General features: G+C 44.2%; 1 protein-coding gene across 1 annotated transcript; it reads right to left on the reverse strand.

Annotated features, from left to right (window-relative positions):
• Positions 1–12,452: 12,452 nt before the first annotated feature.
• Positions 12,453–81,476, reverse strand: LRRC2 (leucine rich repeat containing 2). Its single transcript, XM_084829658.1, has 8 exons — positions 81,441–81,476; positions 80,402–80,662; positions 77,478–77,634; positions 57,205–57,341; positions 35,786–35,931; positions 34,457–34,612; positions 32,340–32,476; positions 12,453–14,684 (listed from the first exon to the last, which is right to left on the reverse strand). The coding sequence occupies exons 1-8, from the start codon at positions 81,474–81,476 to the stop codon at positions 14,635–14,637; spliced, it is 1,080 nt and encodes a 359-aa protein (XP_084685784.1). The 3' UTR covers positions 12,453–14,634.
• Positions 81,477–144,179: the final 62,703 nt, after the last annotated feature.

Raw genomic sequence — 144,179 nt, forward strand, 5'->3', positions numbered from 1 at the left:
TCTTTTTTTCACTTTCAGGGAGATTTGCACAAATTTAACTTTCTTTTGGGGGAAAATTTTTACAAATCTCCCGCCCAAATTTTTTTTAAGTTACATTTGCACAAATCTCTCTGAAGGTGAAAAAAAGATGTTGCTGTCAAGGGAGGTGATGAAGTGGAGTAAATTGACAAGTGTCATTTCAAGACATAATAGAGAAGAAATATCATTATTCTGGGCTACTGCACTAACAACTGTACTGCTCAAGAATGAAAATAGGAGGGCAGGCGAAACTGTGCTTGCAAAGGACCAAACAATAAAAATATTTTTTAAACGTTACAAACACGTAAAGGAAATTCTCAAGTGGCATTCTTATTGGTGTATTGCAGGAGGGACAGATGGCAAGAGAGGAGGGAGGCAGCACTACCAAGATCGCAAGGAGTGACCTGGTTTTTCACTGCTCTTGTCAGGTGGCTTTGTAGCCCTTTCCAACAAGTCATGCATAAGTGTATTGCCAAAGTGATGTGGTTCTTGATTTTACCTAATAGAAGGCAGATCAAGGCAGGCAGCTGTCCTAAGGCTTTATTGGCCATCATAAATATTACTAAATAGACCCACTGGGTTTTATCCATGGCATATATGAACATCAGCAATTCATTTGACTGGTCCCAAATTATGGTGTGTCTCCTGCGCAAAGGCATGATACATTCTTTCCTTTGGTGGACTGGGTCTCTTTCCAGGTTGTAGTCACAGCAGCTCTCTGGCTTCAGTGCTCTGGAATCCCAGGCCCGATCTACATTGCGCCCGCCACCGTGCTGAATTCGGTGTCCCGTCGGGTTAAACGCTCTCGCATTTTTACGTGATTATCCTCACTCACCCATTTTCTCCGCTCCACTCCCTCCTCGAACACGGGAGCTTGGTTGACACTCCGGCACCTCGCAGTTCCCCAGCTCCAAAACAGGGCCACCCTGATTGGAGGAGCGGCAACCCCTCCCGCCTCCGCCGATAAACCGCCCACCCTCCCATCAACTCCCCTCCCCTCTCCTGTGTCCTTCCTCAGCCGTTCGCTGGAAACCTCACCGAGCCTTCATCACCTCACCCCATTGATCCCCTGATAGCTCTTTCTGGACACATTCTATCTTCTTTGGTGTCCGAATCCAGCTGGAGCCATGGGTCCAGAACTGGCAATGTTGTACAGGCTGCTGTTTCTCTCTGCAAATGCCCTGATATGTACTCTCCGGGCATAGATCGCTCCGGAGAGGCTGTCGTCTGAGCGGCGGAGGTCTCGTCTCCGGGTACTGCACTGCTACCGCCATCGCTGTCAGAACTTGTGTTCGAGAATGCTTTGAAACATGTTGACCGTGGTGCACAATGTGGCTCTTCTCCCCATGCCTCGGATTTTCCCGAGGTATTGGGTGCTCCCAAGCAGCCAGGACTGGTGGGAGAGGCTTGTTCTGCAGGTGTGGAAAGACGAGTGCTGGATCAAGCACTTCAGAATGCCTCGTCGCACCTTCTTTCAGGTAGTTGGCGAGGTGGCCCCGCTCTTGGCCAGACACTCGACACAACCACGCAGAGTGATCCCTGTGGAGAAGAGGGTGGCCATCGCCATTTGGAAGCTCGCCAATCATGCCTTGTACAAGAGTGCGGCAGAGCAGTTTGGGGTGGGGAAATCCACGGTCATGGGGATCTTTGTGGAGGTGTGCCTTGCTCTGGAGCATGCTCTACTGCAGAGAACGGTGACCTTTGGCGACGTGGATGTGGTGAGTACGGCTCAGGGGCGGGTGTGGGGGGACGCGGCTTTTGGGGGGGGAACATCTTCGATGCTTCAAATCTTCAAAGAATCGAAGACCCGTCTAATGTGTTTTGAGGTTGGGTTTTGAGGTTGGGTTCGCATCTTCGAAGAATCGAAGCTGCGCTCACTACAGCATGGTATAGGTGAGGTTCACATCGGGGGATGGGTTCTTGTCTGCGTGGTTTTTGAGGTACTCCCCGGTTCATGGTGATTGCTGTCCTCCTGGACGTGTGTGTGCATGTGTCAGGAGTAGGGATGCACGAAAGTCACTTACCTGGTCTCGCAGCTTGCTTCGCAGTGGGGGGGAGGCGCTTCGCTGCTCCCCCCGAAGTTCAGGCCGGGGGGGGAGGCTTCCCTCCTCGCCCGGCCGAAATTCAGGCCGGGGGGGAGGCTTCCCGCCTCGCCCGGCTGAAATTCAGGCCGGGGAGAAGCGCCCCGTCTCCCCGGCCGCGAACTTCAAAAGAAAAAAAAAACCGCCCCTGTGATAGGCTATGTGACGATTAACGTAGCCTATCACGGCTAGATCTGCAAAGTCAGCCATGATAGGCTACGTTAATCATCACGTAGCCTATCACGGGTGACTTTGAAAAAAAAAAAGTGCATACGCAAACGGCGGCCCCCATACGGAGCTGCCATTCGCGTTCCTTATTTGGTCCCTGTAGTTTATATAAAGATTTACGTAGACTACGGCAAAAATAAGGGCAACGCTATTTACGTTGTCCTTATTTTCGCCGTAGTCTACGTAAATCTTTACGTAGACTACAGGGACCAAATAAGGAACGCGAATGGCGGCTCCCTATGGGGGCCGCCATTAGCCGTACGTGCTTTTTTTTTTTTTCTCCAAAGTCACCCGTGATAGGCTACGTGACAATTAACGTAGCCTATCACGGCTGACTTTGCAAATCTAGCCGTGATAGGCTACGTTAATTGTTACGTAGCCTATCACAGGGGCATTGTTATTGTTTTTTTACTTTTCTTGTAATGGCGGCGGCGGCAGCCGGTCGAAAGACTGGCTGCTGCCCCTGCCCCTGACGAAGACCTGCCGAACCGCCACCGGGACCCGTCGCCGGGAGGGACATTCGTGAAAGGTAAGTCCCATCCCGGGCGGGGGGCGGGGGGGCGGAGAATTTCTCCCCGAACAACCTTCGGAGGACCAAATGCGTTGGCACTCGGCCCCCTGAAGTTTCGGGGAGAAATTCTCCCCCATCCCTAGTCAGGAGCACATCACACAACCCTCACGGCGAGTGCTGTGTGCTTTGTGCTTGACGGGTCTTGTCCGGGCAAGTATGTGGGGAGTTGGGGCACAAGCGGGATGCATCTGTTGCTTGGCAACAGACACTCATGCTTTGGCTGCCTCCCACCAAATATGGTCTCTCCTCTCTCTCCAAGTGATGCTTGGATTCTCCGCCCTTGGCTTTCCTGGGGCGTTCACAGCTTGCGACGGGACGCATATCTCGATCGTATCCCCGATTAGACAGGGCAGCGAGTTTATCAATCGGAAGCACTACTACTCAATGCTTCTGCAAGGCACAACGGACCACACGGGATGATTAATCAATGTCTAGATCGGGTGGAGTGGCCGAAACCACAACTCCTATGTCTTTCATAACCTAGCACTGTGCGAAGTGATGGATGCAGGGAAGTTTGTGCCTGGGAACCCAACATGGAGAGCGGGTGGTGTGCTTATCCCTCTGCTGATCTTGGCCAACAGAGCTTACCCCATGTGACATTGGCTGATGAAGCCTTTTGGGGGACACCTCTCACCAGAGGAGGCTCATTTCAACCAGTGCCTCAGCAGAGCTAGAAACGTGGTGGGGCGCACTTTTGACAGGCTGAAGAGAAGGTGGAGATGTCTCGTGGGATGACTGGAGGTGGCGGAGGAAAACATCCCATCAGTGATTTCTGCCTGTGTCATTCTCCACAACATATGCGAGACAAATGAGGCCGCTTTGACAGAGGCATCCGGGAACAGTAACCCCGTGGTGTTGGACACCCTGGGGCTTCCCAACGTGAATGACGATCAGGTGCATAATGAGTGGGGGAACGAGGTCTGGAGGGCTCTTTACGACTTCATGTGGGAGAACAGGGGAGGATTGCAGTGAGGGGACATCTCCTGGGGATCCCGCTGGGGCCAGCTGTGTTTGGGCGGTTGCTGGGCTCGTGGTTTCAATGTCTGCCTTGTTTTTAGCTCACCCCTGATGGCTTCCCCGTTTTTGTTCATGCCTTTTCCTCTCTGATTAAAAGTGTTCAAACAACCGTAATTGGCTCCTGCCCCTCTCTTCTTCGCATGCACAAGACACAGCAGCCGCCCCCACACACATACACTTTCTGAACAGCTTCTTCGAAGAATCGGAGATTCGTCAACAGGTGGCACTGCAAGGAAATAGGGGAGGCAGAACACTCTATGGTCTTGTCAAAACTGCCCCGCTGTCATTGTCCTGCCAGCGAAATGGCGCCTATGCAGCTCGCATATTGGCAGGAGAGGGAGGTGGAGCTGATGCTCCAGATGCTGCTCCAGGGCCACCGCAGGCCCGCACTAGGTTCAAGGCCCTGAAGACCCAGTTCTTCGAGGCCCTGGAGCAGCACTCTGGGATGCCTCCCCCTGCAGTGCAGCCTCCCCACTACAGGGAGATGTGTGCACTGTGGGTGCATGCCGGGCAGCCAAGCCCCGCTGATAGGTGCAGCGCAGGTCAGCCATGGGGTGTCTCTGCCACTGTGTCTTGGGTGCTGCACCTGTGGAGTGTGTTGCGTGGTGGTGTCTGGGGAGGGGCGGGTGGTGGCCCTCCCAGGGGGAGGGCTGGGGAGGGACCCAAGCAGAGCAATGATGCCCGGGGTTAAGCCCTGCTGGTGACTCTGGCTGTGCATGGTGCTGGTAGGCCCCCCTCGCCCACGTGTGCCACAGTGGCACCCCCTTGCCCACGCTGAACATGTGGCACACCCCAATACGCAACAGCCCGAATGGGGCCCCTGACTGTGCTGTCCCCACTGGGGGGTGGTGCTTTGCCCGGGGCCACTCAAGAAAGCTGCGGGTGGGCGATGGGGCTTGACCTGGGCATGCAAGGACAATACCCAGGATTGCCCCTTATCAAGGCCCCTCTGGACAGGGGCACACCACTCCTCACCTCAGTGCCACATTTCTGGGCAGCTGTGGTAGCACAAGCCAAGGAAACTGCATGCTCACTCAAGCATGGCAGTGCTCAATGCCCTTGCGCGCACGCACGTTCCCCCATGTGTGCGCCTGTGGGGCAACTGGTGGGAAGATTGTCGTGGAGTGAGTGGGAATGCCACCAGGCTGCGCGTGAGCTCGGTTGGGGCAAACCCCCAACCCTTGGGGCCACCCTGGTCCTTAGCGCAAAACTCTCTTTCCCAGCACTGCAGAGAGTGCTGGCCAGGCGGCAAGTCTGGCGGTGGAGGCAGATCTGGGGCTGGGAGCCAACCCACCCCTGCAGAGGCCACCATGGGAAAGGTGATGCCCAGGAGGAGGACCACAGGTGAGCCTAGAAAGACTGCAGTGGAGGCCCTTCCCGGCATGTCCTTGTCCTGGGGACACCGCTTCTGTAGTGGCGCACGGCCCCTGATGGCCCACGGACAGCAGGATTTCGGTGGGGGAACAGCCAGCTGTCCAGGAGCAGCTCATTGCCACACAGCAAGGGAATGAGCAGAAGAGGCAAACAGGTCCCTGGCCTGCCGCAGGGCAAGCACTCCTCCTCATGAGCAGCCCTAAGCTCTCTCCCCACTCTGCTTACATGCCAATTTTCTCCAAGAGAGGCCCATTGGCGTGTGATCACCCCCCCACGGGCATCCCATCACTGGGGTTGCGCTGACACAACTTCCGCCAATGCAGGTGCAGCCGCGCCAGGGACGTTGGGGCCCAGCAGAGCGTCTTCGGGGCAGGCGGGGACAAGCACCACTGCCCTCGGAGCCGTCATCCGCCTGGAGGGCTCCGTGAAGAAGACCAGTGAGTATCTAAGGCTGGTGGCTTCCGTGTGTGGGCAGGCTGTTATTTGTGGGGCCCTGATCGGGATCTTTCCCTTTTTTTCAGTGGGGAAGATGGAGAAGCAGCTGTCACGCCTTGAGAGGGAGGCTCAGGAAAAAAAGAAGACCTGTCAGGAGGAGGCTCAGGGGAGGGGGGAAGCGTTAGGCTGGGGTCAATTGCACCGGGGGGGGCACTTTGTAAGTAGCACTTATAAATAAAATGAGAAAGCACTTAAATAAATTTTTAACATAAAGCCGCCTTTGTGGTGCCACACTGCTCTCATAAGTAACACAACTTGTGGGAGAGACTTGTTTGATTTCTAAAGAACTTTACAATGGGGATGACGGGGAACACACAGGGGAGATAGATATTTAAGCATGGTCCTGCACAGCAGTGTGGGGCCCTTCTCTTTGGGCGCTCGAGTCTTGCTGGTGCCTCTTTCCAGCGCACAGCCAATCCTGCCATACAGGAAGTGACTCTGGCCAGCTCAAGACAGGTTCCATCATGGCATCCCCCTGAACCGCAAAGAGCAGTTCATGGGGGCGAAACATAGCATGGGGGAAACAACGTTTGGAGACCATACCACGGCTCACCTGCTGTGGTGGTGATGTGTGGAACTTGGGGGGTGCCCTGAACAGAGGGGGGAAGCAGGGAACTTTCACGGGAAGTCCCTCATGGGGAGAATTGCCTTGGGCGTTTGTGCAACCGCGCGGGCCTCATCCGAGCACCCACAACATGCCTTGGTGTGGATGTCTGGGGGGAAGGAACCTACTCTTGAACCTGGGAGGGGGTCCCCGCAGTGGCCAAGCCTGGCCTCATTGGGCTCCTCTCACGTTCATGGGAATCGTGGTGTCCCCGAATGTGCAATCGGGGGGCTGGCCCCTGATGTTCCTGGGTCTGCCTACCCCAAGCCACCTCCTCCCCCCCAGGGGTGAAGCTTTCTGACCTGAGCGCAGATCGGGCATCTTTGTCAGCATTGCCCAGAGAATGTCCGCATGGGCATCTACGGAGGCGGTGAGTGCCCTCCTATCCCTGCTCGCAGCCTCTTCGTCCAGAGTGGATCTTCTTACATACTCCCTAAACACCGCCATGTCTCCTTCCATGACCGCGAGGATGCGGTCATTCTCCTCCGTGGTATGATGCATGATGCATTCAGTGATGTCGTTGGCCGCTCTATGGATCTATCTATTTCTTATTTGTGACAGGAGCGTAGCGGGGGATAACATGGCCTGCCTGTTCGTCACTAGATACTCTATTAGAGTGTGTTGACAGGATTTAAGCATGCAGCACGGTACAGCCTCTGGTGGCCAGCATAGAGCAATAGCCGCACACAGGGCCCACGTGTGAAATGCCCATCGCCGGGAACCACAGTTGTCTCCAACTAATGGCCATCACTGCCCCAGGTAAAGCCCAGGAATGAGGGAGATGTGGTGGGCATTGCCGCAGTGTAATTTCTGGGTGGAGACCAAGGTGGGGTAATACCCATGCTTAGGGCCCCAGGCAGATATACACCCTTAACAATACCATGGTAATGGTGAACTTCCCGCCCCGCACGGCGGGGAGGGGAAACTGCAATCAGGCCCTGGTGTTGTCCCTGAGGGCGTATTGGGGAGGGCTGGACGTGGAGGGCTGGCCGATGCTGATTTGTGACCAGCAGCTGTGGACCTTGGCAAGGGCTCAGCCCTATGGAAGAACGGGCTTGTTGGCCAGTGGGGGAATTGCCCTGGAGGGCCAGTCTGAGGGTGTCCAGGCAGCGCACACATTGCACACATGCTCTCAGATCTCCCTCATGGGGACCAAACACACGGGAGCACGCTACTCCCCTTGCCTACCTGTGTCCTCAAGCTCATCTGTAGTGCTCCGGCTTCCCCTTTGAGCACGTGCACTCTGCCCCGCACCTGGAAAAGCGAGGTGGATCTCAGCCAAGCAAAAGGAAAACCCACTTTCTTGAAACCCATGCTGGCAGCCCCTCAACCAGGATCCACCCAGGAATTTTTCCTCCCGGGCGGTGTGGCTTCAAGGTGGGGCTTTTAGTTGCCCAGATGGGGACAGCAGAACAACCCAAGGTGGTCATTAAAGCAAGTTTGGGAGCAGCCCATCCAGGCACCCGAGCTGGCTAGGCACAGCACACAGTGAGGTGCTTTGACGTAGCACCGTTTGCCACGGTGGGCAGGCCTCCTGATCACTCCACAGGAACCGCTCAAGGAGCCAGGGCAGTGGAGCATAGACACCCCCCATCCCCCCACACTGACCAGCCGGTGCACGGAAAGGCTTTGGTGCACCCCCCAACTCACCGCTCCACCCGGGTTCCCTGGCGAACTCTTCATGGGAGGGTCCTTCTCCTTCCTGCTCCTGGCTGAGAAGACCTCTGAAAAGTGTGTCTCCAGTTGCCCACTGTGTCCTTGGGCATGTCCTTTTTTAAGGAACCCAACACTCCCATCCTTCTTGTGCCTGGACCGCTCCATACATGCCCCCCAACATCTCTCCAATCCGCAACCAGGGAGTATTGTCGAGTATGCAGGTGGGCCCGGGCCCAGTTGGCCAATGGGGCAGCCTGTGGTTGTAGGTGGCGGGGCTACATGCGTGGGGCTACACCGGGACCATACAGAGTAGAGTATGTGGCCATGCCCCCAGAGGACAGCCAATGCTCCACACACACCACCCCCAGACACCAACCCGGGCCACAGCACCTACCCACATCACGCGCCTCCAAGGAAAAGCGATCCTCCTCTTTCTGCAATCCCTCTGGCATCTCCAACATTTCCCCTTCCAGGGGGTCTGTCTCCGGGGTCTCCGTGTGCGCTGCGCCACGAGCAATCTGCAGACTTCCAACCACACGCTTGGGGTGAATCATGGCATCCTCCTGGAGAATGCTGTAGAGCTCTGCATAATATGGACAGGTGGCTGCGTTGTTCCCTGAATGTGAGTTATGGTTAGCCATCCTCCTGTACTCCTGGGGCATTGACTTTGTCTTCCCCCTGCACTCAATGGCGCTACGGGTGTGGCCCCGCTTAGTCATCTGCCTGGAGATCTCCTTGAAGAAGTCCAGGTTCCTGTGGTGGCTACAAAGCTGCTCCTGGATCTTCTGCTCCCCCCAAATGTCCAGCAAGTCCACTATCTCTGTGCACCTCCATGACACCCCCCTTCCCTTGCTAGTGGAAGCCATCCTCTGTTGACACAGATGGTTGAAGGAAGGGTGGCCTGATGCAGTAGATCTTTCTGAGAACTGTACTGGTTGGGATTTCCAGCGGCAGCAGTGGGATCTCTCTGCCATTGAGGGTCACCCAGTGGCCAGCACAGTAAGAGCCTAAGAAAGGAACACACGGAAGTAAATGTCAGGGCGGGGGCTGGCCCACCTAGCCGTCACAGTCCATGGTGGGCATCACAGGGTAGCCGCATGTCATGGCCCTGATTTGGAGCACCTTCCATGCAGGGGGCGCCCCACCACGTAACTGGCTGGATGCTCTCATGCCCGCGAAAGTGAGACAGAGCACGTCGCTGAAGCAGGGGAAAAAGGAAAGAGGAGCGGGTGGGCTTTGCAGCCTTTTCTGGGGGAAGAGAAGCAAGGGAAACCGCCCTGACTTACGCTCCAGGGCAAATGCCATCCCACAGGACTGTGTGCCCATACATGTCACGTGTCCCAGGAAGGCTGATCAGCCACCCAGCGCACAATCCCCGTAATGCCAGTCCTGCAATCTCAGCCCGCGTTGTTTCACAACAATTGGCATGCCTCGACTGTTTCGGGGGGGGAACACAGCCCTCGTGTGGAGGGGAATAACGCCATCAAAACCCTGGGGAAGGCGTTGAGAGCAGCGCAGAAGTCTCCCAAAGAAAAATTTACCCACGCTGCCACAGAGGGAGCAGCTCAAGGCGCCGCAATACACGTCCGGCGGGGGGGGGGGCAGCGAGGAAGAGAGTGGTGTCCAGATGGGGGGGGCCTGGTGGGTGCTGACCGATGGCACCACGGGTGGAAGAGCAGAGTGGGGGGGGAATACACAGGGAGTGTATACACATGCAACGCGTGGATGAAAGGTGGGGGGTAGTTTTTAGGTGCCCACCGCATGATCCAGTGAGAAGGGGAGGCTGCACCGATACCGCCAAGCACCAAACTTTGATTCTTCAAAGATTCGAAGATGGTCCCCTTTAAAAAAAAAAAAAAGCCTAGGCAGGGGCACGGGGGGGGGGGGACATGTTGGCTCATGGACGCCGGACGCTCAGGAATGGACGGGAGTGATACTGGGAGAATACCTGTGGGAGTGGCGGACACGAGAGGTGGGGAGTGTTCTTTAAGCTCTTACTGTAAGATCTGGGGAGACAGGCAGGCTGCAGCGATATCCACAAGCCCCAAACTACGAATCTTCAAAGAAGTTATCCTGGTTTAAGAAAAAAAGGCAAGGCGGGGGCACGGGGGGGCTACCTGTTTGCTCACAGACACCGACTGCTCAAGGAGAGATGTGATCAATGGCCGAAACACAACTTGGAGGAGTGGATGCACCTTGATTGGCCAGCAGGGAAATACAAACACCACCGTATATGGCCGTGCATGGGCGGGGACAATGACTATATACGGTGGCGAAGGTGGAAAATCAGAGCACATTAGGGGGAAATCCCAGGATAACAGGGTGTTGAAAGCGGGGGAAGACCCCAGAAACTCCGAGGCGGGTACTGCATAGTGTGAAAGGCGGGCGGTGAGACCGAATTGGAAGCGAGAAGAGGCGGTAAGTGTAGATCCAGCCCCAGAGGCAAGAAGGAGAGAGGCAGCAGCGAGGTCAGCAGCTTTTGGTAGTGGACTCCCTCACCAGACATCTGCTGGCAGCCTCCCTTCCTGTTTCTACAGCTGTCTTTGATAGTGCATTAGCAGGGCCTTGCAGCAGTCTGTCCTGTAGGCTTTGTCCATCCCGCCTGTGCTGATTGCCTACACTTGTGGGAAATGCAGCATCACCACCCAGTCCTAGCAGTCTCTGCTTAAAGGGATATTCCCTCGGTTGCTCATAGCAAACAGCCCTATAGCTTGGCAGCTTCTAGGAGCTCCTGTGCCCAAGCTTTTTCCTCGGGAGTAAAGGCATGAAGGGAAGCTGTGACAGGTCACACCTGACTCCTCGAAGTACAATTCATCTTCCGGTAGGTTCCCAATACAATAAGCCACCAGGTTTGAACATCAAGAAAAGCCACTCTGAAAACAAGCCACCTTTAACAACCCAACAACAAGCCATGGGTTCTATGGGTAGCTTGTGTGCAGTTAATAAACCACGCTGAGGAAACCATGCTGGGTTCGGATGTTACAACAGACCACCCTGAAACAAACAAGGGTGACAACAACCCACCATGAGTTGTCGTGTCATGTGAACCAGGCTCCTCTACTGTGTTTGTTGGTTCTGCTGCCTGGAGTGTAGTTGTCTTTGATGTATTAACATTTAATATATTTGAACAGGCACACACAGTAAAGGCTTCTAACATAATTTAACTTCCCACTACTTTGAGCACTGAGTTGCTGGCACAGGCAAGGGCTCCCCCCGCCCCAGCATCACATATGGTAAATATGTCTAAGGGTGCTTCTAGATGGAGACCTCCTAGCACTAGGAATCAGAAGGCATTGTGTAGCTCTTCCATCTTTTTCTCCTTAACAGATCTTCTGCATTAAGGGAAAAGATGGAAGAAGTGGTAAGAAAACAAGGGAGGATCATGAGTAGAAGATGTCATCATCCAGAAACAGCCCCCCCCCCCACACACACACACACACTTCTGTGAAAAAGGCAGAGTGATGTTGTCATAAAGCTTCCTAAATATGAGTCACACACACATCCTTCATTCTCTCCTGTTGATGTCAAAAGGACTTTAAAGTGCTTAAAATTTGTGAGAGTGCAGCTTAGAGGTTAACAGAACAAGTCTATACATTTTTTCTCAGAAGTAACTCCCATGGTCTTCAGTGGCTGAGGATGATGGATATTGTAGTCTGACACATCTGGAGGGCACCAGGTTGGGGGAGGCTGGCCTAGGCCTTCTTGGGCCATTTTAGTTCCCATTGCTTGTGCTTCCAGAGCAAGGGCTCCTTCCACTATCACTCAGAAGGCACTGTGCAGTTATTCCATCTCTACCTGCTTAATAGATTTTCTGTGAGGAAAAAGATGGAAGAAGCAGTGGGGAAACACAGGAGGGTTAGCCCTCCCCCAATGAAAAAAACAGTCCACAGAATCTTCATGACTCGGAAAAAGCCAGTCAGCTGCGGAATCTGCCAGTTGAACTCATAGAAATCGGAACTCATTTGTATCCATTGCAGATTTTTCCAACATCACTAGTTACTGCAGTAGACATTGTCGTTTGGACCCGTTGTAAAATTCAGTGAATGAGGCAGGGTGATGGTGTGATAAACTTCTCATCTGGAAGCATCCACAGACATATCACCTGAATGTTACCAACTATTGACAATTTTTGTCAGGTTTTAATAGGCATTGCCTCAGGGCAACCCATACCTGTAGCTGTACCCACAGAAACCTTATCGTCAAGAATCAGAGAGATACCAGAGGTCATCCAGTCAAACCCCAAATCTCATTGCAATACTTTGTTTTCTCCAGCTTACTCCTTATCAAATCAATGGGTAATTGTTATGATTGCAAACATAATGCACCTTTTCAAAATTGTGTAACCATTTTCTTGCCTTCATATATAGGGCGGTATATGAATGAAATAACTTCAAAATTGCACAGTTTATCAATATGGTTTATTTACCGAATGAAAAAACATGACTATGCAAAACAAAATCATTTTAGAAGTCTAACAGACATTCACGTAAAGTATGAGAGACTACAAAACAAGTACATTGTCATAAGTAAGGGTGAACGTATGGCTATTACATTTGCACATAATAGAAATAAAAATATTTTCTAACAAAAAACCTGATTCAGTTACCAATACTAATAAAAGTGCTTAGTTTTCAAATATTGCTCTAGCTTTTAAAAACTGAACCATATTTGTGGAGCTCTTTTTTCTCTTAAAGTGTTACTGTATCTCTTCAGTGTAATTATAAAGCTGCTTGTCAGAGAAACTCCTCCCATCTGTAGTATTTAATTAATTAAAGGCACAATCCTATGCATATGTAGACAGAAAAAGCACTTCAACTCCCAGCATTCCCCAGCCAGCCAAATATTCAGTCAGCAGCTGTAACTGTGCCTTTACCAGTGTCTTGATATGCACATATTAGCACTGACAAGACAACGCCTGTCTCCTCGCTTTGAAAAGCTTTACCAGCTGTAGAGAGTGCTGCTGTGAAAAGAACAAGAGCAGCCTAGGCCAGTTTTCCACATCAGCTGGCAACTTTAGCTATTCTTCTTAATATTTAACATACACTCAAGCGTATTCCCTTACAGCAGACTCTGTCCCTCTGCTATATCCCAAGCTGGTCAGCTTTGAATTATGTGAAGAGGGTTGCCCTTCAAGAACTAAAGCAAAAAGTTCCATATTTCTAGCAGATCCAACTATGTGCTTGCTTGGATTGGTGCCCTGTTTTAATTCATTTTTGCCACAGCTGTGCTCAACTTCAAAAAAAATTCTTAAACTCTGAGTTGCTTGATATTGGGAAAGGACTGAAGCTGCTATGGCAAGAATCAATGGGAGGAAGACAAATAAACCCTAAACCATGCCCAGATCTGGCACACACATGCAAGGTTGTGCACTGCAGTCTTTATTTCTGACAATTATTTCGACTGTAAGGTGGCATGGGGAAAAGAAGTCTTTGAACAGCTGAGTAAACAATTTAAGTGCAAGCAATCACCTTTTCTCCAGGGATACAATTACAGTAAACCTGCCATTAACCAAGGCTGCAACCAGACAGATGCTTTCCCTGGTGACCGTACCACTAAATAGGGAAAAGGTATTTCTACGGGGGTGTCTCCATGAGTGATTTACTCCAAGCTGGCTACATTTGAAGGTCATTCGGGATATATGATGTCGTGGCCATCCAGCAGCCACCCAGGAGCTTATCACAGAAAAACTGGATTTCCTGAGACTGCTTAAAGTCTGATTCCTTTCCTTAAGTCAGGTTCACCCTGGTATAGTTGCTATGTGCCCCAACCCCTGCATTTACCCCGGGTATGCTAGCCTGCCCAGGGGTGTGACTTTCATTGTGACCCCAGTCAAGGGGTGTTTCCTGTGTGTTCTGAACACCTGGCATTCGCAAACCCTTCATTTAGAAAACAGCTTTGGGCTTACCTGGGAGAAAGCCCCATGGACACAGCACAACTTACTTCTCTGAAAACATGCACTGTAGGTTATGCTTTGATTCTAACAGTGCTTCAGTGGGCAAATACTCATGAATGGCCATTATAGAAAAGGGAAGATCTTAAGAATTCAGATACCCTTTGTTTGGTCTAAAAAAAATTAAAGTATATCACACATCTTTGGGTCCTTCCAGATGAGGTGTTTACTGTGCAACTGCCCTGCCTCATTCACAGAATTTTACAGGTTCAGACTACAATGTCTTCAATTTGTAGCCTCCCTATGTTTTCCCACTATTTGTTTTTCCATATTTTTTACTTACCAGAAAAAAGATCTGTTAAGAAAAAAAGATAGCTGCACAATGTGCAGCTATCTTTTTGATTGTTACCTTTAGAAGCCCTCTGTCTGGAAGTACCCTCAAAGCCTAAATGTTTCTGCTGTTTTCATATAAGAAACCTTTTTATAGAATAGATCAGCCATGTTTACACATGATGACTGCAACTATCACGTGACAAGTCTGATCATTTAAAGCTTCCATTATGCATCAACTACCATAGACATTTGACAGCTTTTTTTGTTTTTGAAAGTGCTTATTGTTGACACTTAATACTGATATTTTCCCATTTGTTTTGTCAAAATTAACTCTTCATCGTTTCCAGTGATGTATGAATTCCAGTTGTCATATTTGGATATTAAGTGTCACTTTTGTAGTATAGCAAGGAACAGTCTCTGTTGAGAGAAAATATAAATAATACTATGTTAGTTGTCAAACCATTGAATTATCATAGCTCACTTTTTGAAGGTAGTTAGGCAGGTACTGAAACAATCCTAATATACTCATTGGAATAAATTATATAAACTAATAAACTCTTGAGCCCAAATCCTGCAAACATTTTTTTCATTAATAATTCCACTAAAACCTATGTGCCATTTTTATATGAAGGTCTTTAACATAACCTTTATGTTGAAAATTCCATTATATTAACATTATTCCTAAAAATGATTGACACTGTTGTACATAGGAATCAATGTTTACTGTACAAATATGAGACTGTAGTACAGGAGTGGGCAACTTGTGACCCTCCAGATGTTTTGGCCTAAAACTCCCATGATTCCTTCCCATTGCCTAGGCTAGCTAGGGTTGATGGGAGTTACATCTGGAGGGCAACAAGTTGCCCATCCCTGCTGGAGTGGATGTTATACTATCAGGAACAACTGACTGACACCCAGCTGGGCAGGAGGAAGGCAAATGCATAAGGGTGGAGATACAGCTATATATTGGCTGAGAGCAATGAGGATATGGCCTACAATACTATATAACTAGAATAATTTTGATTTTTTTTTTTTTTGTACTAATAGAGATACCTGGCCTATTTTATATGTATACTATTGTATAGGTTTTATTGTGAGGACTGTGGGCTTGATCAATAAACTGCTTGATTGATGGTGGAGATGTCGGCAGTGTTAGAGACCTGAACTGGTAGCAAAAACATGACATTCAGTGTAGTCAAATATAAAATGAGAATATGGAGAATAAACTGATCCAGAAGTACAAGATGAGAAACTAGTCACTATGCAGCAAAATATTCAAGAAGGATTTAGGGCAGGATAGTGAGCGACTCACCTGTGGGCCAGTGATTTCATAGCATCATAGAATAGTAGGGTTGGAAGGGGCCTACAAGGCCATCGAGTCCAACCCCCTGCTCAATGCAGGAATCTATGTCAATGCATCCCTGACAGATGGATGTCCAGCCTCATCGTGAATGCCTCCAGTGTGGGAGAGCCCACCACCTCCCTAGGTAATTGGTTCCATTGTCGTATTGCTCTAACAGTCAGGAAGTTTCTCCTGATGTTCATCTGGAATCTGGCTTCCTGTAACTTGAGCCCATTATTACGTGTCCCGCACTCTGGGATGATTGAGAAGAGATCCTGGCCTTCCTCTCTGTGACAACCTTTCAAGTACTTGACGGGCACTATCCTATCTCTCCTCAGTCTTCTCTTCTCAAGGCTAAACATGCCCAGTTCTTTCCATATCTCCTCACAGGGCTTTGTTTCCAGTCCCCTGATCATCTTTGTTGCCCTCCTCTGAACCCTCTCCAGTTTGTCTGCATCCTTCTTAAAGTGCAGTGCCCAGAACTGGATACAGTACTTCAGATGAAGCCTAACCAGTGCTGAGTAGAGGGGAACTAATACTTCCTGGGATTTGGAAGCTATGCTTCTATTAATGCAGCCCAAAATAGCATTTGCCTTTTTTGCAGCCACATCACATTGTTGGCTCATATTCAGCTTGTGATCAACAACAATTCCAAGATCCTTCTGACTTGTAGTGTTGTTGAGCCAAGTATCGCCCATCTTGTAACTGTGCATTTGGTTTCTTTTTCCTAGGTGCAGAACTTGGCATTTATCCCTATTAAATGTCATTCTGTTGTTTTCTGCCCTGCGCTCCAGCCTATCAAGATCACTTTGAATTTTGTTTCTGTCTTCCTAGGTATTAGCTATCCCGCCCAATTTTGTATCATCTGCGAATTTGATAAGCATTCCCTGCACCTCCTTCTCCTCCAAGTCATTAATAAAAATGTTGAAGAGCACTGGGCCCTGCAGTACCCCGCTTGTTACCTCTCCCCAGTTTCAGAAGATCCCATTGATCAGCACTCTTTGAGTCCTATTCTGTAGCCAACTGTGGATCCACCTGGTAGTTGTTTCATCTAGCCCACTTCTACCTAGTTTGCTAATCAGGATATCATGGGGCACTTTGTGAAAAGCTTTGCTGAAGTCTGGCTTGCGGCTCTTCTCCTTCACCCATTCTTAGCTCTCTCACCCTTAGCCCTTTTCTATGGCTTCCCCACTGACTCTCACCTTTAGCCCTTTTCTGCAGCCCTGTTCCCTCTACGGCTTCCCCACTGACTCAGCCACTGCCTACCTGGTGGCTACTGGTAAGGCGCAGACAAAGTGTGCTGAGTGTGAGCATTTGCGTGTGAGCATTTGCGATGCTCATACTGGCCAGAAATCCAGGTCAACTGACTTCCAGTCGTCAGACGAACCTCCTCCCCCTGCCAAAGAGCACAGCAGGACCCCTGTCTGCCTGTGTCTTCACTGTGGTGCAGCTCTTTTTGCTCTCTGCCCCTGTCTGTGGCATAGCTGTGGAGACCAAGACAAGCATTGTGACATATTGGTAGCAGGAACCTACTCTCTGCTTCAACCTCATTCCTCCCCTTCATGTGTGTGTGTGTGTGCAAATTTAGAAATAAATACTATTATTTAACTGGAAATACAAGACATCTCTCTATAGTAGAGATGCCTGCCTAGGTGATCTGTGTGCCTGCTCAGTCTGCAGTGCAGGTGCTAACTGTTCATGGGCAACTTCAAGGCCCCTGCTGCTTTCTCTCCTTATGGTGCATGGACTATAATCCAAATTATAATCCAGACTTGGAGTGGACAGCCCATCAGCTTCAAATACAGGACAGTTCTCTGCCAGATCTCCAAAACAGAGGGGTGCCTTCTATAAAGTAGGAGACCTGGCCATCTAAGAATATAAGAAGAGCCATGCTGGATCAGACCAAGGGTCAATCTAGTCCAGCATTCTGCTCATACAGTGGCTAGCCAGCTGCCCATGGGGAACCCACAAGCAAGACGTGAGTGCAACAGCACCCTCCCACCCAGGGAGTCCAGCCCTCTGCTCAATGCAGCAAAACGCAGAGCTAGAGCAACCTAACAGATGGTTGTCCAGTCTCAGCTCCAAGGCCTCCAGTGTGGGAGAGCCCACCACCTCTCTATATCATCTTAAATTTTATTTCCAACACTTCAGAAATAAAAGAGACATTCTACACAGCACTGGCCAGGCCTCAACTTAATCCTTCAGTTCTGGGCACAGTTTCAGAAGTATAGTAATAAAACTAGAAAACAATTGTAAAGTTTCTAGAAGACATCCCATATGAGGAAATTGTATGTTTAATCGTGGGGAGAAGATGTATTATACATATTTTAAATGTAATTGGGAAGAAAAGGGGAAACAACTGATCACACTATTCAAACAGAGCAGAACATGAAACAATGAGCTTAAATTACTGGAAGCTAAATTTAGGTTACGCTTTAGGAAGGATGTCCCACCCATATGAGCAGTTTGATCATGAAAACTTCAGACGCAGGATTGACTGCCCTGGATAGTGGCTTGCCTGACTCAGCAGGGCCCTTCCAACTTGTTGTTGTTGTTGTTCAGTCGTGTCTGACTCTTCGTGACCCCATGGACCATAGCACACCAGGACTTCCTGTCCTGCGCTCTCTCCCGGAGCATGCTCAAGTCCATATTCATTGCATCAGTGATGCTATCTTGCCATCTCATCCTCTGCCATCCCCTTCTCCTTTTGCCTTCAGTCTTTCCCAGCATCAGGGTCTTTTCCAGAAAGTTTTCTCTTCGCATTAGGTGGCCAAAATATTTCAGCTTCAGTTTCAGTATCTGTCATTCCAATGAGCACTCAGGGTTGATTTCCTTTAGGATGGACTGATTTGACCTCCTTGCAGTCCAGGGGACTCGTAAGAGTCTTCTCCAGCACCACAGTTCGAAAGCATCAATTCTTCGGCGCTCAGCCTTCCTTATAGTCCAGCTCTCACAGCCATACGTTACTACTGGGAAAACCATAGCTTTGATTAGACGGACCTTTGTCGGCAAGGTGATGTCTCTGCTTCTGACTATACTGTCTAGGTTTGCCATAGCTTTCCTCCCAAGGAGCAAGCGTCTTTTAATTTCATGGCTACAGTCACCGTCCGTGGTGATCTTGGAGCCCAAGAAAATAAAATCTGTCACTGCTTCCAGTTCTTCCCCTTCCATATGCCAGGAAGTGATGGGACCAGATGCCATGATCTTCGTTTTTTTAATGTTGAGTTTCAAACCAGCTTTTGCACTCTCCACTTTCACCCTCAACAAGAGGCTCTTGAGATCCTCTTCGCTTTCTGCCATTAGGGTGGTATCGTCTGCATATCGGAGGTTGTTGATAATTCTCCCGGCAATCTTAATTCCGACCTCTGATTCATCCAACCCGGCGTTTCTCATGATGTACTCTACATATAAGTTAAATAAGCAGGGTGACAATATGCAGCCTTGTCATACTCCTTTCCCAATTTTGAACCAATCGGTTGTTCCATGTCTGGTTCTTACTGTTGCTTCTTGACCCACGTACAGGTTTCTCAGGAGACAGGTAAGGTGGTCTGGTACCCCCATCTCTTTCAGAATTTGCCAGAGTTTGTTGTGATCCACACAATCAAAGGCTTTAGCGTAGTCAATGAAGCAGAAATAGATGTTTTTCTGGAATTCTCTTGCTTTCTCCATGATCCAGATCGAATGTTGGCGATTTGATCTCTAGTTCCTCTGCCTCTTCGAAACCCAGCTTGTACTTCCGGTAGTTCTCGGTTCGCATACTGCTGAAGCCTAGCTTGTAGGATTTTGAGCATCACTTTGCTGGCATGTGAAATGAGTGTAATTGTACGGTAGTTTGAACACTCTTTGGCTTTGCCCTTCTTTGGAATTGGAATGTAAACTGACCTTTTCCAGTCTTGTGGCCACTGTTGAGTGTTCCAAATTTGTAGGCATATTGAGTGCAGCACTTTAACAGCATCGTCTTTTAGGATCTTAAATAGCTCAGCTGGAATACTGTCATCTCCGCTAGCTTTGTTGTTACTAATGCTTCCTAAGGCCCACTTGACTTCACTCTCTAGGATGTCCGGCTCAAGTTCAGTGACCGCACTATCATGGCTATCAGGGACATTCAGATCTTTCCTGTATAGTTCTTCTGTGTATTCTTGCCACCTCTTCTTAATCTCATCTGCTTCTGTTAGGTCCCTGCCTTCTTTGTCCTTTATCATGCCCGTCTTTGCACAAAACGTTCCCTTGAGATCTCCGATTTTCTTGAAGAGATCTCTAGTCTTTCCCATTCTGCTGTTTTCCTCGATTTCTTTGCATTGTTCATTTAAGAAGGCCTTCTTGTCTCTCCTTGCTTTTCTCTGGAACTCTGCATTCAGTTGGATATATCTTCCCCTTTCTCCCTTGCTTTTCGCTTCCCTTCTTTCCTCAGCTACTTGTAAAGCCTCAGCAGACAGCCACTTGGCTTTCTTGCATTTCTTTTTCTTTGGGATGGATTGAGTTGCTGCCTCCTGAACAATGTTACGGACCTCCGTCCATAGTTCCTCAGGCACTCTGTCTATCAGGTCTAATCCCTGAAATCTATTCCTCACCTCCACTGTATATTCATAAGGGATATGATTTAGGTCATACTTGAACGGTTTAGTGGTTTTCCCTATGTTCTTCAATTTAAGCCGAAATTTTGCAACAAGAAGCTCATGATCTGAGCCACAGTCAACTCCAGGTCTTGTTTTGACTGACTGTATAGAGCTTCTCCATCTTTGGCTGCAAAGGACATAATCAATCTGATTTCGATATTGACCATCTGGTGATGTCCATGTGTAGAGTCGCCTCTTGTACTGTTGGAAAAGAGTGTTTGCTATGATCAGCGTGTTCTCTTGGCAAAACTCTATTAGCTTTTGTCCTGTTTCATTTTGTACACCAAGGCCATGCCTGCCTGTTATCCCGGTGATTTCTTGACTTCCTACTTTAGCATTCCAATCCCCTATGATGAAGAGGACATCTTTTTTTGGTGTTAGTTCTAGAAGGTGTTGTAGGTCTTCGTAGAACTGATCAACCTCAGCTTCTTCAGCCTCAGTGGTTGGGGCATAGACTTGAATTACTGTGATGTTGAATGGTTTGCCTTTGATTCGTACTGAGATAATTCTATCGTTTTTAAGATTGTACCCCAGTACTGCTTTTCCCACCCTTTTGTTGACTATGAGTGCTACTCCATTTCCTCTAAGGGATTCTTGCCCACAGTAGTAGATATGATGGTCACCTGAATTAAATTCGCCCATGCTTGTCCATTTTAGTTCGCTGATTCCCAAGATGTCGATGTTCAATCTTGCCATCTCATGTTTGACCACCTCCAGCTTACCTTGATTCATTGATCTGACATTCCAGGTTCCTAAACAATATTGTTCTTTACAGCATTGGATTTTCTTTTCACCACCACACACATCCACAGCTGAGTGTCCTTTCAGCTTTGGCCCAGCCGCTTCACTCTTTCTGGCACTACTTGGAAATACCCTCTGCTCTTCCCCAGTAGTATATTGGACACCTTCCGACCTGAGGGGCTCATCTTCCGGCGTCATATCTTTTAGCCTTGTGATACGTTCCATGGGGTTTCCTTGGCAAGAATACTGGAGTGGGTTGCCATTTCCTTCTCCAGTGGACCACATTTTGTCAGAACTCTCTGCCATGACCTGTCCGTCTTGGGTGGCCCTGCACGGCATAGCTTATGGCTTCACTGAGTTACGTAAGCCCCTTCGCCACAATAATGCAGTGATCTATGAAGGGGCTTCCAACTTGATGGTGACAGAAATAATATTTTCTGTTTCCATGGTTCAGCCATGTGACTGTTGTGGTCTTCTGGATTTGCCTGATCAAGATCCAGAGGCAGCACTTCTTGCTTGAACAGGGCATGATTCAGAGAAAGCAGCTCCTTCCCTAATGATGCAGTGGCCATTCACTCCCCCTCCTCTCCCAAATGCTGCAGCAAGCAGGACCCACTTTTGCAGGAAGAGGAGGAGGGTGGACTGCTGCAGCATCAGGGAACTCACTGTTCTGAATAACATCTTGCCATCCTGGAGCATTTAAAGCAGGTCTGAGGGACCTTCCTACAAAGGACCAGAAAAGGGGGGGGCACTATCTCTCTCTTTCTCCATGCCAACCCCATCCTTCTCCCTGGCTGCTTTTATCCTGCAGTCACCCTGCCTCAAACACAGAATTTTACAGAGGATCCAGACAATGTCATACAGAGGATCCAGACAATGTCATGCCTTCCCATGATTTCTACCTACATCGTCCAGCCTTTTTCTTACCAGAAAAAATCTCTTAAGGAGTAAAAGATAGAATAGGTGCACAGTGCCTTTTGATTGGTAACACTAGGAGCAAGTGCGCGCATGCACACACGCGCACATACCCCTTTCCCTCTCTGCATAAAAGTAGGTTCCCCGTGCCAGTGTTAAAACAACTGGTGCTGTCTCTGGGTCAGAAACTGGATGACATAATTGGGAATTGGACAAATTCATGGAGGATAAAGCTCTTGATGGCTGGTAGTCCTGATGGCTGTATGCTACATCCAGTATCAGGGGCACTATGCCTATGTACACCAGTTGCTGGGGAACATGGGGGGGGGTGCTGTTGAATTCATGTCCTACTTGTGGATTTTCCACAGGTAGCTGGTTGGCCATTGTGTGAACAGAATGCAGAACAAGATGGGCCCTTGGTCTATTCTAGCTGGGCTTTTTTTTCCCTGTTCTCAAATTACTAACAATTCCCACTTGTCTATACAAGGCTTCCATTTCCACTGATAGCCTGTTACCAAGCAAGTTGAAGTTGTGGTTGTTCTCCTTCTGTTTTACTATCAGCCAACAATACACAGCTTAGGGCAGCAGGCCAGATCCTCCGATAGCCAGAAAGATCATTCTCAATCTTGGTTCAGACTCTCACAGGCCTCTGTTGTTATGTGACCTTCTTTGGACAAGGCAGAAAGTTTGTAAAATGCCCTGTCTGGTTGCTCCTGGCCTGACACTGACAATTATACAGATAACCTTCCCGATCATCGCCCCTAAAGCTTCTGCCTCAGACTGTCTTCTTGTAATCCAGCTCTCAACCACTTCCCTCAATGGCTCCCAGCTGAAGTCATTATTTACTTTCAAGTAGCATGAATGGGCTGCTTGCCCTAAAAATGGCAATAACATGTAGGTAGGTGCTTACGGCATTCTTTGGCCACAAGACAATAAAAACAGATATCCAAACTTTTGAGCCCTCACACAAGTTCCAAAGCATGTAAACAAGCACAGAGTTATCCTTGTATAAAGCAACTAAGTTCCAAGTTTGTATCGATTTATTTAAAATGCAGCTGCAGTATTATGATGTCCAGTGTGGACAAGGAAAGAGCTATTGCGACTGTTCAGAGCTCATGTGCTGTTAATTGAAATCTTGTATTTTTATTGGAATTTCTTCATGTGATTTTATTTTGCATTCTATAATTTTTATTACAATTGTATTAGATTTTATTTTTATTTTTTTAAGCTGCTCTGAATATGTGTTTGTAGAAAAGTGGGGCAGAAATAATAAAACTGATAGACTGGTTGTGCCCTTTTATTTCTTCCGGCTGAACATGGTAGCAGGAAAACAGATTAGCAGTGTCTCTTAATTGCCCTGTATTGCCAGTCTATTCCTGGGCAGGGGAGAGGGGGCTTAAGTACTTATTTCCTTTGTTTATTTTTCCTTTTTATCTATTTTGCTATATAAAAATGGGTGAATAAATACAAGAGGAAATCTGTAATTAAGACCCCTACTCATGGAAACAGACACAAAGGGTATCTCTGCATTAATGGAAAATCCAGCAGCCCTACTGGAGCTTTTTGTTCCTGTAGCGCAATTAGGATTGGCTCTGTTAAACAACGAATGTGACATGGAATTGAAAATGCCCTTTTTCAGCAGCCTTTCTATAGTTTTCGATGAAATAGCACCATCTAGGGGTGGAATTATGGTGGTGCGCCAGCTCTACACTGCAGAAATGGAGCGGGGGGCGGGGTTATATTCCAGTTTATCTCCAATCTTTTTAAAGGCAGGATAACTGGGAAAAACCACTGAAGATGTCCTGGAGCTTAACAACGTCATGTAAAGGATCTGCAAACTTCCATCAATGGCCAATCACAAGTGCACGATAAATGCTTCGTGTAGAAATGGTGTAACAGTAACTAGGAATGGATGAGCACACCCTGAAAATCAGTTGGGCCTTCTTGAGCATTCCAGGTGAACATGGAAACCCCTGGAGCAGCCTCTCCATGCTGGGTGAGTATTATGGGAGTTGCAATCTAACATACCGGGAGGGCACCAGGTTGGGGAAGCCTGCCTGAGAGAGAGAGGTTTTGATATTCAAAAGGACACACAAGATAGCTCAATATATCCTGTCCACCCCTGCCATCACTCCATCATGATCCCCAAGGGGGAAGCGCTTACCTTTGGGCCAGTAAGGGATAGCAGACAGTGGGCCTTTACCTTCTCCCACACTTCTTTCAAACTAAAGAAGATGCTTCCACCCCAGTGGGAATTGAGGAGAAGGGGCTTGGTAAAGCCAGGTAGGAAGATTGGGAACCAATGCTATCATTGAAGTTGCCACTTTTTTTCCTGACAGACACTTTCAGCCATTAATAGATCCCACCCACCCCGCCGTAATCATGGGGGTGCAGTGATGGATAAAGCTATATCTGTTTAATTTTCTGCCTCTAATGCAGCTGTTAAAAGCCTAGAAGCTAACTAGAACCATCTTAATTCTGGAAGCAAATGGCTGGCCAGAGAAACAGTGGCTTCATAGACCATTCCCTAGCACTGAATTTCAGCCTGTCTTTGGTTCTCTTCATGGCAGACGTTCACGTCACATCCCCGTGTGTGCCTCTTCATGCTTATGAGAAAGTGAGGAACATTTGCAAGGGGAAATCAGTAGGCAGGAGGAAGGTGCTTAATCCTTCCCCTGTCCATCAGTTCTGCCCTGCCAATTCCCTCCAGATTTTTTTAAACTAGTCTTCCATAGATGGGCTTCATGAGCAGGAATAAGCCAAATGGCAAGGGGAGGTGGATCTGAAGGGGAGAACTCTCCTCCTTCTCACCTATAAATGTCTCTCTCACATTTGAGTTCTCTTTGCAAATGCATTTTTGGAACGTACATTTGCCAAATGTGTAGCTCTGCCCTCCAGGAAAGGCTGAACAGATCGTGGAGGAGCAATAACAATATGCACCAATCTGTTATTTCTTTCAGTTCTATGACCACTGTTCACACCCAAGGGAATGCTACTTTAGAAAAATGTATCTGGTAGGATATTTCGTTTGGGACCAGGGTTTTCACAGGATTGCTAGCCACCTCATGAACTAGCCCACCCCAGTGATGTTCAGCTTCAGGGGCCTTGTTCAGTGTTCTGCTACCAGGAGAAGTATATCTGGTTGGGATGCAGGACAGGGCCTTTTCAGTTGTGGCACCACAACAGTGGAGCTCCCTCCCAAAAGAGGTTAGATTAGCTCCCTGGTTAGTTATTGTTAGGATGCTCAGGGTGTCTTTATTCCTCCAAGCCTTTGATGTATGTTAATTCCTACCTGACTGTGGATGTTTTATTGGCCTCTGGGTTTTATGGTTTAATTTATTCCGATTATTTGTTTTAATATTGTAAACCACCTCAGGGGGCCTTCTAAGGGCTAAAAAAGCAGTATATCAGTTATTTTATAAACAATATAAATACATACATGTGTAGAACCACAGTTGAAACCACACAGAAGAACCACAGAGCAGACTTCCAGTTGGAACCAATGTCGCTCTGGTAGCATCCCATGGGCTCTGTGTGGGAGCTTTCTCAAACAGCTTTTTAAAAGGTTGAAAAACCTTTTCATTCCCCCCTGGAATTAAAGGGGGGGCAAGGCAACATCTGGATAACATCTTGGAGAAAAGTACCCCCCTTGAGATATTGGGGGGCTGGATTCCAGGATTATCTCTCCCGTGCTTTACCAACGCAAAAAGCTGTACTGAGACTCCTATTTCATAGAAGAAAACAGGGCTGATGTGTTCCATAATAATATATGCTTTAAGAAATATCAACAACCTCTGAGGGATGATTTAAGAAATGTTAACAATATTTGAGAACATCTGAGGACTTGCAAGATCTGTTTGAGAAAACATGACTGCACTGAGGAGAAGAAAGGAGCTGGCATCAACTCCCCCCGCACCCCCTGTGTCAAAAGTTTCGAGAACAGAAGATATAGGGGAATTATTTACTCTGATAAAGACTTAATCTTCGCAATTTACAGAACAAGCCAAAAGGTTGGATTTAATCCAAAATTCCATCACCGCCTTGCAAGGAGCTGTGGATTTAATTAATGCATCATGGCAAAAAATGGAGATGAAAATTAATGAGCTAGAAGACTGAGTGGCAGGAAATGAAACTATGACATAAATTTGTTTTAAAAATGCCTCTGATAGAATTTCTCAACTGGAGGCCTTCACAAGGAGATCCAATGTACATATTATTGGGATTAACAATCTGTCTAATGGTGTAAAATTGCCTATTTTTGTGGGTAAACTTTTGCATGAGATACTCCCTATCCCATCTAATTATTTACTTGATATTGAGCAGGCATTTCATATGCCAAATGCTAAAGGGACTGACTATATGATCATAGTCCAATTTGCAGAAGTCTCCACAAATAATTATATCCTGCGTTTGTTAAGAGAGGGTGGAAGCCTTTCCTGGAAACAAGATAAAGTTATGTTATTTCCAGACTACGTCAAAGAGGTGGCAAATAAAATAAGGCAATTTATCAAAGCAAAAAATATGGCAAAATGAACTTACAATATTACTTAAAATATCCTGCTACACTTTGTATTGTGTCTGAAGGCTAGATGAAGTTTCTAAATCATGAAATGGCGGAGGCATGGCTGAACGTAAAAATGCGTGAGATTTCTGTTACAACCCCATGAACTGGAATCTTTAAACAAGTTTTGTTAACTGTTTGTGTTTAGTCTACATGATCCAGGCTAGCTCAGAAGATAAATGATTATACATATATTTGTTTATTCTCTTTCATCTTTCATTTTTTCTTGCTTTTCTTTATATTTTTTATTTCAAAATAGATATGGTATGCTGTATTTAAATTTATTGTTTGAGGGTATATTGTGTACTTATATATCTAGTATAAAATATATTACTGACTGTTGAGAGTTTATATTAAGTTTTATTATTATATAACACTATATTTTAATTATTATTAATAATAATAATATAGGCTTCCAGGAATGAATTGTAGACCTGTTTCTTTGATATAAGATTGATGATATGATATTGAAATGTAAGGTTGTTTATTAAACTGTAAGATTGTTAAGGTTATAGATATAGTTTTTAAAATAGAATGGCATCGGAGGCCAGGGGGTATTGGAGTTTAAACTTAATTCTTTAAAGGGGAGGGAGAGGGAGAGGGAGAGGGGGAAGGAAGGGGAAAGAATCTTCTTTTTTCTTCATTTCCTTTCCTCCCCTCTTTTCCTTTTTTTTTCTTTTTCCTTCTCTTTTTGTTATTGTGGTGTACATCAGAATATTGTATTGTTGGGAAATTGTAGTATTGTTGGTAATTTTGGTATTGTTTATTTCATTTATAAAGATAAAATAAATAAATAAATATATATATATATATTAAAAAAAGAAGAACCACAGAGCAGAGGACACTATGCTTAAGTCATTCCAAATCTAAAGACATAGGCCAGGAACCAAAGAGCCAATCACTTCCCTATTTTCCTTTTATGACTGTGGCTCTTTTTTCTGCATTGGAGGCTGCTTTTGAGCCTCCTCTGATTTGGGGGAAATCACTTTTTCATGTAGTTTGGGTGCTTTAATAGGAAGAGGGACCTCAGACACCCCAGAGCACTTATAGAAGTGTATAGAAGCTCCCTGAACAACTTTTTGTCTCCAGGCTGTAATATAAGACGGGTTTGTACATGTAACTATGGCCAATTATTCTGAGACTCTAGAAATGATTCAGTCATACAGTGTCCTTTCTTGGAAATAGTCCCGTGTATAAACTTTTCACACATTACATTTTAGACACAAGAGTGACATACATGAGTGTTAAGGACTTAAATGTGGAGGGTGGGCCCTGGGAGAGAAAAACAGCTATTAAACTGTAACTGTCATTGCATCCTGAAATGTTTGGCAATCGGTGAAGATGAGAATAAATTATGGTTGCCTAATAATACCTGGGACTGGTCTTGATATATGTATATAACAATATTCTACAATAAAAACAATGCAGGCTCTGCAAAATAAACGCGGGTAAATGTTAGTTACGGTTTTTAAGAGAAAAGGAACATGCTATGTAAAAAGACAAATTTATCCCTGAATTGCATGGCTCCTGACATCATCAATCAAAAGCCTGCTCTATATATGGAGCATTTCCACTTTTTTGGATCTGCACCTGTGATTTTAACAGAAGTCTGACATTTTATACCCTAACATTTTAATATGTGCCTGGGAGGACTATTGGGCAACTCAGGGGGTCGGGGAGGTGCCACTATAACTGTGGTCACGGGCAGGGTATGCCCGTTAAGTCAGGTATGGCGTTGGGGGATTAACAGGCCAGCTGAGAAGACGGGCTAGACACCTTACAGCTGTCCCCTCTTCTGGTTCTTCCCCCAACCTGATGGTTCCTGGCAGCCTTACCAGTCTGCCCTCGGGTCTGGTGGTGCTGTTGCTGAATGCCAAGTCGGCACAAAATAAAATCTCCCTCATCCATGATTTGATTGTGGATGAGGGGGCTGACCTGGTATGTATTACTGAGACCTGGGTGGGGGAACTGGGAAGGGTCACTCTCTCCCAGCTGTGCCCTCCTAGGTACTCGGTGCAGCACCAACACCGACTTGAGGGTCGGGGAGGGGGGTTGCCGTGGTCTATAAGAATTCAATCTCCCTCTCCAGGCTTTCTGCTCATTCAAGTGCAGATCTTGAGTGTTTGTACCTTGTGTTGGGTACCTGGGACAGATTAGGGATTCTGCTGGTGTACCGCCCACCCCGCTGCCCATCAGACTCCCTGCCTGAGCTGACGGAGGTGGTCTCGGACTTGGTGTTGAGGACCCCTAGGATGATGGTCCTGGGGGATCTCAACTTCCATGCCAAGGTCGCTGTATCCGGGGCAGCTCAGGACTTCATGGCCGCCATGACAACCATGGGGCTGTCCCAACATGTTATCGGCCCAACACATATAAAAGGACACACGCTTGATCTGGTTTTCTCGACTGGGCAGGAGGATGGTGATCTGAAAGTGGAGGAATTAACATCTGTCCCTTTGTCATGGACAGATCACTTCCTGCTGAGGTTTAGACTCCTGGCAGCCTTCCCCCTCCTCAAGGGTGGGGGACCTATTAAAATGGTCCGCCCCTGGAGATTAATGGATTCTGATGGATTCCAGAGGGCTCTGTGGGATTTTCCTGCTGGTATGGCTGGTGCTCCTGTCAAAGCCCAGGTCGCTCTGTGGAATGCAGAGATGACTCAGGCGGTTGACACGATCGCGCCCAAGCGCCCTCTCCCTCTGAGCAGAGCCCGGCCAGCTCCTTGGTATACACCTGAGCTGAGGGCAATGAAGCAAGAGGGGAGATGGCTAGAACGCAGGTCGAGGAAAACTCTTGCTGAGTCTGACCGAACACAGGTAAGAGCCCACTATCAAACCTACTCTGTGGCGGTGAGGGTGGAAAAGAGACAGTTCTTTTCCACCAGCATTGCATCTTCTCAGTGTCGTCCAGCGGAGATTTTCCAAATGGTTCGCGGCCTGTTACATTCTGGGCCAGAGAGAGAGACGGTGGAACCCTCAGTAGCACGCTGTGACGAGTTTGCACGGCACTTTGAAGATAAAGTCGCTCAGATTCGTCATGAATTGGACACCACCATTAATGCAGTTCCATTGGTAGAGGCGTTCAGAGAACCATCTGGTCTAGTTTTATTGGAGGAGTTTCAGTTACTGAGGCCTGAGGATGCGGACATCGTGCTTGGCCAAGTCCGATCGACCACTTGTGTGCTTGACCCTTGCCCTTCATGGCTTATTAAATCAAACAAGGAGGGGATGTCTGGCTGGGTCCAGGAGGTTGTAAATTCCTCTTTGAGAGAGCGAGTGGTGCCGGCCGTTTTAAAAGAGGTGGTAATTAGACCACTCCTGAAAAAGCCTAACCTGGACCCAGAGGATGTTAACAATTATAGGCCAGTGGCCAACATCCCCTTCCTGGGCAAGGTGCTTGAGCAGGTGGTTGTAGGACAGCTCCAGGCGCTGTTGAATGAAATGGATTATCTAGATCCATTTCAATTGGGCTTCAGGCCTGGTTTTGGAACGGAAACTGCCTTGGTTGCCCTGTGGGATGACCTCTGCTGGGAGAGGGACAGGGGGAGTGCGACCCTGTTGATTCTCCTGGACCTCTCAGTGACTTTCGATACCATCGACCATGGTATCCTTCTGGATAGGTTGTCTGGGTTGGGAGTTGGAGGCACTGCACTACAGTGGTTCCGCTCCTACTTGGATGGCCGATTCCAGAAGGTGGTGCTGGGGGATTATTGCTCTGTGCCATGACAATTGTGCCATGGGGTTCCACAGGGCTCTATTTTATCCCCCATGCTGTTTAACATCTACATGAAACCGCTGGGGGATGTTATCCGGAGGTGTGGGCTGAGGTGCCATCAATATGCGGATGACACCCAGCTCTACCTCTCTTTCTCATCAAAACCAGGTGAGGCAGTGGCTGTTCTGAATCAGTGCCTGGGCACAGTAATGGACTGGATGAGGGCCAATAAACTGAAACTCAATTCAGATAAGACGGAGGTACTGTTAGTGGGTGGTTCATCTGCTCAGCTAGGTGATATTCAACCTGTTCTGGAGGGGGTTGCACTCCCCCTAAAGGATCAGGTTCGTAGTTTGGGGGTGCTCTTGGATCAAGAATTCTCACTTGAGGCACAGGTGAACTCAGTGGCACGGAGCACTTTTTATCAGCTTAGGCTGGTATACCAACTATGCCCTTATCTGGACAGAGATAGCCTACCTACAGTTATGCATGCTCTGATAACTTCTCGTCTGGATTACTGCAATGCATTATACGTGGGGCTGCCTTTTAAAACAGTCCGGAAACTTCAGCTGGTCCAAAATAGGGCAGCAAGATTGTTAACAGGGACTGGCCTGCGAGCTCATATTACGCCAGTACTTTTCCAGCTGCACTGGCTGCCAGTCCATTTCCAGGCCCGATTCAAAGTGCTGGTGTTAACATTCAAAGCCCTTAACGGCTTGGGGCCAGGTTACCTGAAGGATCGCCTCCTCCCATATGTGCCTGCCCGGACCTTAAGATCATCGTCAGCGGCCCTTCTCCGTGAGCCCCTGCCAAAGGAAGTGAGGCGGGAGGCTACTAGGAGGAGGGCTTTTTCTGCTGTGGCACCCCAGCTCTGGAATGAGCTCCCTAGTGAGGTTCGCCTGGCACCTACATTGTATTCCTTTCGGCGCCAGGTGAAGACCTTTTTATTTTCCCAGGCATTTTAGCATTTTAGCTTTCTAAATTTTTATCTTTGCTGTTTTAAAACTGTATTTTAAACTCCTGCACTGCTGCTAGGTTTTATTGTGGTTGTATTGTTATATTGTGGTTTTAATGTTCTATATATTTTAAATTGTTTTATTGTGTGCTGTTTGGTTTTAATTTTTGTGAACCGCCCAGAGAGCTTCAGCTATTGGGCAGTATAGAAATGAAATGAAATGAAATAAAATAAAATAAAGTAAAAAGTAATCAGGTGAAGATTTCCTAGCGCTTATTTCCATGAACAACAAAGCTTCACATCCTTAATTTCTGTAAATGAAGCTGCTGTTGGAGGCACAGTAAGAAGGAAGGAACCTTCATGGGGATTAATTTAAATTAGATGGGTTTAAAAAAAAAAAAAAAGACTGCTTCAAGCAAACAAAACTAATGATGCCAATAGCTTCTACCTTGAAGGTTTATACATGATAATTTTAAAAACAAAACACTGCATGCACAGTACAAGAACATAAAAGATTGTCTGACCTGCAAAAAATAGCAGAAACATGACAAGCAGGGCAGGTGCAAAGCACTGGGGCAACCAGGGCCTTGTCAAACCAGGAATGGAGTTTAATAATCCATTATTCAGTAATTTTGTCATACAACAGGAATAGGCAGATGATCTGTGAATCATCTAATGAGGCAGAGCTTACTTTAGGTAACAAGACTACAAAGGAACAAAGTGGAAGTTATATGGGAGAGGAAAGCAGCTTTGCAGGGCAGAACATATTTAATCCCCAAACGTCTCTTTATGAGATGCTTTTTGCACATTTCAAGAACTACACCGCGATGAGAGCTACAAACTTGCTTTTCTTCTCCTAAAACAACAACATTAAGAAAGACATTGCTATTCTCAAGTCCCTCAAAGGCCCCTTCAACCTCTAAAATTCTATGGTTCTATTCTACTGGAAGTATTTACGCAGAGGCTGAGGGCCATCTGTCTGGGATGCTGTAGCTGCAAGTTTCCTGCCCTGAGTAGGGCACTGGACTAGATGACCTCCAAAGTCCCTTTCCAATTTCTGTGAATCTTCATTCTGTGCCAAAGTCCAGATTCTTTATGAAATGCCTCACATGGAGTATAACTGACTAACATTTTCCTGATGTGTCCAGAAAACCAGCTTGAAATTAGCATCGTATATATTAGAATGAAAAGGAAAGTAGCTTGCAATCTCATTTATATATGTCTGTACCTCTTTCTCTTAGGTCTGTAATGTAGGCTTTCATAAATTCTTTTTCAAACAGCTCACGATCACGGTCACTTTCTGTTATTTCTTCAATCTCTTGAAATGAGGTTGTTTCAAGAGGGCTATCCTTGAGGCTTATAAATCTGCAAGAAGATGAAATATTAGCATGAAAGGGTTATATAATGCTTCTTATCATGAGCAGACTGTAACTTGCTATATGCCCAGTGATTTATTGCCCTATAAATTCTCTCTTCTTCCTACTTGGCTATGGAGCTAAGTCAATTTATCTGTGGGCATAACTTAGCTGCACTGTTCATGGGCATGTTAGCCACAGGTATTTAATGCTAATTAGCTATAATAAAAGTTAATTCAGAAGTGGCCTTGTGGAAGCAGACATGTAAAACACTAAGAGCATATGCTTAATTACTGAATCAAAAGGTGTATTTCCCATCTACTGTGGAGCATGTAAACAGCTTACCCACTACCCAATGAGTCCAGAAATACCGCTTTGTACAACAATGCTGTTGTTCTTTTAAATAAGAAAATGTTTTAACTCATGGGAGGAGTTTCACTAAGATTAGGAAGGGGTAAATGCCAAGATTCATGTGTGAGACATAGAATAGCTCTGCTCCTCCTATCATGCTTCCATGGCTCAATACCTGTATAAGAATATAAGAAGAGCAGTGCTGGGTCAGACTAAAAGTCTTTCTAGTCCAGCATTCCATTCCCACAATCAGATGCCCAAATGGGAAGCCCACAGACAGGACATGAGTACAACAGCACACTCTTGTTTCTGTTCCCCAGCAACTGGTTTTGAGAGGCATGCTGCCTCCAATATTGGAGGTTAATACCTAGCCATCATGACTAGTAGCCATAGATAGCCTTATCCTCCATGAATATATCAATTACATTCTAGGCTCCAAGAAATAGAAAACAGGACTGCTGGTTCTAGAAGCCAAAGCCTTAAACAATTGGTCAATCTGAACTTGCTGGACTTGGCATTTAGGAAGTACGGATTACAGAATTAACTGAGCTATCTTATTTGCAAATACAGTCAGGATACTTAGTGATATCATGTTACTGACCACAAAATGGAAATACTTGCTATTACTTGCTTGATTTTTATCCTAGCTTACCTTCGTCTTGCATATGAACTACCTTTCACATTTGAGAACCCTCACGGTCCTGGAATCAAGACATGGGACTTGGTAGCTAGATTGAACTTCATAATTTTTTGCTGATACAAGTCTGATCTGCAGGATAACAACTAGTTAAACTAATTTCTCCTGCCTGAGTGTGGGTAAACTTGCTACCAAGGAGCAGCAAGGTTCGTTCCAAAGGTGCTTCCAGATGTCACCGTTATTGTGCAATCTGCCTCACATTAATAGAATCATAGAATCATAGGGTTGGAAGGGGCCTACAAGACCATCGAATCCAGAATTTTTACAGGTGTCCAGACATCATCCTTTTCAATTTGTAGTCCTCCCATGTTTTCCTACTGCTTCTTCCATCTTTTCTCTTACTAGAAAAAATCTGTTAAGCAAGAAAAGATGGAATAGCAGCACAATGTTTTGTACTCAGGGATGGGGAACCTCTGGCCTTCACGCCCAATCCAGGCCACAGAGCTTCCCCAACTGGCCTGTGGCTTCCTCCCTCCTCAAGCCCCACCCCTTCCCTTCCCAAGGATTTTTCTCTCCCAGTGTGCATCACTCTACATTACTTACATTGAACCACACTTTCCCCTTTTAAACAATTTTCAGAGGGGTAGCCATGTTAGTCTACTGCAGAAAAACAACGAAGAGTCTTGTGGCAGCTTAAAGACTAACACATTTATCATGGCATAAGCTTTCGTAGACTACTGTCCGCTTCATCAGAGGAATCATTTGGTTTCATCCCTTTTTGTTTTTATCACCCTGAATAGTAATAGCAACAACAGCAGCAGCAACAACAGTTTTCCAACTATGCTTGTGACACACTAGATGACATGGCTTAATCGTGTGTGTGTGTGTGTTAGGACTGAATATGATTATCTGAAGACAGTGGAGGGATATCTGCCATCTATTGCAGAAATGAACAAAAGGGAAAGGGAAAAGTATTATTTCACATTTTGTTTGTTTACTTACTTTAAACCTGTGGTTGATTCACAGATAGCTGTTGGCATCTGAACCAAAGCATCACCACTCACAACCAGTAAACTGAGTTTTGACATGTTGACCAAGGCGTGGGGAAGGTAGGTCAGTTTGTTTTTCTGCAGCAGAAGAGTCTGTAATTCTTCTAGCCTTAGGAGATTAACAGAGTAGCATACTTAAATGCACAATATACCATAGCTGATCCGTTTTTATTATATAGTAGCAAAGATTCTGTCCATATCTCTACCTCCCTCTGTCAAGAAGAGCAGGGTGATTCCACCCATTGCTTGTCCCTACCATGGTAGTGGCAGAATCATTCCTGACTGGGGACCTGTAGAAAGGAAAGACAATGCACACCAGTGCACTGCCTCCCAGTCTATTGTTTATGGGTCCTCCGGTGCACGCACACCCCCTTGAGGATAGAAGAACACACTACACCACCAAAATCCAGCATGAGCAAAAGACAGACTGAAGCCATTTGCTTTTATGTACTCTCTGTCCTCCAACATTAACTTTTAATTTCTTTCCAGGGGATGGGGGGACTGTGAAAACCAAGCTGTGTTAACCCTTTTTCTCATCTTACGGCCAATATATAAATAGAACTCACCCCATTTCTCAAAGGGGACTTTGATGCGGTTAGATACTAATGTGTGAGACAGAAGTGCTATGTATTTTTATTTTATTTTTTACAAAATCCACATTGATGTGACCATCGTAATTCTGTAGATGATGTTTTATCCTCAGAAGAGCAGAAATACCATGTGCCACCATGATGGCTATAATTACACTTATCCATGGTCTGACCTCTTCAAATCCTGAAACACCGATTTGCAAGTCAGACTTAAGACTTATCTGCATGGTCTTGGGTGGGTGGGACTGAGTTCTGAGCACTGTGGAAACACAGCATCATAGCCAGAGGGGGCTGTGGTTTTCTGGATACAACACATAGTCAGGACCAGTCTTCTCCAACCTGGTGCCCTCCAGATGTTTGGGGCTACAATCCCCATCAGGTACAGCTAGCTTAACAATTGTCAGGGATGGTGGGAGTTGTAGACCAAAACATCTGGAGGGCACCAGATTGAGGTAGATTGATCTTGACCAGTATTGTTTCCAAAAGAGGGCACTAGCTATGGCTTAGCTGCCATCCTTCCGCCAGCTGATAGACTTGAATATTTTTGCAGATCCAAGACTTCTTGACTGGCACAATGAGCACTAGGCAGACAATCTTCAAATACACACTGCTTCCAAATCTACACAATGTAGTCAGCCAATACATTGTTTGCTAAAACCAAATGTCATTGCAAAGACAATATAAAGAACAACCTGTCTATGTCTTGTGGGAGATCTCTGAGGTTGTTGCTGCTTATATCCAGCCACTGCAGACTTGACATTCGGAGCACACAGATTGGAATTGAAGGGAATTTGTTTGCTGATACATCTACAAATGTCACTTGTTTCAAGTTACTAAGCTGTAACAAAAACATTATATTATGTTATCAAGAATTCAGCTCATTTTCCATCAACTGATCAGTGAAAAAAGAAAGTATGGTTTATTGTGCTTATGAATAAGATTACCAGTTATAAGCTACTATGGAATGGGCAGATCAACTCAGTCCAATTGGGGGGGGGGATTGGACTCCATTTATTAATTATTGAAATAGATACAGGTGGGATGATTTAATTACTTTGGATGGCCTTGATATGAGATAAGACCTATGCAGTGAATCTTTAAAATATTAAATGCATTAGAAGGTATTTTAAATTACACAGTGGTGGATAATAATACAAAGATAAAACTTTTGAAACAAAATTCCACGAGGAAAGTATTATTTAATTATAGTAGTTGGGGTTTCTCTGTCAGAATGAAGTGAATCAAGATATAAGGGCATGTTTATCACCACTCCTTCCAGAACCAAATATTTTGTATGTGGTTGTTCAGTCGTTAAGTCGTGTCCGACTCTTCGTGACCCCATGGACCATAGCACGCCAGGCCTTCCTGTCCTCCGCTCTCTCCCAGAGCATGCTCAAGTCCATATTCATTGCATCAGTGATGCTATCTAGCCATCTCATCCTCTGCCATCCCCTTCTCCTTTTGCCTTCAATCCTTCCCAGCATCAGGGTCTTTTCCAGTGACTTTTCTCTTCGCATTTGGTGGCCAAGACATTTGAGCTTCAGCTTCAGTATCTGTCCTTCCAATGAGCACTCAGAGTTTATTTCCTTTAGGATGGACTGATTTGACCTCCTTGCAGTCCAGGGGACTCGTAAGAGTCTTGTCCAGCACCACAGTTCGAAAGCATCAGTTCTTTGGTGCTCAGCCTTCCTTATAGTCCAGCTCTCACAGCCATACGTTACTACTGGGAAAAACATAGCTTTGATTATGCGGACCTTTGTCAGCAAGGTGATGTCTCTGCTTCTGACTATGCTGTCTAGGTGTGTCATAGCTTTCCTCCCAAGGAGCAAGCGTCTTTTAATTTCATGGCTACAGTCACCGTCTGCGGTGATCTTGGAGCCCAAGAACATAAAATCTGTCACTGCTTCCAGTTCTTCCCCTTCTATATGCCAGGAAGTGATAGGACCAGATGCCATGATCTTCATTTTTTTAATGTTGAGTTTCAAACCAGCTTTTGCACTCTCCACTTTCACCCTCAACAAGAGGCTCTTGAGATCCTCTTCGCTTTCTGCCATTAGGGTAGTATCGTCTGCATATCTGAGGTTGTTGATAATTCTCCCGGCAATCTTAATTCTGACCTCTGATTCATCCAACCCGGCATTTCTCATGATGTATTCTGCATATAAGTTAAATAAGCAGGGCGACAATATGCAGCCTTGTCGTACTCTTTTCCCAATTTTGAACCAATCAGTTGTTCCATGTCTGGTTCTTACTGTTGCTTCTTGACCCTCGTACAGGTTTCTCAGGAGACACGTAAGGTGGTCTGGTACTCCCATCTCTTTAAGAATTTGCCAGAGTTTGTTGTGATCCACACAATCAAAGGCTTTAGCGTAGTCAATGAAGCAGAAATAGACATTTTTCTGGAATTCTCTTGCTTTCTCCATGACCCAGCGAATGTTGACGATTTGATCTCTAGTTCCTTTGCCTCTTTGGAACCCAGCTTGTACTTCCGGTATTTCTCGGTTCACATACTGCTGAAGCCTAGCTTGTAGGATTTTGAGCATCACCTTGCTGGCATGTGAAATGAGTGCAATTGTATGGTAGTAATTGTACAAGAGTCTGAACACTCTTTGGCATTGCCCTTCTTTGGAATTGGAATGTAAACTGACCTTTTCCAGTCTTGTGGCCACTGTTGAGTGTTCCAAATTTGTGGGCATATTGAGTGCAGCACTTTAACAGCATCATCTTTTAGGATTTTAAATAGCTCGGCTGGAAGACTGTCATCTCTGCTAGCTTTGTTGTTACTAATGCTTCCTAAGGCCCACTTGACTTCACTCTCTAGGCTGTCCAGCTCAAGTTCAGTGACCGCACTATCATGGATATCAGGGACATTCAGATCTTTCCTGTATAGTTCTTCTGTGTATTCTTTCCACCTCTTCTTAATCTCATCTGCTTCTGTTAGGTCCCTGCCTTCTTTGTCCTTTATCATGCCCGTCTTTGCACAAAGCGTTCCCTTCATATCTCTGATTTTCTTGAAAAGATCTCTAGTCTTTCCCATTCTATTGTTTTCCTTGATTTCTTTGCGTTGTTCATTTAAGAAGGCCTTCTTGTCTCTCCTTGCTATTCGCTGGAACTCTGCATTCAGTTGGATATATCTTCCCCTTTCTCCCTTGCTTTTCGCTTCCCTTCTTTCCTCAGCTACTTGTAAAGCCTCAGCAGACAGCCACTTGGCTTTCTTGCATTTCTTTTTCTTTGGGATGGATTGAGTTGCTGCCTCCTGAACAATGTTACGGACCTCCGTCCATAGTTCCTCAGGCACTCTGTCTATCAGGTCTAATCCCTGAAATCTATTCCTCACCTCCACTGTATATTCAGAAGGGATATGATTTAGGTCATACCTGAATGGTTTAGTAGTTTTCTCTACGTTCTTCAATTTAAGCCAAAATTTTGCAACAAGAAGCTCATGATCTGAGCCACAGTCAGCTCCAGGTCTTGTTTTTACTGACTGTATAGAGCTTCTCCATCTTTGGCTGCAAAGGACATAATCAATCTGATTTCGATATTGACCATCTGGTGATGTCCATGTGTAGAGTCACCTCTTGTGCTGTTGGAAAAGAGTGATTGCTATGATCAGCGTGTTCTCTTGACAAAACTCTATTAGCCTTTGTCCTGCTTCATTTTGTACACCAAGGCCATGCTTGCCTGTTATCCTGGTGATTTCTTGACTTCCTACTTTAGCATTCCAATCCCCTATGATGAAAAGGACATCTTTTTTTGGTGTTAGTTCTAGAAGGTGTTGTAGGTCTTCACAGAACCGATCAACCTTAGCTTCTTCGGCATCAGTGGTTGGGGCATAGACTTGAATTACTGTGATGTTGAATGGTTTGTCTTGGATTCGTACTGAGATCATTCTGTCATTTTTGAGATTGTACTCCAGTACTGCTTTTCCCACCCTTTTACTGACTATGAGTGCTACTCCATTTCCTCTAAGGGATTCTTGCCCACAGTAGTAGATATGATGGTCACCTGAATTAAATTCGCCCATGCCTGTCCATTTTAGTTCGCTGATTCCCAAGATGTCGATGTTCAATCTTGCCATCTCATGTTTGACCACCTCCAGCTTACCTTGATTCATTGATCTGACATTCCAGGTTCCTAAACAATATTGTTCTTTACAGCATCGGATTTTCTTTTCACCACCACACACATCCACAGCTGAGTGTCCTTTCAGCTTTGGCCCAGCCGTTTCACTCTTTCTGGCGCTACTTGGAAATTCCCGCTGCTCTTCTTCAGTAGTATATTGGACACCTTCCGACCTGAGGGGCTCATCTTCCGGCGTCATCTCTTTTAGCCTTGTGATACGTTCCATGGGGTTTTCTTGGCAGGAATACTAGAGTGGGTTGCCATTTCCTTCTCCAGTGGACCACATTTTGTCAGAACTCTCTGCCATGACCTGCCCGTCTTGGGTGGCCCTGCATGGCATAGCTTATGGCTTCACTGAGTTACACAAGCCCCTTCACCACAACAAGGCAATGATCCATGAAGGGGAATATTCTGTATATCACACAACAAATGCATTGCTGTTCTTTGTTTGTTGCATGGGAGAGGGAGAGAGAGGGAGAGGGAGAAGCGGGGGGGAGAGATTCCCTCAGGGAAGTTTGTCTGTTTCAGGAAGATCTCCTTTTATCAGGGCTGAAACAGCAAGAATGTATCGCAGCTGGGGAAATGCTGTTATTTTCTCGGTTAGCATCTCCTATTTAATAGTGTAATGATGAACACATGACTGTGCCAAGTTGTGACTATTTTCAGGCTTTTAAAACCATATTATGCCCTCAGTGGATATTCACAATCACTCTCTAGTGGATCTGTAGTGAAAAGGGAGCTCTACTTTAAAAAAGAAATAGAAAAGTAGTTGAGGTTCCCTTTTTCCTCACCCATGATCAACCAAAGACATTTTGCAGCCTGAAGCAAGGGACAACATCGCCCTCCCCATTCCACACACAGAAGCCTACCAGACTGGCAGTAGAATCTTACCTCAGCGCTGGCAACAGGAGAGCTGCATCTGAGGGCAGCAGGCAAGCCCAGGGGACACAGGGCAGGTTGTGTGGCACAAATAGCTCTGCCTTCCCACAGAGGGGACTGCCAGGGAGCTTTGGAGGAATGGCTGGGGGGGCTGCCACTGCTGCCCCCCCCCAAGCACACAGTCGACCGGTTTGCATGACAGGTGAGGCTGCGGCACGTGCAGGGTGCATGCAGCCACCATTTTGCATACCCAGCCCCCACTCAGATTATCGTGTCATGCAGATCTGGCGAGTATGGGTTATGCAAGGGTTAAACAACAGACTACAGGGATGAGTCTAAGCGCCTTGAGATGTCTGACAGCTCCAATTCTGAGTTCAAGCAGCAGCTAGATCAGAGGCCGGGGGAGATACCCTCCCTAGTGAGCCCAAGCGCTGGAAGAGAGTCCTCCCAAGACCTTGACCAACAGATGGCCCAGATGGAGTCCTTGCCCCCTCCCTCCAACGTGAAAATGCAAGTTTCCGAGGAGGTGGAGGAAGAGGGGTGTGACTTGAGAGATGCTAGGGCACAACACAAAGCAAAGTGGGAAAAGTTAGGGGCAGGGATCAGACACCCTACCTGGATAGCCACTCTTGGATGCCAACATAGGAGGGAGCCACCCTAAGGGAGGGCATCACTGCAAAGCTAGCTGTGCCATGGAGTTTATACCTAAAACTGCTGGCAACTTTCAAACTTTCTCCTCTGCTTAAAGATTGTTAATTAATTGTTTAGAGCCTGGGGGAAGCCTGAGAATTTTCCTTGAATCTGCATTTGTAGAGAGACGAGGCTCTAGCAAAATAAAGCCTATTTGCTTGAAGGTTTGTCTATTGTGGTGTTGATTGCGAAGGGAAAGGACAATCCAATTCTGACAGCTATTTAGAACAGGCCATGGGTTATGCAAGTGCTGTTCAACTCTCACATAACCCATGCTTGCCGGGTTTGCCCAACAAGACAACCCCCAAGTAGGGGGTTGGACATGCAAAGCGGCACCCGTGGATGGTGCAACTTGTCATGGGTTAAATAACCCATGATGAGCCATGCCATGTCATGTGAACCAGGTCAGTATTTGCCACCTGAGGCAACTGCCTCACTCTGCCTAATGGTAGGGCTGGCCCTGTGACCTCACCTCTCAGGGTGCGAAAATATGGCATGGCCGGCTCCTTTGGGTTTTATTTGTGGCTTGATATACACAAATAAGCTGGTGGTGCTTCCCATAGCCTGGAGATACACATTATCACTTTCTAATTGCTGCAGATCAAACTGCCCTTACAGGGACAGCTAGAAAGGGGCCAATTCAAAAGCTGGCAACTCTATTACCACTTCAGGAAACTGGATGAAATTGGGAACCCACCTTATTTTTGCCTCTATAAGTACAAGAATATGAGATAAAAATTACCATTTTTCTTACCTCCTTACAACTGTGGTACTGGATCATTTTTAATGGATCCTGAGATTAGCTGGACAGCAGCCATAGTTTTTCAGAGAATTGGAGCTGGCATGACAGAGTCATTTATATTGTGATGTGCTCACTTCTTTCTTTTGTTCTATGGTCAGCTCTGCCAAACAGGTTTTGTAGAGTTTTGTATTGCTTCAAAAACCTGCCAAACTTGTCTGACAGCTACATGAGTGTGCATAATTCTCTTCTGTCTTACTGCTTTCAAGAAGATGCTGACATTGGTTATTAGTTCGCGGTTCCTTATTTGCATGAAAGTTCGAAACAGACCTCAATGAGTAAATATGAACTGATGTTTTGTAGCCTCTTCAGGATTCACAATAATTCTCTCCCATCACAGACATTGTTTTTGCACAATGCTCGTTAATGTGTGATGACACCAGACAACAACTGTAAATAAGGAACTAAGAGGCTGTAAATAAGGGTATAATGGCTGTGCACCCCTCAGTATGCTTTGGGCCACCCCAAAACTTTAATCTCCAGGAAAGCATTTTCTATAAATGGCACAAAGAGCTTTTGTGTGAATAAGGAACTGGGAACTTCACACACCAATGGGCTCCTTCTAACATCATCAGAGTGGACATCCACTCACACAACAGGATTTTCCTTCCTCTCCTCCACCCTGCAACCCTCCAAATATCCCCAGATCTGTTCTAGAGGGTTCCCTTCAAAGCCAGTTTAGAGGGTGCATGGGGGCTGCAGGGGGAGGGGGAATCCATTCTACCAGTGATGTCTGTTCTCCGGGCAGATGGACACTGTTGGATACAACACATTATTTGAAAAAGTGGTCTGACAACACCATTTGATTTGCACAATGTAAATTATTCATGACAATGCACGAAATACTTTTATCTGAATGTGAGTTCTCAAAATCATGCCTTATTCTTAAATTATAAAATACTGCTGCATTCAAAGTAAACTATACAAACATATTATTGAGGGAAACAATGGTGTGGGGGTTTTAAAAATTCAAAATCAATGTTTTATATTACCAGAGTGCATTAAAAGTACAGAATCTTAAGTGGAGAGTAGAAATATTAACTTAGAGTTGTAATCCTGATGATTTTGAACCAGCACCTAGTCCTTCAAAATTGCCTTCCAGATAAGTAATATTAAAGCTTGCAAATATTAAATTAATTAACATCTCCAAGGGAGCAATGAGCATTTCTTTTACCCTTTGAAACAGGAGGCATTTTGTAGTAATCACAAATAAATATTGAAGAATCATAAGAACATAAGAGCCATGCTGGATCAGACCAAGAGTCCATCTAGACCATCACACAGAGGTCAACCAGCTGTCAACGGGAAACCCACAAGCAGGACATGAGTGCAACAGCACCCAATCAAAACTGTATGGCTGTTTTCTCTATTCAAAACAAAACTAGAAATTTAAATATTACTAAGGCTACAATTCTAAAAGTGTAATCCTATAATATTTATTGAGATATAAGCCCCATTGACTTTGAGTTCTATGGAATTTACTCCCAGGTAAGTAGGTATAGGACTGCAGCCTCCGTAATCCAATCCACATTTATTTGGGCATACACCCAATTGTATATCAGGAGTAATATGCATTAGATTACTTCACAGCTGCAATCCTATGCACATTTACTTGGATTGGATTTAGAGGGATTTCCTTCTGAGTAAACATGCATAGGCTTGAACTGAATATATTTCCAAGTACAAGGCAGATGATCCAGGCAAACACATTTAAATCTCACATATCCCAGGAGGTAAAACCTGGTCATTGCTCACTTACATATGTTAATTAAATGTGCATTCTCTCCCATGGAAATCAATGGGACATAAAAGAACTTAACTTTGCTTAGATCACAGTCATTATATTAAAATCAATTGGGCTTAATTTCAAGAAACCGATTAAAGATCAGAATTTTAATGTCCCCAGTTATTTAAGAGACAGGCATAGGATAATGTTTTGCTTTTAATCGAACAATTTTTCTGGAGAGCAAAAGACACCTGAAAGCCAAGAATCCAAATTAATCCTTTTTCCTAGAAAAGGCATAATAAAAGTAAACAAACAGGGGAAATAAAGGGGGGAAATGAAAATAACTTTATTAGTATTATTAGTATTATTATTATTGGGGTTCATTCAACAAAATCCTTGTTAATTTCTTTAGAAGAGGTGGGAAAATACAATTAAGGACAAATAACAATCAGGGACCAGAAGGTCTGAACATATAACACCAATTCTGGCCCACTTGCACTGGCTACCTCTATGTTTCCAAGCCCAGTTCAAGGTGCTGGTTTTGACCTATAAAGCCTTATGTGCAGGGCCAGCCCTCCCATGAGGCAGGGTGAAGCCCCCGATTCAGGTAGCACAGCAGGACAAGAGGCATATTGTTCCCCCACGCCCCCACTAGGGGACCCACTAATGCCTCCAGCAGGTTCTCCAGAGAGCCCTGCCACCACTCTCCTGCCATGGTATTTGCTGCAGCGACAGAGTGGCCGGTGGGGCTCTCTGGAGCAGCTGCCCTCTGAGGCTGAGGGAGTGGACAGCACAGCTCTTCCGAAAGCTGGCCAGGCCAAAATGGCTGGCTGTGAGGGGGTCCTTCCTCAGAGCCAGACATTGTGGGACGGGTGTCCGAGGAGATCGCCTGCACCCATCCTTCTGAAACTTTGCAGGTTTCTTTCTTGGAGACACCTCTAGGAAGTGTGCCATTTCAATACAAATCCCCCCACCAAAAAAATATGGGGTGGGGGAAGGGGAAGAAATCAACCCCCCCCAAGAATGTGAGGATTCCCCTTCCACATAAACCACTACACCCATCTTTCTGAAACTTTTCAGATTTCTTACTTAGGGACACCTCTACGATGTCTATCGTTTTCAGAACAATGGTCCACAAGGAACATATGGGGATAAGCATGTTCTCTTTTGGAGACCCTCAAAATGTCAAGGCTGCACTTGCACATCAACACCTGCAACTCTCATTCTGAAATGTGGCATGCCTGATCTCCTCAAAAAGGGCAACTATTAAAAAAAAACTATTGGTGGTTTCCTTTTTTAAAAAAATCAAAATGTAAAGGCGCATAGCATAAAACTCCCTGCAGCTATTTTTCTGATGTTTGGCAGGCATATTTTCCTCCTAAAGGAACACTATGTCTGCAACTATTTCCCCATTTTTGAGCAAGAGAAAGAAAGTTATAGCCAGTTTTGGATTTCCCATTATAGTCAATGGAAAGCACAGAACCTCAAATTTCCAAATCTCGACTTGGGTTCAATACTGAGTCAAAGCAGATGGACTCCAAATCAGTCCAAGCTAAATTGGGGCATTTTGCAAAGCACCAAACTGTGGTCCAAGCTGAAGCATGGAGTCAGTGCACACCTCTAGTACAGACAGATCTATGTAATGCCTCCAGGCGTATAAAATGAGGGAACACATATGAGATGTGAAAGCTTGCCTGAAATAGGATGTGGTAGTTTTGAAGGAAGTCAGATGCGCATGAAATGCACAGGCACCAGTTGCTTCAACGCATATAGGACTTCTGTCACTCCCTAACCGTTTACTCCAAAGGCAGATGAGATTTCGAGGCCAACAGAGGAAGTGCAATTTACGCAGAAGGATTCACACTTTCAGTGTAGGGGGAAAGCTATTTGCTTATTCCATGCAAATTAATGCTGGAAACAATTCCCCCACTTTCAATGTCTTAATGCACCCAACTGAATACACAGAAATCTATCTTGAAGATGTGCCTTTAGTTATAAAAATCTACAGTGCAGCTAGAGGGCCATTAATTTGTTCCTAATTTTCTTAATTTTGTATCACAAAAAGTACCTCCCTTGTACTTTATAATCCCTTGGAAATAGGATTCGACAAAGAAATATGAAAGGATGGACCAACATGAGAGAGAACAAACTTGGCTTTGTTGTGCCTCAGAATATATGGGTTTCTGATGATTAGAGCATGTAAAGAACAGCTCCTCTGGGTTCTTTCTTTTCAGGCTATATTTAACCAACTCTCTGGCTTCCATAATGCATTGAAACCAAATGGAGTTTTTATTTAATCTTTTTTTTCCTCTCTGAAATGCTAACAACAAATCCCTGAGGTACAGGACACAGAGGAAATTATGGCAACTGAGTAGTATATTTAATAAAGAAAGGCCTATACATTTTATTTCCTTTAGAAGACTGATAGGTTTTTGCACCTCTGGTAACATTTTATTTTTAAAACAAGTACACCAACCTTATCATTTTTACCTTGGCAGTCTATTTTGCCACCTTTCCCTCTTTCTTTCTTTCTTTCTTTCTTTCTTTCTTTCAAGCACTTTGTTATCCAACTCGGAATCAGTTATAATGCAGGCTTTGTGCAAGCTTCATTTTATAACCTCACTATATTTGACAGTCAAAGTACCCGGCCACCATTACTGCTGTCCTGATTTTTAATCAAAATTGTCATCTTTATTTGACAAACGACCTATATTTCTGCTTATCTTAATAATATTTCTTTAAAATATTGCTTGTGCAACATCCCAGAGAACCCGTTGCTTCCCAGTTCCCTGACAGTTAAAGTTTCAGCTGAGAGAAAAGGATGCCATGTCTGTGAATGCAAAGAGTTTTTTGATTAATGGGTGTGTTTTCAATTCTGCTTTATTTTTTTGTCATTGAAAAGGATTTGTTGATAAGGTTGCCTGCTTGTGGCTTTAGCATAAACTGCCTATTGCATGGCATTTCGAAGGGTAGAGGGCTGTGATAATTTGAATTGCTGGCCCCACCCTCACCTTATGTCTCTAAAACAAAGTTATCATTCATTAAATGCATTTGTTTGGATCCAGATTTAGGGCACAATCCTATTGGATTGCTGCCCATTAGATGGGAGACCCCAGGCTTGAAGTTTTCCGAAAATCTGATGTTCTTCTGGGCTGTTGCTAGCAGGGTGGGAGGAACATGGAGATGATTTTGCTTCCTATTCCTCCTCCTCCTCCTCCTCATCCCCACCACACACACACTCACACAGTTAGATGGGTCACTGAGCCCTTCTAGCTCACTTACCAGCAGTGGGCGGGGATGGGTGATGGAGAGTCCATAGGATTCCAGAGATCCTGGCCTCTCCTCTCTCCTCCCTTCCCTGACCCCCTTTATGACCTCTACTAGGTCATCAGAAAGTGTGGTTCTTTCCACAGTGGCTGCAAGGGGATTGGGGAGGAATCCAGTGTTGAATCCTCCATCCGGAGGTCATAGGAGTGTCTATGGCTTCAGGAGGGGGAATCCAAAAAATCCCAGGGAGACATTCTCCCAGGGACCATAGGACTGCTCTGTTAGTCAGCTAAGTGTAGAGCAGGAGTGGGGAACTTCTTTCAGCCCAAGGGCCAAATTCAATTTCAGAGAAGCTTTCAGGGGGCACATTCTAATGGTGGGTATGGCCAAAGGCAAAAGGGAAGGCAAAAATACAAAAACTGCCAGTATAGTGTAACTTACAGTTCTGACTGGCAGTAACTAAGCCTTAGGAGAGACATTTCAACCTTTTAGAATGGGGGGAAAAACTGCACAAAAGTTAGGAAACACCAACCAATTGGAAGTTGAGGGAAAGGGGGTGGGTCTATTGAAACAGGGAAATACCAAGGGGATAAAGCATGGCCAAACTGGGACCCCTCACCTGAGGGTCCTCACCCCTGGTGTAGGGCCATTGAAATCAGGCCTTAAGTTAATCAGGCCTACGTTCTATTGATTTCAGTAGTTGTACTCTAAGCATGACTTTAGAAACTACACAATATGTTGAATATTTAGCATGCACCTGACCCGCTTTCTTTTCTGCTCTAAAGTAAGCACACAGGGGGGTGATTCGGATTGGAACCACCATGTGTGGTATGGGAGGTTTGAAACTCCCCCCTCCCAAGCCACGTTTTCCAAACTTAGCTGCCAAATCCCCCATTGGTATTGAAAGGGGTGATTTCAGAAAGCAACTGCCTAGAGGGGGAAGATTTAAACCTCTTCTACCCTTTTACAGCAGTTCCAACCCAGACTGCGCCACTGTACACATAAGCAAGAAAGAGAGGATCAGCCGCATACAATGTATTTAACGTAGTGTACTGTTTGACCCTGAGTCTGAATCTAAACCAACTGTTCTCTCAGAATATAATTAGCTAAAATCTACATGGGGTAAGAACAAATGGAGATAAACCTAAGCAAACCTGGAAATTCTTAGTTCCTCTTAGTTACATTTTATATTCCTTTGTATATCTTTTTAATTCTTTCAAGGCTCCACACTTCCTGATTCCCTCTGTACAGCTGTCTCCATACTAGGGCCCTTTCACATTGCTGAGGCCTTGTTTTTCTGCAATCAGCAAAATTAAAATAGTAATTCTTGACATTGCCAAGATCCTTCTAGACTATTTATTCACAAGTAATTCCTGTTCAGTAAAAGTCCCCAGCAACTTTAATTACAAGCTTCCTCTCTGCAGCTTCTGACTCTAATTGCTTCCTGTACAACATGGTCTGACATTAGTGATGAATTTATCTGAAATTCGTGAGTTCCTATCCCCTGTGTGGAGAGGGTTAATTACTAATTTCTTCTTTTTGTTTTTTCTTTTTTCTTGTGAAATTGTACTATTTCATAATAAAAGGGGCAGGGTGAGGAAACCAGTAATTAAAGCCCTGCCTGTAGGGAACAGGAACTAACTAATTAAGGAGCAATCTATGACTTACACCATACTCCACTAGACAGGAAACAATTAGAGGCCGAAATGGAACATAGGAAGTTGTCTTACACCAAATCAGACCATTGCTTCATCTAGAGCCATATGGTCAATAATGACTGGCAGCAACTCTCCAAGGTTTCAGACCTACCTGGAGAAGCTAGGGAACCTGGGACCTTCTGCATGCAAAGTATGTGTTCTACCACTGAGCTGTGCTATTACAGAGTACCCCTGAAAAGCCATTATCACTCTACACTGGCCAGGCTGGCACTGTAATTGCATTATAAGCCAAGAGGAAGGAACTGCCACAAATCAGGTTTTGAAAATAAAGACAGGAGGATAACACAGAAACACGCAGTGCAATGGGTTGGCAATGACATTTTCATGGAGAATACAAACAATTTGAGAGAACAAAATATGGCAATTCTAGGCTAAATGGCTTGGTGTGGTAGCATCCCCCATCTAGAAAGGGTTTTTAAAAAGGGAACAGGGGCCAAACATGCAGCGTAGTTATCCCTTGATAGTCTGTATAACTATACTCCACACAGACTGCAATATCTGAAACAGGGCTGGCCCAAGACATTTTGCTGCCTGAGGCGAAGAACAAGATGCCCCCCCCCCATTCTGTGTACTCAAGCCAACTAGACTGGCAGTTGAATCTTTTTTCAGTACTTACAATGGGGCAGTGTCTGACACCACACCTGAAGGGAGCAGGCTAACCTAGGAATACAGACCTCTCCCTTCCAACGATTGGCTGCCTCCTCCCAGCATCTGCCGCCTCAGGTAACCACCTCACTCTGCCTAATGGTAGAGCCATCCCTGATCTGAAAGCCACTTTCCTCACTGTTTAACCTAATCACATGGATATTCTGTATGCCAGTCAGTACCTATGGCTGCCAGGGCTATTCAGTACTGGCATGGAACGAATCTTTGCAATTATGGCAGACAAGAGGGGAAGTGGCTTTGAAATGTTGTAAGCATTGTGGGGAGCACAATTTTTGGCAACCTCCACCTGGGTATGTAATACTTGAGATGGCCCTAACTACTGCACAAACAGATTTTTACATAGGTAAATTATCCTTGTGTCCAACAATGTGAGACTTCGCCTGGAAGCAAAACCATTGATAAAAAGCCAACATAAGGTTTAAATCAGAGCTTAGCCAGAGGAAGACTGCAATGGATCATGTAGCAATGGATTCAATGGATCACGTAGCAATGGATTAAATGGATCCATTGCAATGGATCCATTTAATCCAAATGCAATGGCTCATGTAGCAATGGATTAAATGGATCTTGATTTCAGCCTACCCCTGATACTTTAGATGAATTAAGTTTAGTTTCACTTCCCCCCACCCCTTTAATTGCCACTTTTTTCAATGTACCTTCTGCAAGCTGCAGAACCAGCTAATATTTTTATATAATCAGGAACTACTGCCATGTAAGCTGTTGTCATAAGCTACCATTTTAAAAACAATTCCATTCTGAAGCATAAAGTAAATTAATCATCACTTCCTAGAGGAAAAGCAAGAAGTTCTTACAGAGGTTGTTTTACTTGCAAACATTCAAATTGAGTAATATCATCCCCTTCCAGCCCTGCTACCAAAAAGGGCACACTTAGATTGAGAATTATACAACACTGGTCAACAGGTTTCTTCTACTCTATAGTGACTGGTCATTTCAGGATGGAAAATACTGGGAACAGTTTAAAAGATAGTATCAGTGAAATAGAATGCTGGAATAGGGTAGCAATGGCAAATGCTAAATAAATGTCAAGAAAAAGGATGGGAGGTAAATGTTAAGGCATAGCTAAAAGACACTGATCTTCAGTAATGTGATATTATTGTACCAACATTTCAACGACTGATACTTTGGAGATGTTATCAGCTGGTTTGATGGATGCTGGTGTAACAGCATGGCAATTGCTTACATGTAGCATTACTGAATCATATATTCACAATAACTGGAAAACCTACTTTTTTATCCTTCAGCTAATAACAGATCAGCTTTCCTATAAATAAACAGTGTACCTTCTGAATATCACATATGTTGATGAACCCTTAATATGACTTTTATATTTGTATGAATGCTGGACTAGAACACTTTGAAAAATACTAACCAAAGTTTGACATCTGTTGGCAAGAAGAAGAGATCATCTCGTTGTTTATTAAGTAGGCATATTTTGGGTGTGTTCCTGTGTATAATAGCTTTCTTATATGAAGGTGAGATTGTTGTTAAATATATTACTGGCTCAGTTTTCCCCATAGATATGCTATAGCTGCTGGTGATAGCCTTGAGAGAATGGGGAAACCAATCTGATAAATTTGCCCTAGAACTGAGCCAAAATAATCTTTTAACACTGCAATCCTATGCACACTTACCTAGGAGTAAGCCTCATTGAATTCGGTGGGACTTACTTTTGAGGAGGCATGTATAAGATCATTTCCTTTTCACTTTGTTATTGCTGAAAAGTCAGTGCACTCCTTGAAACTTGACCAAGTCCTGGACATTAGAAGGAAATGTGCCAAAGCCCTCCATGACTGGGTTTTGAGGCTTCAGGGAACTGAGCAGTCACTGAGCTAGCCCAGAGGGCCCAGCTCAGGAAAGATCCCAAGCCTTGGGAGCAAAAGAGCTGTGCAATCCCAAGCTTATCTGCCCAACCTTGGGGAAGCTCCCCAATCAACTGAGCTAAAACTCAGGCAGAGCCCCTTGATATACCTTCTGCAAGCCCTCCCCCAACCCATGTGATAGAAAACTGCCATGCCTAACCATGCCCTTGGTCCTACCTGTAGTCATGGTGCAGCAGTGGAGAGAGCTTACAGAGTATATGTAAGAGAGGGTGCCTCATCTTTATATTTGATTAAGGAGCTTCTCCAGGCTTGCTCAAACATGCTCAGGGATTGCATGGGTCACTTCCTTATAACACTGGTAAGCATTGCCGTGTAGCATCATGCCGATTACATTTTGGAACAAAGTAACACAGGAAACAGAATCCAGCATTTATCAGATTCTGAGAAATCTTTGGTATCTATATCAATAATGCAAAAAGATAAAGGACAGCATCCAATGCTTTTGTTCTGCTTACACCATTCATGCAGTGTAATGTAAGCAACCACCAGCACAATGCCAATAGCATATGCTGGAGTGGCTGGTTTCCCTGGAAAACCCATTGCTCCAGCATAACTACTGGCATTGCACTAGAGGTCACTAGTGCTACATCAGTGGCCTAAGCAGAGCGGCAGTATTGGATACTGCCCAAAGTAATAATTTCATATGACAGAAAAGGAGGTCAAACTGCAAGATTCAGATGAGTTCAATGGGTTGTATGTAAAGTTAGTCCTACTTATAGTTAAGGTATTCATGAATAACTTAAGTCCCATTCATTTCAATGGGTTTACTCTAAATAGGACCACACTGAATACAACCCACTGAACCCATCTGCCTTGAATCAGAAAAGCTTTTAATTTACAGGGAAGCAGTTCTGTTGTACAAGTTACCCATGACAGTTGCTCTTAATGTCTTGCTTTTGACCACCAGGAAAAGTAGATAATGCTCTGAGATGGTGACCTATATGAAGTGGCAAATATATGCTGATTCTGTTGCAAAAACATAACCCTTCATTCCAAACCCTTTGAAGTATTTCCTGGAATATCTATATCTATATAAATAGTTCCTCCACCACCACCCCCATATTTTAAACCATCTTTGTTTAATCTTTATTTCCATTGTAGGACAATATTTCAGGGCTATCCGATACCACTTAAACTTGTTGTCCTTGAAAAGATAAATCTCTTATGTTCAAAATTCCCACAGAGGGTAAAGCAAGGGTCAATACTTTCAGAGAACCAGGTACATCTATCATAAATCAAAGCACTGGTGATGTCAAAGGCTAATAAACATTGCTGATTCACACAGGTAGTAACTGTATTCTTCAGAATTCCGTTCTATGAATTATATATGGTTGACAAGGAACAGTTCAATGGATATTGACTTACACCTAAGCAGTGGGTCCTCACCTATTTGGGTAGGCCTCCTTTAGACTCTTCTGAGCATTTTCAGGCAATGTTGTAGTGGATCCAGGACTCACAGGGACGCAACGCAGCACTTTTTTTTACTAGCAGGGGCACTGACATCATCAGCCACCCAGCACATAAAATTCCTTGTTCCCACCAAGCTTAGCTGCAATCCTCACCAAAGCTGGAGGGAAATGGATTTTCACAGCAACAACATAGATTTTTCTCTGTTGTAATGTGAAGTATTTGGGGATGGCTTGGTCTTGAATGGGCAATTACGACCCATTCATTTTATTAAAGTCCTGCTTCTATTGGAGATGAAAACTGCTAGAACTGGTTTGTTGATATGGCTCAACTCAGCAGCCTGCATTTTTGGACTCTCCTTGGGCTGTAACTATGGGAACTGTCAAGATGAAATTTACCGCTACACCACTGTTTGCAGGAGCTCATGCAGTGCTAATGCTTCAGCAAATCTCCTCTGATGCTTAACACCTCATCATCCGCCCTTTCCCTTTTCACACCCCTAATATTGGGAATTATATCTTATGTCAATAGGAACCCCAAACCCTGCCCTTCCCCCAGAAGAAAAACCCAGCTGCTCCTTTTCTTAGGTTGACAGACTTTTGGAAAACACGGTAGAGGTGAGTGAAACATTTGGCACAAGCTCTACGTGTGTCTGCCCTCTCTCTTCATAGGAAAGAACACTAGTATGGGTTAAACCAGAGTTGGGGAACCTATGGCCCTCCAGATGTTGTTGGATTACAACTCCCATCATCTTGATCATGCTGGCTAGGACTGATGGGAGTTGGAGTTCAAACACATCTGGAGGGCCATAGGTTCCCCGCTCCTGAGTTAAACAATGGTGCAATGAAATTCTTCCAAAAGGAAACTTGATAAAGAGAGGCAAACCTACAGAAAGAAAAACTTCAGAATGCCAACATTTCCTTTCACCTCCAATTGTCCAGAGGTAGCAAAATCTGGCACGGGAAGCCTTCCTACCAGAATTTGTCATCTTTTGCCAGTTATCTCCCTGGTCAAAATATAACAGGGAAAGTGTTGGATACAGGCCAAAATGTCTTCCATTGAAATGAATAATACTTATTCATTGCTGAACTTTGCTTGGATTGTTCCCTTTATTTTTAAAGGCCTTTATGAGCACTGCTGCACTTCTATGGTGCAGTGGGATATCACTCAGCTTGTAAAAAGTATACATAAAAGTGCACATTACCTTTAATAAGTACCATCCAGCTACATCTCATACTCTAGAGAAAACACGGGGGGACCTGATCCAGATTGCAAACCTAATGTGTGGGAAGGGAGTCTTTAACCTTCCCCCCTCCCCCCAAGTCCTAATCTAGATTGTGGCTCCCATGTCTACAGTTTGAATAAGAAAAAGCCTCCATTCGCTTCTTACCAAAAAAAAAAAAAGGATTGATGTATGGACGTATGCATGTATTTAAAGTAATGTTTAAGTTGACCTATAGATATGTAACAAAATGGTGTGACACAGTGAGGAGTTTTATCGCTCATTACTCATAATTTCATAGGCATTAACCAATTTGTGTCCATGGTATTTGCACACTTCCAGTCTAAATGGCACCAATTACTGCAAGAGATAAATGTGTGTGTGTGTGTGTGTGTGTGATAAAATATTGTATATTGATTCCTGGGAAAATGTAGGGTTTCTTCACACGGAGCTTTTATCCTGCTATTGAGATTGGTCAGTCATGGAAATGTGTGGGTCCTTTTCATGATGTCATCAACCTCCAGGGCACATCCAGACCTGGTTATTCCATCTCAAAACGATCCAGAAATAATGAACGATCAAATTTAGTTGGATTGTAACGCTATTAAAACAGCCACTACATGGTGCTGTTGCACTGAGCTCTATGGAATCTTGAAAATTAAAAACTTCCCCTCTCAGCAATCATGTGGTCGCCATCCGAGAGCCCACTGTAAACATGGAAAGACTCCACAATGGGAGGACTATGGGTTTTTTCTTTAATGTAAAGGCAGCCATAATTTCCCCACAACAGATCTGCTTCTACTAGGGAAAAGGCAATTGTCATAAGTGACTCTAAAATCAGAATATGAATGTCCAGCATTTGTATGAAAGAATTACATTAAACAGAAATCACATTTTGTTTTAAAATGCCTCTCATCCATTTTTTGTAGTTCTTTATCAATATTCAGAAGGAACACATTGCAGACTAAGAAAGATTGGGATTTGCTTAGAAATCTGTACCTGCGATTGAAGTGTGCTTAGAATTGTAGACTTAGAACTGTAGGCTAGGATGAATTTTCAAACAGTCTTTGTATGACAAAAGGCAATTATTCTGAGTGTTAAAATGTTTGATGCATTGACTCCAAAACTTGATTCATAAACTTTTCTGCCATTTTTGTTCTGTTCCAAACAGACCATCACTTTAGCATCCTTGTGAAAAAAAAAAAAATGTGTTGCCTTCCCTGAGGAAATAGGAAGCAGAATGGCAATTTTTGTTGCTGTTCTGTTCATTTGTTAGGCAAATCTGCCACCAGTCCAGTGGTGACTGCAGTGTCTGCAAACTCCTTTTTAAAAAATTTATTTGGTTGAAGCCCCATGCTTGGCACCTGAAAACTGTTAGCATTAAATCAAGTAACTTTTAACAAAACAGAATGCCAGGATGCTTTATCAGGCAAATCCCCAGCCCTGCAATTACCTACATGTCAGCATAAGCCTAATATACCCATTATCCCACAGCAAATGTTAAGAATACACTGTATTAAGTAGATGATTTGAGTTGACAGGCTCTTTAAATCAGTGACAAAGTTCAGTCCCTGGCATCTCCAGCTAGAAGGTTCAGCTAGTAATCCCTTGGCTTCCCAAGAACTTGGGCAAAAGCCTTTCCTAGCACTGTTGTCAGGATTCCCTTTACGACCTGGACCCGCTGAGCAACTCCTTAAGAATCTCTTGTCTCCTTAATAGTCCCACTTTCTTTCTTTTGAACTTCCCCTTCTTAATAATGTAGGGTTTAGGCTGTAGAGGTGGGGTGATTGATACTCCAGACACCTGGGGTTTAACACAACAGTTTACTGGTAAATTTAAAACAAGCAAATCACAATTAAAGGCATTTGTACAATACAGCTGTGTGATACAAAAGGCATTAAGAGAAAATAAAAGTTGCAAAATGCAAGTTCCTTTACCCTAGCTGTACTTAGTCTTCTCCAAGCTGCTGCTTCTTGCTCCCTCTTCAGGCTGTGGTCAACCCGACTCTGCTCTTACTGGCTGTCTCACTCTCTTTATATACCCTCCTCCCTCAAAAAATGAAAGTACTGTTTCAAACCTGAAGAAATGAAACTTAACTGGAGAAATGAAAATGAAACTTAACCGAGGAAATGAAACTACCCCTCTCAGGGATACCCCCTCCCAACAAAAAACCCAGGCCTCTAGGCCTGACCTTTTTCCTTTTCTTGTCTCTGTGGGCCTCAAACCTTCACACACTGCTACCATTAGCCTTTTAACTGTAGATGCTAGACATTAGACGTGGGAACATGTCTAAAAGGCTCCCCCAATCCCACAACTGGGCCTGCAGGAAGGAGGAAGGTTGAGGGGCGGAGAGAGGCTCCCTAACTGAGAACCAATGGCATGTGGAGCAACCAAGATTCTTCTTGGATGTTGCACACTAAGGAGATTTTATTTTATTTTTTATTTTATTATTAAATTTATTAATTGCCCATCTGGCTGGTCACCCAGCCACTCTGGGCGATGTACAACATACAATAAAAACAGTTTAAAACAATACAATTCTACAAAAAAAAACATTTTCTAAAATACCCTAACCCACCTTGAGATCTTGTGGTGGCTGAATGCCTCCAGTCTTTATAAGAGAGGGGGCTAGACCAGGAAGTCTCATGAGACCACGGATTTTCTGGTTTCATGAGACTTAGGACCAAGACTTGGGCAGAGGACTATATAAGGCCCTATCCTACATGAACCAGTATGTCTCAACTCCCTTTGTGCAGGGACAGGGGGTGTTCCCTCAGGAGGGGGAGGACCCTGTAATCAGCACCATGGTGGGTAGGATAAAGTCCTCCCAGCAGATTTTGGGCAAATGCTGGATATGCAGCCTGCTCTCACCAGGTCTAACCAGAGCATAGGAATCTGAGCATAGGAATTCACCATAGGCAAAAGGTTCAAATGTGAGCAGACCACCAGAGGGACAAGGGTGATATGGATAGCCAGGCCAGATCCTTGGGTGGGGAGAAAAGGAGCTTCCTCACCACCACCACCACCACATGAATTTCATGTAAATGTTAAATAAAGGTGGTGGCTTAGTTGTACTCCAAACATGGCGCCTGCCTCTTTCTTGCTAGCCACAAAGCATTTCTGTTCTTGAGTACTCTACCCTCCCCCATGTAAGTAACTAGACAGCTATGTATCCTACTCTATTAAGTAAGTATGCACATCTCATCCTGTCAGAGAGCTAAGGCACTCCTCGGTGAAGTGCCTTAGTATTCTTGAGAAGGAGCTTAGCTGCACCCCAGACATGAGTATGCATAGCTGAATCACTGCCAAGCAATCTTTTTTGCCAGTGATGGCAGTCTTGGAACCTTGCCATGTACTTTTAATAGACCACACCTTCAAAGTATGGCATTGCATGAATCCAGCTGTCTGCATAATTTTGCTTTTCATGGCTGGAATCCATTTAAACTATTAGCCTTGTACAAAGTACCTCTTGGCATGATTTTGTTCTTCTGTGTAAACAGACACTCATATGCCCTGTCCTGCTTTACCAACAATGAGGTTTTTCAGTTATATGGATTCTAAATATGTGACATTAAAGTATATTTGTGACATGGGCTACGTTTGCGAACATTTAATATTTACTAGGATCTCTGTTAACTGGGAATTCGATGTGTGTGTGTTTTAATCTCACAGCCCAAATTTATCATCATATCAAAAGGGAGGTCAAAGTCTTACTTCAAATGGGAGCTCCGTTAGTTCTAGATTTCCAGACAGATCGAGTTTTTCCAGATTCGCACAGTCTCCCAGTTCTGGAGGGATAGTCTTCAAACAATTAAAACTCACATTGAGCTCTTTCAGTTTTTTTAAACAACCTATCAAAATAAAGTAAGCTAAAATCAGCTGAGCAGTAATTCAGATGACTACAATAACAACAAGATGCACAATCATCTTAATAGAGAGGAAAGAACAGGCCTGATATGATTTCATACATAATAATAATACTGAGGAAGAAGAGGAGGAGGAAGAGGAGGAGGATCCATTTTATGAATCCCATCCACAGTATCCAGGGGTCATAGGTCCTCCCTTGAGGTCCTGCCCCTTGAGGTCTCCACTAGTGGTGCTCCATATGTGGTAAGGGCAAAGGGGGGCATTCCAGCAGGGTGTCATGGATAGATCTGGGGAGGTTTTTGATCTGTTGGATTCAAATCCACCTCATTCCCAACACACACCCAGATCAGGGAGAAAATTAGGCAAGCTCTGGCACTGATTACATTATTTTTCCTCCCATTGGAAGCAATCCTCCCTGACCTTCATAGGATTGGTCTCTCCATGCATAAATTTGCACAGGAGAAAAATAGTTCTAAAGGGAAAAGGCATTAATTTTAAAATTATGCACAAAGTGTCGTGGCAGACATCCAAAGAGGCTTTTTCCATCCTTCCATTCATAGGCAGGTAACATATCTTTTAAAATTGCCATGTGCAGTTTTTATGAGTAATTGTATTAAAAATAACTTCACACCATTTCAAAACAATTTGTAAACTGCTGACCAGTTAATGGTGCTCCTTTTTAAGCTGAACAAAACCGTTTTCAAAAGTAAGATCAATACCTTCATATAGAAGATAGCATCGCAGCAAACTGATCCTTATAAAAAGACATAATATGAAAACCTAGGGATTTTGGGCTCTCCAAAGTGTGTTGCTGGGAAAGTATTGAATTTGGAAGTAAATTTGAATTCCTTGATGCACCGGGCCTGGACGTTTGTTCTAAGTGATTGGCTTTGTCTTTTTTCTAATGATTCTGCCAGTTCCTACATGTACCTAACATTAGTTGATCCATTCATTTCTTCCTGAAAAAAGTCTATTTTGTCCAAGATCCAATCTTCAGACTTTTCTCCAGCACTTACTTATATTTAATAGTACACATGCAAAATATGTAATTAAGCAAAGGATTCAGGATATTGATAAACAGAATAAGTTAGTGCATTCTTGTAGTGTCTGTTCTCCTTTGGCCCACAGCTTGTTTATTCTGAACTTGAGTGACTGTGCTTCTTATCTGAGATCAGTATCTGTACCTAATTCAAGAAGATACTTCTTTGTCTTTTTTGGCTAGGTGTAATGCTTTGCCATCTATGGGAACAGGAGGTTGCTTTCAAATAATTCCATTCATGCAAAGACCTGTCCTTGTAATTTGGATGAAATTGAGAGCATCTCTGAACAAGCCTAAAATCCTGCAGTTAAAAGGGGGCTTTCTGCTTCCATTTTAAATGCAGGATCACAACGGACTCCCTTTACATGTGCTTCCTTTCCCCCCTCCCCTTTCCCCTCCTTCTCCCCCTTATCTGAGTCTTCCAGATGTTTCATTGATCTAGCTCTTCTTCTTGCGGCTAGGGAGGGAACACAAGTGGGGTAATTTGATATTTCATTATCTCCAATCTATTTAAAAATGGAATCAAGGTCATTTAGTACAGGAGACACCCTAGAGTTGACAACATCATCTAAAGGGCCTGCAAACGTCCGTGAGTGAGCAATCTCAATAGTTCCATAAAAGCTCCATGTGAAGAAGCCCTGAATCTCTTGCACATATGCTTTTTAATTCCAGTTTGTATAAAGGTGCAAGGGAACACTTGCTGTCTCCCTAATAAGGACACTTCCTGGTAGATCAGATGAACTGCTACTTGTTTTTTGTCTTGATGGCATCAATGCCAATGTTACTTTGTTAGTAGCTAAAGTCTGAAACATTCTTATTAATGCTAGGCCTTCAGTGCTGGATAATTAGAATTGTTCTTAATACTGTATACTATATATTTTCCTTTGACTTGTTCTTTGTTTGCTATGTATTATGGTTGGTTGACTAACAGATCTGATAGATTGGTTGAAAACTGTATGTTAGATGCTGATGTTTGATGCCTATGTCTTCTCCACCTATATTCTAAGCAGCATACATAAGCGGACACTCTGATGCACAAAGGCAATTTTCACTGCTCATTTTATCCCACATCTGAAGTCTGCCATAGTCTTATATTACTCAACAAATAAGGGAAATATAAAACCTTGGTGTGCTAAGTCACATATCTACCCTGTTCTGAGCTATGGGGAATTTTAAAGCAAGCCAGTACACAATTAGACTTACTATTAGTACTACGAAGATGCTGCTGTTTACACTGCTGAAGGAGACTCATTTGAATGAAGCTCTGACTCTGATATATGACAGGGGAACCGCAGTGAATTGCATGGCCAAGTTTTGGCCAATTATATATGCAAAACAGAAAAGACAGGATCCCCAGTGACAACTCAACAAAAACCCACAAAGTGCAAGGGACCTTACAGACCTGTGCTTAATCAATATAGTATATAAAAGAAGTAAATTTATAGAAGTTTATAAACATGTATATAAACAAATAAGGTACAATTGATAATGGACACCATATTACAGCGGAAGTAAATATTTCCAGTATCACACCTATCGCACACTGAAAATTTATAATATTCAGGAAGGGGGGGGAAATCTTATGAGTTTTCATAGTAGGTTATATATTAAAAAGAGTAGTCTGTATAGCTCCTGAGGAAGACTATTCCTAGTCAAAATGGTAATACACCATGGTTCTGTTGGACTGATATATTTATTATGATACTGATACGTTTGATATAATGTACATGCATTGGAATTTATTCATAGGTGTGATAGGATGTATATGCATTGGAAATATTTACTTCCTTTGTAATTCGGTGTGCATTATCATTTTTGCCTTATTTGTTTATTTGTTGTTCTTGTTTATTCGGTCAGTCGCTTCCGACTCTTCGTTACTTCATGGACCAGCCCACGCCAGAGCTTTCTGTTGGCCGCTGCCACCCCCAGCTCCCCCAAGGTTGAGTCCGTCACCTCCAGAATATCATCCATCCACCTTGCCCTTGGTCGGCCCCTCTTCCTTTTGCCTTCCACTTTCCCTAGCATCAGTATCTTCTCCAGGGTCTCCTGTCTTCTCATGATGTGGCCAAAGTACTTCAGTTTTGCCTTTCATATCATTCCCTCAAGTGAGCAGTCTGGCTTTATTTCCTGGAGTATGGACTGGTTTGATCTTCTTGCAGTCCAAGGCACTCTCAGAATTTTCCTCCAGCACCACAGTTCAAAAGCATCTATCTTCATTCGCTCAGCCTTCCTTATGGTCCAGCTCTCGCAGCCATAGGTTACTACAGGGAATACCATTGCTTTAACTATGGAGACCTTTGTTGTCAGTGTGATGTCTCTGCTCTTAACTATTTTATCAAGATTTGTCATTGCTGTCCTCCCAAGAAGTAAACGTCTTCTGATTTCCTGGCTGCAGTCAGCGTCTGCAGTAATCTTTGTGACTAGAAAGACAAAGTCTGTCACTGCCTCCACGTTTTCTCCCTCTATTTGCCAGTTATCATTCAAGCTGGTTGCCATAATCTTGGTTTTTTTGAGGTTTAACTGCAACCCAGCTTTTGCACTTTCTTCTTTCACCTTCGTCATAAGGTTCCTCAGCTCCTCCTTGCTTTCAGCCATCAAAGTGTTATCATCTGCATATCTGAGATTGTTAATGTTTCTTGCAGCGATTTTAACTCCAGCCTTGGCTTCATAAAGCCCAGAATGTCGCATGATGTGTTCTGTGTACAGGTTGAATAGGTAGGGTGAGAGTATACAACCCTGCCGTACTCCTTTCCCAATCTTAAACCAGTCCGTTGTTCCGTGGTCTGTTCTTACCATTGCTACTTGGCCGTTATACAGATTCCTCAGGAGGCAGACAAGATGACTTGGTATCCCCATTCCACCAAGAACTTGCCACAATTTGTTATGATCCACACAGTCAAAGGCTTTAGAATAGTCAATAAAACAGAAATAGATGTTATTCTGAAACTCCCTGGCTTTCTCCATTATCCAGCAGATATTGGCAATTTGGTCTCTAGTTCCTCTGCCTTTTCTAAACCCAGCTTGTACATCTGGCAATTCTCATTCCATGAATTGCTGGAGTCTACCTTGCAAGATCTTGAGCATTATCTTACTGGCATGTGAAATAAGTGCCACTGTTCGATAGTTTGAACATTCTTTGGTGCTTCCCTTTTTTGGTATGGGGATATAAGTTGATCTTTTCCAATCTGTTGGCCATTCTTGTGTTTTCCAAATTTGGTGGCATATGGCATGCATCACCTTGGCAGCATCATCTTGCAAGATTTTAAACAGTTCAGCTGGGATACCGTCGTCTCCTGCTGCCTTGTTATTAGCAATGCTTCTTAAGGCCCATTCAACCTCACTCTTCAGGATGTCTGGCTCTAGCTCACTGACCACACCGTCAAATCTATCCCCAATATTATTATCCTTCCTATACAGATCTTCCGTATATTCTTACCACCTTTTCTTGCTCTCTTCTGCTTCTGTTAGGTCCTTGCCATCTTTGTTTTTGATCATACCCATTTTTGCCTGGAATTTACCTCCGATGTTTCTAATTTTCTGGAAGAGGTCTCTTGTCCTTCCTATTCTATTATCTTCTTCCGCTTCCACGCATTGCTTGTTTAAAAATAATTCCTTATCTCTTCTGGCTAACCTCTGGAATTTTGCATTTAATTGGGCATATCTCCCCCTATCACGGTTGCCTTTTGCTTTCCTTCTTTCTTGGGCTGCTTCCAGTGTCTCAGCAGACAGCCATCTTGCCTTCTTGGTTTTCTTTTTCTTTGGGATGTTTTTTGTTGCCCCCTCCTGAACAATGTTGCGAACTTCTGTCCATAGTTCTTCCGGGACCCTATCTACTAAATCTAGTCCCTTAAATCTATTCTTCACCTCCACTGCATATTCATTAGGAATATCAGTGAGCTCATATCTACCTGATCTGTGGGTCTTCCCTATTCTCTTTAGTCTGATTCTAAATTGTGCAATAAGAAGTTCGTGATCTGAACTACAATCAGCTCCAGGTCTTGTTTTTACCGACTGCATAGATGTCCGCCACCTTTGGCTACAAAGGATGTAGTCAATCTGATTTCGATATCGACCATCTGGTGAAGTCCATGTATAAAGTTGTCTCTTAGGCTGTTGGGAGAGAGTGTTTGTTATGCACAGTCAGTTGTCTTGGCAAAATTCTATCAGCCTATGTCCCGCTTCATTTTGTTGTCCCATACCATGCTTGCCTGAAATTCCAGGTGTCATTTGACTACCCACCTTAGCATTCCACTCTCCTGTAATGAAAATAACATCTTTTTTTGGCGTACTATCCAATAGGTGCTGCAGATCCTCATAGAACTGATCTACTTCTGCTTCTTCAGCATCTGTGGTTGGGGCATATATTTGGATCACTGTGATGTTAAATGGCTTACCCTGAATTCGAATTGAGATCATTCTGTCATTTTTTGGATTGTATCCAAGCACTGCTTTAGCCACTTTATTATTAATTATGAAGGCTACTCCATTTCTTCTGTAGTCCTCTTGTCCACAGTAGTAGATCTGGTGGTCATTTGATGTGAAGTGGCCCATTCCAGTCCATTTCAGTTCACTGACACCCAAAATGTCTATATTTAATCTTGACATCTCCCCAGTAACCACATCCAATTTGCCCTGGCTCATAGATCTTACATTCCAGGTTCCTATGGTGTGTTGATCTTTAGAACATCGGATTTGTCATTCATCACCAGTACCATCGGCTGCTGGGGCTAGTTGAACTTATCCTCTGTTGCTCCCCAGTAGCATTTTGACCATCTTCTGACCTGGGAGTCCCATCTTCCGATGATATACCGACATATCTCTGGTTGTACTGATCCATTTCGTTTTCATGGCAAGAATACTGGGGTGGGTTGCCATTTCCTTCCCCAGGGATCGTATTTAGTCTGAGCTCTCTGCCATGACCTTCCCGTCTTGGGTGTCCCTTCACGGTTTAGCTCATGATGTCATTGAGGTGCTCAAGCTCCAGCACCACGACAAGGTAACGATCTAAATGTTTATAAACGTCTATAAATGTACTTCTTTTATATAAGATATTGCTCAAGAACGACATATGCCATGACCCACTTCTACAAAGGGCCAAAGGTGGAAGTGGAGCTGAACAAGTGTCTGTTTTAGAGAGGAAACTCCTCTATAGTAGGGTTTGGGAGCCTGTGATCCTCCAGGTATTGTTGGACTATAACTCCCACTATCTCTAGCCATTGGCCATGCTGGCAAGGAGAGATAGGGGTTAGAGTCCAACATCATGCTGAGGGGCACAATTTACCCTCCCTTGCTCTATAGGCTTCTTACCCCATCAGAGGATACAACCTGCTATTGAGCACCTCACTAATGCACATTCTTGCTGCACAGCAAGCTCCCTATACTACAAGCTTCTAATTCTTAAACAACTGAACCCTCTATAGCTGCCTTCTTTAAGCAAAGTAGAAGAAGTTCAGATCTATAACAAGCTTTCAGCCAAAACAAAGTCAGAATCTAAGGAAGCAGTTGCAACTGCAGGTAAAGAAGATTCAGGCAGCCTGCTCTTGTCTGGGACCCTTGGAGACACAACTCTCTCCCTTACTTGCTATTACTTCTTTTCCTGTAGGAGAGGGTGCTAAGGGCATTGCTCACTCTGGCCCTAACCTTCTCTTTGAAGGTGGAAACAAAGGCAGGTGGGAGGAGGAATACGCAGGCACACACACACCCAACACACAGAGCCATGGGTGTTAAATAAACATTAGGGGTCATCACAAATAGCAACCATGGCTAAATTTAAGGAAGGAAGGCTGAACTATTTGGATTTTTTAAGAGTGTGCAATGTTTATTTCTTTTGGGGAGAATGTCTAAGCAATCATCAGGCATGGGTAACGAAAAGAAAATTTTAAAGAATGTATTGATTTCCTTTCACCTCTAGTCTATACATTATGAAGTCTAAATGTCTGCATGTTCCAAGTTTAATCCACTATTTTCTTTGAAAAGTAAAAATAGAAGAATATGTATAAGAGAAAGAACAGCAATTAAAATAAGCTCACAACCTTGTGTGTTGTGTATACCTTTGTCGTATAGCCTGTGCCTTGAGCTTACTGCGAGCTAGCAGTCTGGACAACAGGCAGTCTGTGAATAAACACCAAGCATATACAAACCCAAATTTACAGAGTTTGCTTCTCTGGGTGCCACCTCTGGATAACTTAAGGGATTTTGCAGGTGTGAAAATCTCTGCTCCCCTCCTTTCTCTTCATCTCCCTATTCCAGGACAAGAATGTGCATCATAACCACCACCAAATCCTCCTTTGATCTGTCTTTTCCAGGTATCATATATAATTATCATGAACTCAGGTGATGAGTTCTGATGGCTATGTAACAAGGTTACTTACTGAGAAACAAAGGGGTGATACAAAAAAGTACAAAAAATATTTATGGAAAAATTCCTGATGGAGTACCTCCCCCCCACCCGCAAAAAAAAAAAGAGCTCAGTGAGGACACAGCATGCTCAGTGGCTCTGGACTGCTGCATGACTATTAGGGAATGTAGTGGGTTTGACACCGGAAGGTTGGCGAGGAGTCTAGTGAGCTCCCACAGCCATGTCCTACTCAGTGGGCTGAGTGAACAGAGACTTGTATAGCTTAACATAACTGGCAGATTGTAGTTAACCAAGCAGACCTCTCATATAAAGGGCAGCTTTTAGTGGACCTCTCACATAAGCTAATTGGTACCAAGCAAGTACAGCTCCATATGTCAATAAACCTTACAGCTGTGAGGCCTGTGCCAAGCTGTCTCATCCTTCCAGAGATAAGGGTGTTGTGCTTTGATTCTCACAGAGGAGCTGAGAAGCTCCACTTCCCCTCCTGGAATATTGGGGGCCTGTTCTCAGGAAAAGGGTGATTTATCACCCAGCCTGGATGTTTCCACCACCTTCTAGAAGGTGAACGTATCTTCCAGCTTGGAGGCTTTGAACTCCTTCAGGAAGGGAGGAGGGAATCATATAAGTCCATACAAAAGCAAACCAATTTGGTCTCACTCCAAGGGGGAATCATGCACTACCAGCCTGGAGAAATCTGTTGGTCTATGAGGCAACGCCCATGTGCTGTGGGGACCCCAGCACACAGTCAGGTGTGACAAAGGCCAGCTTCCATCAGTTGAAGAATCAGGATCCCAGAATAAATACAGGGGAGAAATGGAATGGGGTATTCTAGAAGAGGACAAGACTGGCTACTCTGATTGCGTTGTTGGTAGTGTTTATTTCATTTATAAAAATAAAATAAAAATAGATTTTAAAAAAAGACTGGCTACTGAAGCCTGAATAGGAGCACTCCACACTGCAAGATTTTGTTGTAGGTCCCACCTGTGCTTACAAAATCAGGAAGCAGCTCCCTGTGAAAACACCTGGAAAATCCTTCCTCGTGATTCCTCACACACGATAGTTTGTGGGTGCTTTACACGTTGTCATTCTCCAGGGCCTCTCCCATACTTTGCAACCATTATCGCATGTTTGGTTTTTTCTAACAAGGAAAGTCTGGTATTTCCATGAATGGCGGCATGAAAACCTGGTGCATTTGCACAATTCTCCTATGCCACAGCACCACCTAGTGGTTCTGTAATGGAACATATATAAAGATAGAGAAAGAAAAACCCCAGAAACACACATGTGTAAAGGCGCTGATCTTAATCCGGAAACAGAAGTCACTGTAAAGTGGTGGGTTAAAAGCCTCATGTAGAAAAGCCCTACAACTCCCAGAAATCCTGACCATTAGCCATACTGGCTGGGGCTGATCAGAGTGGGTCCAAAACATATGATTGGGGAAGGCTGCTCTAGTGGGTCTCAATTTCCATACTATGGATGAAATCCAGTGAAGTTTTTCTGTTCACAGAACTGTTTCTGTCAGCAGAACCAGGAGGGGCAATTCCTCCTCCCCACCCTGCAGCCCTCTGCATACCCCCCACAAATCTGCTCTGGAGGGTTGGAGGATATTCAAGGTGGGATGCAGGGGAGAGGAGAGAGGGAGAAGACTTCCCCTCATGCCGCACTAGCTTCTGCCCTATGCGTTGAATCCTTGTTGGTGAGCTGAGCTGCCAGAAGAAGTCTAATTAGCTGTCTCCTGCTCTCTTTCATATGTGTAGCTCGCTCTCTCTCTCTCTCTCTCTCTCTCTCTCTCGTGTGTGTGTGTGTGTGTGTGTGTGTGTGTGTGTGTTTCCATGCATGTGTATAATTTCTGTTCTGGCTTGGAATTGCAAATCTCAAAGTTGCAAAGGGCTGGATGTGCCTGATCTTGTATGATCTTGGAAGCTAAGCAGGGTCAGCCCTGGTTAGTACTTAGATGGGAGACCACCGGGGAATCAGGCTTCCTGCACTGAGCAGGGGGTTGGACTCGGTGGTCTTGTAGGCCCCTTCCAACCCTATGATTCTATATGAAGTCTATATGAAGTTCACAAAAAACAAAAGCTAGGTTTTGTCTGTTAATCTAGATCTTATTGTGAATCTATTACATTAATTCACAATCAGTTACAGAATATCAATCATGAAAGGCTGTAAGCAATAACATAATAATTTCATAATAAGTATGAGTACTTATTATAAAAAATAATGAAAATCCTCATTAATAATAAGTATATGTATTGTTTTGTATGACTGATTTTGAAAATTTAGGCTTTGGTCCAACACAGTATGTGTGGTGCAAGTTGAAGTTGCCATGCAGCCATGTTTTAAAAATGGAGAGTGCAGTATACAGCAATTTTGCAGGGAAGAAGGATCAGGGAACTGACCCAAGCCAGCATGCCATCCTGCTTCCCTTCTTGAACAGCCAATCAACAAGTTGTTCATGTTGCTTAACGGGCTATGTGTGTGCCACCCCAGCTGAATTTGGAAGAAGAATCAAATGCACCTTGTCCACTTATGCATCTAGTTCTCTATCCAGCTAAGCTTAAGCATGTAGAGGCCTACTTCTGTATTATTTATTTATTTATTATATTTCTATACTGCCCCATAGCCAAAGCTCCCTGGGCAGTATGGATATGCATATAACCCCCAGCTGGATTTGAATACTAGGTTACAAAGTCCATTGAAAATATATCATTTTTTAAAACGAAGGTTATTGAAATTAGTATAGTTCTTTTGTGTTTTAAGAAATGCATTATGAACCATGACAGAACAAGCACTAATTTCAAGTCACATACATAAAATCTAGTATACACCTAGTCCAAGACACCGTGGTGAAAGTATTCTGAGGTGACTCAGAAATGACATTTACAACATACATCATCCAAGACAATCAGGATATATTAGAAAATAGAAAAGGAGACATTTGTAAATTATTCCCTAGACCCAGCAGGCAAGAAATAATACCAAGAATGATTAAGGTATTTCCAGTCCACTCAGAAAATTGAAATTTGATATGCACATAACCAAAGACACAGCGATTATTATGAACTTTGGGAAATTGGATGTTTTTATATCTAATGGTCAAAACTTAAGATGTGGGGGGGTCTCCATGAGCAACTTACTCTGAGCTGGCTGCATGTTGAGGTCATTAGAGATATATAATGTCATGGCCATCCAGCAGCCACCCAGGAGCTTATCACGGAAAACCCGGATTTCCTGAGACTGCTTAAAGTCCGATTCTTTTCCTTAAGTCAGGTTCTCCCCAGTATAGTTGCTGTGTGCCCCAACCCCTGCATTGACCTCAGGTATGCTAGCCCTGCCCAGGGGTGTGCCTTGCACTGTGACCCCAGTCAAGGGGTGTTTCCCCTCCCTGCACAAACCAATTAGTGTCTACTCAGAAGTAATTCCCAGTGTGCTCAATGAGGCTTCTCTCCTGACTGCCCACATCAGAACTTACAGAGATCCCTCTCAATTGAAATGGCACCATTTAAAGCCCCAATTCCCTAAATGCTGTAAAGTGTGATCTCGAGGCTCCAATTCTCTATTGTTTGATGTATTGCCTTAGGAAGTAACTACTTCACACCTTTGTTATAGAAATCCTGGGCAGCATTGGGTTAGAAAGGGGACAGGTTTCCTATCCCTGTGTTCTCCACACACGCACACACTTTTCCAGCACAAGCATATGTATGTCTACTTGGAAGTAATTCCCATTGTGTTCAATGAGGCTTGTCCCCTGAATGCCCACATCAGAATTTACAGAGATCCCCCTTAATTGAAATGGCACAGTTTAAAGCCCAATTCCCTAAGTGTTGTAAAGTGCAATCTTGAGGCTCCGATTCTCTGTTGTTTGGTTTATTGCCTTAGGAAGTAATTACTTCAACCCTTCGTTATAGAGATCCTACGCCACATTGGGTTACAATGGGGGCTGGTTTCCTCTCTTTGTGCTTACTGCTCTCTTTCCCACAACAAACCCATTAGTGTCTCCTCAGAAGTAACTCCCATTTTGCTGAATGAGGCTTGCCCTCTGAATGCCCACATCAGAATTTACAGAGATCCTCCTGAATTGAATACAGAGTTTAAAGCACTGATTCCCTGACGCCTGTAAAGTGCTTTACCGAACCTGCAATTCTCCGTGGCTTGGTTTATTGCCTTAGGAAGTGACTTCACACCTTCGTTATAGAGATCCTGCAGTTAGAAAGGGGGCTGGTTTCCCATCCCAGTGTCCCCCACACACACACTCTTTCCCAGCACAAGCATATCTGTGTATGCTTGGAAATAACTCCCATTGTGCTCAATGAGGCTTGCTCCTGAAATACAGGTTCATCTGGAGTTTCAGGGGAAAGGAGAAAGGGGGGAGGGGAGAAGCCTCTCTTATTGGTTGAGCAGCCCCTGCCAGTCAGATGATGTTCACTCCAACCCCCACCCCCACCAGGAAGTATGTTCTGTGAAGTGATTTTTACTCGTGCGGAGCACTTGCTCATGGAGCCCTGCATGGACCAAAGCACAGCAAAGCTGATGCCTTTTTAAAAATCTGACACTCCTCCATTTGCTTCTCCTTCTATTGTCATGGAGACACAGTCAGGATCTTTACCCCATAAATAGAGATCAGCTAGAACACAGAGCAAGCTAAGACACTCATGGAACAAAAATTGGGGGCTTCTGGAGTTCTTTCACCTCTTTACACATTCCATCCACGCTGTGATTGGGGAGAAAAGCCTTCTACTAGCATCTAGGAACATGTACGGATGCTTGTAGATGCTGTGTGTGTGTATTCAAAGTGAAGACTGATTCCTGTTATGTGCAGCTTGTGAGGATGTGCTGTTTCTAAGGACAGGGCCCTTGCAGTGCATAGTACGTACTTCTTAAAACATGGTTCTTGATTTAAGATAATTTACTCCCATTAAAGTCAATGAGACAAAATTAGTTTAAATTGAAGCATTCTGACCTAAACAGTTTGTGGCTATGAATATCTCTGTGTATTAAAAAAAAGTATAAATTAAAGAATTAAACAACTAACATCTTTTTGTGCCTTCAGAGTAAATGCAGTTAAAGCACTAATGAAATCCAGTTTCCCTGCTAATTTCATGCCTGAGAATATTTTACTTTTAATTAGTAGCTACAGTGGCATCCCAGTCACTCCTGAGTCATGATTTATTCTCACTTTATTTCTTTTTTTAAAAAAAATCATTATTAAACACATTAAAACCAGTAATTAAACTACAGCTTTTAATTTTTAATAGGCAATGGCTGTTATCATTATGGAAATGCAACTTCAATATATAGAAAAGCCCCATTAGAGTTGCTAAGAGGCTGTTAGAAAACTATAAGTAGAGAAAGTTATAAAGCCAGTTTTGTATCCTTAAGCCTTTTTGAAAGGTAAAGATTCTTGTTACATATGCTAATAACTGACTGTTGCTTGCCTATTACCCATGAGCACACACACCCACCACTAGCCATTTAGTGAGCGGATATGATGTCATGGTTGTACAAACTACGTAATGTGAAGGTATCAGTAACAACAACAATAATAGAATAATAGTGCTTCTTCTGTGAAGAAAGAAAAGCTCAGCTTGGCTGGAGAAATATTAGACACAGGAGGACCCTTGTAGGCAGACAGAGATAATGAACACTGGGAAATGCAGTATTCATAAGGTACAAAAGATAAGAGATGGGTGGCTATGGAATGGAATATGCAGTAGGTCTGCTAGGTAATCATTGGGGAACAGAGGAATGAGTGTGTAGACACCTAAGAGCAAAAGAGAAACAGGGCTGACATGAAGTTTAGTTGAAGTTAAGAGATTTGAAAGGCTGCGCCAAGTGAAAGACATAGAGGGAAAACTATACACAGGGCTTAGGGACAGAAAAAACCGTGTTACTGGCCCCAATGGATGGTCAAACCAGAGACAATTGGTGGCTCTGGAGACCAGAACCCGATGCAGACATTTTCCTCATGGTGATGTTTCATGTGGATAAGGGAGCAGAACCATGCCTCCTGGCCCCAGTCCCCAAGGTCACATGCCCCATCAGCCAGATCTCCCCAACATGAACACATTGAGCATGACATCTGCAGAGAGGAATCCTTGTTGTTGTTCAGTCGTGTCCGACTCTTCGTGACCCCATGGACCATAGCATGCCAGGCCTTCCTGTCCTCCGCTCTCTCCCGGAGCGTGCTCAAGTTCATATTCATTGCATCAGTGATGCTATCTAGCCATCTCATCCTCTGCCGTCCCCTTCTCCTTTTGCCTTCAGTCTTTCCCAGCATCAGGGTCTTTTCCAGGGAGTTTTCTCTTCGCATTAGGTGGCCAAAATATTGGAGCTTCAGCTTCAGTCTCTGTCCTTCCAATGAGCACTCAGGGTTGATTTCCTTTAGGATGGACTGATTTGACCTCCTTGCAGTCCAGGGGACTCGTAAGAGTCTTCTCCAGCACCACAGTTCGAAAGCATCAATTCTTCGGCACTCAGCCTTCCTTATAGTCCAGCTCTCACAGCCATACATTACTACTGGGAAAACCATAGCTTTGATTAGACGGACCTTTGTCGTCAAGGTGATGTCTCTGCTTCTAACTATGCTGTCTAGGTTTGCCATAGCTTTCCTCCCACGGAGCAAGCGTCTTTTAATTTCATGGCTACAGTCACCGTCTGCGGTGATCTTGGAGCCCAAGAAAGTAAAATCTGTCACTGCTTCCATTTCTTCCCCTTCTATATGCCAGGAAGTGATAGGGCCAGATGACATGATCTTAGTTTTTGTAATGTTGAGTTTCAAACCAGCTTTTGCACTCTCCTCTTTCACCCTCAACAAGAGGCTCTTGAGATCCTCTTCGCTTTCTGCCATTAGGGTGGTATCGTCTGCATATCGGAGGTTGTTGATAATTCTCCCAGCAATCTTAATTCCGACCTCTGATTCATCCAACGCGGCATTTCTCATGATGTACTCTGCATATAAGTTAAATAAGCAGGGTAACAATATGCAGCCTTGTCGTACTCCTTTCCCAATTTTGAACCACTCGGTTGTTCCATGTCTGGTTCTTACTGTTGCTTCTTGACCCTCGTACAGGTTTCTCAGGAGACAGGTAAGGTGGTCTGGTACTCCCATCACTTTCAGAATTTGCCACAATTTGTTGTGATCCACACAATCAAAGGCTTTAGCATAGTCAATGAAGCAGAAATACACGTTTTTCTGGAATTCTCTTGCTTTCTCCATGATGCAGCGAATGTTGGCGATTTGATCTCTAGTTCCTCTGCCTCTTCGAAACCCAGCTTGTACTTCTGGTAGTTCTCGGTTCGCATACTGCTGAAGCCTAGCTTGTAGGATTTTGAGCATCACCTTGCTGGCATGTGAAATGAGCACAATTGTGCAGTAGTTTGAACACTCTTTGGTGTTGCCCTTCTTTGGAATTGGAATGTAAACTGACCTTTTCCAGTCTTGTGGCCACTGTTGAGTGTTCCAGATTTGTTGGCAGATTGAATGCAGCACTTTAACAGCATCATCTTTTAGGATTTTAAATAGCTCAGCAGGAATACTGTCATCTCTGCTAGCTTTGTTGTTACTAATGCTTCCTAAGGCCCACTTGACTTCACTCTCTAGGATGTCCGGCTCAAGTTCAGTGGCTGCACTCTCATGGCTATCAGGGACATTCAGATCTTTCCTGTATAGTTCTTCTGTGTATTCTTGCCACCTCTTCTTAATCTCATCTGCTTCTGTTAGGTCCCTGCCTTCTTTGTCCTTTATCATGCCCGTCTTTGCACAAAACATTCCCTTGAGATCTCCAATTTTCTTGAAGAGATCTCTAGTCTTTCCCATTCTGTTGTTTTCCTCGATTTCTTTGCATTGTTCATTTAAGAAGGCCTTCTTGTCTCTCCTTGCTATTCTCTGGAACTCTGCATTCAGTTGGGTATATCTTCCCCTTTCTCCCTTGCTTTTCGCTGCCCTTCTTTCGTGAGCTACTTGTAAAGCCTCATCAGACAGCCACTTTGCTTTCTTGCATTTCTTTTTCTTTGGGATGGATTTCGTTGCTGCCTCCTGAACAATGTTACGGACCTCCGTCCATAGTTCCTCAGGCACTCTGTCTATCAGGTCTAATCCCTGAAATCTATTCCTCACCTCCACTGTATATTCATCAGGGATATGATTTAGGTCATACCTGAACGGTTTAGTGGTTTTCCCGACGTTCTTCAATTTAAGCCGAAATTTTGCAAGAAGCAGCTCATGATCTGAGCCACAGTTCAGCTCCAGGTCTTGTTTTTAATGACTGTATGGAGCTTCTCCATCTTTGGCTGCAAAGGACATAATCAACCTGATTTCGATATTGACCATCTGGTGATGTCCATGTGTAGAGTCGCCTCTTGTGCTGTTGGAAAAGAGTGTTTGCTATGATCAGCATGTTCTCTTGGCAAAACTCTATTAGCTTTTGTCCTGCTTCGTTTTGTACACCAAGGCCATGCCTGCCTGTTATCCCGGTGATTTCTTGACTTCCTACTTTAGCATTCCAATCCCCTATTATGAAGAGGACATCTTTTTTTGGTGTTAGTTCTAGAAGGTGTTGTAGGTCTTCATAGAACCGATCAACCTCATCTTCTTCGGCATCAGTGGTTGGGGCATAGACTTGAATTACTGTGATGTTGAATGGTTTGCCTTCGATTCGTACTGAGATCATTCTATCATTTTTAAGATTGTACCCCAGTACTGCTTTTCCCACCCTTTTGTTGACTATGAGTGCTATTCCATTTCTTCTAAGGGATTCTTGCCCACAATAGTAGATATGATGGTCACCTGAATTAAATTCGCCCATGCCTGTCCATTTTAGTTCCCTGATTCCCAAGATGTCGATGTTCAATCTTGCCATCTCATGTTTGACCACCTCCAGCTTACCTTGATTCATTGATCTGACATTCCAGGTTCCTAAACAATATTGTTCTTTACAGCATCAGATTTTCTTTTCACCACCAGACACATCCACAGCTGAGTGTCCTTTCGGGTTTGGCCCAGCCGCTTCACTCTTTCTGGCGCTACTTGGAAATACCCTCTGCTCTTCCCCAATAGTATATTGAACACCTTCCGACCTGAGGGGCTCATCTTCCGGCGTCATCTCTTTTAGCCTTGTGATACGTTCCATGGGGTTTTCTTGGCAAGAATACTGGAGTGGGTTGCCATTTCCTTCTCCAGTGGAAGAGTTGGAATTCCTTCTCCAGTGGAGTGCCTCAGCAGAGAGGAATCCTACAGGCCTGCAACTGAATGCACGCCAGATTCCATTCAATCTGAAATCCCAATTCTGCTGCCTACAGTCATCCAGCTATACACACCCCTTTGCAAATGTTGCATTCAATGTATGGACAGGAGGGGTGGGACTGGCAAGGCACACGTCTTCAGGAACAGGGCAAGCTAAGATGGTTCCACTCCTTCCTCCATAGTGAGCATCAACATAGTGAACATCAAAGTGGAGAAAAACAACTGCCTCAGGAGGCAGTAGAAACGTGTATGGGGGGGGCTGGGAGAGGGCTGAACTTTACATATTTATTTGAACCACCTAGACAAATTTTTGACTGCAGGACACCCCCCCACCCCCCCCACACACACACACACAGGGAAGACTCTAATGCAAGTTCCTAATCCTATATCAGAAAGTGAAGCCAAATCAGTGAGTAAGTTATCTCTGGACCTTTGAAGGTCACTATATCTAATGATCACAAAAGGTATAGATAAACTTGATTCTCCTGGGCTGCTTCCACACTGGACATTTCCTGTGGAATAGCCACTTTTTACAAGGGGTATTCATGATAGCATGAGCAAAACATCCACCTTCCATGTGTTCCCTTTTGGCTTCCTTGTTTGTTTTTTTCAAAGCTCAGAAAATCAGACCTTTTTTTTTTTAACACAATGGAACACCTGTTTAATTTCCCCAGGTGCAGATGAACTTTGGCGCAGCTGTTCAGTAGCTTTTTTTGGCTGGTTATGCCCTGTCTGTATTGCTCTACCCATTTCTTTCTTTAGGCCAGTATGTCCCTCCACTTTAGGAATCAGCATTATCATTTTAACCCTTCCCTTTTCAAAAGCATTGCCTTTATATCTGTTTCTCCCCTTCCCCACATGTATCCCCATACGACCAGGTGCAGTGAGTGGGGGGGAGGGCCTGTTTGACCCTTTCACCTCACACCTGGTCTGAACAAAAATCACACACGTGCACACACACATACCCCAACTTTGGGGGCTGGGGAAATACCCCTGGCTGTCCATATGCTCCTCCACCTGCACAACAGGGGTATAAGATTACAGCTAATGTGATTAGCTAATAAAGAGTTTCACATGTTCTGTAATGCTGCAGTTAATAATTTCATGCAAAATATCTCCCATGCAATTTGAATGTCAGCTATTCTAATGGGAATATTCTAATGGGAACAAAGAGGGGTTTGAAAAGGCCAGCTGCACTTAAAGAGAGCTTCCAAACTTGTGGATTTAACAAGCATGCAACTTATACATCTCTAGAAAATGTACCCATTTGATTGGGAATAGGCTGTTCATCATGGTAATTTCAGTTAACCAGAGTGCCTCAGCTATCAATTTTTCAAGAGGTCTCTGAGGAGCATGAAAAATACAAGAGTGAAGTGTGTTTTATGCAGGGTTTTTTTTCTTCGTCTTAATATGACAAATCATACCTCAAGAAGTCATGTTGTATGTGTCACCTCAAAAAACAAGACTACTTTAAAAAAGAAGAGGACTTGAGATAGAATCTAATGTGGGGAATTATTATTATTCAATTTTTATTCTATTCTCCACTGCCACCTTGTGGAATGCTCTTAAACCAATTGAGCCTGCTATTTTGTTTCATCCCCAAAATCAAAATACAAATAAAACAGCTAGAGTTTTACCCTTTGATTTATATCCATAAAAATTATACTTATGACTGGCTAATGTTTTCTAATGCATTTACCTTTCAGATTACCCATAAAATATGTCATGATGTTACTTGGCAATTATCTTTATAAAATATAGTGTATATAAACCAATCATATCCATTAGTGTTATTTTAACAGTTGAGGAAATCTAACCTGGCAGTAGGTTATAAAAATTAGTTAGCAGAGAAAATGAAGGGGAAACACCCTTTAGGATCTTGGTTATGAAATACAATCCCAAATGCACAAAGAGAATGATAATGTTTTTATTTAATTCATTCCCATCTTAAGTGAATGCACTGGTTCTCACGACAAGGTGGGTTGTTAACCAGCCCCACACATGCCGGTTGCGTGCTACCTGATTTACCTAATTACCCTTGTGACAACCAAATCTGGCAAGGGTGGGTGGCTGGGGTGGTTAACAAATCACCCAGCAACCCTACAACACACAGTGGGTTCTAAAAGGGGTCTGAAATTTTCGAGGTGGAAGTATTCCCAATTAAGTACTGTTGAAAATCTGAGTTTCCTCAGACTTGGAAAATCACCCCCACCAGTCCACTAGTTTATGAACACGTCTAAAAGTGAGGGCAGGTAAAAGAGATTTGCTCCTGTCCCTCACGTGTACCACCTAGTCTAGAAAAAGTGAAAACCCTACCCCACTTCATGGCTAAATCACCAAAGACATGTGCGTGCATGATTGATTGATTGATTGATTGCATTTATATCCCGCCTTTTTTCCTCTTGCAAGGAACCCAAGGCGGACTGCATTATCCTCCTCCTCTCCACTGTATCCTCACAACAACAACCCTGTGAGGTAGGTTGGGCTGAGAGTGTGTGACTGGTCCAAAGTCACTCAGTGAGCTTCCATGGCCAAGTGGGGACTAGAACCCAGATCTCCCAGCTCCCAGTCCAACACTCTTGCCACTACACCACACTGGCTCTCCGAGTGTGAGCCAGTGATTTGGGATTTGCATTTAAGTACAAATCCCAATAAAAAGAATTTCATTGGGATGAATGCTTCAGTGTGCATTATGCACATCTAACTGTGCATTCAAGCATGGGTATAGGGGAAAGGAACATGTTCCTGTATTGATGAGACTACCAGGCAATGGTTCCAGTTTTCCTGTGTCACACAGGCAGTTTCATTGCTTTCTATGCTACAAAGATTTATAACTTAACTAAAACTTTAATGGAAAATAAATTTTACAAAAGAAATCCACATATGCGCTTCCTATTGAAAATGATGCAGTGCACATGGACAACATCCATGTTCAGATGCACATCTGGGTATGACTGTTATCCATCCACACCGCATTACTTTCAATGGGATATACAATTAGATGCGCACCCTGTCTTTCCCTGAACATCCATCTCTTGGGGCATTTTGCTATCTGAGGTTAAGAACAAGATGGTGCCCCCCCACCATTCTATGAACAAAATCCAACCGAACTGGCAGTTGAATCATTCCTCAACACTGGTGATCAGGCAGTGTCTTCCACTGGACTTGAAGGCATCAAGCTAGCTTAAAGAGCACAAGGCAGACTGCGTGGCACACAACTCCCTTATCCAACACCTTACTGCCATCTCCCAGCAACTTCTGCCTGAGGAAACCACCTCACTCTTCCTAATGGTAGGGCCATCCTGGCCACCCGTTGAGAACCATCTTGCTCCCTTTCACAAAGGGCGTGAAAAATCACCCAAAGTGAGAGAATGCATTTCAGGAGGATGGAGAAAAATGTTCATGAAATGCACCCAGAGTTTCAGTTCAGTACTAAATGTGATAAACGAACAATAGAAGATAACGTCTGGGAGAAAACCTACCGATTTCAATGGGCAGATCAGTGATCTGGTTACTGGATAATTCTAGTATTCTCATCTCCTGAAATAAGGCAATGTAGGTTGGAATGGTTGCGATCTTGGTATTGTTTATATGCCATTCTTTTAGATGTGTTTGTTCTTTCAGTGAATCTGGAAATTCCTAAGAACAGAAGATTTCAGACAATAAGGTATTCTTTATTTAGAAATTTATCAACATCTTTGGATGAAACCTAAGTTACCAAAAGTAAAATGAAAATAGATTTCATTATTCCATGCACAACTGCTCACAGTTTGTAAAAAAGATTTTAAGTCGGAGAATGGGAGATGGAGAGAGCAATCCTATGGCCGCTAGACACTGTCTAGTGGGGCATAAGATATGCTCATTTCCGGGAACTGACTTCGGAGCTTCTGCTCCAAGGTCGGTTCCTGGAAAATCAACCGCCCCACTCATCCACGCTGCTTTGGAGGAAGCGCAGAGAATCCCTGTTCTCTGCGCTCGGAAGAGGAGTGCAGAGCAACTGAAAAAGGGCATTCCAGGGGGCATTCCGGGGTGGGGAGAGCAGAGCTGCATGTATGACACATCCAATCTGTCATATGGCAGCTTCCTCTCCTGGTTGGGCCCCCCACTGCTAGACTGCCAAAAACGGCTGTCTAGCGAAAAACAGCAAAGCAGGACAGGCGGGGAGGAAACGATTCCCCCCCGCCGTGCCTCTCCTGCCTTGCTTTGGATAGGCGGTCGCCCCCGAGGTCAGAGGTGGCCGCCAATCTAGTTAGGATTGCACGCTCAATCACAGATGTCTACTGTCTTGTCTAGTTTGGCCGACAAGACACTAGCATTTAACAGGGAAGAGTCACTACAATGTGAGCAATCTCTTTAGCTATTTCTAGATAAATTGTTCTTAACAGTGTGTTCCAATATGATTTATAAAGACAGAATTACGAGATTGCTTTCATTGATCAGGAACAATGACTGTATCACTGGTAAGAAATTATAACCACAAGTCTTTTTTGAATGAGTTCCTTTCTCTTGTTATCAGAATATTTCAGCAGAAATTATTGTGCCCAATTCTATTTCGCTAACAATTTTAGATTAACTCTGCAAGTATTAGCACTTCCAATAATATTTTAAAAAGAGTAAAGGAAGAAATGGAGGTAAGGCAGCTTTCCCCAACCTGGTGCCCTCGAGATGTGTTAGACTATACCTCCCATCAGCCCAGCCAGCATGCCTATGGTTGCTGGGGATGATGGGAGTTATAGTCCAACACCTCTCAAGGGCCGCAGGTTGGGGAAGCCTGAGTTAAGGGGTACACAATTATGACTTTATAAAACCTGTTTGTGATGCATCCCCAGAACTTGAAACCTCCCTGGTTGGTGGGTTTGCATGTTTTCTTCTCTAATTTTTAAAACAAAACAAACTGAAATGACTTCATATAAAGCAAAAGTTAACACAATATTCCTAGAAGGTGCTAAAAACAAAATTCATACTAGAAAAATAAATAAGAAAAGGAATAAAAACAAAAACAGGAAAAAATGAATCAGGAAATATGTGTAAAGGACACTAGAAAAGTTATTATAAATGGCTTTTCAGAATTATGCTTAGTACCATACACATGGCCATGCTTTGCCTGAGCGCAACCTTATGTGGCATTTTAGTCCTCAGTTTACGAAACAGCTTATGATAGGAACTGAAATTTACACAGACTTCATTTTGGCTCTGCTCTCCAATTCCCTCATGTTCTTTAGCGGTCTTCAGTCACTACACAGAAGCTAGTAGGAAAGTAAGAAATTGCTCCACAAAGACCATCACTACAAAAGCCCAGTCTTGTTATCTTTAATAACAAGACAATATGGAAATCCCATATTTTTCCAAAATTATTTAAAGGTAAGGTATAGTTTAAAGATATTCTGGCTATCAATCAGGGATGGGGAACACCTGCAGGCCAAATGCAGCCCCCAGAGTTCCCCAGCAGGCAAGCTTCTTTTGTTTTTATCTCTGATCAATGATCAAATCAGTGATCAGAGATAAGAGGGTATTTAAAGGCAACTCACCAAACAGCCTGCAAAGAATAACTGCTGTTCTTTGCACGCATGAGAGCTGTTGCACAGAATGGAAGTACAAGTTTTGCAGGCATGAGAGATGTTACACTGGAGCTTACTCCTAAGCAGACTTGCTTAGAATTGAGCTATGTTTTGTACGCTTGGTGGGAAAATGTCCAAATTGGTGAGAATTACATCTGGACTTGCCCACTTTGTTTTCCCTGTCCTTGGCTCCACCTTGTGCCCTTAGCTCCACGCAGTGCTGGACTGCAGCCCCCAAAACCCTTCCCAAATTGGAATTTGTCCCCTGGTCTGAAAAAGGTTCAGTACCCCTGCTATAAATGTATGAAGAGTTGATGCCATACTATAAGAGGGGCAACCATTCACTAATGTGTTGGGATGCTCAAATTTCACTTAGCCTATCTCCAAAAGAATAGCATCTCAAGTGTCCTCTGGTGGCCCCCTTTTCTCTGTCAATGGGCCTCAGTGGGCAATGCTACCTGGCAGTGGAGGCAGTGCTCCAAGCTAGGCAGCTGGATCTACCCACCCTTTTCATGTCCTACAACGACCCAGAGTGATGCTAAGTCAGGGGCACTGTGGGAAATTAAAAGGATGGCTAGATCTGGCCACAAGGTGCTGGCTGGAGTTCGGGCCTGAAAAGAAAAGGCAAGGGGACCATGGCAAGCAATGGCAGGCACTGGGACCCTGGTAGTTGCCCAAGGATGTCAGGTGCTGATGGCCAACAGACTGTAGGCATGCTTGAGCCTACTAAAGTTAATGGACTTGAACACAACTACTGTTGATAAATTGTGGCCATTGTTATGACACTGTTATCATTAGCGTGAAAGTCTCACATTGCCTGAATATCCCATCCATTCAAATATACTTACCGTCCAGTGCTCCCCTGAAAGTTGAAAAATAAACTTGTTTCTTTCTTTCTCTGTTTCGTTCAACAAGGCAATCTTCTTAATGAGTGGTGAGTTCTTTTCAAGCTTATCCAAAATTCTGTTCGTATCTATGAAACCATTATTCAGATATGCAGCTTGTGGAATGCCTTTTTTTCTGCACTCCAGCACAATGTCCCATTCTTGCCTTATCCTGAAAGCGTACAAATGAAAACATTTTTCTTTTCTTTCTTTCCCTTGCAAAACCTGCAGTTACATAATGTTTCAGAGAGGGGTTCATTCAGCATCCAAATGAGCTTGTATCAATCCTGCCTCTATAAAGAATACAATTTCAAAGCTCAGGAGAGGGAGACATAACTGCACACACAACACAGTCAGAAATATGAACATTGTGATTATGTGTGGAACTATTTTCTTTGGCTAAGGACAAAATATACATTGGGTTTTCTCTTACATCAGTGACATTTACATAAATGGGAAGGACAATGCTGTTGAGAAATTTCTATACATTTCTGAGATGCTTAGGCTACTATCCTATGCACAGTTAACAGTTCTATGGAAGTCAATGGGTGGGACTTTCTTTTCTGGGAATCATGCTTACCCATGTGCTGGTTTGAACCATCCATTCCAACTCCTTTTTAGGAGAAGGAGAAAAAACTATCACTTCATGTCCTTCCTCTTCCTCCTAGAATAGTTTTCTTCAGCTCTTTGTGTAGTACCAGTGAGGATTAAAGAATTACTGGTGAGTGAGCTTCAGCTTACTCATTATTTATTCATTCAATTCAATTTATTTATTTATTTATTCGTTCGTTCCGTTCCGTTCAATTCATATGCCAGTGCTTATGTGCCTAAGGGAGCGATCCTATGTCCCCCAGACAGCGTCGGGGGGAGGGGGGGCAGACATAGGATTGTTTGGGTTTGGGGTTCCGAGGTCGGAAACAGGGCTCCAACTTTGGAGCCCAGAAACGGTGCTTCCCGCCCTGTCCCCCTCAAGGCCAGCATGGTTCTGGCTATGTCTCCATACCTGGAAATGAAGCACAGAGACAGGAGAAGGGGGCATTCCCGGAGGCAGGGAGGGATGGAGTCTGGGGCGGCGACCATTGACATTTTCTATGGCCGCCTCAGCCTCCTTCCGTCCCCCTCCAAAGTGCTGCAGCTAGACAGGCAAACTTTCCTGTCTAGCAGAAATACAGGGTGGCTGGAGAGCAAAGGTGAAGATTGCCTCTGCGCTCCAGCACCCTGCACTGGATACTTGGCAACCTCCAAGTTTGAAGTCTGCTGACTTTCTTCAAAGGATTGCACCCTTAGGATGGCTTAAAATGGCAGGCCGGGGTCATATAATAAGATACCCAATTTCCTTCGCATAGGAGATCACTTTAGTAGATACAATGTAAGCCTCTTTTTATGCCATAGTAGTTAGAGCAGGGGCATAAGACTGGACTGCTACTCTTTCACCCAGGCACCTTTTCTGTTTCTAATACAGTGCTTTGGCACTAAACATATATTACATAGTAGTAACAGTTTTAAATAGTCAAAAGCCAAAGGTCACCAATGCAATGTTCCTTGCTGAGAGTGACTTTGCAAGTGATGTTACCAATGTAAACAGTAAAGATCACCAGTGCAATAGGGAATTCACATAAGCAAGACAATGGCTATTTGAAGTGGTCATGCAGGCATCACTCAGAAAAGCTACCAAATGTCACTCTAATATCACCGAATAAAAATAGGCCCAAGAGAGTCATGTGTGCACGTTCTCTGTAAGCCAGCACTGCTAATGAGCTGCAAACGTTGAGGTGTTACTGAGGAGAAAAAGTGGATGAAGTGCATGGAGAAAATGTAAACACACACATACAATTAATCTAAGGAGAACCTCCATCCAAAATCCAGCAAAGTTTAAAGAGGAAGATGTTGGAACTAAAACGTAACCATGAAATAAATGGTCACAAAGAACTCTGAATTAGGCCGATTTCCCAGATTTCCATGAAATTCCATATGTACCAGTGCTTCCTTTTTACCAAATCAGTTCTCTGTTTTGTATTATCTGTCCTTAGAAAATTACTGTCCTTGTTGTGTCCCTATTTTGCTTTCGGGGAAGATGTTAGGGATACCTTTTTAAAAGAAATCTGGGAAAGGAGTTTTAGCCCCTTCCACAGGACATCCAGGTTTTTATTTACATATTTATTATATTTATATTCCACTCTCAGCCAAGATTAACTCCCAAAGCATCTTATAATTAAAATCCACACAAAGGTACAATATAATCAGAGATATGTTGGTGGTGGGAAACATAATATCTTTAATAACAAGACATAATGGTCTCTTATGGTCCCTGACAGTTGGCAATACAGGCTCTTCCTTCCAGAAGATGTGGGGAGAAGAAATTGCAGATGTGCAGCTCCATGTAAATGTTCACACACAGAAACAAATTGCTAGTGTACTGCTTTCCTTTCAAACCTCCTCCCTTAATCCAGATAGTAAACAATGCCAAATGTGTGTTATTTGTGACTGTTCTATAATAAGCACACCCAGATCCACTGTGCAATGAAATGTTCTGATAAACATGATTCAGTTTTAAAAGGGGGGGGATGTATTTATTTATTTCACCCATTCATTTATCAAAACATGTTTATATTGCCTTTCATTCCTAAGAAGGGGCACTCAGGTGGTTTTCAACAATAGAAACTCAATACATTTAAAACCAGAGAGCATTAAAAGCCACAACATAAGCAAACAAAACAAGTCCACAGCTAGCTAGGTGAAGATTCACTAAAAGCCTGACAGAAACCTGACTTGGATTCCTGCACTGAGCAGTGGGTTGGACTCGATGGTCTTGTAGGCCCCTTCCAACCCTACTATTCTATGATTCTATGAATAAAAATGTCTTAACCATCTACCTAAAAGACATCAGAGAAAGAGCCAGTCTAACTTCCCTTGGGAGGGAGTTCCACAGTCAGGGTGCTGCCACCAAAAGGATCCAGTCCTGCATCCTTAACAATTGCACATCTCTCGGTGGCAGAACACAGAGCAGGGCGTCCAAGAATGACCACAATTGGCAGGCGGGTTCATATGGAAATACTGTGGTCAGTTTACCAACATACCCTGTTTCAACAGCCAGTGTAAGATGGGCTGTTTTGCACAGTAAATTATTGCAATGTACTGCAGGTGGAGAAAAGCTTTCAGCAATGCATAAGATGGGAGGGAGTGACTCTGGCAGTAATCCTTGGTGTGTAATTAAGGGCCTCATAAGTACTCAAAACTGTTCCTGTTTTCACCTGTGAAATGTTATGAAATTCAAGTACAGGATTAGCACTTACAATGTTGACTACATTACCCTGAGATCTTCCAAGGCATGCAAATCATTCAGTCAAGAACTTATATAATGCTGGTAAGTTAGATGTTCTGGTCTATTTCTGATGTTGCTCACATAAGGCTCTCTCGAGGTGGAGCCCACACAGTTTGCAATTTAACATGCCTAGCAGAGCCATTCAGCCATGTTGGTTGGCCTGCTAAGAGCCTGACTGATAAACTTTTAATTTGTTGTTGCAAATTTGTTGTCTTCCTCAGGCTGCAAAAACAAGGGAGTTGTGAAACATCTGACACAATCCAGGCCTGACCAAGACAAATATTTTTATCTTCGTGCTTAGCCCTTTCTATTAATTTAAATGGGTCCGACCTGTGGGGGAGGGGGGGGCATTCAGCTTTCTTAGAATTGTGTCCATATAGGAAACCACTGGCCTAATTCAACTGCAGTGCACACATACTCTTTCCAAGGGTGCTTCCAAATGGATGGGTCTTGGGGAAAGCACTGCACAGTGATTCCGTCTTTTTCTTTTCCTCTAAATTTTCCATGGTAAGGAAAAAGATGGAAGAAGCAGTGGGAAAAAATAGGAGGGTTTCAAGCGGAACATCATCATCTAGATGTGTGCACACAGAGTAAAATCCCATTAATAAAGCAGGGCGATGGAGGCCATGTGTCCTACTTTTACAGGGGACAGTTCTCTCTTTGAAGAGCTTACAGAAGACAGTCCACTTGTTGAAGGCATCCTCTGTTTGAAGGCCTGTCCACTCTAGGACCATTTCTACAACAGGCTAAAATCCTGCAACTTTATTGGGGCTTTCTGCTTCCGCTTTAAATGTAGGATCACGATGGGCTCCCTTTACACACACTTCCTTTCCCCCTTATCTGCGTTGTTCCATATGTTTCATTATACAGCCACTAGATGGCGCTGTGGTCAAGCATCTCTTATTGCCCAACTTCCTCTTTTCGCGAGGGAACTCAACGTGCTGTAATTTGATAGCTCATTATCTCCGATCTTTTTAAAAATGGGATAAAGGTCATTTAGTGTGGGAGACACCCTGGAGGTTGATGAGGTCATGTAAAGGACCTACAAACTTCCATGAGTAATTAATCACAATAGCAGGACAAAAACCCCATGTGGAGAAGCCCTAAGTCTAGTTTAAAGATAAGGAACCATAAAAAGGGAGAGTAGGAAGGGGCCTTGATGTTGCCCATTAACAGTTAGCAGCTGGACAGCAGACTGAGCAGGCACACAGGTCACAGTCTTCCTCACTGCAGAGGATGTATTATATCTATATTAAAATTATAGTAATTATTTCTAAATTTTTACCTATACATAGAAATTAGCACGTGCAGATCTTATGCAAATCTCTGTCCTCTTTTGCCCTCTTTTTTGGCGATGCATCAGTGGCCACCCTGGAAAGCACCCTGAAACTCAAATCAGAGGCCTAAATCCAACACAGAGTTAGACCTGCTTAATCTCATTCGCTTCAATGGGCCTAAGCATAAAAATGCCTAACTGTGTATTGGATTTAGGCCAGAAAATGCAGAAAATACAAACTGGAGTGCTAAGCTGTGTTCCTCTTCTCATCTGTTCATCCTTATATCTGTCATACAGGCTTAGAAAGCCTGATAACAACAGACACTTCCCAGTTCTGGAGCCTCTGGGAGGGAAACCATTGCTGAGTGTTATGAGCCAGACTTACGGATATCCACAGATGTGTGACCACAGTACTCTGAAGAAGTTTATATTAAAAGAGCAGTGAAACTCAAGGTGCATATATTGGAAGGTGTGCAAAACATTCTTAAAATTAACTCAAAGATCCAGATAACTGTTACATATTATATTTGTATTGGCATTCAAATACATATATTCAAAAATGATATGCAGTTCCAACAATGCTTAAAACAACAGGTATAATCTACCTTCCTTTATCATCACAAACCCTGCTTCATTTTTAATTGAGCAAAACTACAACCAATCATTCCAATGCTGTTTTAATGTATTTATATATTTTGTTGTGTAAGCAACCTTGTGAGAGCTATGCCCTAAAAAGCTGTCTAAACTACAAAGGAGAAGAAGTCATACTCCATTTCCATTTAAAATGCTGTGGTACTGTCATGGTGTAACTGGCTTTATATTCTCTATTTCTCATACCTATTCTTATACAGTTCTCTTGAATTTTGTTTTTTATAGCATGTTTGATAGTTAACGTTTTCCATAAAATTGTTTGTTTGTAATTTAATGCAAGAATTCCGCAAGCTACAAGTTGGCTTTCATCAGCAGCACCTTCTTTTACAATATACGATTTTCACTTTACCATCCTCTACAGCACAAGGAAAAGACCAAAGTAAGCAAGTTTTATGCTGCAATGTCTTCTGGCACAGGACTATTGATCCAAATTCAGATGCAGGCTGAGGTCCTCAGTGCAAGCCTTTACTAACTCCAATTGAGTGATGAACTCAGGGAAGGTATACAATACTACACATCCCACACACCTGGTGAAACATTTGAAGAAAGGATGCATACAGTATAGCCCCATGAACCAGCCATGCACCAGCTGGCCGAGAATTTGGCAGCCATGTGACGTGCCCTATGCACATAAAGATGTACACATTTAGAGTTTTTCCATGCAGGGGGAATTCTGATTGAACCAACATGTTGGCATAGGCCCCTTTCATGTAGGCTGTCCAGGTGTCCTATTTTACAGAGGACAGGCCTCTATTTTGGAGAGCTGGAAGAGGACAGGCCTCTATTTGAAGGGGTCCTCCATTTGATGGGCTGTCCAGTCCAAGTCTAGTTTAAAGTCAAAGAACCCTAAGGAGGGAGAACAGCAGGGGCCTTGAAGTTGCCAATCATCAGGTAACACCTGGGCAGCAGACTGAGCAGGCACACAGGTCACCTAGGCAATCTCTCCACTATGGTGAGATGTCTTGTATTTGTATTGAAATAATAGTTATTATTTCCAAATTACCTATATTTAAATTCCCACAATTAAACAACCCACAGTTTGTTAACCATGGGTTGTTTGTGAGTTCATGGGAATGAGTGAGCATGCTGGTTCCTGACTGCTTAGGCACTTCCACTTTGCTAAACAACCCAGGAATGCCCATTCAGTTGTTCTCTGTGATGTCCAAACCCAGAACTCTGAGTTGTTGAAGGAGAAACAACCCAGAATTTTAACTCTGGATTGTTTGGCAAAGCAGAAGCAGGCAAGCAGGCAGAACCCAGCCCACTTGCTCACTCCCGTGTGCTCACACACAAAAAACATGGTTAACAATTGGGCATGTTTAATCGTGAAAACCAGGTTAGAGAGTCAGAAATATTTTATTCTCCTTTCTTAGTGATACCTTTTGTTTAAGTTAACCTAAGTCTGCATGCTCTTTGGTGCTATTAAATAAGCCTAACCATGTTGATCAGGTCAAATACCATTCAAAGTATAACTTAATGAATAACTCCAAGGGCCTTTCCAGTTTACTTATTCATGGCACAATAAATATTAGAAGAAATGAAAGAAAACAAGTAAGAAATTGCCATTCTTACTAATTTCTTAACAGGAACCTGCAAGGTAGCACTTTTGTTGCAGGGATATAGAAACTTCCCGGAATGTAAACAAAATATTTTGCTACTTGGAAAAATATACTTTTTTACCCAGAGTGTGCATCCTACATTTCTATTGTGTGAGCTTTATGAAATGTGGTTTCACTAGTGTCATGGGCACCTGCTAAACAGTGCCTCTTCCAACACTAGCAACAAGGGACACAACTTCTCCCACACACCATTTTCTTTTTAAAGAAAAGTGGTCTTTGTGGCTGCGTGTTGCCACAAAGTAGAAGTGCTCGTCCAGTCCTAGTTTTCAAGTTCAAAGAGTAGCATGGCTTGAGCCCTCGTCTAGCTCCCCATATCTAAAAACAATGCAAAGAGCAACATACTTGTCCAACTGCAGCAAGGCTGATGTATTATACGGGGATGGGATATTACATTGCTTCTACTGGATTGGAGGTTAGGGCCAGCACAAGAGGCAAAATCTGGAGGATTTGGATTGTCCAAAAAGGCACCTCGCCAATTTCTTCGGAATAAAGTTGTTATGTATTTCAAGATCAGATACTCTAATCATGTACAGACCCTGGAGCATCATCACTAACCCAAATGAATCAATGCAGCCTTCCTGGCCCCAGACAGTAGCATCCAAATCAACTGCTGGCCATTTCACTCAGCGTGTTCTTCTAATCCTTAGCCAAGTGGGGAAAGCTCAGAGACTATGATAAGAATATTGATGTGTATGACTAACTCTCCAGATTATCAGGCATTGGTATGCCTCAAGTGCAACCAAAAATCAGTGCAACAAAGCAGTTTGACCATGCCAGGGTCCATTGCTACACTCTCATTAGTCTGTGTTAATGAATCGAACCCTTCATGAATGTTTAAGCAAAGGCAGAGAATAAATTCTATTGTAAACAGAAAAATATTCTCTCAGCCCAAGCAGCCAGGCCTAGGGCCAGGACACCTTTGTGGGCAAGGGGAAAAGACATGGAAACATATTGAGGATCAGCCTGCAGATACACACTGTGCTGACATGACAGGAAGAGCTTTGACCTACTTAAGCCAGCTCCTCCTCTCCCAAGGCCTTTCCATTTCTTGCACCCACCTCCTCTCCCTGACTTCAGTGGAGGATTAGCTAGTTGCCCTTTGGGGGCCAAGCAGAAATAATTGGACTATTTGCAAATTGACCTGATGGACAGTTTTTTTCACCTACCCTGCACTAAATACTCCAGGATAGTACACATAGTAGGGTCGGGCTTGGTAAATAGGTAATACTCTTCAGAGGGGCAGCCTTGTTAGTCTGTTGCAGCAAAAACAATAAAGAGTCATGATGCATCTGATGAACAGTGCCCATGAAAGCTTATGCCAGAATAAATTTGTTACTCTTATAGCAAGGAGAGACAAGAAGGCCTTCTTAAATGAACAATGCAAAGAAATCGAGGAAAACAACAGAATGGGAAAGACTAGAGATCTCTTCAAGAAAATCGGAGATCTCAAGGGAACGTTTTGTGCAAAGACGGGCATGATAAAGGACAAAGAAGGCAGGGCCTTAACAGAAGCAGATGAGATTAAGAAGAGGTGGAAAGAATACACAGAAGAACTATACAGGAAAGATCTGAATGTCCCTGATAGCCATGATAGTGCGGTCACTGAACTTGAGCCGGACATCCTAGAAAGTGAAGTCAAGTGGGCCTTAGGAAGCATTAGTAACAACAAAGCTAGCGGAGATGACAGTATTCCAGCCGAGCTATTTAAAATCCTAAAAGATGATGCTGTTAAAGTGCTGCATTCAATATGCCAACAAATTTGGAACACTCAGCAATGGCCGCAAGACTGGAAAAGGTCAGTTTACATTCCAATTCCAAAGAAGGGCAAAGCCAAAGAGTGTTCAAACTACCGCATAATTGCGCTCATTTCACATGCCAGCAAGGTGATGCTCAAAATCCTACAAGCTAGGCTTCAGCAGTATGCGAACCGAGAACTACCAGAAGTACAAGCTGGGTTTCGAAGAGGCAGAGGAACTAGAGATCAAATCGCCAACATTCGCTGGATCATGGAGAAAGCAAGAGAATTCCAGAAAAACGTCTATTTCTGCTTCATTGACTATGCTAAAGCCTTTGATTGTGTGGATCACAACAAACTGTGGCAAATTCTTAAAGTGATGGGAGTACCAGACCACCTTACCTGTCTCCTGAGAAACCTGTACGAGGGTCAAGAAGCAACAGTAAGAACCAGACATGGAACAACCGAGTGGTTCAAAATTGGGAAAGGAGTATGACAAGGCTGCATATTGTCACCCTGCTTATTTAACTTATATGCAGAGTACATCATGAGAAATGCCAGGTTGGATGAATCAGAGGTCGGAATTAAGATTGCTGGGAGAATTATCAACAACCTCCGATATGCAGACGATACCACCCTAATGGCAGAAAGTGAAGAGGATCTAAAGAGCCTCTTGTTGAGGGTGAAAGAGGAGAGTACAAAAGCTGGTTTGAAACTCAACATTAAAAAAACGAAGATCATGGCATCTGGCCCCATCACTTCCTGGCATATAGAAGGGGAAGAAATGGAAGCAGTGATAGATTTTACTTTCTTGGGCTCCAAGATCACCGCAGGCAGTGACTGTAGCCATGAAATTAAAAGACGCTTGCTCCTTGGGAGGAAAGCTATGGCAAACCTAGACAGCATAGTCAGAAGCAGAGACATCACCTTGCCGACAAAGGTCCGTCTAATCAAAGCTATGGTTTTCCCAGTAGTAATGTATGGCTGTGAGAGCTGGACTATAAGGAAGGCTGAGCGCCGAAGAATTGATGCTTTCGAACTGTGGTGCTGGAGAAGACTCTTACGAGTCCCCTGGACTGCAAGGAGGTCAAATCAGTCCATCCTAAAGGAAATCAACCCTGAGTGCTCATTGGAAGGACAGAGACTGAAGCTGAAGCTCCAATATTTTGGCCACCTAATGCGAAGAGAAAACTCCCTGGAAAAGACCCTGATGCTGGGAAAGACTGAAGGCAAAAGGAGAAGGGGACGGCAGAGGATGAGATGGCTAGATAGCATCACTGATGCAATGAATATGAACTTGAGCACGCTCCGGGAGAGAGCGGAGGACAGGAAGGCCTGGCGTGCTATGGTCCATGGGGTCACGAAGAGTCGGACACGACTGAACAACTGAACAACAACAAAGCGGCCACAAGACTCTTTACGGTAAATAGGTAAATAATTGGTCACGTTTGATGTGTGGGAATTATCAGGTAGAGAAGAGGCACTTTATGGCAACTGGCAGCTGTCAGGAGCACCCTCGCTGCCTCTTGCAGTCCCCACCAATAGCCAACTCAGGACACAGACAACGAGGAATTCTTTCCAAGACTTTATTCCTTTATTACTTTATGACTCTTTCAGATACTAATCACTAGCGACAAAGCAAGGAACAGCACTGGGGAAAGATAGCAGAGTAGCCTAAGCTCCAGGTAAGGCAGTTGGTCCCCGTTTGAAGGAGAACCACGGGAAGACCCTGAACTTATGGGCTAGGGAGAGATCCTCCCTCTTTCCCTTGGGTCCTCGGGATGCAACCGTTGTTTGCATGCCAAACGAGCGCTACACCTCCTTTCTGCGCCCTCCATCTGTCGTTGCTCCCTGCATCTGCGTCAAGCGTCCAGCAAGCCCCCCTCCAGCGCTCTCTCACTGCCAGGGTCACTATCTATCCCAGGAATGCTGTCAGGAGGAATCTCTGCCAGCTACTGTGCTTGTGAGAGATGAGTGAGCTCCTCTCCCATGGGTTGCTGTTCCTCCTCAGAATTAGAACTGCTCTGGGGCTCTATTGGCTCAGTTTCCACCCTGACAGCAGCTCCTGAGACTTGCTGCTGTGGGATCCATGGACATGGTACAGATTCGTTTAGGGGCCACCTGACTTACCTGCCTGGAGTTGTGGGACTTTGGGAGGGGGTGACCCAGGAACACACCCCTATCAGTTGTAGGGTATGGCTTAAGGAAAGGGGTGGAGACTAATTTCCACCTCCCCCCATGGACAGGGGTAGGGGCAGGAGCAAGCTTGCCTGAATAATGTGCAGCCTAACTGTCTACAGGACTTTCACCTTGCAGACCCTGTTGTTTTATTAAATAAATGTGGCCCTAGCAGGGCTGGCTCCAGGTTTTTGAGAGCCCTTGGGCAAGGCACCCTCAATGGGACCCCTCCCTCAGTGAATATACCTTCTCATTACCATTGTCACCAGCTCCCAGGTTCTATTGTAGGTTATGTTTTTCACCTTATGATCATATGCTAATAATATATATTAGTCATCTTGTTTTTAATAATTTCTGCGTATTCTCCTGTGGAAAATTACTGGGAATCTCTAAAAGAGTATAAACAGTGTCTATAAATGCTGTAAATGTGAGGTTTGCACATAACGCTAACCCACGGTCTGGATCACTGAATTCTGGGTTGTCGTGATGTGTGAGCACAGCCCCACTAACAAACCATAGTTTGTTAACCACAAACAACCCAGAAAGAGAACCCATGGTTTGTTTGGGGGTTATGAACTCTAGGTTGCTTAAACCATGGTTGTTGTTACATGAGAACCCGGAACTATGGGTTCTTCATGGGTGGTTTTGCCAGACTACAGAGGTGGTGGGCAAAAATAGTAAAGAAAAACACCCAGCCGCTCTATATGCCAGTATTGCAGTGCCACAAAGGCATTTGGGATACAGGGAAGGAGCAGGCAAAGGAGGAGGAAAACATACAATCCAGAGATGGAGAAAACAAACCACGGTTTGTTTGATTGTCTGCCAAACAAACCCTGGGTAAGGCAACAAACCATCGGTTAAATAAGTGCATTAGTGTTATGTGCAAACCAGGTAACTGATGTTTCGCATTTTATGGTTTGTGCACTTTACTACCACAGTTGAATCCAGATCACTATTCAAATGGCAGTACTCAGAGGGGAAACAACAAAAAAGAAATAATCCTTAAGCAGCAGTAACCTGTGATAGACAAATAAAGGTTAAGGAACAAAATTCTAAACACAAATCTTTTCTCTAAATATCAAAACACAAAATTTGTTATTACAATGGCTGAGTTTGCATGACACAACAACCCACCCTGCGTACTCTAAAGTATGTAGTGTGGGTTGTTGTCGGAACAACAGAGAAGGCTTATCATGGGTTGTTCTCCCCCTCCTTTCCCCTCAGTCCTCCAGCTGGCTCCAACACATATTCCAGGGCACTTGGCAGTAGAACTCGTCTTGTCTGCCGCCAAGTCCCCCTCCATGTTCCGATCGTGACCCTGGTCGCGTTCATAACTTTTGTGTGCGTGTCTTGACATTTGTGCAAAACAGGGCCAATTTTTTTTAAAAAAAAAAAAATTGTTGGCCCCAGGAATGTGTGCAACCCCCAAGGGTAAGTTCCACACTTCAGAACTTGAGGATAACTCACTAAGGGTGCCATCTGATCCCATTTCCCTGCCCTGTCAGTGGGTAATTTGCACATACTGACAGCTGTCAAACTGAGGAAAGGGGATCAGATCGCACCCTTAGCAACCTGATCCCCAGGGTTTGAAGTGTAGGATTTACCCTTGGGGGTCCTGCCCTTACATTCCACTTCTCCCTGAGTTTTCCCCCATTGTTGTGCTTTTCCACCATTTCTTGGTAGCCTGCACAGATACTGTACTTTCTGTATTTTGCCACTCACTGTAATTCATTATTCTTTTCTTCTCCACCCCTCCGAAGTAAGCAATCTGGGTTTAGCTGCCTACTTTTATAAAATCACTAAGTCTCTAAATTGCTAAACCTCCAAAATCATTAAATCACAAAATTGCTGATTTGCTATAGCGCTAAATTGCTATACTGCAAAGTCGCCATACAGCTAAATCGCTATAGCACTAGATCGCTATACCACTTCAGTGATATGGAAATATACCATGGCTTCATATGCACAATATTGCTGTATGGTTCCATCTTTCAGTTGGGACATGGGAGTCTCATTTCTGTGGAGACTGGCAGACTGTGGAGACTGGCAGACTGGCAAACTGTAGAGATTGGCTTGTTGGTGGGATGTAGGAAACATCAAGAGAAAAGGCTCTGCTCCTTTTCTCTGGATACCTGATATCCCTTACAGTATATTTCCTTTCCCTGAGCATGGGAAAGGGGTAAAGGGACCAAGCCTCTCATACATGGTTGATAATGTTCATTTCAACTGGCGGGACTCCACCCACCCCACCCCAAAGTAAGGCAGATTAGAGTGCAGTGTGACCTGTGAACGCAGTTGGTTTGGGAGGGGTATAATCTACTTTTTTCAGCATAGTGTGCCACTGATGGACCAAACCCGATTTCAGGAGAAAGTGGAGAAAAGCTGAAATCGATTCTCAATGTGTTTCCATGAAGATGGCCCCCAAGACTCAAAACTAACTGTAAGCCTCAGTTACTGACAGTTAGTTCACAAGCCTCTGCTGATTGGTAACTGTGGGGAAGGGCAGAATGCTGCTGGTCTTTCCCGGTCTTTTCTCAGCCTCCTCAGGATTTCTCTTTTCCATCTCTGTCTCGCTCTCTTCATAGTTTCCTCAGAACCTTTCTTCCCAATCTCTAGCTCTTTTTTCTCCTCAGAGTCTCCTCAGAACCTCCCCATTCCCTCAGAAGTAATCTAAGCTCCTCAAGACTGTGCTGCATTGCACAGGGTTACATTTGTATTCCAAGTCCAAGGTGCATGGCTAACCAATCAAAAACAAATTGAGAGCTTTCAAAAACTATCTGGTTCCTCACTGCTGGAAACAGGATGCTAAACTAGATGAAACCTTTGTCAGATCCATCCAGGTTCTTCTTAAGTTCCTGTGACTGCAGGCTTGGGTGTTATTTCATGTTTGGCTCAATAAATGCGAAGTCTGCACAGTTGCATCCATGTTCTTTTGCAGTCATAACCTTCCTGGTAGATGTAATGCAGAGTGGATCCACCTCCTGAGGACAGGAGGTGGATTCAGAATAGATTCTGAATTAGCTTCACTCAGGGATCATAACGGAAGCAGATTTTTAACTTCTGCTAGCAGACAAAATTAGCAAGGTGTCTAAATGCACAGGTGCAATAGTGTAGATAGGAAAATTATCTAATAAAATAATGCAGGCAAGCTGTTGCTGATAGGCAAGCTGTTGTTGACTACGCTTGACCCATGGCTTGATGTATTAATTCAGTTATCACACAACAGATTAATGTTGAAATGAAAAATAATTTTCCTTACTTCTCTAATGCACTTCTGGCTACTCTTTCCTTCTCCTTTTTTTGCCGTTCTTTGTGCTTCTTAACCCGAATCTCCCACAAACCTCTTATGGCCGAAAAGTCGAATATTATCACCTGATGCCCCATACTGCTGACATCAGGATTCTCCTGCAAGAACAATTTTGTTAAGACAGTGTCATGATAATGAAAAACATCTCATGTAGCAACTGGCTTATTTTAAAAAAGATAATACAGTTTGCACCATATTATTAGACAGATAATACAGTTTACACCATGTTAGTAGGCATAGTTATGAAATTCTTTCAATCCCCAAAGCCTCTAAATTAGGCTAGGCTCACAAATGCATGTATGTACATCGATTAATTTCTCTACACAATACGACAGGCAACTGAATTTATGAATGGACTGTATTCAGGGACAGCTCTATCATTAGGCAGAGTGAGATGGCTGCCTCAGGCAACTGATTTGGGGTAACATGAAAGGGCAGGACATTGTTATTTTATTACTATTGTATCTTTAATGCCAGGGAGAGGGGGGGTTGGGGGGGTCTGCTTCAGGTGCCAAAATAACTTGGCTGATCTAGGGTACTGTGTACCTTAACTGAGAGAAAGGGGACACCATTTGCCACAAACAGCAAAATGTATTAGGCCAGCCTTGACTGTATTGAAAAGCATTGTACCTGAGGTGACTGGAAGTGATACATAAGTTCTATCTGTGGTCTTATATATATGATGATGGGCCATCCCCACATGAAATCTGCCATTTGATGGTGCAAGTAAATAACATACATGTGCAAACTAACAAGTAAAGATTTATAGAATTGAGTCTTAGGGTGCAATCCTATGGCCACTAGACAGCGGCTAAACGGCCATATGGTTTTTTGTTTTCTGGGAACTGACCTCAGAACCAGTGCTCCTAGGTGGGTTCCCAGAAAACCGCCTCCCTGCTCCCTCCCCTGCCACTTCGTAGGCAGCACAGTTCTTCCCCGGCTCTGCACTCACAAGAGCAGTGTGGAGCAGGGGAAAAGGGGACGTTCCTGGGGGAGGGGATAGCGGAAGCTCCAGTACAATACTTCCTATGCACTGTCCAGCCTTTCCCCCCCTCCCCTGCTCTGAGCCACTCCAGCTAGGCAGCCAAAATCGGCCGTCTAGCCACAAATGTAGATCCCCTCCCCGCTCCACCTGCCCTGCATTGGATAGTCGGTTTTCTCCAAGTTCAGAGGCAGCCAGCTATCCCCATAGGATTGTGCCCTCATTCATTATTAACATTTATATATCCCCTTGTCTTCTAAAAAGCCATCTTCCTCCTACATACTCTCTGTAAGTAACCAGAGGAACTCCATTTTCTTTATTAGGTTCCATTACTTTTCTTTTTTGTAGCAGCATTTTGGAGTTGATTAGACCTGCAAAAGGCCCAGAGGGGAAAGCTGGCTGGCATGTAGACCCTTGACCACCTGAAGGGAGCATATGTCTGGTTTATCTTGAAGGAATGGCTCTGCTGTCTCTGGCCACAAGGTTATAAAAGGCCTAGCTCTGTGGGAGGGAGTAGAGTGCTTTCAGCTGGGCTTGTGTGAACAAGTGTCACGTCTCCCTTCGACCTTCCATTCTGGAGGGGATGGGAGAGCACCAGGGACTGGCATAGTTAGCATATATAATTGGGGAGGGCCGCCATGCCCATTTGCCTTTTGTTCTCATCTTGCTTCAAGAGAGGGAGGCATCACGTCTGGCGTGACTTATGAGAAGGGTCCATACGAAGGTATGCATAGCCAGGTCCAGAGCAGTCTTTGTTTTTAGACTGTATTTCATTTTCCAACTGTTTGTACTTATAGAATCATAGAATAGTAGGGTTGCAAGGGGCCTACAAGGCCATCGAGTCCAACCCCCTGCTCAATGCAGGAAAGCATCAAGCCCATTACTTGTGCTAATCTGTTTTGTAACAAGTTGGCTTTGTAACTTCCAATCTTGTACCAATTTGGACTTTGTAACTTCCTATTCCCCTTTCCCTTCTTCTAAATAAATGATTTACCTCTTAATACTGTGTGTTCTTGCCCGCTTGGGTCAGTCCTAAGTCTAGTGTTTCTCTGCAGCTAGCACTACTAACTTTATTTTGTCCCTGACTCTGGGGAATCAAGGGAACCCATTTCTTTGGTCTCTGAATCAGCAGAGTTAAGGAGGCTAAGCAGGCCTGGGAATTCCCGCATCTCTTTTCTTTCCATTAGAAGTGCTTTGGCGTTGAATCACGTTCTTCCCTCGGCCTTCCTTTACACTCTCACTCAGCAAAGTCATCCCTTTGGAGACAAATTCCCATTCCATTGACGAATGGGATGATAATGAATGGAACTACTCACGTATATCTGTAAGCACTTCTCATTTGACCCTTCTGTTGATGAGAAATACTACTTAGGGCGCTCTGCCTACGAGTGCAAGAGGTATGGCTTCCTAGTTATTGGACTACTGCCATTTTCCTTGTGGCTGTATAAGTAGGAGATAGGCAGCCTGGTCTAGGGGATCAAGAGGTGCATCCTGTCCTTTCCAACCAGGACATGCATTTCAGTTTCCAGCTGCTAATATTCCAATCGGAACTGACTGGTGGGCCAGTGGTGGGAGTCTTACCCAAATCCCAGTTTACATCCCCCAAATCTATATTGCACATTTTCCAAACTCAGCAATTACTGAATTCACACAGCTCTAGTTCTTACCAGAATCTACCCTTCATTCTGTTGAGAAAAGCAGCAACTATTGACATCTGTATCCTTGCCAATGGCACACTGGGCTCTTTAATGGCCAGCAGATCCTGCCTTTATATCTCATTAAAAGACAGCATCTCCAAGAGTGCCCCATACCAATGTTTTGGGACGCTGCTTCAGTAGTGGCAAGCCAGTCAGCCACTAAGTCTGGTACAAGTATAGCTGGAAAACTAGTAAAACAGTTCTTTCTTGCTCAGTCATTGCTGAAGATGTAACGATTTCAACTTGATTTTTTTTTAATCACGAAAAGCAGCTAATCCATCTATTCAGGGCTTTTGTTACACTTCCTTGTTCATAAATTCACTCACTGAGCCAGTCTGAGGGAATTCTATGTAACAGAAGCCAGAAAGCCTTGTAAAAATAATTGCTTCAACCCAGATAAAAATGGATGTTTCCTGTCCCCTCTTTCTTGTTGTTGTTGTTGTTGTTGTATTACTTCACTTGAGATTTCATTAGAAGCCATTTTTATTGCACTTAATAAAAGAGAGCTGGGGGCTGTCAATCCAATTCTAGAGAAATAGTCTATTCTCTTCCCCTCTCTCTCAAGGCTAGACAACGTCATGGATGATGGCTATTAGTCACGCTGGCTAAATGGAACATCCATGTTTTGAGGCATAACTCTGTGAACACTGGTCACATAATTGGAGATGCACTGTTGCTTTCATGCCATGCTTGTCGGAAGCATTCTTTGGAAGCATTTGGCTAGCTGCTCTTAGAAATAGGATGTGGGAGTAGATCCGGGGTAGACAGCCTAGGTGGGCCATATGTGGCCCTGAGGCCAATTTCATGCATCCCTCTTTATGCAATCATTTCAGACATCTGGCAAGAGTAATCTGTCCCTTCCATGGCCTGCTGCATAGAAAGGAAGAGGAAGAGAGAGAAAAGGGGTTGGCAGAAAGAGAAAGGGAGTGACCCACCCACTTCTGGCTTTGGCACCGCCCACCACCAGCATGCGGCCACTGACAGGTTATCCATGAGGGAATGCAATCCTCAACAGAAAAAAAAAAAGGCTGCCCTCCCCTGAATTAGATAGACTCTTGCTCGGATCAAGCAGATCTCTTCTTATGTTCTTAATTTCTTTTTCAGCTATTGTTATTTTCACAGTTCTTGTTCTATCTGATCCCACCCCCTCAGATTCTCCAGTGTCCTACTGGACATTTTCATAGTCTTGCTTTTTGTCACAATCCTAATCTAGAAGGGTTTGACCCTTCTAGAAGAGCAGTTAAAACCTTTCTGTTTTGCCCAGGCTTTTTTTAGTTAATTTTATGTTGTTGGTTTTATATTTTCTTTTGCATGTTGGACTAGAGTGGAGGATCTTATTTTTGCTTACTTTAGTGATTGTTTTACTTGATTTTTTTTTTTAGATTCTTATTAGCTATTTTGAAGACCACAGGGTTGGCCCAAGACATTTTTCTGCTTTAGACAAAGGACAAAATGGCATTCCCTCACTCAAAGCTAAGCAGACCTCAACTGGAATTTACTTCAACACTCGTGATGGGATGGTGCCCTCCACCACACCTGAGGGTATCAGGCCAGTTGAGGAAGTACAAGGCAGGCCATGTAACACACACAGTTCTTCTCTCCAACACTTTCCCACCCCTTCCCCCAACATATGCCTCCTAAGGCAGATTCCTCACTCAGCCTAATGATAGGGCCGGCCCTTAGTCCTCGTTGAGAATAAATGGGAAGAAGATTTATGCCAGATGCCAGTACATATCTTAATGTTTTCCTCATTAAAGTTTTCATCCCATTATTTCTTTCTTTCTTTCTTTCTTTACAATATTTGTATACCACTCCATATCTAGAACACATTTTGGAGCGGTGAACACAAGAGATAAAACAGTAAAAGGATAAAAAGATTAAAACACCATGCTATTTTAAAAACAGAATACCAATAGAAACCATTACTGGTCAATTAAGGAATGCCTCCTGGAACCCTGCTGTTTTCAGGACGCGCCGGAAACAGCACAGTGTCGGTGCCTGCCTGATCTCCAAGGGCAGGGAATTCCAAAGAAAGGGGACAACCACACTGAAGCCTCTTCTCTTGGTGGTCTTGAAGCAGGCCACAGGTCCATGTGGAATCACTAGGTGCAACACCTCCGATGACCTCAGTGACCAGGCAGGTTGGTAAGGGAGAAGGCGCTCTCTTGGGTATCCTGGTCCCAAGTTGTTTAGGGCTTTGTATGCTAGTACGAAACCTTAAACCCAGCCTGGTAGCAGATAGACAGCCAGTGCAGTTCCCTCACCAAAAGAGTTACATGCTGAAAAGGAGCAGCTCCAGATAAAAAACAAGCTGCTGCATTCTGCACTAGCTCCAGCTTCCGGAGCAGCCTTAAGGGCAGCCCCATACAGGGCTTCATCACATGGAGGTTTTATCCTGCGATTGAGATTCCTCTTTCACAGAAGTTTGCGGGCTCTTTACATAACGCTGCGATCCTCCTACACTAAATGCCCTTTGTTCTGTTTTTAAATAGATCGTAGATAATGAGCTATCAAATTACCCCATTGTGTTCCGCTTCAGTTTCCTCCATGAAAAGAGTTAAAGTGGCAAGAAGAGAAGTGAGATCAATGAAAGATAATGGAAGACTTAGATATGGGGCGAAGCGGGGGTGGAGGAAAAACATGTAAGTGGTGATCCTGCATTTAAAATGGAAGCAGAAAGCCCCGTTTTAAATGCAGGCTTTTAGGCTGGTGTAGAAATTCCCATAGAGTGCATTGCAGTAATCCAGTCTTGAGGTTACTAACACCTCACTATCCCTATAGGGTTACTATAGTTACTATAGTTACTATAGTTAGTAACTATAGGGTTACTAACACTATCCCTGTCCCAGAGAGGCTCTAGTTGGCAAACCAGCCAAAGCTGGTAAAAAGCACTCTGAGCCGTCATGGCCACTTGGGCTTCCAGAAAATGTGATGGATCTAGGAGTACCCCTAAACTACAGATCTGATTTTTCAAAGGGAGTGCAACCCCATCCAGAACAGGCAATGAGCCTATCTCCCAGACTCGAGAACCACACACCCACAGGGCTTCTGTCTTGCCAGGATTCAGTTTCAGTTTATTGGCCCTCCTCCAGCCCATTACTGAGTTCAGGCACTGGTCCAAGACTCGCACAGCCTTTCCTGATTCAGATGTCACAGGGACATAGAGCTGTGTGTCATCAGCATACTGATGGCACTTGGCTCCAAATCCCCTAATGACCACTCCCAGTGGCTTCATATAGATGTTAAATAACAGAGACAAGATGGTACCATGCAGAAACCCACAGCCCAATTGCCAAGGGGCCGAGGAATAGTCAACCAATGTTATTCTATGAAATCAGCCCCGCAGGTAGGACTGGAACCACTCTAACATGGTGCTTCCGATATCCATCCCACAGAGTCGATCCAGGAGGATACCATGGTCAATGACAGATCAAGCAGAATTAACAGGGTTGCGCTCCCCCATCCCTCTCTCGATAAAGGTCATCCATCAAAGCAACCAAGACTGATTCAGTCCCGTAACCAGAACTAAACCCAGATTGAAATGGGTCTAGATAATCAGTATCCTCCAAGAGTGCCTGTAGTTGTTCCACCATTACCCTTTCTAGAACCTTCCCTAAGAAAGGGGTATTTGAAAATGGGCAGTGTTTGTCTAATACCATTGGGTCCAGAGTGGACTTCTTCAGGAGTGGTCACACTACTGCCTCCTTAAGGTCAGCAGGGACCACCCCTTCCCGAAGGGAAGCATTCACCACACCCTGGACCAACTCAGTCATACCCCCTCAGTTAGCTTTTATTAGGCAGAAGGGGCAACTATTGAGAGGGCATGTGGTCAGCTGCATTGCCGGAAGCACCTTGTCCATGTGATCAGGCCATAACAACTGAAACTGATCCCACAAAATCAGGCAAATGGTGGCATCAGACTCCTCGACTGGAACTACGCTAACAAGAGCATCAAGTTTTCTGCGGAGACTAGTGATTTTGTCCTCAAAGTGCGATGCAAAAAGGTCACAGCGGGTCCCTGAGGGGACCATTCTCTTCACAAGTTTTATTGTTGCTGGAGACCTTCTTAACTAGTAAAACAAGTCACCAGCCAAGTCACCAGTTCCATAAATGAAATTACAACACGATATAGCTTTCATCACACTTTATACATTGTGCTAGGTTTTTAATGGACACTGGGGAATATGTTTTTAAAAATTATTGTTATTAGGTATCAATGTAAGCTGTACATTGCCTTAGGTACCATTGTGGCAGAGTGGGACTCACAAGTTTTAATCCTGGCTTATTTTTTAAATTATTGTTTCATAAATGATTTGTTTTAAATGTGTTATATTGTAAGCCACCTTGAGCACATACAGTCAGGGCCAGAAATATTGGAACAAGGATAACTGTTTTGGCAGTAGGGCTCTGTACACCATTACATTGAAGTTGAAAGGAAACACACCCAGATGGGAGCGAAGTCAGGAGTTCCAGCTGTAATTCAAGGGGTTTGACAAAAGTGGAGCACTAACCATTCAGGAAGTACAGCCAGCGGCATAAACACACACCGCATCGTTGGTGGCTCATAAGTAATGGAACAAACCAACATCATTTCAAATTTAAGGATCGCCTTTAATACCTGGATGAAAATCCTTTGCATTCAATTACTGCCTGAAGTCTGGAACCCATGGACATGACCAAATGCTGAGTTTCCTCCCTCAAGATGCTTTGCCAGGCCTTTACTGCAGCTGCCTTCAGCTGCTGCTTGTTTATGGGTCTTTCTGCCTTCAGTCTTGTCTTCAGTAAGTGAAAAGCATGCTCTATTGGGTTGAGATCAGGTGACTGACTTGGCCATTGAAGAACATCCCACTTCTTTGCCTTCAGAAACTCTTGGGTAGCTTTTGCTGTATGTTTGGGGTCATTATCCATCTGCAATATGAAGCGGCATCCTATCAGTTTGGCAGCATTCGGCTGAATCTGAGCAGAAAGTATAGCCCTATACACTTCAGAATTCATCCTGCTGCTTTGATCAGCAGTCAGGTCATCAATAAACAGCAGTGATCCGGTTCCATTGGCAGCTATACATGCCCATGCCATAAAACTGCCTCCACCATGTTTGACAGATGATGTGGTATGCTTTGGATCATGAGCTGTTCCTTTCCTTCTCCATACTTTTCTCTTCCCATCATTCTGGTACAAGTTAATCTGGGTTTCATCAGTCTAAAGAATCTTATTCCAGAACTGGGCAGGCTTTTTTAGGTGTTTGCTGGCAAAGGCTAATCTGGCCTGTCTGTTCTTGAGTATTACCAGTGGTTGGCACCTTGTTGTGAAGCCTCTGTATTTACATTCATAAAGCCGTCTCTTGATTGTAGATGTTGACAATGACATGCCTACCTCCTCAAGAGCGTTCTTGACCTGGCTAGATGTTGTAAAAGGGTTCCTCTTCACCATGAGCAGCATTCTGCGGTCATCCACTTTAGTTGTCTTCCGTGGCCTTCCAGGCCTTTTGCTGTTGCTGAGCTTGCCAGTTAATTCCTTCTTTTTCAGGATGTTCCAAACTGTTGTGTTGGCCACTCCCACTGTTTTTGCCGTCTCTCTGATGGGTTTATTTTGTTTCCTCAGCCTAATGATGGCCTTCACGTGCATGGACACCTCTTTGGACCTCATGTTGGGGGTTCCAGTGAACAGCTACCAAATGCAAATGTAACATTCAGAACCACCTCCAGGCCTTTCATCTGCTTGATTGGCCATGGGGTACCCAGGAAACAGGCCACACCTGGCCATGCAGCTGCTTGTCAGCCATTCGTTCCATTACTTATGAGCCACCAATGATGGGTGTGTGTGTATGCCACTGGCTGTACTTCCTGAATGGTTAGTGCCCCACTTTTGTCAAATCCCTTGAATTACAGCTGAAAGTCCTGACTTCGCTCCCATCTGGGTGTGTTTCCTTTCAACTTCAATTGGTGGTGTACAGAGGCCAACTGCCAAAACAGTTATCCTTGTTCCAATATTTCTGGCCCTGACTGTAGCAAAGGCAAGATGGGATAAAAGTATTATAAAAAAATTGGATCCTGATTGTCATTTCATTGACACTTATTCATGGTCATAGATGGATGCCAATATGTTGTTCCTGATTCATCTCATGAGTAACAGATTGCGCCCTGAGAATGTGTGTTGGTGGAGGCCAGTATGGCATAAGAAGGGAAAAAATCTACATGCAATGTAGGTTTAAACAAAGATACAATATTCTTTCATAATACTGCAGAAGTAGTCCTGCCCTCCAGGAGTTCCGAGGAGGCCACACACCCTTCCCCACACCCTTTCCCCCAACTTCCAGTCATCTGGTGGTTTCCTAGCTTTTGTGCAGTTTTTCCCCCAATTCTAAAAAGTTGAAATACCTCTCCTAACGCTGAGTTACTGGCAGTAAGAGCTTCTAAAATATGCTGGTATTTTAGCCCCAGCCTTTTTGCCTTCAGCCCTGGAATGTGTCCCTTGAGAACTTCTCTAAAATGGAATTTGGCCCTCGGTTGAAAGGGTTCAACACCCCTGCTGTACTCCTTGATAGTCTGTGGACACTCTGTGCATGAGAGGGGTGTGGTTTCTAGATTACAAGGCACACTGCCAGAACAGACATGCCTCAGGCAAAGCCAGCAGTGACCATATCCCCAACAGGGAGGGCTCAGTGACAGCCCTAATCTTGCCCTAAACTTGCCATGCTTCAATTAGAAAGGAATCCCAGCAGCACTCTGTCCTGCAGTCATTAACAGCTCACCGCTCTTTGGGTCTGTCAACCCCAGTAGCGTAGTGGCAAATTCAGAAGTGCAGGGTCTCTTCGTGACAGTCACAGCCACGCCCCCTCACAGCCACACCCCCTTCTAAGATTATACAACCTTGTAAGATATACAACTTCCAACTGGTATCCAAAAACAGTGCAGCTGTGAGTAAGGCAGTGGTATTTCAACTGGATGTCTGAGAAAAATGCAGGGGTGTTAAAATCTTTTTCACTCACTCACAAACATTTTAGGTTTTCAAAATATGATACTCTATGGAAGCTTCACCCTCTCAACTCAGCCCTCATGGACAGATCCCTTCTCATTTAAACAGCCCCCTTGCACACTCCCTTAGTGCCCCAACATTACTCATTAGCATTCCCTAAGCCACTTCATTATATCTCCCCCCTCCCCCTTGAACAGAAACGACCACACACCCAGCTGGATTGAACTACACACACACACACACACACACACCACCCCAATCCACCAACCCAAGGTGGGGATGACGATGGCCTAACTCTTCGCCCCCTCCCCTTCTCGCCGCTCATCTCCCATCCCGCTCCCCCAAAGGCCCGGCCTCTCTGGAACCGGCTCTTCCCCACCTCAACTTCCATGGGTCTCTGTGGGTGCAAGGCATGCCCCCTTGGAAAGATCTATCTGGGCTCCCTGAGTGCTCCTGCTCCCCAGCTTGCCCCTTCATTCACCCACCACCCGGTTCCTGCCTGGGCCATTCCTGGGCAAGGCAGGGCCTGCCTTTCGGGCCAGCAGGGAGAGCAAGCCCTGCTCCCTGCCCAGCGGATCCTCCTGCGACCCCTAGCTCAGTGTTTACACCATGCCCCCCCTCCATCTTCGTCTCCGCTCCATTCCTGCCTGCTTGCTCTGGGCCTGTCCCCTCCTCCTCCTCTTCCTCCTCCCCACGTTGTCCAGGGTAAACACCCTCTAGCCCAGATCCACAAGGCTCACCCCACTCCATGCGCTCATGGCCAGGGATCACCAAGCAGGAGGCCTTAAAGGCACACGCTCCTTTTTGTCTGCTTCCCCTTGGCGTGTTGCGCTGGGGTGTGGGGCAGTTGTGCAGGGATGTGGAGAAGCTGTAGAGTGGGGAGGGAGGAGCTGTGATTCCAGGCAGCAGAAGCGCTTGGCAACCGAGTCGGAAGAAGCTGTCCAAAGCATGGACACCTGCTGCAAGCAGGCTGAGGGGAATGGGGGGCAGCAGCTTGGCCCAGTGCTGCAAGGCACAGGAGGCCATGCCTGAAGCACCAACCAACATCTCTTCGGATTGGTGTGCAGTGCTGCAGGATGGGACGAGAGAGCGGCAGCAAGGGTGGCAGCCGCTACTGCAGCCCTGCAATAGCAGCACCAGTCATGCTAGGACTCGCAGGACAGCCTCTCAGCGTGCTTCCACCCACCTGTCCCACATCAATGAGTTGGGACCTGGCTGCGACCCAACTCAAGAAAAAGTACTGGGACAAAGACCTGGTGAGACCTGGCAGGATTACAGTGCTGGTCAACCTATATGTGGGTGAAGGGAACCCAACAATTTACCCCAGGAAGAGCAGCCCCTCTAGGACCACAACTGCCATACAAAATACTCCCTAAAAGAGTATTCTAGAGAAATATAGTGGCAGCTGGCAACTAGAAAAGGGATAAAAGGGCACACCTATATTGAAGACCAGTTCCCATGTCACCTATGTATTATATGTTCCTGTTACAGTGGAAAGAAGTGGATAAATATCAATCACTTTATGTGTATGCCAGCCTCCTCCAAACAAGCCTTTTGTTTTGTATTCAACCATCCTGGTTTTATCCTCTGACTCATACAATCTACAACCTGCATCATCCCCCATAAATACCCAGCTCTGTGCTAGCAAAGGAGGTGCTTGTATGATTTCTATCTGGATAAGGCATGTTTCAGGACAGGAAGGCCTGGCGTGCTATGGTCCATGGGGTCACGAAGAGTCGGACACGACTGAACGACTGAACAACAACAACAACAAAGGCATGTTTAGATAAATCCTCTTTGCCTAGCTTCTTGCCTTATGAAGGAAACTGTCAGTAAGCTCTTGCTAATTTATGATGCCTCCTCTCATCAATGGGCTTTTGCCACATGCAACGTGTAGCTGCAATTTCCACACAGCTTTACGCTACGATTGTGCGGAGCTTGCTGCTCAATACCATCTTTCTTAAAAGACAACTGCTTTTGAATTATTCTTTAGGTCATGGCACACCTTTCTTCAATGATGCATTGTTATAGTATCACTCAGTTTTATGATCTATTAGTCGACGAGTTCATGAAAGCTGGTCTCTTCAGCCATATACTATAAAGAAAGCAGGATCCCAGATTGAGAAGAAAGGGTCCAAGGCCGTAAAAAGGGAGATTATAAGTAATGTATAATGGTGCCACCTGTGACAAAGAAGCTCTGTATGTTGGACTCTATAGTAGCAGGTAACCTTAGCTTTAGCGATTCCTATTTACACATGGAGAATTTACTGGGCCTCAATCAATATGCTCATGTTTAACACATTGAGCTAGATTCATCCCCAGTGCCTCTCCAATAGCTTCATCAGATTTACACAAGAAATGAGTCAATGCATCAACTGTGTAATTCATGGTTACTGCAAAATCCTTTTCTGCTTCTCAGGGCATATGGATATCAGCATATATACAGGTTTTCAAAATAGCTGCTACCATTTTCTCAATAGCTAGATTTGAAACTGCATTTTATTCAACAGTCAGTTGCTGAATGTCGCATTAGAAATACTTATATTGCCAACATTATACACAGTAAGAGGCTTCTAAAATTGAATATTTATTGTTCTAATTTTTCATCGGTCCTGTTTTTATTGCTTTCTTATTTGCTTTGCAGAAATGAATGCAGTGTACATGTTTTCCTCCATTTAATTTTTTAATAAAAAACCCCTACAGACCTAATTCTGCAACTTTCAGTACAGTATAGAGACAAGTATGCTTACATTCTATAGAAACCAATGGTACTTCTGTGCACAGTTAACTTTCCTCGAGATGCTTCTTCTGGAAATTGGTTTAAATGTAGTTCTAACAAAATCTAGGTAATTCACTAGCTCACTGAATACACCAAAACACTGCCCACATCCTTCCCTTCCACAAGGCATATTGGCATAAATACTGGGCCTTGAGGAAAAAAATATTTCATGCGCCTTTATGTAATATACTTCAGCCCTTCCCACAACACTCTTTTGAAGAAAGCCCGTCTCACTATAGCACAGAACCCCAAAACCACAGAAATGGCTTTTAAGAGGCACCAGTATTAATTTGTTCAAACAGTAATTTGATAAATATTTGTGAAGTGAAGCTTCCAGTTTGTGCCACTGGTTTTAAGCAGAATACCAGTTAACTAATGCAGAGGTTCTAGGGCAGGGGTACAGAACCTCAGTACAGAGGCCAAATCCAACCCAAATGGGGTCCCACAAATGAGCATACCCCCTTCCCTGCCACCCCCCTTTCCCCCAACCAACAATCCTTTGGTGGTTTCCTGGCTTTTGTTCAGTCTTTCCCCATTCTAATAGGTTGAGATGCCTCTCCCAAGGGTTAGGTTCTGGCACTAAGAGCTTTAGTGACTTGCTGCTATTTTTGTGGTTTGGGCCTTGCCCCCTATTGCCTTTGGCCCTGCTCACCCCTGGAATGCAGCCCCGGAGAACTTCTCTGAAATGCAATTTGCCCCTTGGTCTAAGAGAGGTTCTACACCCATTTTAGGGAAAGTTAGAAATACATCACACTCAGAGAGAGAGAGAGAGACTGAGTAACAGCTTCTCATGAAAATAACTAGCCTTATGTTTTATGAAATTAATCACAGAAATTAAATTCTTGTATATTGGAGTCACTAATCCATAACATCCTCCACAATACACCATATCTACATTCCAAATTCGTAACCAGAAAATTAGAAGTAATGGAACCAAAAACGCCATCAAGTCCAACCTCCTATACATAGATCAATCCTGTAAGGTAGGATTGATCTATGTATATTTCTAAGTTTTCTCATACCTGTAATAGGAGGAAATTACATTCTAGGATTCATCAAAGGAAATGATGTCATCAAGAAGGTTCGCTTTTATTGCTATATTCTTTGCGCCACCAAGTCTAAGCTCCTCACAGGGATGTTCATTAATTAGATCTTTAATTATGGATTAATTAGTGGTTGATTTGAGAGTATTCCTTGTACTGCTCTGGCTCTCGCAGCACTAATGTGTTTGCCATCAAGCTTGATGGATGCTACGCATGTACAGGGATTCATTACAGATGTATTCCCTATGTCTTCCATCAGCTGGCAACAAGGGCAACTCCACAAACAGATTCCTCCTTCTGTCATGTGGCCGAAAAAGCTACTTAACTTCCCTCCTGGTTTCATGTCATCCTTTTCATCTTATTTTACTGATGAAACTTTGATGATCAGTGTTTCATAAATATATTGAACAGCCTGAGAGCAGGTTGGCCTTCACTCAAGCAACAAGTTGCTTCAAGTGAGGAGCCAGGCCAGAATTGGAGGCTCGATAGGACCAGCTGGCCCCTATAACGTTGCCAGGTGTATCGCCTGACAAGAGCTGGACTAGAAGCTGCAAGCACCCTCTGGCAAGCAGTATTGGTGCCTCAGCAGAGCAGAGAGAGTAGGCCAGCAAGCTGCAGCTTTCTCTTCTGGCAAGCTATTGGTGCAGAGAATGAGGCACCTGGGTCTAGCTGCAAGAGGCCTCAGCATGAGATCCCTGGCACTGCACACAATTCTGGGATTCTCTGTTACTTTAGTAAAATATACATTATGAGGAACTAGACTGGCAACTGTTTTAGTGTGTTGGACAAGGACGGGATCCGTGTATGGAGCACTTGTTTCTGTTCAGGGTACATCTGTTACTTCAGTTCCCTCATCCTGGGTAGAAATCTCTGTAGTCCTTTAGACTGTATTGTCCACACTCAGCCTCTGGCAGCATGGGGATTGAGAACCCACATACAACATTATTTCAGTCCACCAATTGTTTGGGAATTCTTGAGTATGAGAAGGGTAGACACCATAACAGAGCCGTTCAGGAAGTATCTAGAGCACAGTACATACAAAACTAGCTCATCCATTAAGGACATGGCACACTTCTGATTGCTAGTGCCTTGACTAATGTGATCTGCCCTATATATATGTAGATGAGCACTGAGCACCAACAGGCAATATGAATCTTTTCAAGAAAAGCAAAAATTAACAGAGCATCCCAAGTACATGTCCTTACACCATCCTCAGAACCTCTTTATCAGTCCCTTCCCTTTCCATTCACTTTGAGCATCTCTACAGCAGCCTAAAATCCCGCATTCAAAACGGGATTCCATTTTAAATGCGGGATCATGATGGACTCCCTTTACACGTGCTTCTCCCCCGCCATTCCCCCCCTTTTCCCCTCCTTATCTGAGTCTTCCATATGTTTCATTGGTCTAGCTCCTCTTATTGCAGCGTTTCCTTTTTCACAGAAGGAACTCAAGCAGAACTCAAGCAGGGTAATTTGATAGCTCATTATCACCAATCTTTTAAAAAACAGAATAAAGGTCATTTAGTGCAGGAGATGCCCTGGAGGTTGACGTCATCTAAAGGGCCCGCAAACTTCCGTGAGTAACCAATCTTAAATAGCAGGATAAAAGCTCTGTGTGAAGAAGCCCTTTGTCTCATTTTACTTCTTATAGATAATTTCTCACACCCCTGTAGCTAATCAAACTAGTTATTTATGTTAACCAGAATGTGTGAGAATTACCCATACTCCCCTCCCCCTTTTTATGGCTCCAACAGGTATTGGATTGATATATTTTTAAATTTATAAAAATTGAGAAAAGGTTAAAAAATACTCTAATTTCAAAAAATCAGAATATTTACATGATATAATATATGGTACCAACATGGACCACAACCACTGACTCCACCCCAGGACTATCTACGAGGTTATCTAGATGGTGCATGATATCCACAGCCTTCACACCAGGCAGGCAGTTCATCATGCAGTCTACACGCTCATCACAAACCCAGCTGTCTGTGTGTCTAATGATCAACTCTCCCACTACCACAAGCCCCACTCCCCCCAGAGGCAGATCCTCAGTGCAAGAGGATATTTGTTCGTCTTCTGAGGAATGGGTCCTTCTAAGGGACCCATTCCTTCCCCAAGACCCACATTCTCCATGACAACAGAGGAGCTGTCACCCTGGGAGTGGGACACAACTAATAGGTCCCTGAAGGTCTCATCCACCAACCTCTCTGCCTATCCTACCTTCCCCAGGTCAGCAACCTTGGCCTCAAGGGAATGATCTTGGTCCCCAAAAGCCAGGAGTTAATTACACCAAGCAGACACCCACAACTTCTGTCGAGCAGGTAGATAGTTGTACATGTGGCACTCAATGCATGGTGAATGCCACATATTGGCCCAACTATATCATAATGGTTGAGCCAATGAGTTTGGGCATATGGCTCCTTGCTACAATCAGCACCACCCTGTTGTTCTGCCGACTGCTGCCATGGGCAAGCAAGCGGCCAACTGAAGCAACACCAGCAATGATAAAGATGAGGAGGCTGGTCAGGGTGAATCTAGCAGCAGCAGTGACAAACCTTGCCAGGGCCACTGAGCCCTAGCAGCGACAAACCTTGCCAGGGCCACTGGGACCTAGTATGATGTGTGCAGGTGCTAGTACCATTTCAACCAAACTCTGGGATGAACATGTGTAAAATGTTTTGCGGCTGTTTTATCCTTATCTATTCCTGCCCACTTTTGCTATGGTCTTTTGCCCCCACGGTGATAGGGACCACAGCAGCTCAGTGATTTGCGGAGAGCTTAACACAATGACGATGCTGAAAATGTGCACTCTTAGGCTGGGAACAGACAGCCAATAGTTTTTAAGAGGCTTGAAGATGATACATCAGAGGCAAGATTTCTCATATGTGTACACATTCCTCCCCGCCACCTCATGTCAACCAGGGTGCCCAGGTGACCTACTTTACAGAGGACAGTTCTCTCTTTAAAGGTCTGTTGGTGGGACAGTCCTCTATTTGAAGCGCTGCCCAGTCCAAGTCTGGTTTACAGATAAAGTACCATAACAAGGGAAAGCATTGAAGGGCCTTGAGACTGGCCATCAACAGTTATCACTTTGACAGCGGACTGAGCAGGCACACAGGTTACCTGGGAGGTGTCTCCACGAGCGACTTACTCCGAGCTGGCTGCATTTGGATGATGTTAGGGATACATGATGTCGTGGCCATCTTGCAACCACTCCAGAGTATCGCGCTGAAAGACCAGTTCTTCTGAGACTACTTTTAGTCCAATTGTTTTCCTTAATTCGACTTTTCTGCACTTCTGTTGTGGTGTGCACCACCCTCTCCGCATTTGCTCTGGCATGATAGGTTGCCCAGGAGTGTGTCTTTCATCTCACTGACCCCAGCCAAGGGGCGTTTCCCCAGTTTTCCCTGCCTGCGTTTCCCCACTGTTTCTGCCATTTCAGGGCTGGCCGTCAACAGTTCTGCGCTACCTCATGGCATTTACTTCTCCTTGCCTACCACTAAACTCTGGTGGCCATCCCCGCAAAGTATAGGTGTGCTCCCGGCAGGCTCTAACTTCTTTTTAAAAATTAAAGTGTTAAACTGATAGTGGCATACTGAGATAGCGAGATGGGGGGAGGTGTAGGTACTGTCAAAAAAGCGCTATTTCAGTTTAACAAATGTCCAGCAATACCTATATCCCCTATCTTACTAGCTCACTGTGCCACTATTCGGGGGCATAGCTATTGCTGGACAAATGCGTGATAGTGACCTAGTGGTACATTGAAAACTCCTTTGTAGGTGTGGGTTTTTTAACTTCTTCCTTTCTGGATGGGTGATTTCTTTCATGTCTCTATGCTTCTACTGTGCATTTGCTCTATCACGCAAGTGCTCTATCGCGCTATCGCACGATTGCACAATTGCATGACAGAGCGATAGAGGACTTGCATGATAGAGCAAATGCATGATAGAGGCATAGAGACATGAAAGAAATCACCCACCCAGAAAGGAAGAAGTTAAAAAATCACACCTACAAAGAGGTTTTCAATGTCACTAGGTCACTATCATGCAAAGAAGTGGAAATGCATCATCAAAAAGAGAGGACAAAAGGGGACACAGGTTTTCATAACATTTGTATATGCTAATTTTATGCAGAGATGCAATACCAGAAATGATTACTATAATTTAATAGAAATACAATGCATCTCACCACAGTGGGGACCAGGGGACCTGTGGGCCTGCTGCGTGGTCTGCTGTCCAGGTGCTAATGGCTGAAGGGAATCTTCAAGATCCCTGCTCTCCATTCTTATGGTTCTTTATATTTAAACTGGCCTTGGACTGGACAGGCCTTCAAATAGAGGGCAGCACCCCTTTCATACCATCCAATGCTCTAGAAAGAAAAAAAAACTATTAAAAACATAAGAAGAGTCCAGCTGGATTAGACTGAAGGCCTATCTAATACAGCATTCTGTTCCTCATGCTGGCCAAGCAGATGCCTCTGGGAAGCCCATATGCAGGACAAGGGGGCAATAGCCCTCTCTTGGTGTTGCTCCACAGCAGCACATATTCAGAAGTATTGCTGCCTCGGATCCTAGGAGTAGCATTTTATTTATTTATTTATTATTAAATTTATTAATCGCCCATCTGGCTGGTCACCCAGCCACTCTGGGCGATGTACATCATACAATAAAAACAGTTTTAAACAATAAAATTCTACAATAAAAACATTTTCTAAAATACCCTAACCCACCCCAAATGCCTGCCTGAACAACAACGTTTTTAATGCACGACGGAAGCTCATTAAAGAGGGGGCATGACGGAGTTCCCTAGGGAGGGAGTTCCACAGAGTGGGGGCCACCAGAGAAAAGGCCCTCTCCGTCGTCCCCACCAGTCTAGCTGTCCTGGCTGATGGGACAGAGAGAAAGCCATCCGAGGCTGATCTTGTTAAGCGGCCTGTCTGGTGCTGCTGGAGGCGCTCCTTAAGATAGGCTGGGCCGAAACCATATAGGGTTTTAAAGGTCAAAACCAACACCTTGAATTTGGCCCGGAAAACTACTGGTAACCAGTGCAACTCCTTCAGCACTGGAGTGATGTGATCTCGCTGGCAGCTGCCTTTAATCAGGCGAGCCGCCGCGTTCTGTACCAGCTGCAGTTTCCGAACCATCTTCAAGGGTAACCCCACGCAGAGCGCATTACAGTAGTCTAAACGAGAGGAGACCAGGGCATGTACTACCGATGGGAGCAGATGGTCGGGAAGGAAGGGGCACAGCCGCCGTATCAGATGGAGTTGATACAGCGCTGTCCGGCTCACAGCTGACACCTGAGCCTCCATGGACAGCTGGGAGTCCAAAATGACCCCCAGGCTGCGGACCTGGTCTTTCAAGGGTAGCCGTACCCCATTCAACACCAGGTCAACGTCCCCCAGCCTCCTCTTGTCTCCCACCAAAAGTACCTCGGTCTTGTCAGGGTTCAGCTTCAGCCTATTCCTCCCCATCCAGCCACTCACCGTCTCCAGACATTTGGACAGGGATTCTACGGCCAACCTTGGTGAAGATTTAAACGAGAGGTAGAGCTGCGTGTCATCCGCATATTGATGACACTGCACCCCAAACCTCCTGATGATAGCCCCCAGCGGCTTCACATAGATGTTAAATAGCATCGGGGAGAGGATGGAACCCTGTGGCACCCCACAAGTAAGTGGCCACGGGTCCGAAACCTCCTCTCCCAGTGCTACCCTCTGGTACCTGCCGGAGAGGAAGGACCGGAACTACCGCAATACGGTGTCCCCAATGCCCAACCCCTCCAGGCGGTCCAGGAGGATACCGTGGTCAACGGTATCAAAAGCCGCTGAGAGGTCGAGGAGAACAAGGAAGGAGCATTCACCCCTATCCAGAGCCCTCTTCATATCATCTACCAAGGTGACCAAGGCCGTTTCTGTCCCATGCCCAGGCCTGAAGCCCAACTGAAATGGGTCTAGATAATCAGTTTCTTCCAAGTGTGCCTTCAACTGCACCGCCACCACCCGCTCAATCACCTTGCCCAAAAATGGCAGATTTGAGACTGGGCGAAAGTTGTTCAAAACTTGAGGATCCAAGGAGGGCTTTTTTAAGAGCAGTCTTATCACTGCCTCCTTGAGGGCTGATGGCATCACTCCCTCCTCAAGGGAGGCATTCACCACCGCCTTGATCCCCTCACCCAGTCTCTCTCTGCAGCTCATAATGAGCCAAGATGGGCAAGGATCAAGTAAGCAGGTGGTCGGCCGTACCGATGAAAGCACCTTGTCCACTTCATCAGGAGGAAGAAGCTGGAACCGATCCCACAAAACCGGTTTGCCACAGGCCGCCTCTTACTCACTAACTGTATCCACAGTGTGCAGAGTAACACACCTAATCTGATCAATTTTATCTGCAAAGTGCCTTGCCAAGGCCACACAGGAGGCCTTAGAATGCTCCAGTGGTTCCGGAGCCACAGGACCGACCAGGCTCCGGTTCACTTGGAACAGCCTCCTGGGACAGCACTCTGCAGACGCGATGGAGGTAGCATAATATTCCTTTTTTGCTGCCTTCACTGCCACGTGATAGGCTGAAGATACAGCTCTAGCCCATGTCTGATCGTCTTTGGAGCGAGACGTCCGCCACCGGCGCTCTAGCCGTCTCACCTCCTGTTTCAGAGCTCGTAACCACGGTTTGAACCATGGTGCAGTCCGAGCCCTGTTCAGGGGGAGAGGGCGTTTCGGAGCCACCTGATCTAATGCCCCAGTGATTGCGGCATTCCAGCCACCCACCAGGGTCTCGACCGAGTGGCCGTTGGCATGCCCCAGAGAATCCCCAAGTGCGTTCAGGAATCCATTTGGATCCATAAGACGCCTGGGGCGGACCATTTTAATGGGTCCTCCACCCCTGCGGAGGGGTTGTGGAACCGAGAAGTCCAATGTCACCAGATAGTGATCTGACCATGACAAGGGGGTGGTGGATATACCCCCAACTTCCAGATCACTCCCCGCTTCTCCAGAAACAAACACAAGGTCTAGTGCATGACCGGCTACATGGGTGGGCCCAGTTAGAATATGGTGCAGCTCCCAGGAGGCCATGGTCTCCATGAAGTCCTGAGGTGCTCCTGTGAGGATGGACTCCAAATGTACGTTGAAGTCCCCCAACAGCATGTAGCCATCATGACAGTACCCACTGACAGCTCTATCCTCGGTGTACATGTCCAGCCTTAATCTTTACTCCCTGAAGATTAAGGACACGTTTTTCACCTTTCAACTGATGTGCATCTTCTTCTTACAATGATGGGCACCAGGTGATAATGTGTTAATCTGAAATGTAAGTTTTTGAGCTACAACATTTTTTTCTCTCACACACAAATGTCTCTCAGCTTACTAGATATGCTTTATCTGTGTTAGATATTTGGCATAAGTGGCCTTCAGAAGCAGACATTCTATAACTCTTTTAAATTTCACTCAAGATACTGACACTCAAAGATAAATAGCCAATCTCTCAAAAAAAAATTTTTTATAGTAAATCATTTTCACTCCAACCTATGCCCTTGAGGTATAATAGTACAGAGTTTTTTGTTTTGTTTTTCCTTCTTTCTCTCTCTCTCTCTCTCTCTCTGTTTTCTTTTTTGCAGTGGAGATAGGGAGAGAACTAGTAGCGGGAGTCAGGTATGCTTGAAATAAATTAAAATAAAGAATCCCATGATATTACGCTGACTTGTCCTTCCGATTAAGCACATGGAATGAGTTCATTTAGCTATCTATCTTTACATGATATTCCAAAGATCAGGTGTTTCCAAACCATGCAATGCCCTGGGTTTAAGCATATTTATGTCTGTCTGTTTCTTTCAGACAGATATATTTTGGTAGGCACTAAAACAATTCCAGCAACATCTATCAGCAATTATGACTTTGCATGTTTTGATCCCCACAGATCCAAAGAATTGTCATCTCAACAATCAGCAAAATGGCCACTTACCTACACTTGCCTAAAGAGCACTTTTGTTCTGAGCTCCTTGGTGTACCTGCACGATAAGTAAACTGGGAACTCTGAGGTTGTTTACAGGAACAACATGTGTAGCTGTTGGTCAGCCCAATATCTCTATTTGTTTAAACCTGCCAGTGTGACCAGCCTTCCAGATTCGCTAATGCTCTATATTTGTACCGTGCTAACATGATCTGTGGCTTGAAAGCAGCCACCGACATGATAGTATATCAACACAGCAAGGCTCCACTTGGAGAAAAGAATGGCCCGTTTAATAGGATAAGCATCTTACTGGCACTATAGCAAGAGTGATAAAAACATTACTTTGACCTATAACCCAAATATTATTTAAAATCGCATAGAGGCGCCAAAACATTTTTTCCCAGAAGGAGAAAGAAAATGGGGGGTTGGTTTTAGAATCTGTATAATATTTTTGTAGTCTAGAGACCCGTTCATAAACTCAGGGAAGCTGCAGCTGTCAGGATGCAGAGTGACGAGTGATATTCCAGCCACAAACCACTCCAGCAGGACAAGCACATGTTTCAAGGGAAAGGTGTCACTGCCCTCCTGACCTTGGAAACTTCAGCTCTTCCTGATATAGTTTCAGAGATAGCTCTAAGGAACAGATCCAGCTTTTCATTCTTGGCAGACCTTCATCTCTGAAGCAGCTGCTTTGAAATGCATGTGGAGTAACCGTGCCAGAAATCCACCATGCCCAAAGGCTCTCCATGTAAACAGTTTGCTGAAGCTGCAACAGAAAGCAGTTGTGGATGGTTTCCACCTTTATTTGGTTATGTGCCAACACGCTGATTTTGACAACTGCATAACAGGAAAAATAGAAGCATTGTGCTTTCTCCATCACAGCATCTCTATGAAGGAGGAAGTTTCACCTGTTGATTTCTGCTTCTTATTCAGTTGATAAAGAGCTGCTCTCTATGGGCCAAACTAGACAAGACACCATGCATACAATTAGCAATTACTGCATGAATTGCAATTGCATGATCTCTTTTTTTCAGTAAATAGTAGGCATAAAGATCCTGATCTGGATTGGAATCCTAGAAAGGGGTGATCGGGCTTTATTTAACCTTTTGCTCTTGCATTTCTGATCACATCTTGTCTGTCTCCAATTTGCATCCCATCCTATTTGCTCCCATTTGTACCAACAGAATTTTTTTAAAAAAAATGTAAACAGCAGTGCCTGTAATTTAGCCTACAGCAAAGCATATTCCAAATATTCTAGGCAGTGTGGTGCGGAGGGAGCAAGCCCACCCTTGAAGGTATAAATAGGAATCAAACTCAACCCAGTAGTCCAATTAAGTAAAGTTTATTAAAGTACAGATAAAAACAGAACAGTGAAAGAAAGCAGCAAATACAATAACATAAGAGAAATAACATCATATACCAGAACATTGGCCTAACTGAGCAATCTACCTTAGCAGTAGACTTACAAGATACATCAGGATCCTGACCCCACAGATTCTTCTGGTCTCCTAAGGAAATACACTGTGTCTTCATAGAGATTTGGAGAAACAATGAAAACTTAAATTTGCTGGAAGGAACGTGTTGCATCTACACCTGTCCCATTTAAAAGATAAACCAAATCAAACTATTGGTCCACTAGCCCAGTAACATATACTCTATGTGTGGGCAGACATCAGGCTTGAAGGATCTACTTTATTTTTTTTATTTTTTTTTACTAAACCCCAGTGTCCACCAATCAGAACCAGGCGTGAAGGGCATACACTTAAAATTAAAGAAGCATGCATGCCTCTAAGCACATTCTGTGCCTAGGAATGTGCTTTTGTATCAGAAGTGAACTGAGCTCACTGTCGCTTTATCTAAAAGTTAATTTCCGGTTACTCCATGCTTTCTGCATTCCAGCAGCTTAAATTAGGTGGGAGGGAAAGTTTTGCTGTTGCAATTGTTAAATAAGTGGGAATTGGAAACCACTTGGGATTCATTGCAGATCACCCAGAGGTCTACCAGTAAATACTGATCTACCTTCTGCCCACCCCTGGCCAACTCTGACTGACAGCAGCAGCTCTCTGGGGACTCAGCCAGAACACGGCTTTCAAGCACCCTGGTACCTGAGTTCTGTAATTAGAGAGTTCAGGGCTGGCACATGAGCGACTACAAGCGAATGGACAGGCATTTGGATGTGGGTTGAACAGTGAATGCCAATTGCTAGCGGGGAAACAACAGGGCTGTTGCCTTTATGTGCTTCCCAAAAGCTTGCTAGCTTCCCAAAAACATGTGGCTGTCCACTGTTGGAAATAGTATACTGGACTAGATGAGGACTCTGTTTAATCTAGTAGGACCCTTATGTTCTCAGTAATATAGAAATATAACATAATATAGCAATATAAAAATATTCAACAAGTGGAACCTACAACAAAATGTTGCAGCATGGAGTGCTCCTGTTTACTGTTGCTGTCAGTCCACAATACTCCATTCCATTGCTTCTCCCACTCCATTTCCACTCCCCTGCTCCAACATTCCATCAGAATTCTATGGCCACTGAGCATGCTCAGTCCCCATTGGGCTGGATTGGGTTTCTCCCCCTGCCAGTGGGTTTTTGAAAGGGGGCAAGATTTTTGGGGGAGGGGGGTGCATCGGCAAATCTCATGGCTTCCCCATATCTGCTGACACCACCCACTTACGCACGGATGGTGTTGGTCTGGCAACATAAGGACCAGCACTCAGAATATAGAGATCCCTGTTGACACACAAGGAGAAGAAGCAAAACTGACGTTACCTTTATGTTTTATTAATTACGTTTATTTCTAAGGGGTTTAGGGTGCAATCCTATTCATGTTTAGGCAGGGGAAAAAAAGTCCTTCAACTCCCAGCATGCCCCAGCCATCCATGCTGGCTGTTGGGAATATTGCAACCTCGTCTGCAAGTTACTGAAGGGGGCAATGTAGCAGTTAGTTCCGGGGAATTTTGACCACAGCTAGCCTTAGGATCTCTATAGCCTACAATGTGGTTTCCTGTGGTTTCTTCCATCTGCTCCTCCCCTTTCCCCCCCCCCAACTTCCACCATTGCTGGGAGCTCGTGTGTTTGCTGTCTCACTCCTGCCTGTGTAATGGGACACAAAATGGACTGAACACTCTTTTTGGAACTCTATGCTGTACCAGCATTTGATATGCAAAAACATTTGTGAGTTTTAACTTCAACCATTTTAACTTTTCTTCACCAAAGAAGGGTATGGTCTCTTTTTATTGTTATAAAATAGTCTTGCGTGCATGTGGGACTAGTAAACACTCATTCTGTTTTGCTTTTTGTTTGTTTTTGCTCTGCTAATTGCCTTTTTAACAGGAGGCATCATTAATCCCATCACTGGCTGGAACACACTGGGAGTTGTAGGACATTTTTCTTGTCTAAACATGCATAGGATTGTGCCCTTATTTAAGCTTATCCATATTTAACACAATTTTATTAATATGCTTGCATTGTTTTTATGCTCTAAGCCACCTTCGGAAGACTATGGTTTTGAAAGGTGGCTAAGAAATGAATTAAATAAAGAAATCAGGATTGATCTATTATTTTGGACATTCAGATCATCTTAGTCACCCAGGAGACTATGACTGCAATTTGGGCCAAAGTTGGATTTCTAGTGGCTTTCAACTTCGCTAAAAATGTACAAACATCACACTGGCTCAAACTAGCTTCTCTCATGAGCATTCTGTATATTTGAGAGTGAACATTTCACCTGGTGACTGAATGTAAATGGGGACTAAGAAGAATGCCCCCAAAACTACCACTTCAATTCTAACACCAGAAATTTCTCAGACAGCATACTAGCTATTTTCTGCCACCTATGAAATTATAGGAATTTTATTTATTGTTGTTAACCGTGGTGTAGATATGTAAATGTAGACTCTGGACTTAGCAGCCTTCCACACACAGCACTCTTTAGGTGGTAATATGTATTACTTCCCTTACTTCAAAAGTAAGCCGCTGTGTTTAGGCCCCCCCTGCAGCAGAGTGGGTAAGGATGGGCAAACCCCCCAAAGTCCAGTCCAGAGGTGTCTGCTGTGGGGAAATCCGGACTACTTAGGGCCCCATGGATTTCCCCCAGAGCATTTTACACTACAATTTACCTAGAAGGAAGTGCTTTACAGCTATAAATGACATAAACTATGCAATTTATGGCCATCCTTTTTCCACAATAGGCTAATGGCAGCCACCATTAGCCTATCATGCCTCTTAGACAGCTGGAAAGCTGCCCTGCAAGCTGCAGTAGATGTGCCAGGTAAGGGGGTGCCAGTCCACTGCGGAATCTGGAGGTCATATTCCCGGGAATTCAGCCTCATTTGAGTCCGCAGTGGATTTTTCCAGCATCCCTAGGAGTGGGGCCTTGACATTTGCCTCAAAGGCCTGCTGTGGGTGCTCCCAGACAAGGTATTTATTGCACCTTTTATTGTGCCATCACCCTGCCTCATTCATGGAATGTTACAGCCCCCCCCCCCCATGATATTGTCTTCCACTCTTACCCCTCTCATGTTTTCCCACCACTTCTTTTTTCTTAGTGCAGAAAATGTTTTAAGGAGAAAAAGTCGGAACAGCTGCACAAGTGCAGCTGGCTGGATGTGCCTGATCTTGTCTGATCTTGGAAGCTAAGCAGGGTTAGCTCTGGTTAGTACTTGGATGGGAGACCGGCTGGGAATCAGGCTTCCTGCATTGAGCAGAGGGTTGGACTCGATGGTCTTTTAGGCCTCTTCCAACCCTATGATTCTATGATTCTATGTCTTGGGACTGGTAGCATAAGGAGCCATCCGTCTGGAAACACCCCTTGACATAGCATCACTGCTTTTAATTAAAACATGATAGACTAGTTGTAGACTCTATTTCCAGTGTGATTTTAGGTAATGATTCACCACTGATTGAAGTCCAGCATTGTAACCACTGAATTGCAGGGATGTCAGAGAATTTCGCCACGAATCTTGGGGAGGCCGAATGCCAGCCATCCCGGGACGGGACTTACCTTGGGCGAATCCTCCTGGCGGCGGCAACTCCGGCGGCGGTTCGGCGGCGGCGGCCGGTCTTCCGACTGGCTGCCGCCGCCGCCATTTCCAAGTTTAAAAAAACAAAAACAAAAAAAGTGATAGGCTACGTAAAGATTTACATAGCCTATCACGGCTAAATTTTAAGAAACACCGTGATAGGCTACGTAAATGTTTACGTAGCCTATCGCGGCTGAGTAAAAAAAAACAAAAAGAAACTGCGCGTATGCAAATGGCGGCGCCCATGGGCGCCGCCATTTGTGTTCCTTATTTTGGCACGTGTAGTCTACATAAACATTTACGTAGAGTACGGCGAAAATAAGGGGAATGCAAATAGCGTAGCATCTATGCTATTTGCGTTCCCCTTATTTTCACCGTAGTCTACGTAAATGTTTACGTAGACTACACGTGCCAAAATAAGGAACACAAATGACGGCGCCCATGGGCGCCGCCATTTGCATACGCGCAGTTTCTTTTTGTTTTTTTTTACTCAGCCGTGATAGGCTACGTAAACATTTACGTAGCCTATCACGGCTGACTGCAGGGACGCAAACGGCGGCTACGGCCGCCGCCATTTGCAGCCCGGTCGGCCAGGATTCGGGGGGGGAGGGACAGAGCGCCTCCCCCCCAGCCAGAATTTCTGGGGGGAGGGACGGAGCGCCTCCCCCCCCAGCCAAAATTTCGGGGGGGAGGGACTGAGCGCCTCCCCCCCACCGCGAATCAAATTTTGTTCAAGGTAAGTGTCTTTTGTACATCCCTACTGAACTGTATCTAACGGTTTGAGTAAATGGCAAGGGAGGGCTGATGACAGATGACAGTCTGTCAACATGCTAGCCAGCTGAACTTTTCAGTGGTGCAGCAAGGGCTGGACCCTGGGGCCAAAGTCCAAGGCCCCATAGCCCAGAAGTGGTCCAAATAACCACCCAGAGAGTGCCAGGTAAAATTTTGTAAACTCTGTTCCATCTGCGTTTCACAGATTGTCAGGCGCCTTTCATTCCATCATCCGCTCATTGACAGAATCAGATTTTTCCCAATTTCCTGAATTTGCGCAAATGCGCACTTGTGCAAATGCACATATCCCCCTCCCCCAATGTGCAAATTCCCTCCAAGCACATTTTCATGCTTTATCCTACGGGAGAAATACACATTTTCAGCCAGTTTTTTTAATTATTATTACGTATTTTTCTACAGCTAAATTTGCATAAAATTCCAAAAAGTAAAAAAAAAGTCAGTCCACATGCCCACAGAGTCTGTTCAACTTGGAAAAAAGCAGACCCACTGCGGAATCTGCAGGTCGGATTCATAGAAATCCAATCTCATTTGACTCATTCTTCATTTGAGAATTTGATTTCTCCGACATCCCTAGTGGCAAGTGATGGGGGCATCAGAGAAGCAGAAGCAAACACCCATTTTATTGCTGTAGACCTGATAATGCTATGATTTTAGTGCATTTAAAATGCAAAACTACACATGCTCAGAATTTTTTTATGTTTTAATCAGGGTTGGCAAGCCATGTTGTTGTTATTGTTGTTGTGACATAACTGGAATGTAGAAGCAGTTTTAAAGCATGGAGTGGGGATTGTGGGACGGGGGGGGAAGAAAAAGTTTGTGTGCTTCACAACTGAAATAACACACAGGGCCATCTAAATCGAGGCCCCATAAGATCATTAAGTCCAGGGACTGAAATTACCTAGCTGCACCACTGAAATCTTTACCGATGGCTAAATAAGTAGGAAATTATCAGGGGAAGGTTTTTTCTCAGCAGAAAGACAAACCTCATCACTTAACTGCCCCGTATCAAGCTGCTGTTAAAAGCACAGCTGCAGAGGCTGGTTAAAAAGTCAGCAGCCCAAACACTAACCTGCTGAAGAATGCATCCAGCCAATATGTTTGCCTCTGTGCATTTAATAGCTGTGAAAACAGGCAGAAATCAACACGTGAAGAAGCTTTTTTCAGCAATGACACGTTTCAGTTGTGTGTATTTTTACTCTTTTGCAGTTTGTCAAATACTTGGAATAAAATAGATGGGTAACCTAGTGGCCATTGATCCCCAGCAGTGAGGGGTTTATGCCCCATAATATACTTTTTTTGCATTAGGTATATATATATATATATATGTGTGTATGTGTGTGTGTATACATACACATTAAAATTTTCTCCTCTTAATTTGTTATGAAGGCACCTGCAAATATAACTACAAGACTGTTGTAATTACACCCATCTTCTGGATGCTTTCCCTTGAAAAATGTACTGCACAAGTGGATGATGTATTAAGATTGAAACTAACACTGCCATCTGCTGACTGAAGAGAAGTCGTACACTGGTTGTTCAACATACATCAAACATGATGCTGGGACTCTACAGCTTCTTTCTGTTTACATTCACATACACACACACACAGTACCTCATCATTATAACTTATACAAATTATATAACTTGTGTCCTCTGGATAAGAAATTATTTCTTCTGTATGTCAAAGGCCAGCAGTTTCACTGAAGGCATGGGCCTCATCTCTGAAGAAGCCCCTCTGATGTGTCTCGGTATGATGGAAGTAAAGGGAGTGCACGCCTGTAACCCATCGTGTCTCTGGTTGTGGCACACAACTAAAGATGCTGAAGAATACACCACAAGCCCAGAACTGTATGGATTTCTGTCCACAGCTTGTGCTTTGGCAGTCCACATTTGGTTCTGGGAAGTGCAAATTTGGTAAATCCATTAAAAATACTCTCAACAGAGCGAATTTCTCACACATACCTAACTGTGATCTCCACCTTACACCAGTCATTTGGGGGCTCGGACTGTTCAAGGCCCTTCACAGCAATGCTGAGAACGTAACATCTGTTCGACCCAATGCACCCCAGCAACCAGCAGCCAGGGGAGCAGAGGAGCAGATAGGGCGATTTCAAACTATCTAGTGCCTGATCCTTGCTTGTTAGTTGTTGCACTGAGTCAGTGCAGAGGGCTGGTGGCAGTATCTTATCCAACAGAGTTTTCTCTCTCCCTCGCACACACACAACTGATTCACATGTAACAACAACCCTGCCTTTACATGTGTACCTAGGACTACGGGTTAACTCTGGGTTGTTAATCATGAACAACCCATGAAGACAACCCATGGTTTGTTGTTGGGCTTTGAACTGTGTCTTGTCTAAACCATGGGTTTAGACATGGGTTGTCATTGACCTGGTTCACATGACCAAACAGCCCACTGTGACTTATTTAAGCCACGATGGGCTGCATCACGTGCCAGCACGGGTGGGTGCCATTATGAATATTCAGCACCCGGCCATGGCTTGTTGTGTTGTGTGAATCCAGGGATTGAAGGTTCAACAAACTGAAGCATGACCATCCCACAGGAAAACTAGGAAACAAGCAACCTTTGTAAGTCACTCAGAAAAGGTACAGGAGGGATTGTTCCCTCCCCACCCTTCACTAACGCAATCCAATCTAAGGGTCAGTAACAGAAAGTTAAGGTACAGCCCACTTCATTGTGCCCAGCCTTCGTCTGAGTATCCTCTAATTCCATCAATAGGGGATCTCTTGCAATGGTAATGGAATGGCACTCAGTGCACTATTATTATTTCTCATGTTCTCTCCAGAGCTGAGTAGTGGCATCAAAAACAGCTGGGAGATGGGGGTGAACTCCATTAAGAGAACCAGTGTGGTACAATGGTTATAGACTAGGATATGGAAGACAAGGATTTAAACCCCCCTCAGCCTTAAAGCCCATACTGGATGGCTGTCAGTCAGTCTCTTGGGCAAAGCAATCCAAACCCATGCTGAAGTGCCACTCTGCCAGCAGTCCAGTTGCCAGGATGCTAGTTTGGCCTGAGCGAGGCCCCCTGGTACACCTGCAGAAAGCTAGATGAACATAGCCCAAAATGGCGCATTCCAGTGCCTATCAGGGTCAGCCCCCTTCGTTCTCCAGACATACCCACAAATGGACCCATAAACTATACCAGCCCTCCCACTGGTGTCCTTGGCAGGTAAACGGAGGGATTAAACTGCTGGGGGGAAATAAAGAAAAGGCCATCCTCCCCCTCTCACCCTGACCACAGCAAACCAGCAAGGCTTAGGAAGTGTCATCTTCTCTGCCCCAAAATTAAAATTACATCCCCATATCCATTTTAGGATTCATCTGCTAGCCTCCAAAAACAATTACCATGAATCAAACACCACAGACCAAGTTTTCATAACACCTGGCATAGCCCTCACTACCATGGAAATAGTTCAGACATCCAACTATGAGTTATCAAGTGATGAACTAACCAGTGATATGTGTGTACATGTGACTCAGCCCTCAGAAAAAATGAAAGAGGAGAGATAGGAAGAGAATGGACTTTGTTAAAGGTTGTGACTGAGCATGCCACTGCTCATCCTAGGTTATATCCAGAATAGGTTTTTATCTTGGAAGTCCTGCCTCAAACACAACCTTTTATTGGGGGGAAAGCAGTGTAGACAAAACCATATTCCATGTGAAACTCTCCTGTGTTTTTCCACCACTTCTTCCACCTATTTCCTTATCAGAAAAAAAATTAAAAAAACCCTGTTAGGGAAGAAAAACTGGAATAGGTGCACAATTTTTTTTATTTGTAGCCCTAGGAGCGCTCCATCTGGAAGCACCCCTGGAGTGTTTGCCGTATCAACAAGCTGTAAACTACATCCCTCAATTAAACATATTGTTTTTTTGTCTGTCAAACAAATATAGCGAACAGCAATAAGGAGGGGGAAAAGATGTGCAATTACAACAAGTAATTACAGGTAGAGGCTATGCACTCCATCATACAGGATGACAAATGACATGAAAGAATAAAGAAACCCTCCACAAAGAACTAATGACTTCTGTCCATGACTTACACAGAGATGAAACAATAACTTTGAAATAATTAACAAGACAGAAGGTAATGATGGGAAAAAGGCCAGTTTGAATGGCACTAAGTGCTTAATTTGTTGCAATGAGTTGTCCCATTAGGGCCTTCATTAATCACTATAGCCTGTAAATGAGCTTTTAATACTTCCACCCATAACTGGAAAAGTTTTAACAATGTTATAAGGCATTTACAGGTGCCCTGCAAAATTAATAGTCTCCCGGGAACTTCAGAAGAAGATAATTCTTACCATACTATGATGGTTTGTGAACTTACAGTAGTAACATGTGAACATAACAACTCTGTCCAGATTAAGAGTCTACTTGAAAACAATTTTTCCCCTCTAAAAATTATATGTATATCTATTTATGTATGGCCAGTTATACTCCAATGATTATTGTCTACATCAAAGGATTCCTTGGCAGGTACAAAAACAACAGACTATTTTGTGGCATCTGTCTATCCATCTAAAATTCTTTGTAAGCCACCTTTAAGAGTGGAACCCTCTTGAGGCAGTGTAGAAGATAAAATCCACACAAAGTAGATACAATTTTTAAAAATCCATAAAAACATTTCAATAGAATTCATAAAAACCAAGGTTGTCATTTAAAATAAATAAAAAACAAAACTTACCAGTAAAAACCAATGGCCTAGACTAAAGAAAAGGCCAGTGAAAACAGATGGATCTTCAGAGCTTTTCTGAAAAGAGGGGCCATGATGGAAGTTGATTTCAGAGCTGCAGGGCCACCACTGAGAAGGCCCTCTCCCTTCTACTCACCAATTTAACTGGCCTTGGTGGAGGGCAGGTGATAAGGGCCTCTGTTGATGATCTTAATGTGCAGGCAGGTTGGTATATGAGAAGGCAGCGCTTTAGCTTGGGCCCAAACCATTTAAGGCTTTAAAGGTTAAAACCAGCACTTTAATTTGGGCTCAGAAATACACTATCAACCAGTGCAGCTGGTGCAGTATTGGTGTCGCATGACCTAACATGCACAGAGTTCCCCAGTCTCAGAACTGCCACACTCACTTCAAAAAAGGAGGTGGTTCCACACATGCAAAGGGTATTGAAGAGGACTATGCTTCCATTGAAAGGGCCACTGGAACTCCCTGTCAGCATAGGAGAACACATCCAGCTCTGATTTGGTGGTTTTTAAAATATCTCCGTCCTAGAAACTTAGCTATAATAATAAAAGAGGATGTCGATCTGTCTGTCCATCCTTCACTACCATAGCTCCAAGACCATGAAACCTAGCTGCCTGAAACTTAGCATACATACTAATGTGACCCTAGGGGTGTGCACTTCAGGATTATTTTGTGGGGTTTTTTTAATGCAATAGTTAAATTTTTTAATTAATTTTAGCGCGTCTGGGAACAATCCTATCTCTCCTAGACAATGTCTGGGGCACACAGGAGTTTTTGGTTTCCTGGCTCCAAGCTCGAAGATAGGACTACAAGCTCAGAGCCAGGAAGCCGCACTCCCCATGCCTTCCCCCTCCCAGCTGGCATGGGGAGAGCCACACCAGCTGCCTCTCTGGGCTTTGTAAATGGAGCGCGGAGATGGGGGAAATGGGGTGTTCCTGGGGACGTGAAGGGGAGGAGACTGGGGCAGCAGCCTTACAGTCTTTCCTGTGGCTGCCCCAGCCTCCTTCCCTCCCCCTCCCCAAAGCCTCTACATAGCTTTGCGATGCATACATCTTGAAGCTAGGGGAGATTAGTAGGCCGGGGCACACAGTTATGTGCCTGCCCCTTCCTCCTCCTGTGGGGCAGCCTTCCCTCAAGGGCTACAGCAGTGCACTTGGCAGGGCCCATGCCTTGGAGTGCCAACGGACATGGCTTCTCTTAGATGGGGCAGGCACAATGTTTCCAGCTGTCTTGACAGCTGCGTAGGTTTGCTTGAAGGATTCGCTGTATGAAGCTAAAGTCTATTTAGTAGGCTGAGGGGCAGAGTTATATGCCTGCTTCCTCCCTCATGCTGTGGGACAGCCCCCTCTCAAGGAAATGGAGTGGGAAACCCTATCCCTTGGGGGGCTACAGAGGTACACCATGGCAGGGGCCATAGCCAGGTATGCCAACAGGCATGGATTCACTCAGACAGGGTGTCATAGTATATCCAACTCTGACACCTGTGTAAGTTTGCTTACAGCCTTCACTGCATCAACATAAGGGCTATTCTCACCCAGTCAAAGCTGGGTCCATTTGCTAGTGTTTTTTATAATTTATGATATTTTTTTAATAATTTCATCTCCGAATGGTAAAGGTAGGTATGGGGGTGAAATAGAATGGAAAGACTGCCCTGTTGTAAATTCCCTCTGTCTCCCAGCCACAAAGATATTTTCCCTCCTCCTTTAATATGAAATTTAACTCAGTTGAGGATATGGTGGCCACTTACTCATTGCCAAAAAAAAAGAGAGAGGAAAGAAATGTATAACAAGGACAGAGATTTGCATAAAATCTGCATGTACTAATTTATATAATAGATGTACATTTAGAAATCATTACAATAATTTAAATAGAAATACAGTAGATCCCAACAGAGCAGGTGAGCTGTGAGCCTGGCCAGTCTGCTGTGCAGATGCTAACTGTTGATGAACAATTTCAGGATCCCTGCTCTTCAAACAAGGGAGCGTCCTCTGACAACCCTTCAAGTAGAGAGCTGTTCTCTATAAAGCAAGATATATGGCCTCCCTAGCTGGAAGAAACATTAACAATCTCAGATATGCAGATGATAACACTTTGATGGCTGAAAGCGAGGAGGAGCTGAGGAACCTTATGACGAAGGTGAAAGAAGAAAGTGCACAAGCTGGGTTGCAGTTAAACCTAAAAAAAAAACAAGATTATGGCAACCAGCTTGATTGATAACTGGCAAAAAGAGGGAGAAAACATAGAGGCAGTGACAGACTTTGTCTTTCTAAGTGCAAAGATTACTGCAGACGCTGACTGCAGCCAGGAAATCAGAAGACGTTTACTTCTTGGGTGGACAGCAGTGACAAATCTTGATGAAATAGTTAAGAGCAGAGACATCACACTGACCACAAAGGTCCGCATAGTTAAAGCAATGGTATTCCCCGTAGTAACCTATGGCTGCGAGAGCTGGACCATAAGGCAGGCTGAGCGAAGGAAGATAGATGCTTCTGAACTGTGGTGCTGGAGGAAAATTCTGAGAGTGCTTTGGACTGCAAGAAGATCAAACCAGTCCACACTCCAGGAAATAAAGCCGGACTGCTCACTTGAGGGAACGATATTAAAGGCAAAACTGAAGTACTTTGGCCACATATTGAGAAGACAGGATACCCTGGAGAAGATGCTGATGCTAGGGAAAGTGGAAGGCAAAAGTAAGGGGGGCCGACCAAGGGCAAGATGGATGGATGATATTCTGGAGGTGACGGACTCGACCTTGGGGGAGCTGGGGGTGGCGACGGCCAACAGGAAGCTCTGGCGTGGGCTGGTCCATGAAGTAACGAAGTGTCGGAAGCAACTGACTGAATAAACAACAAGGAGTGGAATTATGAATATTTGTATTTTTTCAGTATTCGTTACATTGAAAAGGATAATTCAATATGAAAAGTCATCACATCGGGAAAAATCACCTCAGTTTTACTTGACCCTAATGGCTCTGTGGTGGAGACGTAACCTATAAAAATGATGCTGTTCATGTATCAGGACAAATGCTGTGATCACCTGAATTCAGGCCAACACAGCTCAAGACAGAGCACAGCAAGACTGAAAAAGATACGGTAGAGAAGAACAAAACGTGAGCCAAGATATGGCTCCTATAATTCCATTTCAGAAAGAGATTAAAAAAAATATTTTGTTTAGTTATTTGTTTTATATATACACATTACATATGAATACATTAAATCCTGAATGTATTTTACTTGGTAATATTAAAAACAGCAAATTTAGAATTATTATATACAGTAAAACTGACAAGCTTCTGTACAGATAAGGTTGAATCCATCAAGAAGAACTTACTTAAGAAAGAGCATGGGGCTCCTTTATTAGGTTTTGGATATTGTCACATAGACTATATAGATATTTGTCTGATCCAAATATTATAATGGATGTAGATTATATTAATATATTATAGTATCTTGTTCTTGTTTTATAACATTTTCTAATTTACTTTTGTAAGATTTGATGTAATACAAACTTGATAATTAACTTTTCAACATGTTTATGTATCTTTTAAAAATGCTTTAAAATATTTATTTAAAAAAGAGATGACTGAAAGTGGGGATATAAGAAGCATATCAAAATAGCGCTGCCAAGATTAGTTGAGGATCAGTCTTTTGGATTTTTGCTGAATGAACCTAACCATTTGACAATCAGTTACATTATAATTAAAATCTAATTGGAGCTACTAAAGCAGGGATGAAGAACTTCCAGCCCACGGGACAAATCTGGCCCACAGAGGTTCCCCATTTGGCCCACCAACCCATCTGTCTTCCTCCCATGGATCTCACCCCTTTCCCAAGCCTTCGCCCCTGGAAGCAAGTGGGGAGAGGAATCCCTGCAGTTATCTCCTGCATGCTGCTCCCCCTCCCAATTAGGAAAAGCACTTTCTCCATGCAGAGAGAGGCTAGAGCCATTGCTCCTGCCTCTCTCTGCATGGAGAAAATTTTTTACTCCCAAATAAGCATGTGTAGGCTTGCAGCTTAACCCCCTGGCTGTGGATATATTTACACCTATAAATATTAAAAGCAAAGCCATCACCTTCAATTTCAAAAGGTCATTGGTACAACTTTCTTTGCAATCTCAAGCACAGTTGTAGCACTGACACATCAATGACCCCGCTTTTCCCATTTTCTTTTTATGGACGCTATTTTAATTAGTATGGTAGTGCGAATATCAGTATGACTAGAGCAGCCTTGAATGACTCTTTTTGTCTTCATCACTGTTAAGGAATGCATGCACTGGTAGGGTTGTGTATGCATTACTTCACCCCTTGCTATACAAAGAAGTGACTACTACTGAATCCTATTAAAGTAATTCCAGACTTTAATCCAAGCAAGGTCAGAGGTAATTCACTAGACTGGGGGCTACCAGGCATAACTACTAGGGATGATACCTTGCCATTATTTGACTAGTCCAACAAGTAAAACCACATTTTGGCAAGTAACTTGTATTGAAGGCTGAAACAAGCTTAATTACAACAACCCTGACTGCAAATAAAAGATGATGATGATGATAATACTGACCCTATCCCCTCAGCCCACAAGACTCTGTTCACATCCTACTAGATTCCATCTTTGCTTCATCTATGGCCTACCTGGCTAGGTCATGCTCCATCAGGGATTTCATCATGTGCTGCAGGGAACATTTCAGGCAAGGAGGCACCATGTAGGTGAGGCAACTGGAACAGGAGCAGTTAGTACCATGGCCAACACCACAGGTACCAGACCAGAACTTGGAATGCATCCAGGATTGCAGAGAGCAATCCTGTCACTAGAGTTCTGACAAGTTATTTCAGTATTTTCTTAGAGCAAATGGCAGGGTTTTACGGAGAGTCCTTCTGGGAGCTCCATTTCTTCAAGTGCTGCATCTGGCAGTTTTTAAAGGGCCATTGCCCTTTCCCACAGTTGCTGGCTTCTTCTGGATGGTGAGGGGTTGTGGAGTGAGGAACTAGTTTGGGAAGGCTTCCTAGGGCCTCCCTGCTCATTGAAAGAGCCCAAGATCCTCTGGGGCAGCAGTACCTCATTGGGATTGAGAAGACATGGTGCGGGATCCCAGGGGGAGGGTTGTGAAGGTCTGAGAAGAGGTTCTGACTCCTTTTCAGAGCAATTGCCATTAGAAACCTGAGGGATCTCAGTCCCGGGCCATGGCAGGCTCTATCCCTCATCTGTTGGATTAATGCCTAACTCACTCAGGCTCCACCCTCTGGCCCAATTCAGGGAGCTAGCAGTTTGGATGTTGCACATTGCCAAAGGAAAGCATAACACAAGGTGAAACAGAGCTGTACTTGAAACTGCTTTGTCTCACAGAGAACCAGTGCTGAAAATTTAACAAGAGAAGGGAGATTTTAAGATTATTTTTAATAAGAAGTTTTTTTAGCCTGCCCTTCATCCTAAGATATCAGGATGGTATATAAGAGGCCAAAACTCCAAAGTATACCACAATAATACAACTATAGAGCATCACAATAAAATTAATCAAAAGCATAAAAACAAGAGCTGTGCACAAATGGCCTCTCAAAATTCTCCACCCTATTTGTGGGCAGAGAAATTGGGGGACCAATTTAACCGAATTTCTCCAGCGGGGGGGGGGGGAGAATTCTCAACAGTTTCTCACAAGTAGGGCTCACCACTGGCAAGGGTTGCAACACAGCTTCTTTCTTTTTTATAAGGGTTTTTGTGCTGCCACTTCCAGTAGCAACAGCATCAACTGCATTGGCAGGCTGGCCCCCATTTTGCACCCACTGCAATGCAGGCGTGAGGAAGGCAGCGTTGTGTCCAGCTCCAGGGAAGACGTGGAGCTAGTCCTGTGCCAAAATGTGTCTTCCAATTTCCTGAAAGTTTTCTTCCTCCATGAAAGAGGTGTTCTTTGTTCTCCCACATTATCAAAGTGTTCTATAATAATAATAAATCATTATTATTATTGTTGTTGTTGTTGGGTGTTTCTGAACTTACCTAATTACTGCGAGGTGGGTGAAGGTGTTGTGTGCGCATGTTTTCTTTCTATTTCTATTACACATCTCTCAATTGTTTACAGCCTCCCGGACTGCAAAGCAATGAAAAGCCCCTATGGGAGGAATTACCTCAAGACATCTCCTTGGCTTTAACTGGAGTATGGGAAGCTGAAGAGGCTACAGGCTGCTGGAGTGAAGGTTGTACAATGAAAGACAGGACACTTGAACACACTCCTCGGCCACCCCCTAAGCAAGGTAAACACAAGAAACCCAAATCCAACCCATGAGAATTTCTCTGAAATTTTCTTCACCACTGAATTTCTTTTAGAAAGCTATTCTTTTCTATCAAACTGAATGAGCATGGTCGAAAAAAATGTGGGATAAATTTTTGGCACAGCACTAGTAAAAACAGCAGTTCAAAGGAAACAGAAGCCAGCATAATACTTTTAAATGTCCAAACAAAAAATAAGTTTTAACCTTTAGCTGCAGAAACGTCAGCAGTGGCAGTTGAGCTTCAATGGGGAGGCCATGCTAGGGACAGGCCACCATCACAGAGAAGGCCCAATGCCTAGTTCCTGCACAGGTTTCCCCTCACAGAGGAACGGGGAGGAGAAGAGCCTCTGTGCAGGTTGGTATAGTGAGAGCTGCTGTGACAATGACACCTTTTGAATTTCTAAAAGCACAAGGTCTCTGTCAAGAAAAAAGTATTTCTGCATATACCCTGGGGCAACGCATTTTTAAAAATACAAACAAGACTTCCATGCTCAATAATAGTAAAAATGTGTTTCTTACTTACAAAGTTCCCACAGAAACATGAGAATTGAATCTACTTCCTGACTTGGGGCAAAACAATTAAGTTCTACAAAATGGCTTGAGCTTGAAAGAATCCAGAGAAATGGTTTTGGCCACTGATGAAAACTGGAGCTTTTTAAATGCAAAATCTCTTTGAACATCAAGGTTTGTTAACTCACATAATCTGGGGCCATCCCTTTGTAATTGACCTTGGAAGGGTTAAGAAAGCTGGAATGCCCAGGATATTTCTGCAAAGGAGCTAATAAGGGCTATCACCATTTCCTCCCTGACTCCACACTGGCAGCTTCACACACACTTTTTTTGGTAGTTCTAAGAGGGTTGCTTTCAAATGGTCTGTAAGGCTGCCAACACAACTTCCCACCAAGAAGAGAGGCAGATGTAAGGGGAACCAGCACACAACAGCTTACCTCTTGAAAAAATGGATGTGGTTGTGTTCCAGAAGAAATAAGGCTTTCTCTCAAAGGAGCAAAGAGACATCCCAGAATCGTTGTTTCTGCCCAAAGCAAAGTTTACAAACAACTATTTATATCTCTCTAAACATACACGCTTATATGGAGTTAGCTTGCAAGCAATTTTGCATAATGTTCACATCTCAACACATACGCAAATGATACTGGGATTGTTTTGTTTGGGGGAGGGGAGTTCTAGGCAGCCACAGTAATCACTTTAGAGCTTCGTTTCTGCTGGGGAATGTGTTCAAAATTCAATTATTCACATTTTGAAAGGTTAGGTGGCAGGAACGGTTGCATTCCATCCAAAGTAGGGCTCCATGTAATGCACTGAACTGACTGGAGGAACTGAGCTGATGTTACCAGCAGCTGCATCAAATCTTTTGTTGTGCTTGGCTTGTGGGCCTGATTCTCCAGTGTTACACCATCTGTGTTACGCCAGGTAAAATGCCACCGTAATAGTTATCACATTCCTGGCAAGTTCTTGCTCTCCCTTTATTGAATTAAATTACACCAGTAATAAGGAACCTATTGTTAGGATTCTTGAGCCAACATTATATTAGTGACACAAGGCCATTATTTTATCTAATTAATATTTAGAATGCAGGTTGTACGTTTTTGAGTCACATAGCGCTCTTCATCGGCTAGATGCTCAGGAAAAACAAAGCAGGGGCTGCTGTGCAAAAATTAAACAGAAGAAAGCTGGAAATATAATGGAATAAAACAGAAAATGGAATAAAACAAAATGCAGCTAGGAACAAAGGAAGCGGCCTTATACTGAGTAGCACCGTTAGTTCATCTAGCCCAGTATTGTCAAGCACTGACTGGCAAGAAATTTTCCAGCTCTACCTGGAGACACCAGGGATTAAACTTCGGACCTCTTCCATGCAAAGCAAGTGCCCTGCCACTGAGCCACGGCCCCTGCCACTGAGCTAGATGCTCAGAAAAAAATGTAGATGGTGCTTACCTAGCCAACTTCTATGTCAGCCTGAGAACTGGGGCTTCACTTGGGCACAGGGAAATACAGAGCAGGCTGTACCTGGCCCCTGAGCCCATGGCATTCATTTGAGGTAGAGGGGGACCTCAATTAATTTCCTCCCTTGTGGAAATCATTGATAGCTATGCTCAGTGGGACCAAAGTGAAAAACCACAGCCTGAGACAAAGAATTTGCCCGCCACTTCCAAATAGAGAAACCAATTGGATTGGCAGTTGACTCTTACTCCAGTGGTGGCAAGAGGACAACATCCTCCACTGCACCTGAGGGCACCAGGCTAACTTAGTTGGTAAAGGTGAGCCTCTGTGGCACCCATAGCTCTGTCCTAGGGTGGCCACTTACATATCACCAAAGAAGAGGACATGCATCACCAAAAAAGAGGACTTTAATTTGCACAAAATTTGCATATGTTAATTTATATGTATTGATACTAACTTAGATATGGTTGCTATAAATTAAATAGAAAAACAATACATCTATCTCATCATAATGGGGCAAACTGTGACCATGTGGCCTGTACGCTCAGTCTGCTGTCCAGGCGCTCTTGTAATACTAGAACCCAGTGGGGTCATCCCATGAAGCTGATTGGTGGGAGATTCAGGAAGGATAAAAGGAAGTACTTCTTCACACAGCTCATAGTTCAATTATGGAAGTCACTACCACAAGGCATAATGATGGCCACTAATTTTGATGGCTTTAAAAGGGCATTAGACAAATGGATGGAGGATAAGACTATCCATGGCTACTAGTCATGATGGCCTCCAGTATCAGAGGCAGTATGCCAATGTATACCAGTTACTGGGGAATATGGGCAGGAGGGTGCTGTTGCACTCATGTCCTGCTTGTGGGTTTCCCGTGGGTTAGCCACTGTGTGAACAGAATGCTGGATGAGATGGACCCTTGGTCTGATTCAGCATGGCTCTCCTTATGAAGCTGGACAGCCACCTGTCAAGGATGCTTTGACTTAGATTCCTGCACTGAGCAAGGGGTTGGACTCAATGGTCTTATAGGCCCCTTCCAACCCTATTCTATGATTCTATGTTCTTATGCTAAGTGTTAATGAGCAACTTCAGGCCTCTGCTCTACCTTCTTAAGGGTCTTCCTCTTTAAAGCAGGCTTGGAATAACAACCCTTCAAACAGAGGACACCTTCAAATAGAGGTCTATCCTCTATAAAGTAGGACACATGGTGACTCCGCTCTGTCCTTCAACAGAGGAGAATGTCTGGGGGTTCAGGTGGAACACCCAGGGGGCCGCCACTGCTGCCCCCCCACACACACCAGCATCTGCTGCTTGAGGCAACTGCTTCACTCTGCCTAGTGTACGGCAGAGTGAAGCAGTTCACTCAGCACAAGCCAAGCCCCTGCAATTCCTTTGAGACCACAGTATGTTGTATCTTTCCCTTCAGCTCAAGCTGTATCCTCACAAACGTTTTCTGTTTCATAAAATAACCACAAAAGTAGCACACAGTAAAAAAAAAAAGAAAAAAAACAGGAACTGGTTTAAACCAAGCAGCATATTGTCATATGAGCTGCCATAGACCACTGCCTGTTCCATCAGAAATTCCATATACTGCTTCCCTTTCCTCCACGGAGATCTAATGCTGAACATAAGCCAAACATCTGCGATCTTTACGGCATCTTAATGCTACGGCTTCTTAATGCCAGCAAGGAAAGAAGGGGAAGTTGCAGATATGAAGCTTTGGTTCATCAAAGTGAGGGCCACTAATCAGGCTGAAATGGGAGGCCACAGGAGGCCTCAAGGCTCTTAAACAATTATTCACAGGGAAATATGGGCAAATGATGGAATAAAAGGACTATGTGTGTTTGTGGAAGAGGGTGAAAGGTACAACTGATACCCAGGTTCAGTGACTTGTTTTAATCTACGTATCTCTCCTGTTGTTTTGTTAGTAAGTCTGGCGATAGCAATTTGTCAACCACAAAATCAAATGTTTCCAGCTTTTTTTTCATTGTGTCCTAAAGGGTTTTTTTTTAATCCTGTAATGTGATTTTCAGATCATACTAGATCCTCTTGACAAAGCTCTTCCAGCAGTAATTGAACTTTTTAGTGATGACTGAAGAGAAGGGCTGATCCTCCTTCAATGCCTTGTGGCCACACTATAGTTCTGAGTGGAAATGCCTGCTGTGCACAGCTGGAGCTGGTGCCAAATTTACAGCCTGTTCAAAAAGAATGTGTGTTTGACAAGCTATGGACATTTCCACCATATGTTTAAATTAGGTTTTGTTTTTGTTTTTTAAATCAATTGCCAGTGTGATGTCATGTTTCTGTCGTAACTGGATGACAGCCTGGTGAGATCACTACCCATATGCTCAGGAGGTTAATTGGCAATAGTGTTTTTAATTGATAAATACCTTTTAATATCACTTAACCACTGATAACAGCATCGACTCTTATTGATAGCCTTTTCCTTGGGAAGTCTCTGATTGATCAGCTGCAGTTTCTTTTTGTAATACAGCAAGTCTTGATAAGCACTTTTTAACTTCTGTTTTTAAGAGTCCTTTCCCTACCTTTCAGTATGGAAGATAATACATTGAAATAATGCAAGGTGATGCAGATATCTTCTGAACTTCATAGATTCTGGATGTTTTTGGTATCAAAGCTGGGGAGAAAAAAAAATACCTGAAGTGTACCCTTGTTTATACCCAGTGCCTTCTGCTAATCAGAGTAGGGACTGTGAATGTTATGGTGTTAGTGTTTTCAAAAATGGAGATCAGCCATTGCTCCCACTTCCCAAAATGCATTACTAGGTCACATGTAATCTGATACCTGCAACACTGACTGATTCATTCAGATTGCAAATCTCCATTTTGAGACTGGCTTTGTCTAAATTACAGGCCTCATGGCCAAAACACCAGGCCAATTTTTGGGCTTTTCTGTTTCTTCCCTCATTCCTTACTTTTTGTACCACCTAGCCTGATGAAGAGATCTGGAGAACTCAAAAGCTCACACAATTTGTGGAATTCTGGTTGGTCCTAATAAAGGTAAGAATATGATTGTCACTTTTGGCATTTAATTTCCTTCTGACTTCACTGTTTAGCATTGTTTCTCCCCACCCCCACCATCATACTTGCTGTACATAAATTAACCTGAAACTCTTCATAATGCTCCATGCATCTGATGGAGGTGACTTATGCCATGAAAGTTTATGCTAGAATAAGGGCGCAATCCCCAGCAAAGCTGGCTGGGAGATACTGGGAGTTGTAGGACTTATTGCTGTCTAAACACGCATAGGATTGCGCCCTAAATCCATTAGTCTTTAAAGTACCACAAGACTCCGTGACCTGGTTCACACGTCATGGTGGGCATACCTGGGTTGTTTAACCCAGGAATTGCAGGGACAAGCAGCACAAGCAAGGTGCAGACTCATCGTTTCCACTTTTAATTAACAACCCGGGAATGCCACGTTCCTGGGCTGTTTCATGACATAAGAATGCAGAAACTCTAAGTTGTTCATGGGTTAAACAATCCAGAGTTAACCCAATAGCAAGCCATGGGCAATTGTTGGGTTAACTTTGGGTTGTTAATTAAATGTGGAAACTATGAGTGCACAGCTCACATGCTCAGCTCATCCCAGCAGTTCCTGTGTTAAGTAACCCAGGTCTGTGTCTGTGCAAAACACAGCTGTCTTCTGGAAATTGATAATATTCATTTCAATTCTATGCATGTTTACTCAGCAGTAAGCCTCAGCTCACTGTGGCTTACTCCCTAGTAAGTGTGTTTAGGACTGCAGCCTAAATCCCTCCACACTGCCACAGCTTGACGGGCCAAATAAAATACACCAATTTTGTGGGCATGCCCACATGCATGGAACAACTTTCATACTGAACCATTTTTTTTGGTGGAAATGTGAGATTAAATAAATAAACAAACAAAAGATTATTCACAATCATGTGCTTGCCATCTCATTACCATATTAACTTGAATTTAAGTAATTAAATCAGCTGTATATAAGACATGACTTACTGCTTTTACACTAGCCCTTTTGTTTAGAATTGCCATCCTTTGTTCACTTACATTTTGTGAAGAATCCAAATGATGTTGTCATCAAATTGTTGTAGTCCAACATTTTCTGTATTATCTACCTTTTTTTTTTTAATTTCATTTCATTTCTATACCGCCCAATAGCTGAAGCTCTCTCAATTTTTTGAACGCCTGAATTGCGGTGGGGGGTTTTCATTCTTGTTTTTTGTTGTAGAAGCAACAATTTCTTTGGCCTGACCTATGAAGCACTCTGATTTTTGTTACTTCCTAGACAAGTCAGGTTTCACCAGCTAACAGTTGTCTAGGTCTCAGCCTTTTCTGTGCCTTCATCCTATAAGGATACATGAAAACTAATGCCAGTTTCCATGTAGGGTTTCCCCCAGTGGTTTTGTGATGTGTATTTACATTTCTCTATATCCATAAAATAGGTCCCTACTCTCCCAGTTCAATATTGGAGTATACCATTAGAAGGGTGGGACGTACACCCAATCTCTAGGTTACCCATACCAGTAGCAGAGGCTGGCCATGCAGACCATATATTCAGTGGCTAAGAACAGCTATCAGCAGGGTGAGGAAGCTGTTGAAGTCTCAGACATGTGGGCCAAGGAGACCAAATTCACTACATGATTGCATCTCACTGACTGGTGAGCAGACACACGTGCCCTTTTCATCTCCTCCGTCCATGTACACAGCACTGTCTTGAGAAAATAGCATGTTAAAATTGTGTCCTTAGAACTCCCAAGCTGGCTGGCTTAAGCAGTCTTTTGTGTACAGCTGTGAAATGACTTGACCTACTACTGGAAGCCATTGATTATCTGTCAGTGGCAGGTTCTTCTCAGCAGTAGGTCTTGCGTGAAATTTCTATTATTAAGTGGGAACTTGAGCTAGAGAGACTAGTGGCTGTGTCTTGACAGAAAATGGCTAACGCAAAGGGCTTCTTCACATGGAGCTTTTATCCTGCTATTGAGATTGGTTACTCACAGAAGTTTGCAGGTCCTTTAGATGATGTCATCAACCTCCAGAGGGTGTCCTGCACTCAATTATCTTTATTCTTTTTTTTTAGATCCAAGATAATGAGCTATCAAATTACAGGGCTTGAGTTCTGCTTCAGTTCCCTTGTGAAAAGAGGAAAACCTACAATAAGAGGAGCTAGACCACAGCGCCATCTAGTGTCTGTATGATTAAACATATGGTTGTTGTTTATTCCTTCAGTCGCTTCCGACTCTTCGTGACTTCATGGACCAGCCCACACCAGAGCTTCCTGTCGGCCATCGCCACCCCCAGCTCCCCCAAGGTCGAGTCCGTCACCTCCAGAATATCATCCATCCATCTTGCTCTGGGTCGCCCCTATTCCTTTTGCCTTCCATTTTCCCTAGCAATGTATGTCTGTATGATTAAACGTATGGAAGACTCATATAAGGGGTGGAAATGAGGGGGAAGAGGGGGAAGGAAGCACGTGTAAAGGGAGTCTGGTTGTGCATTTAAAATGGAAGCAGAAAGCCCCATTTTAACTGCGGGATTTTAGGGTGGTGTAGAGAAGCTCAAGTAAAGTTCAAAACTCTGGCGCATCAAAGTTGTGTCACTGATAAGAATGGCAGGTTACCACTGATACTGTTACATGCAAATGGATAGCTTTTGTGTGTCAAAAAAGCAATGCAATATATTGTGTGAAGCAGCTCTTTTCCTTGTCAACTTTTTAAACTTGTGGGAGGAAATGACAACCCAAGTAACTAACGAAGCTGACATGTCAGGATATATTTCTTCTGAAGAGCTGGGTACAGTTCCAATAAGCAATTAGCATACAGGCTGGTTTCTTGTTCTACAGATATACACAAGTATATACACATATGTAGTTACACATATACACACACACTTTTATCATTATGAATAAAACAATTAAAATAACATTACAAATAAAAATTATATCAAATATATGGAGTAAGAGTCTTGTTGTACCTTAGGAACTAATTATTTAATTGTGGCATCAGCTCTGCTAGACAAGGGGCTGCTTAAAAGAGGGAGGGTATGTTTGTAGGTTGAAGTACAGTAGAGGGAAAACCAAATTAGCAAAGTAGGATGGAATGATATTACAAAGAAATCAAAGGACAGCAATCCTGATAACAGGGATACAATACATAATCTACATTTGTTTGGCTGTCAAAAAAAATGAATGCTAAACAATAGCTATAATACCTGCCAAGATTGCAAGAGCTGAGAATGGACTCGGACTCTGCATTTTCTCCTCTTAAATATCCCATAAGCTTGTTGTTTAAGAGCAGCATAGCACTAGGGTGACTGTGTGTTCTACTTTACAAAGAACCATTCTCTATTTGAAGGGCTGCTGGAGGACCTCTATTTGAAGAGGCATCTGTTTGAAAGGCTGTCCAGTCTAAGTCCAGTTTAAAGATAAGGAACCCTAAGAAAGGAGAGCAGGGGCCTTGAAGTTGCCCATCAGTAGTTAACACCTGGATGGCAGACTGAGCAGGCACACAAGTCATCGTCTTCCACACCACAGTGGGATGCATTGTAAAAAGGTAAAGGTGTCCCCAACCAGTCATGTCCGACTCTAGGGTGTGGTGCTCATCTCCATTTCTAAGCCGAAGAGCCAGCGCTGTCCGAAGATGCTTCCGTGGTCATGTGGCCGGCATGACTGAACACCGAGGTGCACGGAACGCTGTTACCTTTCCCGCCGAAGCGGTACCTATTTATCTACTTGCAAAATTATTGTAATTGCAAATCTGCAATTTTGCACTCTTTTGCACTCTTCTTTAGTGATGCATTTCTTGTCTGGTGATGTGTAAGTCGCCATGCTTGACAGAACAGCTAGGAAGATAAAATGTTCCCATGCGCTGGTGTAAAAATGGATGGAGATTAGCAAGGGCTTCATTTAAGCTATCATATGGTCTGTATCCAATCTCCAAAACTAGGTTTGTATAGAGTAACTGAGTGTTCTGCTTTGAAATGGCTGGTGGGGATCCAAGAGTAGAAGAATGTTATAGAGGAGGGTCTCCGCTCACCATCCCAAAATTTGACTTCTTTGGGGTTTGCCTGAAAATGTGTCTTCCTACATAAGTAGGAACTATGCTGTATTACATAATGCAAGTTGATTTTGAAAAAACATTTTCTGCCTCCTAGCCTGTACAGAAAAGAGGGCAGGCGGGGGGGGGGGGGTGTTAATTTTTGACATTTTCATTATATGAGCCAAAACATTGTGACTGGAAAAAATATTAATTACATAGGTAATGATGGTTTGGGGGGGGGGGAAACATGTTAGAAAAGCATTATCACTGTAAGAACGGAAATTACATTTCAATCTTGGAAACCTGCTGAGAGAGAAACAGAGTAGATTCCCATTTCATAGTTTATGGTCTTAAAAAAAAAAAAAAAAACCACCCTCATCCCCTCTTTCTCTCCCATGACAACTTTCAGATTCTATTCTTTGTCCATATTACTTTTGTATTTTAACTTCTGAAGCAAGTTCAAAGAGCAGGGGGGTCTTCCCCAGAATAGAATTTCAGCCAAGCTATCCCAAGGAAGCTGAACAGTTCACTGTGTCACAATATTTGTTTTCTGATTCTGCTCCTGTTCTACCTCAGCGTTTACACTGGAAACATAATTCCTCACTTTACACTGGTAATTGGACAGTGGAGAAATGTGCTCTTATTCTGAAAGCTTATGGGTGGGTCATCGTTGGGTACCTGCAGTTAGTAATGTGGAGGAAAAGGTTTACATACAGCCATGTGGGGTTAAGTAGGCTCTCTATATGCACCAGTAGAGTATTTGGCGGCTTGTTAAAAGTTAATAGCATTTATAAAAGCCGAGAGAAAAGGGGAAGGCATGAATGTTAGGACCTCAGCAGGAAAAGTGGACAGGTACAGAATCTCAAATACTATTTATTGCAACATCTTTTTTTTTCTTTTTTCACAGAGCAATGACAAAACATCAAAAACACTGCACTCTCCTAACGGAAGCAATCTTTGATATTCCATATATTTGTTCAACATAAATTTATGGGCTTGTGAGGGAGGAAATACTCTCTCCAAGGATTCAGAAGCTGGATTCCTTTTTGTTTTGTTTTGTGTTTGCAACTGAGTTGTTTAGGGTGCTGTTGTGTTCAGAGGGCCTCGGTAGGGTGGCTACTCATGCATCCCCCAAAAGCAGGACAAAAGAGAGCACAGAATTACATCAAATTTCATATGCTAATATATATGTATTGAAACACATTTGGAAAGAATTACTACAATTTAAATGGAAATACAGTGCCTTCAGTGGTGACTAGTGGCCCTGATGTCAGTGGGGCTATGAATCCACCAGGGTTTCAGAACAACTGGCTCTGACTGAAACCTGGGGTGGATTCACCATCCCACTGACATCAGAGCCACCAGCCCCCACTGTGTACCTTTTATCATAGTGGGGAAGACTGTGGCTAGGTGGTAAATGTCGAAGGGCAGCTCTCCCTTCATAAACCAGATTGGACAGTCCTTCAAATACAGGACTGTCCTCTGCAAGCTCTTCAAATAGAAAACAGTCTTTTGTAATGTACGACACAGAGGGCAGAATCCAACGGGGCATTTATGCCCCTGCCAATTCCCTTCTGCAAGCAGCAGGTCCTGCCAATTCCATTGTGTAATTCCATTGCACCAGCTTACGCAAGGCAGATTTAGCGCTTCCTAGCAGAAGCCCCAAAATGAGCAGAAACACTCATTTCCGGAAGGAGCCAGGTCAGCAGAACTCCCTTATTTCTGCTTGTTTTCGATTTCCGCGCATTTCAGGTTGCCCCAGAAGCCCTAAATCACTGTCGTGCAAGCAGTGGGGGCTGCTTGCACAACAGAATTGGTGGGTTGTAAGAGAATCAGTGGGGACATAAGCACCCTGTGGGATTCTGCCCAGGGCCACCCTAGGCCTCGGACTCTTAATAATGAATGCAGACTAAGCTTAACAGATGTAGAGTTTACCGTTCTGGCTAGGGATGTACGAATTTTTAAAAATCCGTTCCATCTGTGTTTCAGAGATTGTCAGACATATTTCATTCCATTGACTGCTCATTGACAGAATTGAATATTTTAAGGGATATGCGAGAATTTCACTCTAGTTGCGCAAGTGTGCGTTAGCACAAATTACACACACACACACCCCCAGTAAAAAAACTGGTCCACAAGTCGGCAGAATCCGCACAACTCGGAAAAAGGCAGAAAGGCAGTTCTCTGCAGAATCCGCTGGTCAGATTCATAGAAATCATCCCTAGTTCTGGCTCCCTCTCTGCATACAGCCACAGGCAGACCCCTATTCTTCTTTCCAGAATCCCCCCCCCCTTGTCATTCCAGTCTCATATATATTCTGGGATGGACCTATGATTAACTCAGGGCTTCTTGAAATACTGGCTTGCCCTAAGGAATGGATCTGTCACAAACATCACAGGTGTGGCTTCATGCTAGGTCTTATTTGCAGGTGCAGA

Source organism: Heloderma suspectum, chromosome 2 (assembly GCF_057233095.1).
Source record: "Heloderma suspectum isolate Gila_16-S chromosome 2, 16-S_ref, whole genome shotgun sequence".
Lineage (NCBI taxonomy): Eukaryota > Metazoa > Chordata > Lepidosauria > Squamata > Helodermatidae > Heloderma > Heloderma suspectum.

Excerpts from the sequence above, each read along its gene's own strand:
- LRRC2 (XM_084829658.1), bottom strand. The coding sequence starts at position 81,476 with ATGCCCCCTTCTCCTGTCTCTGTGCTTCATTTCCAG. Across the intron at positions 80,663-81,440 it reads TCTCTGTGCTTCATTTCCAG|GTTTTGCAAGGGAAAGAAAG; the intron begins GTATGGAGACAT and ends ATGTAACTGCAG. Across the intron at positions 14,685-32,339 it reads TACAGACCTAAGAGAAAGAG|AGACTGTTCCTTGCTATACT; the intron begins GTACAGACATAT and ends TTCTCTCAACAG.